This window comes from Eubalaena glacialis, chromosome 3 (genome assembly GCF_028564815.1).
Source record: "Eubalaena glacialis isolate mEubGla1 chromosome 3, mEubGla1.1.hap2.+ XY, whole genome shotgun sequence".
NCBI classification, from domain to species: domain Eukaryota; kingdom Metazoa; phylum Chordata; class Mammalia; order Artiodactyla; family Balaenidae; genus Eubalaena; species Eubalaena glacialis.
Window position 1 is genome coordinate 176,559,067 of NC_083718.1, and position 140,277 is coordinate 176,699,343.

The window sequence follows — 140,277 nt, forward strand, 5'->3', positions numbered from 1 at the left end:
GTCAGGGAACTAAGCTCCTGCGTGCCACGCGGCCAAAAAACAAAACAAAGTTGGGGGATGAGGAATTTGAAAAGATATCAATGGTGGGAGGGGAGGATGACTTAGTAGCCTTCTTTGCTAAGACTGGGCTGGGCAGGCCTAAGGCAGGAGAGGGGCCAACATCAAGGCCTAGTTGAAAAGGGGACTCAGAGGAGGCTGTCTACCGTTTGGTTGGGGAGAGAGTCTTAGTGATGGCATCTATATCTGTCTTATTAATCTTGTGTTTACACTTGTCCTTGATATTTATACGGTGCTTTCCATTTTTTGCATTTAGTTGCTAGGTAGTATTAGTACAAGGGAAAACTGAAGTTCAAGGAAATTAAGTAACTTGTTCAAGGTCACACAGCTGTTCAGTGGCAGAACTGGGAATGGACGCCCAGGTCCATCTGCTTCAGAGCCCAGATGCTTAACCACTGCGCTGCATTGCTTCTCATGGCCAGACCCAGTTAGAAAATCCAAATCCAGTACTCTGCTACTGAAGATGCCTGCCACAGGTCCTGATTGGGAGCCCAGATGTTATCTGCCTGCGCTTGCACTGCTGTCTGAGCCCAATGGTGAGAGACGAGGCTATTATTAAACTCTCTCAGGTCCCTGAGCCTGGCAGGCTCAGATCTGCCCTCAGCCCCTGCCGACGCTGTTATTTATAGAGCTGATTGTTTCCCGCTGTGGCTGGGCTCTGCCCCCAGGGCAAAGAGCCGATGGAAATACCCACATGCTTCGCCTGGGCACCAGAGCTCAAAGTTTGGCTCCAAATTCAGGTTCTGTTGATCCACCCTCTAATTCATCTTTTTAGCCGTCCTCTCTCCTCCGTCCCCAAGGCCCCCATAGCCATGCTGAGGCCCTCAGCACCTCTGGCCTGGACTTGCAGCAGCCGAGAGAAAAAGATCAAAAAGCTGGCAGTGGCTCTCTGGTTCCCTGCAGAGGGATCGGAGGCAAGCATTTTTATCTTCTTCCTCACATATATTTTAAATTTCCCAAATGTCTGCAATGAGAATTATTACACTTTTAGGGGGGCCCCTTGGGTGAGTTTACTGTCTTAAGTAGCCCCCTCCAGTCAAGGGTACCCTCCTCGCAGGTAACTGATTCATTGATGTATTGAATTTCTTTTATCCCCCTTCCTCCTGCGCTCTCCTCTGCCCGTCCCCCTCCACTACAGGTAACCTCTATGCGGTACCTCTTTGGTCACCAAATAACCTTGACTTTACATGTATCCTTGTAAAATATGTTGTATTGTTTTCTGTGTGTAGGTGTTTACTAATCTACAAAGATCGTAGTATGCCACACGTCTTATTCTGCTTCTCTCTTTTTTTTAACTTGCACATATGTGGACATTGTCTGTGACTTCTGTTTAATTTCATAATCAGAAAAAAAGGCCCAACAAATAGCAAAGGTGGGGTCTGATGGATTTCAGAGGTAGCTGTGAGTGGATGCGGAGTCACATGTCCCCTTCTTTTGACATAGAAAGGCAATACCTTGGAAAAGGGAAGAATAGGTACCCTTGGGGAGGGGATGTGTGTGCATTCATCTATGAGAAAATACCAGCTATCCTCACTGGGAGGGCTGGAGAGGATGGGACAACATGGAAATGCAGAGCCGGAAGGGTCCTTAGGCAGAGGTTGCAAACTGGGGGCCCGCAGGATAGATCCGGGCCGAAGATGTGTTGTTTGTTTAAACACATGTTTGATTAAAAAATCAAGGAATTCCAGATTTGGGGTATCTCTTGAAAAGTCATATGGTTTGGCCACTTGAGCTCATTGCTTCAAGGAACAATCAACAGAGCCGAGAGGCACAACCTCCTTTGTGTCAACCTCCTGAGACATGGCAAGGGCTCTCTCAGCTGAAGTATAGTTGATTTACAACGTTGTGTTAATTTCTGCTGTACGGCAAAGTGACTCAGTTATGTGTGTGTGTGTGTGTGTGTGTGTATAAAGATGTATACATTTTGTTTTGTTTTAACTTTGGGTTTGTTTATTTATTTATTTATTTATTTATTTTTGGCTGTGTTGGGTCTTCGTTTCTGTGCGAGGGCTTTCTCTAGTTGTGGCAAGCGGGGGCCACTCTTCATCGCGGTGCGCGGGCCTCTCATTATGGCGGCCTCTCTTGTTGCGGAGCACAGGCTCCAGACGCGCAGGCTCAGTAACTGTGGCTCACGGGCCCAGTTGCTCCGCGGCATGTGGGATCTTCCCACACCAGGGCTCGAACCCGTGTTCCCTGCATTGGCAGGCAGATTCTCAACCACTGCGCCACCAGGGAAGCCCTACATTCTTTTTTATATTCTTTTCCACTATGGCTTATCCCAGGACATTGAATATAGTTCCCTGTGCAGTAGGACATTGTTGTCCATCCATTCTATATGTAATAGTTTGCATCTGCTAATCCCAAACTCCCAGTCCCTCCCTCCCCCTTGGCAACCACAAGTCTGTTCTCTATGTTTGTGAGTCTGTTTCTGCTTTGTAGATAGGTTCATTTGTGTCATATTTTAGATTCTATATATAAGTGATATCATTCGGTATTTGTCTTTTTCTTTCTGACTTAGTATGATAATCTCTAGTTGCATCCACGTTGCTGCAAATGGCATTATTTTGTTCTTTTTTATGGCTGAGTAGTATTCCATCATATCTATGTATCACATCTTCTTTATCCATTCCTCTGTTGATGGACATTTAGGTTGTTTCCATGTCTTGGCTATTGTCAATAGTGCTGCTGTAAACATAGGGGTGCATGTATCTTTTTTAATTATAGTTTTGTCCGGATATATGCCCAGGAGTGGGATTGCTGGATCATATGGTAACTCTATTTTTAGTTTTTGAGGAACCTCCTTACTGTTTTCCATAGTGGCTGCTCCAACTTACATTCCCACCAACAGTGTAGGAGGGCTCCCTTTTCTCCACACCATCTCCAGCATTTGTTATTTGTAGACTTCTTAAAGATGGCCATTCTGACGGATGTGAGGTGGTACTTCATTGTAGTTTTGATTTGCATTTCTCTAATAATTAGCAATGATGAGCATCTTTCATGTGCCTATTGGCCATCTGTACAGCATCTCTGTACTTTAATAAGTTCTCCTGGAGCGTCTGATGAAGTTAAAGTTTGAGAAACATTGACTGGGACCTTGTTCCTCATTCCTGGTTGAAGAAATTGAGACCAAAAAAAAGAAAGTGCTTTGACTGAGCAACTGTAGATTCTCCCCAAACCAGAATGTGAACCTAAGGCTAGCCCAATTCCAGAGACTGCACTCAAACCACCCACCACGCTGGAGAACCTAGTTCCACTTACTTTCAGCTTATATTCCCACTAAATGTACAAGAGCGTCTCATCACAGGTTTGCCATCATTGCTATTGTTTTTTTTTGTTTTTTTGAGTTTTTTTGCCCAATTTGGCAAGTGAATCACCATGACTTAAGCATGCATTATGCAACCACCTAAAAGGGTGCTGGTAGTAAAAATTTGCAAAGATACACAAATCCTTTTCTGTGTAAATATCACCACCAATATCTGCATTTAGTAGATTAAGATAATTGTACGTCAGGTTTTTTTAAAGCAGAAAATAGCAACGGTTTGGTGAAAATATGTTATTCCACAAACTTGCCAGAGCATTTTATTTTCATTTTCCCAGGTTAACTCAGGTGCCATGTATACTGGAAGCTGAGTCCTCTGAAGGAGTCAGATGGCCTAGAAGTTACCAAGGCGGCTTCCCTGAAGCCTGGTAGGAAAGACACGACCCAGGAAGGTTCCTCCTTCAATCAGGCCCCGAATATGGCAGTGCTCTGGGCCCACCTATGGGCAGATGCATCCAGTAGATGGCAGTGTCTCACAGAACAAGGGCCAGGGGAAGCTGTCCACTAGGAACTGAAAAAGCCGACTCCTGGACCCTCCCCTGCAGGTGCACCTAGCCCTTCCTGGGGAAAAGCAGAACAGACTTCCTGTGTGGGCCCCCTCAGCCCTGCCCGCGATAGCCAGAGGACTTGGAGATCTGGACCGACTGAGCAAGAACGGCCCTTATCCATCACGTTGTCCAGTGCTGCCCAAGGTGTGTCCAAGGACCAACAGCATCACCTGGGAACTCGTTAGGAATTCAGATCCTCAAGCCTCACCCCAGAATACTTTAGTTAGAAACTTGGGGCGGGGTGGGCCAGCAATCTGTGTTTTAACAAGCCCTTCGGGTGATTCTGATACACACGGAAGTTACAGAAGCACCTATCATTTTAGAAGTGGGGAAATCGAGGCCAGACAAAGGAAATAACACAGCCAGGCAGTGGCAGAACCACACTAGAACCCAGATTCCCAGTGTTCTTTCCATCTTAGCCTTTAAGTAGCTTCCTTCTTTTCTTCATTCATTCATTCATTTATTCCTCATTCATGCATTCAGCCTGCCATTCCACTCTCTGGGCTGCGATGGAGAGCAGGCTTTGGGGTCAACTTCCCCCTTCTTCTTCATGACAAGGTTTCCTCAAAACCAGGGGTCCGGGAGTCAGTGTCGTGGAAGCGTCTGCTGGATCTTTGCCAGCTCAACCTTGGTGTTCTCCAATTCCTGTCCAGACAGAAGTCTGATGTAGGCTGCAGGTGGCCCCCACACCCCAGCTACTTCCTGTCTCCTTTTTCCTCTTTCTTAGCATCCCAGGGTCTCTTCCCATCCTTACTGTCAATTACTTGCTCTTAGGAAAGGCACAAGAGTGCTCCCCAGAAGACTTGTCATCAAATGAAAGGCCTCCCAGAGTGGGGTTTGCTCAGAAGGGACCTGGGCTGGGTCTAGAGCCATTTCTCCACCTCCGTGTTATTGACATTGTGAGCTGGATAATTCCTGTGTCCTGAGCACGGTAGGAAGTTTGGCGGCATTTTTGACCTCCACCCACTAGATGTCAGTAGGATCCCTTCCCGGTGTGACATCTTCAGATATTGCCAGAGGTCCCCTCTGGGTGGAGTTGCCAGATAAAATATAGAATGGCCAGCTAAATATCAATTTCAGATAAACAAAAAATAATTTTTTAGTATATGTATGTCTCAAATATTACCATCCTATATTTTTACTCGCTGAATCTAGTAACTCCACCTCGGGGGCAAAATCTCCCTTCTTGAGAATTACTGGCCCAGATCTATCCCTTGGGGTCTGGGGTGTGTGTGTATGGCGGGGCTGGGGGGGTGGGGGGATGGGGGTGGGGGGGCATTAGGTGAAAAGATCTGATGAGATAATTAAAGGCCATTACCCTAGGGAGTGAGAACTTTATCATACTCATCTTTGTATCCCTAAGAAGAAGTAGATTCTCATTAAATATTCTAGCTGATAATAGGTGTGAGAATAGTTCAAACTGTATCAGGTGTTGGACTGGACGTTGGCTACACACTCCCTGCCCTCAGGGATCCCATGGTCCAGCAAACATAAACTGAAAATGGTGTTTGATTTGACCCACTTAGCATTTTTAGAAGATTTGACTTTGTGGTCAACATTCTAAAATTGGAAGCCACTACATAAAAGTCAAGTTTTCCAGTATCTGTTGAAAAATGTGGTACATCTTCCAAATGCTTGGAACAGCTAGCAATCGGGCCTGTACTCCCAAGTAGCAAGGCTTGCCTGGAGCTGAGAGATGTGTTCCCCTTTTCCCCTGCAGTCCCCACCATTCCTTATTGCCCCATACCAGCATCCTTCACCCATTTATGTTATCTCCCTGGTGCCTGTAGGCATTTGGATTTCAAAGCTCTAGTCTGCTGGGGAAGAGCATTAGAATGGAACGTCCTTTTAGGTGATCTGTGTAAAAAATGGGTGCATTATCCCCATTTTACAGATGAAGAAACTAAGGTTTAGGGAGGTTGAGTGAATTGCTCAAGATCATAACAGCTAGGCTGGGTTGGAACCCAAATCCCATGACTCCAGGGCCTATGCCCTGGCCAGAGATCCCCATGAGAAACAATTCAACTGTAAGGGCAAGGACGTTGTGGCACTGGGTACCCAGAGGGGAAGTGGTGACAGGGACGGAAGGCCAGAGCTCCGCACACTCACTCATCTGTGAGAAAGCAAAAGCAAGAGAAAGCTGGTGTGAGGACAGCAGCCCCGCAGGAGCTCTGACTGGGACCCAGGGCTGGGCCTTCGACACACAACTGCCAGGACCCCTCAACGTCCAGCTGGGTCAGGGAGCTCAGCCAGGGACAACCGTGAGTAGCTTTTTCTGTTGTCTTATTTTGGGCTTCTTCCTCATTCCAGAAAACCTGTGTTCTTACCTTATCCCTTCCCTCCAGGGTTGTAAGAAGCTGGGTGGGCCTGCCTGGGGCCAGGGGATTGATGTTGTAGAGGACTCCTGAGGTTTTTGAGGACCAACCCCTGGAAGGCTCAGGGCTGGTGCAGTCCTCACCCTTGGACAGGACAAGAATCAGCTCTCAGCATTCATGTCCGCCAAAGTCAGGACACAAGGTGATGATCACAGCCCGCAGAGAGCTTCACTGTGTGCCAGGTGCTGCTCTAACGGCCTTTCATGTTTATTTAATCCTTGCGATGGTCTAAATCATTCCCCACTTTACAGACGGGGGCTCAGCAACTTACCTGAAGTCATATGGGCGTTAAATGAGAGCACTGGTCTTGAACTTAGGCATTCTGGCTCCATGGCCCACTCTTCAACCACTTGGCTCTCCTGCTTTACAAGGCACAGGCCTAAATAGCAGATGGTGGGCCAGGAAAAAACCCCAAAATCCTAAGGCTGGAAGAGACCATCTGGTGAGTCCTGGCCTGTTTTACAGGTGGGGAAACTGAGGCACAGAGAGATGCAGCTTGCCCGGTTGAGGCAGCTCGGTAATGTAGTGTAGTCTAGTCCACACTAGACCCAGGAGGCTAGGGGTCCACTTCCCTGGAGGTTCCACTCAGCGAACAGTAGTGTTGACGAGTGTGCCCTGGGGTCAGTGCCCAGATGTGAACCCCAGCGCAGCCTCTAGTAGCCCTATGGCCTCAGACAAATCACTCCGCTTCTCTCCCACTCAGCTTCCTCTTCTGAGAAATTTGGGCCTGAGACCATCAGTCACAGGCTCGTGGAAGTGTTGACGGGATGATGCCGGCACTAGGATGGGTACCTGTGCTGGGCTCAGCAGGTGGCTGAGGTGGAGATTCTGATCTTCACCCCATCTGCTCTGGCCCTGGATTAGAGATGAGGATAAATGAGGCTTCGGGCTGTTTTTCCCTAGAATCGGTGGCATGTAGACACCTTCAGGGCATAAAGACCAGGACTGAGGTGGGGGAGGGGCTGAGGAGGAATCTGCCCATGACCTCTGGTCCCCTCCCTGTGTGGGGCCATCCCTCCTCTCTCCTCGGCTTTGGATCGCAGATGCAGGCTCTCCTCTCCCCACCCACCTGGGACACCAGCTTAACCTTCTCACCGAGCTTAGGTCTTTCACAAAGGACAGGAAGAAGGGCCGTCTTCAAACAGCTTCTGCTTTCCACCCCACCCCTGCACAAAGTCCCCGAGCCGGGAGACACCAAGGGCACTCTGAAGGGAGACAGGCTGTCCTACCCTACAGAGGAGGAGAACCAAGGCTCAAAGGCAATGGGTACTCGCTCAAGGTCACATGGCCGAGGAAGAGAGGAGCCAGCGTTGGGTCCTGCTCTGAGGGCTCCAAAGCTTGTGCTGTCAGTCACCGAATCCTGTGGAAGACCCACGTCTCCCTCACCAATTAGTCAGGTGGCCCTGGCTGAGCCACATCACCTTTCTCAACCTCAGTCTCTTCAACTCTAAATATGAAGCTATGGGAGCATTACCTACCTGTCTCAAAGGGGTGCTTGTTTATTTTCTGAAGTTAACATTTATTGAGCTTTCTAGCACGACACGTTGGAGCCCTGCTAGCCCTGAAGACTTACCTCTTTCAATCCTCACAGCAGCCTGTGGGGGAGATGCTATCACTACCCACATTTGAGAGGCGAGAAACTGAAGTTGACACGGGCTTAAGACCTTGCTCAAGTTCACACAGCTGGTCACGTGGCAAAGCCAAGACCCAAACCCAGGTCTGTCTGAATCCAGAACCATGGTATACTGTGGTGAGAATCAAACAGGAAAACAGTTGTGGAAAGTGCCTCATAAGCAGTAAGGTGCAATGCAGGCTCCAGGGTCAGCCCTCTTCCAGCAGAAAAGGACAAGACCATTATTGCCTATACCCACCATATCCTGGAGAGATAGGGTCCACAGAGCATGGGGTGTGTCCTGCCCCCACCCCCATGCAGCGAAGACCCTGAAGGAAAGAAAATAGCAGACCAGGGCAGATCAGTGGGGTAGGTCAGGTGGGGAGGAGCCTCCCCAGTGTCATTAGACCCAGGCATGGGAAGGAAAGCTGGGGGTATCCCATCCAAATGGGGAGGATATTTGTGGGACCTAGGGCAGAAGTGACAACATGGGTGGGTTGGGCGTCCTGTGGGTTTTGCTGCTTCTCTTCTCCTCCCCCACCTGCTCCCACCCCCACAGGGGAGGCCCCTGATCTGCTCACCCAGTGAGTCAGAAGCAGCCCCTCCCACCAAAGTCCCCCTGCCTTCCTCTCTGGGGGTTGCGGCCACCCCAAAGTTCCTCTTTGAGAATCACAGCTGCATTCACAGTGTTGCCTCTGTCAGAGTTCAATGAGTCCATCCTTTATGTGTCTCCGCGGATCTGCCTGGATCCTGGGGAATCTGATGGAGCCAAAAGCAGGAGATGGGAGCCTGCTGAGGACCAGGGGGGAGTGAGGTGCTTCATGGACCTTCTCTAAGTTGTCACATAATACCCACTGGACAGATGAGGCCACCAAGGCTCATACACAGCAGGTAAATGGCAAAGACAAGAGTCAAGCCTGGGTCTGTCTTTCCACTACTTTCCACCAGCTCTTCCCAACAAGGAAGAAGGTGTTACAGAAGGTTCACATTATTAGAATGTTTCCATTTTTTAAAAAAATTAATTAATTTATTTATTTATGGCTGTGTTGGGTCTTCGTTTCTGTGCGAGGGCTTTCTCTAGTTGCAGCAAGTGGGGGCCACTCTTCATCGCGGTGCGCGGGCCTCTCATTGTCGTGGCCTCTCTTGTTGCGGAGCACAGGCTCCAGACGCGCAGGCTCAGTAGTTGCGGCTCACGGGCCTAGTTGCTCCGCGGCATGTGGGATCTTCCCAGACCAGGGCTCGAACCCTTGTCCCCTGCATTGGCAGGCAGATTCTCAACCAGTGCGCCACCAGGGAAGCCCGGGGCTACACTTCATTGTGGTGCACAAGCTTCTCATTGTGGTAGCTTCTCTTTGTTGCAGAGCACAGACTCTAGGCGCGCAGGCTTCAGTAGTTGTGGCACGTGGGCTCAGTAGTTGTGGCTCACGGGCTTTGTTGCTCCGCGGCATGTGGAATCTTCTCAGACCAGGGATCAAACCCGCATCCCCTGCATTGGCAGGCGGATTCTTAACCACTGTGCCACCAGGCAAACCCTACAAATCAGACTTTTAAGCATCAAATGCAAGAATGCAAACCCCCAACTTATGAAAGTGATCTTGCAGGGCTTGCGGGATCTTAGTTCCCCGACCAGCGATTGATCCTGGGCCCCTGGCAGTGAGAGCGCTGAGTCCTACCCACTGGACCACCAGGGAATTCCCCGTTTCATTCTATTTTAATGTCTATTTGGTCCCCCCATAAAACATCACTTTAAAACTTGTTCAGCAACCATGCATTTTCTTCTGTCATGAATTTAAAGCAAATCAAGCACATATGCCACTGTAAAGTGGGGAGAAGTCAAAATTTGTTTTTATGTATTATGCATATAATTTAAGTAAAATAAATGTTAGGGAAATTTTGGAAATAATACACTTATTAAAAATAGTACATTTGATTTAGGGGGCTTCCCTGGTGGCGCAGTGGTTAAGAATCTGCCTACCAATGCAGGGGACACAGGTTCATGCCCGGGTCTGGGAAGATTCCACATGCCACGGAGCAACTCAGCCCGTGAGCCACAACTACTGAGCCCACGCACCTACAGCCTGCGCTCCGCAACAAGAAAAGCCACAGCAATGAGAAGCCCGCGTAACCCAACGAAGAGTAGCCCCCGCTCACCGCAACAAAGACCCAACCCAGCCAAAAATTAATTAATTAATTAATTAAAAAAAAACAGTACATTTGACTTAAAAACACTTCCTTTTTCATGGACCATAGAAAATTATGATATAGCCCAAATAATTCTCATGGGGGTTTGTAAAATTATATTTTACCGTGAAATAGTTCCTGAGTCAGGAGAGATGAGAGATGGTCTAGTACAACCATCTCATTCTATTTTATTTTACTCTTTAAATTTTGGATATGATCCTTAAGTAATCTGGCAGGGAAAATGCACACAAAAACAATAAACATAATAGCTAACGTTTATGAGGATTTATTAAGTGTCAGCCAGGCACTGTGTTATGCGTTTTCTACATGCCGCCCACCCCATTCACTCCTCACAACAGCCCTGAGGGGAGATAATTTCATTATCCCCATTTTACAGATGAGGGCACTGAGGCTCAGGATAGTGAGGTAATTTGCCCAAGAGCCCACAGATTTAATAAGGGGGCAGAATCAGAACTCACAATTGTGACTCAAGGCTGCCTCTTAAACCTCTAACTATTCCCTTCTTATTCTGAGCTGATCCTTACCTGTTCACCACCTCTCTTCACAGAAGCAGGAGATAGAAATCCAGGTTACCTTGCAAGTGGGTATAACTGAAGGAATCAGTATTGCTGGATCTAATCCCAAATCCTAGGCCAGAAATGGTAATGTGCTTTCCTCTTCACGGCCACGGAGGCCAGAAGCCAGACAGATCCCCAAACACACGTGAATTCATTCTATCACAAAAGGCTATCGTGGAACGTGCATGAGGGTCAACTCCACAGATGTCTGGCCTCTCCTTATCTGTCCATGGCCTGAGTGCCCACACTGGGTTTAATTTAGCATCAGCCGCTGTCCCTGTGACCCTCCAGCCACTCTGTCACCACTCACATCTTAGCGGCCTGCAGCCCTACGACTCAGCCTCTTTCCTGATGCCAGTTCCCTCAATTATACAATGGGAGTCATACCACTTCCCTCATTGGCTTGTCATGTGGAATATGTGAGTTAATGTGTAAAGGGCGTGGCATGGAGTCTGGCCTACAGTATACAGTAAGCGCTCATTCAGTGTCACTTTCTGTCTTTGTCATGAGCACCGGTGTGTTTCAAGAGCTGAGCCTCCAGGGCTCTGCGCATCACCACCCCACCACTCCCGCCTCTGCTCGGCGACCAGCCCGGATTGTAACCGCCACCCCCACTGCTGCAACCCTAGAAACAACCAGAATCAAGATTAGGGAGGGACCCCACCCTTTGGGATCTGGCCAAGCCAGGAGGAGGCAGAGCAGCCTGCAAGGAAACCACAGGGGATTCAGAAGACCCACCACGCGGTTAACCTTTTCCTGCTCTCTGCTATACGGAGGAGCCACCGTGAAAAGTCCTCAGCATCCTTTAACGGCCTCTCTGCTCCCTCCCACCCCCTACCCCATTACAACGCTTTGCTTGTAATGCACTTCATGGGCGGAGGGGGCTGACCAGCCACTTCTAGGTGTAATTTTAACAGTTTTAACAATGCTCCTAAACCCACCTGCTCCCCCCACCGTGCTTCCCATTGACTCCTGACCAAGCTTCCACCAGCAGCAAGTACCCCCAGGGTGAGGGGGAGCCAGAGACTCTTATCGGGCATTTACACTTTAATGACTGAGTTCCTAAAATTTTCTGTAGTAGGTTTTCTTTGAAAGAGGAGGATAGGGACTTCCCTGGTGGCGCAGTGGTTAAGAATCCGCCTGCCAATGCAGGGGATGCGGGTTTGATCCCTGGTCTGGGAAGATCCCACATGCCGCGGAGCAACTAAGCCCGTGCGCCACAACTACTGAGCCTGCGTGCTGCAACTACTGAAGCCCGTGCGCCTAGAGCCCGTGCTCCGCAGCAAGAGAAGCCACCACAATGAGAAGCCACCACAATGAGAAGCCTGCGCACCGCAACAAAGAGTAGCCCCCACTCACCGCAACTAGAGAAAGCCCGCGCACTGCAACGAAGACCCAACACAGCCAAAAATAAATAAATAAAATAAATAAATTTATTAAAAAACCAAAAAAGAAAGAGGAGGATAGGCCTTTAGTTCCTATTATCAAGATAACGATAACCAGCACAGAATCAGAGTGAAGCCCTGAATCGTAGAGATGCTCCCTGCAGGGGCAGAACTAAGACACATGTCTTCAGACAGCATGTCAAGGTGCCCATCTTGAGACTCTGAACCCTGGGATCTGCTAAAGCAGGAAACAGGGAAGCCTATGTACTTACAGTATTTCAAGAACCACCCCCCCATACAAAGGATTGAGGTCCCCAGGAGAAAGCTTCAGGATCTGACTGAGCAGGAGGTATGAGGATGATGGGCCTGGGCCTGGGTTCAAATTGGGCTTTACCCTCTGTATGACCTCGGGCAAGTCACTTCATTCCCGTGTGCTTCTATCTCCTCGTCTGTAAAAGAGAGACATGAGAATAGCACCACCTTCCCCTCCTCATTGTGAGGAGTAACTGAGTTTACATGCAAAACCCAGTGCTTGGCACACAGCAAGCCATTGTCATTAAGGTACAGTCCCCCCTACCCTGCGATCCCCTTCTCGCCCATATATTCAAGGCGGGCAGGTCGGGCTCTAAAAGGCTTTTTCTATGTCCTCTTGCCACAGAACCTTTGAGAGTCACTTTTGAAATGTTAAGCCAGGCATGCCCTTCCTGCTGATGTATATTCTATCAGTCCGTCTTTTCCCCCATAAATCGATCAGTTGTGTCTACTTTGAGAATCTTGAAGAAGGTAGCCCTCCCTGAGGATTTTCACAAGTGTCACAGAACTCCTTCAACCAATTCACCGGACAAATATTCCTTGAGCAGCTGCCATGGGCCAGGCTGCATTCTAGGCCCCTGAGACGCAGCAGGGAACAAAACAGACAATGAGCCCCGGATCTCTTGGAGCTGACCTGTCAATGCCCTGGCAGCTAATGGTGGTGCTGGAGGCCCTGGTTAGAGGAAATGGTCCAAGGAGGAAAGGAGGAAAGGAGGAAAAGGAGACCAGGGAAGAGACTGTTGCCCAGAGTGTGAGAAAGACCCCCGTCCCTTTCCATCCAGGCCGGCCTGCCTTCCATGGACTGGCTCTGGCACCAGCCGTAGCAGAGCAGCCTGGCTTTGGGTTCTGATTCTGCCACCTACAAGCTGTGTGACCCTGGGCAAATCCATTCAGCTGAACCTCACTTTCCTGATCTCTAAGATAGTGAGAATAAAACATTTCTATCTGCAAGGACAGTTTGCAGGATAAAGGAGAGAGTGCAGGTAAAATGCCTCCTTGTAGTGCCTGCCACAAAGGAAGCACAGGAGACAGTGCAAAATTCATTTTCCTCATACGCTTTAACCACAACGACACATTACAACAGACTGAATGCAGAAGCAGAGATGAGAATCCAGCTGCCTGACAATAAAGATATCTGCCCCCCAAAATTATTTTCATTAAAAACATGTTATTTCTGTTAACATGTAACAGCTTTATTAAATATTGTTTCTAAGTTGTCAGTTTTAGTTTCTACCCAATAGGTGTTGAAAGATGTAACCTGCAAGGAAAGCCCTTTAGAATCTGGGTAACTTTTGAGATGGTAAAGGGGTGCTGAGCCCACGAAGTCTGAGAACTGCTGCTCCAGGCGTTCTCACTGTTAGCTCTTTTGCAACCTGACAGATCCCTGCACCCAGTCCCCGCCTCTGCCCTGCCCCAGCCCTGCCCCAGCCCGCCCCAGTTGTGTGTGGTTAATTGCACAACTCACAAAATGGAAGGACCAAGTTGGGTTTTGAGATCTTATCTGGTGCAGATGGACATTCTGAGAAGGGGACCGTTTTGCCTGAGGTTCCCAGGCATCAGTTCCACCCAAAATTGGAACTGGAATCCAGACTCCTATCTCCTTGGCCCAGGGCTCTCCTCATGATTGCAGGCTGTCGGGTACCGACTTCTTTACCGCAGCCTGGTTAATAATCCATCAGGCTCCCAGGCACATTCTCAGCTTCCTGTTCACTCAGCTCCAGAAATCCTGGTTGGAAACAGGATCTTCTCCCTCTGCTCACCCCCTCTCTCCTGCCTTTTGCCTCCCTCCTTGACCACGCCCCTGCCCTCACACCAGCCCAAGGGCATAGCAGACAAGGCATTGTCACTCTCATTTGTTGCCAACTAACAAAGAACTTGAGAAAGTGAGGAGAGGGACTTCCCTGAAAGTCCAGTGGTTAAGACTGTGCTTCCACTGCAGAGGGAGCAGGTTCCATCCCTGGTCAGGGAACCAAGATCCTGCATGCCATGTGGCATAGCAAGAAAAAAAAAATTTTTTTTTTGAGGAGAAAGCTACAATATGTGTACATATTATATATACATATATAATCTGCCATCAGTGGCGGAGTAACTGTGTGCCAGGCACTATACTAAGCATGATGCTATCCCAACTAGTCCTCGTGCTTCACCACCGATGAAATGTGTACTATATGTTATTCCCATTTTACAGATGAGGAAACTGAGGAAAAGAAGTGAATGAAGTAAGTGACTTTATCCAAGGGCACAAAGCTAATACTTGGCTGAGCCAGGACTGGAAATCAGCCTGACTGGCAAATCCATGGGGATCGGGACTTCACCAGGCTGATGGGGGCTTCACCAGGCTGATGGGGGCAGGACTAAACTCTACACCAGCTAATGGTAGCAATGGAGGCATGACTGAGTGAAACCGGTCAGAAGAGGAAAAAGACAAAAAGAGAAAAGAGATGTGATTTGCCCCTGGGACTAAAGACAAAAGATTGCCTGTGTCTGGTGTCACCTGGGCAGGGTCATGCATTAGATCCTGTCCCTTTATCAACTTGACTTTGTCATAACACAAAGGCTCAAGTCCTGGCTTGGCCTGCCACTTGCTGTGAACTGGGGGCAAGTGACTTGCCCTCTCTAAACCCGTTTGCTCAAGGAATGCTACCTGCTTCATATAATAGCCATGAGCCCTTCCCTGCTGTGCAAACTGTCAAGTATGATCTGAATGTGGGCCTTATGAGTCTATTCTCTGAAAGGGAAGTTGCTGGAGTATAAGGTAGTTGAAAAGAAGAAGAAGATATTTGAAAAGACTCAACAAAACTGTCCTGTGGGCAGATTTCAGGTTTGTTAATTTACCGTGTAATGGTTTGGAGGAGGTAAAGAATGTAAAGCAATAGGATGGGACCCTGGGTCTTCAGAGGAATGAACAAGAGCACAGGTTCCTGGCGCCCCCAGCCAGTCTCTTAGCAACCCTGTACCCCAATTTCCTCATTTATGAAATATTGAAAATAATAATATCAGGTTTAAATGAGATACTGAAGAGAAAGTGCTAGTGCAATGCCAAGTGCCCATCACCACTATCCTCCAATCTTCTTTTCAGATGGCAGTATGGAGGCAACAGAGAGTAACTGACTTCTCCATAGAATTACCCAGTGCCAGAGCCAGGTTCAAACCCTGAGTATCTGCTTCCTAACTTGGGACGCTTTTCTTTCTACTACACCGCACACACGCTCTGTCGTTCAATTAGGCGGCCAAGCTACTGCTTAATTGTTTTAAATAATTATTTCATCTGCACATCAAGAATGCTGGTATTACAGGGAAAATATTTTTGCAACTCAGAAGTAAACTTGCGAACAGTTTAAAAAAAAGAAAAAGAATTCAGGTATTAATTTCCCCAGTTACAGATGAAGAAACTGAGGCTCAGAGAGTTTGAGTAACTTGCCCCAAGGTCACACAGCCCACCAGTGACAGAGCTGGGATTTGAACCCTACAATGCTTCATTCCGAAGATGTGGCATTTAACCTTTGCTACAGTGGAAGGAGGATTCAGGCATCATTTAGCTCAGTTCCTCCTGGGAGGGAGACTGGAGATGATACAGATTAATGAGGAAGGAAGGTCCAGGGAGAATGAGTGTCCAGACAGCAGGTGGTGACCCCACAGAGCCCTGAGCAGGAATGATGAATGGTGAGTAGACAGCAGACTTGGGACAGAATCCTTCAGCCCCACAAGGCAGATTCATGGGGACTGGGTTTCTTTGATGACCAATAGACATTTGAGAAAGGAATTGTGGAGGAGACCTCAATGATGATCTTTTGCCCCAATTCTGTAAAATACAAACTCTTTCCTAAAAGGACTGGAGGTGGCCTATGTTATGAATTAGGGCAGTGGAAATAAAAGTGAAGCACTAGAGAGACTTCCCTGGTGGTCCAGTGGCTAAGACTGCACGCTCCTAATGCAGGGGGCCCGTGTTCGATTCCTTGTCAGGGAATTAGATCCTACATGCCGCAACTAAAGATTCTGCATGCTGCAACGAGATCCCGAGTGCCAAAACTAAGATCCGAAGCAGCCAAATAAATATAGATATATATATATATTTTTTTTAATTAAAAAAAAGAAAAAGCAAAACACTAGAAACTACTAAAAGGAGCAATAAGTGAATGAGGAACCAACCTTGAATGACCCAGCACTGCTGGCTTGTATTGCATTTAGCTCTGAGCTTCCTGGCAGCTGAGGGAAAAGGAAACATGAAAGTTTGTCTGAAGAAACCTGCTTTTTTTCTTAATAGACATTTGTTCATTTATTCAATAAGTTGATTTGAAGATATTTAAGAGCCTACTTTTTGCCAGGCCCTGTGCCCAAGGGCTGGAAATCCAGGAGGAAAGTACTAGAGAAATCAGTTTGGGAAATAACCCCTTTGGCAGCCCTTTGCATCTCTCCTCTAAGGCAATTTCTGTACTCTGCCTCGCATCGATAACCTTCTCCTGCGACTCATATCACTGCAGAAATTTTAAGTTCCTTCTTCCACATGCTGTCCCACCACCCCTGCCAAATCCATTTTAGGAATGACTATCCTGGTGCTCTGTTTATAAGGCTAAGGAGCCTGGACAGTTGCCAACCTTCTAGTTAACTCTCTGCTTTCGACCTGCTGCTTGTGGGTCCTGCCTCTTTCCGGAAGTCTGGATCTGTGGGCCAGGAACACTATGGTGAGAAGCTCACAGTGAGGCTTAGGGCGTGGGAGGACTGGGACAGATGGACAATGTCTGCCATGACTTGGGAATGGGGAGTGGTGGCTTGGGGGCCATCAAATTGCCTTGCTTATGTGGGCTGAGTTCCATCTCCATAGGGCTGCTTAGCTTAGCTCGGGCCCTTCATCAAAAGATCTCCACCAAGAGTCTACCGTGGGCTCTTTTTGGTGTGAGGGGGAGTAGAATACAAAGATGCCACCACTCCCTGACCCAGATTCTACGTTCAAAATTAGAAGCTCACAGTACAGGGAGCAATATGAGGAAAAGACACAAATAATGGAAGGTAGACAGTGATCCATGCATTAGGACTCAATGAGATTCATCCTCGTGGACAGGTAAGGAGAAACCAGAGAATGCTTCCTGGAGGAGGTGGCTTTTGATATAGGGCCTGAAAAAATAAATAAGATTTGGACAAAGGAACATAGCCCACAGCCCAGAACTCCAGAAAACTTTCTTGCAACTGCAACCAAGTGCTACCAAGCACGGAGGGGAACTAAGAGAAGAAAGATGGAAGGAAGGCCCCACGACACCCTTCCTATGGCTGAACATAGCACCCAGAGCCCTGCTGGGAAGCAAGTCAAGAACCTCAACTTGGTCTATTACTAATGGATCATTCATGCAGGTCAAACAGATTTTTTTTGGTTTTGTTTTTGTTTTTTTGATGTGATGGTCTGGACTTCATGGTAGTAAAGTGTCCACTGAGGATGAATGAAGAGCTTTCTATATACTTAAGTTCTCAGACGACAGTTGGACAAGACAAGCACAGAATCCTGTAAGAATCCTATAAACTAATTCTACTGCGTATGTCCTGCCGTTCATTAGACACATACTGTAAGCCACCATACATTTCATAAATTTCTATCACTTGATTGCACAACAGTGTGATATGGGTAGTATTCCTCCTAGTTTACAGATGAATGAAACAGAGGCTCAGATAGGTGAAGTAACTTGCCCAAGATCACACAGCCCACAAGGTACAGAGCTGGATTTGAATCCAGGGCTGGTTGAATCCAAGGAGGTCTGGTTGCCAAGCCTGTGACATTGGGATCCAACATGGTGAGTTTCCCAGAGGAGACCTAAGAAGTGACCCAGGCAACCCACTTGCTTTAAAGATGAGAAAAGAAAGACCCAGACAGGAGAAAGGACCTGCCCAAAGTCACTCAGTGGCAGAACAGGGACCGGAACCCAGGCCTCCCCACTCCCAGTAAGAGATAAATATGATGGCTCCCGGCCTCCAGTCTCAGCTTCTCACTGCACTTGTAGCGGCCACAATCAAAGGGCCAGCTCCTTCTCACTCACACCTGGTCCCCAGTGCCTTTGGGCTTTCAACGCAGCAGTACAGAGGAGCCAGCTGTGACCATGGCATGCTTTCACTTCACACTTTCAGTTTGGGTCAGTAAAATCCCCAGGCGCGCCTTTTCCTGAGCAGCTTCCCGGCACTCAATGTGCCCTTCGCAGACACTCAGCAGGAGTCAGGGCTCCAGGTCCTGGACACCCACTGCAGCATGGGCATGCTCTCTGGGGAAAGAGTGTCATGTAGTTTTGGGGTTTGGCATTTTTCTTAGGTGGGAAAAGCACTTGGTTGGTTGTTTCTCTTTTAATATTACATTTGTACGATGTCAAGTCACAAAATGTTTTTGCACGCATCAGTGGTTCCTAATATTTGGAACTCCACTGACACACTGATTTTTTAAAAAAATGAACCCTTTCCTCCTAAAAAACGCACAGACATGAAGTCTTACCTACACTTCGAAAGGATTGGTACCCCATCACAGCCTCCCCATGGACCTGGTTAAAGAGCCATGGGGGAGATTGCCAGCCAATTTGGTTTTCCCAAGGAGAATCGGACAGGTCTTGTCATTGTCATTTCACAATGAGAAGAGGGGCTCAGAAAGCTGAAGGGACTTGCCCAAAGTCACATGACAAGCCATGCAGAGGTGGAACTGGAACAGTTGTGCAGCACAGCAAGCACCGAGTCTCTCTCTGCGCCGGGCATTCAGACCAGTCCTTGCCCGGGAGGAAGGCTCATCTAGAAGCCAGAAGCTCTGACTCCAAAAGAGATTTCTATCTGCTCAGAGGGAAGGCAGACAGGGAGCTGGGTTTCCTGTTGCTCTGTGCATCCTGTTGTCGGATATTTTCTTGTTAGGACCTCCATCCAAATGCCTGCATTTCCTGGCCTTAGTTAATTTAGACAATAACCATAGGTTGGTGGCCACGCCAGGCCTGGGTGAGGCATGAATACCAGCCACCACCACCCCGGCGCCCCTCTTCTAGGATGGACTCTGCGTGGGGTAAGCCATTCTCTGATGATGGGGGGCTGTTTTGTAAGGGAAATATGGCAAGAGAGTTGGAGGGGGATGGGACTGGGGCTGCAGGGGTGCAGGGAGGAAGCTTCCAGAAGTGGGAGGGTGGATATGGGAGCTGAGAAAGGCTTACACTGTCTCTTATTCATGTCCAGGGCTGAGAACTCGGCTGGCACCATTTCCTGTCTTACTCTGGGGTGGCCTTGGCAACATTCAGCAAAGGGCATCCGTCGCAGGGAAACACCCCTTTTCAGCTTTTCGAGGAAGGGTCACTTCTATGCTTACAGCATGAGGGTTTTTTTTTTTTTTTAATAATTTAAATTTATTTATTTATTTATTTATTTTTGGCTGTGTTGGGTCTTCGTTTCTGTGCGAGGGCTTTCTCTAGTTGTGGCAAGCAGGGGCCACTCTTCATTGTGGTGCGCGGGCCTCTCACTATCGCGGCCTCTCTTGTTGCGGAGCACAGGCTGCAGACGCGCAGGCTCAGTAGTTGTGGCTCACGGGCCTAGTTGCTCCGCGGCATGTGGGATCTTCCCAGACCAGGGCTCGAACCCGTGTCCCCTGCATTGGCAGGCAGATTCTCAACCACTGCGCCACCAGGGAAGCCCAGCACGAGGGTTTTGATTGTGGTTTGGGGGATGTGAAATCTAGTTCCAGCTCTGCTGCTGATTTGTTGGGTGATCTTAGAAAATTACATCCCCACCCTTAGACTGTTTCCTTGATGGTAAAATGACAGAGGTGGATTAGATGAGAAGTTTTCAATCTGTTCCTTGGAGCCTGAGGGCTCCACAGAGGAACCTGGGCTGCCTGGAAGAGAGGACATAGGTGACATGAATTCAGAATTTTACCTGATTTATGAATAGGTATTCCATTGATGGTAAAAAACATTCTGCTCTCTTAAAATTTAAAAAACACTGGATTATAAGAGCTGCCACTTATTAAGCTCTTATAATGCTCCAGGCACATTATTCTCAACAACCTCACCAAGTAGGTTGAATTATCCCATTTGAAGATGCTCCTAATAATAATAACAATAATAAGCACTTCCATATGTTATATTAATTTACTGAAATCCTCACAAAAACCCATTTTACAGATGAGAAATGGGAAAACAGAGGCATTAGGTATCTTGAACAAGGTCACCAGGCTAGGATTTGAACCTACCCTATGTGCTCCCCTCCCCCTAACACTCTTACTTGGGATCTACACATTGACAACAGCCCCTTTCCATCCAAATGGGTTTCATTCATTAAGCAGTTTTTGTTTGTTTTGGCCCCCCGCTGTGGCTTGTGGGATCTTAATTCCCCAACCAGGGATCGAACCTGGGCCCTCAGTAGTGAAAATGCAGAGTCCTAACCACTGGAATTCCCCATTAAGCAGTTTTTTAGCACCGACTAGGTAGCAGGCATTGTGCAAGGCACAGAAGACCCAGAAATAATGAAGGCTCAGTCCCTGCCCTTGACAAGCTGTGTGCCCTCCTCCAAGTAGTTTAACGTCTCTGAGCCTCCATTATCTATGAAATAACAATAACCACAATTCTTATATCAGAGATTGTGTGGATTACTTTAGATTGTGGCTGAGAAAAAATATTTTGTAGAAGTTAAATTGCATACAAATGTTGGTTGGTGCAGTTATCAACCTGGTTGGAGAAAAGACTAATCAGAACTGGTTATAATATATACAGAGTAAGTCTAGGAACTTGGTGTGTGACTGCGGGGCTGTGGAAGCTTTCACTGGGCGAAAGACGAGTCCAGAAAAAAGATGAGCCAGGGAGAGGAACCCCTGGGGCAAAGGTGCAAGAAAGCAGAACTGTCTGAGGAATGGTGAGGCAACCAGTTGAGCCCAACTGGGGCTGCCTACAGCAGCTGCAAAGGACTACTTCTGACCTTGCTGTCACCAGACAGTACAGCACGTTGGGGTGGGCTAGCGCTGTCCCACGAGCCCCTTGTCCTTTAAAATGTTCTAGTAGCCACAATAAAAAATAAATAAATAGTGGGGTGGGGAGGATTGGAGGGAGACGTAAGAGGGAGGAGATATGGGGATATATGTATATGTATAGCTGATTCACTTTGTTATAAAGCAGAAACTAACACACCATTGTAAAGCAATTATACCCCCAATAAAGATGTTAAAATAAATAAATAAATAAATAAAATAAACGGGCGAAATAAATGTTTTTATTTAGCCCAATATATCATTTCGACTGGTAATTAATATAAAAACATTACTAATGAGCTATGTTACCTTCTTTTTTCCATACTGTCTTTGAAATCTGGTGTGTATTTTACACTCAAGGCATATCTCCATTCGGACTAACCACATTTATGGTGCAGGTATAGACAGAACTGGAGTTGAACCCCAGTTCTCAACTCTTAAATAACTAGGTCATCCTGAGCGGGTTCCAAATTAAGAACAGTTCAGTGAAGTGTCGAGCTCTCTTCTAAACATATTTTATGTATTAATTCACTTAATCCTCATAACGTGAATTATCTATAATGGTGGGTTACCGTCATTATCCCCATTTTATAGATAAGGAAATTGAGTACAGGGAGCCCAGAGAGCTTATCATTCCTAAACCTTCTTCCGCTCTAAAATGAACATAAGCACACCCACCCTGGAAGTTACTGCAAGGGGAGACTTGAAAATGCAGGGAAGGTCTTCTCACCCAGACACACCAGGAAACCACTGCTTGGGAACCACAGACCTCTCTTGTCCCAACTCCCACTCCCTGATAACCTCTAGCAAGACCAGAAGTAGGGTGAGGAGAATGAGGCCCTCACCATGGGCACAAAATTTAAATGGGTGCCAAAAAATTATAATAAATTCTGTTTTGAGTGTAAATAAAATATTTAAACCTTATAAAATACTGCTGTGAGTTTTAATGACCTACTTTTCCATTTTTCAATAATAACTACTTTTTAGTGTTTTAATGTTTAATGTTTTGAGGGGGGAAAAAAAGCCAGTAAAGAATACAGGGAAATGTCTACATAGAGGAACACATTTTTTCCCTTTGCCTCAGGCAAGACATTGCTTTCTAGTGTAGTCTGGGAAAAAACCTGCACTCCCTCCTGCTTCTCTAGTTCCTCTGCCACTGTCCGCGAGCTCTCTTCTCTTTATCTACTCTATAAATCCTCTACATTCTCCTAAGGGATTGAACTTTTGGCTCAATGGTGTGATGTTAACATTTATCCTTGTTGACACATATAGTCCTAGTTCAGTTTTTACTGTTTCATTTATTTCTGTGTATGGATGTACTATAATTTATCTATGCATTTTGCAATTGATGGACTTTTGTTGGTGGTGGTGATAGTGGTTTTCTTTTGCTATTTCAAAAATGCTGATTGTACATGTCTCCTTGGGCACATTTTCAGGAGCGGAATTGGTGCATCTCAGGGCAGTGGCTCATCTTCAACTTCACTAGATTTTGCCAAACTGCTGTCCAGTGCTTGCCCCAACTTACACCCCCGTCACAGTGCTGACCGTTCGCACTCCACATCCTCTCCAGTACTTGATATTGTCAGATTCATCTTTTTGCTGATCTGATGGGAGTGGAACTTGCCTTTCTGTGGATGCTATTGAGGTTAAACATCTTTTTAAAGGATTATTGACCATTTCTCTTTCATGCCTGATATTTTTCTTATTTGTAGGTTCTCTCCTTCATCTTAAGTAATCTTGCCTGAGGTTTGTCTGTTTTATGATCTTTTCAAAGAACTAGTTTCGGTCTCTGTCAGGGCTTCTTATTCTCTGTTGTTTTACCATGTCATCAGTTTCTGCTCTTATTATTTCTGCCTTCTGCCTTCTTTGTATTTTTGCTGTTGCTCTTTTTCTAATTTCATGAGTTGGATGCTTAGCTCATGAGTCTTTTTTCTTTTCTTATATGAGCATGTAGGTCTATAAATTTCCCTTTCAGTACTACTCAGATGCATCCCACTCATTTTAATATGTTATAATTCTAAGAATTTTCTAATTTCCTTTATGATTTTTTGGCTCAGGAATTATTCAGGCGCTTCAAACCTGTGAAGTTTGTTAGTTATATTTTTTAAGTTCTTGATTTCTAAATAAATTGCACTGTGGTCAGAAAACATGGTTTGTATGTTACAGATTATTTAAAGTTTGTTGCAATTTACTTTTCACCTAAGACAAGACCAGTTTTGGTAAATGTCCACATTTGCTTGAAAACAATGAGTATTCTCTAATTATTGGGTGCTGAGTTCCATATATGACTATTAGATCAAACTTGTTAATTGAATGTTCAAATCTTATATATCATATTAATTAGTATATTGTCTGCTTAATTTATTAACTTCTGAGAGAGGAATGCTAAAAATCACTGACTATTCAATTTCACTCCAATTCCACAAATATTTATTGAGTATCTACTATGTACCAAAAACTATTCTAAACCCTTATATCAGTGAACAAAATAGTCAGTTCCTTGACCTTATGGAACTTAAATTCTAGTGGAACAGATAATAAACAATAAAGATTATGTAGGGTAAATTATATGTTAGAAGGTGATTAGTGATATGGAAAAAATAAAATATAGAGCAGAGTAAGGGGGACCAGAAGAGCGGGAGGGTGGGGTGAGCTACAGTTTTAAATAGGATGATAGGGTAGATGTCTTTGAAAAGGCAAAATTTGAGCCACAACTTGAAGAAGGTGAGATTGACCCATGCATAGAAAAGAGTGTTCTGGAAGAGGGAACAACTAATGCAAAGGCCCCGTGGGGGGGACGGGGGGGAGTACCCATTAGTAAGCCAGTGTGGCTAAAGCTAGTTGACCAAGGGAAGCATGGTTAGTAGGGAGGTCAGAGAGTCAATGGGGCCAGAACACACACAGCCTTCTAGGCCACTGTTAGTACTTTAGCTTTTACACTGAATGGAATGGGTGCTGTGTGGGGTTTGGGACAGAGGAGTGACATATTTGAAAAGGATCTGACATATTTTAAAAGGATCACCTTGGCTGTTGTATTGAAATTAGACAGGCCTGGTTAAAAGCAGGGAGTCAGTTAGGAAGCTATTGTAGTAAACCAAGTAAGAGATTATGCCTGATTTTTAAAATCCTAAATTAGATCAATACCTTTACTCACTTCCTAAATAAAGCTGCAACTCTATTCATCTCTCTTGGCTTGTGTTACTGTCATTCACAATTTTACTTACACTTTGTTTTTATACCCTCCAAATCAGTCTCAGTCATTATTATTATTATTGTTGTTGCTTTATACATATTTTTTTATTTACTCATACATTTATCAATTTATTTGTTCACAATTCCTGCTTGCCTTTCTGTTCTTCCCTCTGTGAAGAATTTCCTTCTTCTAATGGCATATCCTTTAGACTTCCTTCAGTGAGAGTCTGTTAGTGGACAATTCTACTTGTATTTCCTTATTTTGAGTGATAGTGTAGCTTTTTTCCCTCTATCTTCTGGCTATTATTACTGCTATTGGAAAATCTGCTTTTAAATTTAATTGTGATTCCTTTGCCTTTTCTCTCTGATTGTTTTAAATTTTTTCTTTGTCTTTGGTATTCTGAAGTTTTATTATGCTATATGTGAATGTGGAATTCTTTTTCTGTTTGTTTGGTTTTTGTTGGTTGGTTGGTTTTGTTTTTGGCCCCGCCGTGTGGCTTGTGGGATCTTAGTTCCCCGACCAGGGATCGAACCCCGGCCCTGGCAGTGCAAGTGCCAAGTCCTAACCACTGGACCACCAGGGAATTCCCATTGGTTTGTTTTTAAAATTCTGCTCAACACACGACTATATATAAAACAGATAAATAACAAAGTCCTACTGTATAGCACAGGGAACTACATTCAATATCTTGTAATAACCTATAATGGAAAAGAATCTGAAAAAGTATATATATATATAAACTGAATCACTTTGCTGTACACCTGAAACTAACACAACATTGTAAATCAACTATACTTCAGTTTAAAAACAAAATTCTGCTCGAAGTTCACTGTGATTTCTGAATCTGAGGAGTCATGTCCAGGAGAATTCTGGGCAATTCTCCACTAGCATCTCTTTGAATATGGCCTCCCCAATGCCCACCACCAATTCTATTCTTCCCTTCTGAAACTCCAGTTAGATATATTTTAAACCTTCTCTTTCAATCCTTCCTGTCTCTTAACCTCTCTTTCATATTTCCCATCTCTCTATCTCCTTGTGCTGCATTTTGAGAAGTTTCTTCAGATCCACCTTCTAGATCAAAGCTTTTCAACTAGTCTCTTCTGCTCTTTAACCTACCCTTAAGGGTTACTGTTTTCAATGACTTCATTTTTCACTTTCAGAAACTCTACTTGATTCTTTTTCAAATCGGCCTAGTCTCTCATTAGGTAATCATGGTTTTGATACCTTATTGTTTAATCATATTAAACATATTCGGACTTCCCTGGCGGTCCAGTGGTTAAGGCTCCGTGCTTCCAATGCAGGGGGCGTGGGTTCAATCCCTGGTCAGAACTAAGATTCCACATGCCGCGCAGCCAAAACAAACAAACAAACAAAAGCATATAAACATATTCTATAACATAAACCCAAGAATTATATGAATTCTTGGAAGTCTAATTCTACTGTCTGACATTTCTGCTAACTCTTGTTCATGTTTCCTTGTGCATTTTGTAAGTTTGCATCGTGAGCTCAAATTCCATGCGCCTTTACATGTGGAAATCTTGTGTGACCTGGATACGAGAGTATATCCCTCTAGAGAAACTCAGAGTTTGCTTTCTAATAATGTCCCATACAATATTTGGGTGCCCTGTTTGTTTTTCTCAATATTTAGGACATTCTTATACTAAGAATGATTCATTATCTGACATTCAAATTTATCTGGACTCCTATAGTTTATCTGGCAAATCTATTGGTGTGAAACCCAAGTCTTGTCTCCCATCCCTAAATAGTTGTTAAAACTTCAGCATCTTACTTACCAAAACTGGCAAACAAAACAAAATAAAACATCAATGCAAAAAACCCTCCACCATGTCACTATGGATTCCATTTTTTCTTGGTTTTGATTTCCTCTCGGTTTTTGACCCTTGGAGATTTCCTTACTTTCAAAGGGAAGTCTTAGGTGTAGTTTTTTGGGTTTTTTTAAAAGACCAAAAAAGGCAGGTCATTTTTATTTTATTTCTTATTTTATTTTATTGAGGTATAATTGACATGTAACATTATATTAGTTTCAGGTATACAACATAATGATTTGATATTTGTATATACTGTGAAATGATCACCACAATAAGTCATTAACATTCGTTACCACACATAGCTGCAAATTTATTTTCTTATGATGAGAACTTTCAAGATCTATTCTCTTAGCAACTTTCAAATACAATATTAGTAACTATAGTCACCATGTTGTACGTACATTCCCAATACTTATTTATTTTATAATTGGAAGCTTGTACCTTTGACTACCTTTACCCATTTCACCCCCTGACCCCAACCCCTGCATCTGGCAACCACCAATCTCTTCTCTGTATCTATGAATTAGTTTTTTTTTTTCAGTTCCACATGTAAGTGAGATCATATGGTTTGCAGGTCACTTCTGCTTCTTGAATTCCCACATGCCTCTCCTAAGGCAACCAGTACAGACCTAGCACCCCACTAGGATGAAGAAAGGGTAAAATAGAGAGAAACCAATATAAATCGCTGTTTCAACATATGATCCATCGCACAGGTAAAGTGTTTGGTTAGAGTCAGTGATTGTATGAGGTCATTATTGCGCTGATTGAAAAAGAACTCATTTCTTCTTCTCATTGTACTACAGCAAAGGCTTCTTGGTAAGCCCGGCAGAAGCCGAGGGACCCAACCCATGGAGATATGCTGGAAGATACAGGCAGCCAATGGCTCCATTGATGGCTTGGATTTCAACCCCATGAAGGATTACATGATCCTGAGCAGTTCCCAAAAGATAGCTATCGCGGTGCTGTGCACCCCTCTGGGCCTACTAAGCGCCCTGGAGAATCTGGTGGTGCTCTACCTGATCCTGTCCTCACACCGGCTCCGCAGGAAGCCCTCGTACCTGTTCATCGGCAGCTTGGCTGGGGCTGACTTTCTGGCCAGTGTGGTCTTTGCCTTCAACTTTGTATATTTCCACGTCTTCCATGGCGTTGATTCCAAAGCTGTCTTCCTGCTGAAGATTGGCAGCGTGACTATGACCTTCACGGCCTCTGTAGGCAGCCTGCTGCTGACGGCCATTGACCGCTACCTCTGTCTGCGCTACCCACCTACATACAAAGCCCTACTCACCCGTGGGAGGGCACTGGTGACCCTGGGCATCATGTGGGTCCTCTCAGCATTGGTTTCCTCTCTGCCTCTCATGGGATGGACTTGCTGTCCCAGGCCCTGCTCTGAGCTTTTCCCCCTGATCCCCAATGACTATCTGCTGGGCTGGCTCCTGTTCATTGCTGTCCTCTTCTCTGGCATCACCTATACCTATGCGCATGTCCTCTGGAAGGCCCGTCAGCATGTAGCCAGCTTGGCTGAGCACCGGGACAGACAAGTGCTCGGAATGGCCCGGATGAGGCTGGATGTGCGGTTGGCCAAGACCTTGGGGGTGCTGCTGGCTGTGCTCTTCATATGCTGGTTGCCGGTACTGACCCTCATGGTCTACAGCCTGGCCACCACTCTAAGCAAACAGGTCAAGGAGGTCTTCGCTTTCTGCTCCTTGCTCTGCCTTGTCAACTCCATGGTCAACCCCATCATCTACGCCCTGCAGAGTGGGGAGATCCGCTCCTCCGCGCACCACCGCCTGGCCCACTGGAAGAAGTGCCTGAGGGGCCTCGGGCCTGAAGGAAAAGAAGAGGTCCCGAGGTCCTCAGTCACTGAGACAGAGGCTGATGTGAAAATCACCCTGGGGCCAGATTCCAGAGAGCTGTACTGCTCTGATCACTAATGAGGTCACTTTCACAATTTTAAATAAGCCAAGTCAGAAATCATTTCAATCCCTGGAAGAGAGTGTCTTTGATCCTCTCACCTTACTTGAACCAGCCCCAGAGGCCTGGACACTTAACCCCTTTTCACTGAGTGTTGGCACTGACCCCTGGAGGGTAACCTGGCCACGCCTGTCTGCACACAGTCTGTTGGGTAGCCAGGCCCTGTGAGGGGCGGCAAGGTGGGCAGGAGGCAGGAGGCCTGGGACAGGCTCATTGCAGGTCAGGACAACCTTCCCAACAAGACGGCTTAGTGCCTGCGTTCTCTAGAGACCACGGGAGCCAAGCGGAGCCTTCAGGCTCAGCAGTAAAGGACCTGGAGGAAATCTGGGAAGAATGGATCACTCTCCTGGGATCTCAGGATGGCTGGCTAGCCCTTCTTCCTGTTTAATTGTTCGGTCCACCTTGGTTCTAGAGCTATGAAAGGCCCTACCTGCAGGTCACCCTTTCCCACAGAGGACCAAGAACTGCAATGCAATGAGGACCAAGGATGTTGATCCACCTCTTGCAGAGATAACTGACAAGCCTCCAGTTCAGGGCATCTTATTATTATGGCACCGGCCCTCTCTGACACCCTGATAATCCCCACTCACAACCATTGTGTCCTCCTAGGTATGTGGGGAATACAGAGGAGACTGGGATCGCTTGAGATGCAGATTGGTTTTGTGAAGACCTATTTGATGGTACCACTGGAAGCAGGCAGTGTCCCAGTCTAACCCAACTCCAAAAAAAAGGAAGATATTCACAGAGATTTTATAAATCCCCGAATTGTTCCCGGTCATCCCTCAATTCAGCCTCTTTGTCTCCTCCACCCCCATGCCCTATAATGAATAATAAACAGAGCAAGTGGGAGGAGGGGGAAATTCCCTTACTATGTGCCAGGTATGGTGCTGACATCCCACAGTCCATCATCTCCAGCAAGGATTCAGCCCCATACTTTTGAAGATCCCAGGACACCCATATCTTACATATCAGGGAGGCTAGGTTCCTACCAAAGGGGCTTAAAGCAGTAGGCAAGAGAAACTGTTGATGGTGAGGAGGACTGCAGAGGAATCCTAATGCAATAATTTGGAACTACAGATGGAATAAAAGGAAAGATATTGATTAAACGTGTCTTCATTTAATACTTACAAGACAAGGTGTTCACTATTCATTCATTCATACACCCATCTCACAAATATGTGCCAGGCTCTGTGCTAGGTCCTGGATGTCCAGCCATAAATGAGACTCTGCCCCTGTCTAATGGGGCTCACATTCTACATTCTGGTGGGAAGAGAGCCAATAAATAAAGAAAGAAGATGATTACTGGTGGTACAATGAAGGAAATCGTCAGGGTGGTGGGATAGAGATTAACTGAGGTAACATTAGGTAAAGTAGAACTACTATGTGCTCTGGTCATAAGAGTCAACTGGCTTTTACTGAGGTTTTACTATGTGCCAGGCTCTGGGCTATGTGGTTTTAAATGAGGGATCTCACTTAGCCTTCACAGTAACCTGATGAAGAGGGTTTGGTATCCTCATTTTACAGATGAGGAAATCTCTGAGAGGCAAAATCACTTGCCTGAGGTCACACTGCTAACATGTACCCAAAGCTGGGGTTTTCAACCCTGTTCTGTTTGACTCCTAAGCCTCTTTACCACTAACCTCTTGGCCTAGTTCAGTCAAATTCTGCTCGATTAGGATAGTAATAATAAATAAGTCTATAAATAATAATGACTTCAATAATAATAAGTCTAACAGTGATAAATATGTATAAAGTATAAGTGATAATATGACTTAATAGGTCCAATAATAATATTAGACTTTTGTAACATCAGGTTGCTGCAAACTTATGATAATAACTCATCATTATTTCTCAACATACTTCATTGTATGCCTTGTATTAAACTTCCTGCAACAATTTTCCACAAACTGAGTGGCTTATAGCAGCAGAAATTTATTCTTTCACAGGTCTGGACTCTAGAAAATCAAGGTGTCAGCAAGGCCATGCTCTCTCCAAAGTTGCAAGGGGAAGATCCTTCCTTGCTTTGTCCAACTTCTGGCAGCTCCTGGTGTTCCTTGGCTTGTGGCAACATAACTCCTATCTCTGCCTCCGTCTTCACACGGCCTTTCCCCACCCTTTATCTCCAGGTGTCTTTTTTTTTTTTTTAATTGAGGTATAGCTGATTTACAATGTTATATTAGTTTCAGGTATAAAACATAGTGATTCAACATTTTTATAGATTATACTCCATTTACTTATTATAAATATTGGCTATATTCCCTGTGCTGTACAATATATCCTTGTAGCTTATTTATTTTATGCATAGTAGTTTGTACCTCTTAACACCCACCCCTATCTTGCCCCTCCCCCCTTCTCCCTCCCCACCGGTAACCACTAGTTTGTTCTCTATATCTGTGAGTCTGTTTTTGTTTTGTTATGTTCATTCTTTTCTTTTATTTTTTTAGATTCCACATATAAATGATAACATACACTATTTGTGTTTCTCTGTCTGACTTATTTCACTTAGCATAATACCCTCCAGGTCCATCCATATTGTTGCACATGGCAGGAATTTATTCTTTTTTAATGACTGAGTAGTATTCCATTTCATATATATATATATATATATATATATATATATATATATATGTATGTATATCACATCCTCTTTATCCATTCATCCCTTGATGGGCGCTTACGTTGCTTCCATATCTTGGCTGTTATAAGTAATGCTGCTATGAACATTGGGATTCATGTGTCTTTTCGAATTAGTGTTTTCATTTTCTTCAGATATATGCCCAGGAATGGAATTACTGTATCATATGGTAGCTCTATTTTTGGTTTTCTGAGGAACCTCCATACTGTTTTCCATAGTGGTTGCACCAATTTACATTCCCACCATCAGTGTACAAGGGTTCCTTTTTCTCCACATCCTTGCCAACATTTGTTGTTTGTGTTCTTTTTGATGATGGTCATCCTGACTGGTGTGAGGTGATATCTCATTGTGGTTTTGATTTGCATTTCTCTAATAATTAGCAATGTTGAGCATCTTTTCATGTGCCTGATGGCCATGTGTATGTCTTCTTTGGAAAAATGTCTGTTCAGGTCTTCTGACCATTTTTAATCAGGTTGTTTTCCTTTTTTTATATTGAGTTGTATGAGCTGTTTATATATTTTGGATATTAACCCCTTATCAGTCATATCATTTGTAAATATTTTCTCCCATTCAGTAGGTTTTCTTTTCATTTTGTTGATGGTTTCCTTTGCTGTGCAAAAGCTTTTAAGTTTAATTAGACCCCATTTATTTTTGCTTTTATTTCCTTTGCCTTAGGAGACAAATTCCAAAAAATATTGCTACGATTTATGTCAGAGAGTGTTCTGCCTATGTTTTCTTCTAGGAGCTTTATGGTTTCCCATCTTACATCATTTAGGTCTTTTCTCTTGGTGTCTTCTTCTTTTTTTTTTTTTTTTTAATAGTTGCCCTTTTACTCCCACAGAAGTTATCCTTTAAGGTGGTTCATGAACCCCTAACCATTAGTTGCCCTCTTCTGGGTTTATTCCAGTTCAATTTCTCTTAAATTTTCTCTTGGCCCCTTACCAAGTGCAGAGCAATGAACAAGGCAGTGCATGAATTTGTCCATTTAAAAGTTTCCAACAGACTTAACATACTCAGGTCTAGAAAGCATTTACTTTGTAGAGTTACTATAGTGGACAACTCAGCACTAGATAGGATAAAAGGGTCGTGTTTTCAACCACACATACCTGTCCAAGCTGTGATGTCTGTCCCTGAAGAGAGACTTGTGAACATGATTCCTTAGATCCTCCTGGCTGTATGATTGAAACTCAAGCTCTCACTTTCATCTGTAGTGATGTGCCCTCCCTTATTTTCAGTTACTATTAGTCTGCCTTTAACTGCCATTCTGAACTTGGCAAAAACAGAGCCTATTCTCCCTTTGATCCCAATGTCCTAATCGCTGCCCTCACTGCCCATATGCTAGTGAAAAGGCGAGAGAAGTTTACACTGCTTTTGTGTACATCTCATGAAATTAGGAATACCTACAACAATAGACATTTGGTAATCTAGCCTTTGTACAGGCCTGGCCTCTCAGTTACACTAATAAAACTTTACAGATTCCTCACGTCCAGTGACTTAAAGCATTTTCTATAGCCAGGCACAGTGCTGGATAATATCACTTGCCTTCCTCTACTCAACTTCCCTCACCCTTCTAAGACCAGCTTAGCTGACACAAATACAAATTTCAGGCAGCAAAGATGTGGCCATTTTAACCTCATTTAAAAAACTACAACAACTAATCTTAAGTAAGGCAGTCGCTGATCAGTTGCAAGCTGATGAAATACTGAGGTCTTCTTCAACCACCCCCTCGGCAACCTGAAAGTAGTTCTCTGCAATACTACTGTCAAATGACCAGAGATGTCTGTCACAGAGGGATATTGAAAATAAATCTTAAACTGTCTTTTACAATTTTTTTTCATGAGCTAGAAACACCTACTTCCAAAATACCCACTATTTTAAAACCTTCTGTATTCAAACTTGGTTCACATCTGCTGGCAACGATTTTTAAATACTTATTTTGTCCTGTACATAGTAAAGGTTTCTGTTAACCAAATGTCTAATCTCTTCCCTAATGAGAATGTTCAGTTCTTGAAGTCTAGAAGGCCCTCTCTTCCTTCATGAGTACACAGGACAGATGTACATATAGACTTTGAAACAACTCAATCCCAAATTCTTTCACAAGATGTTAACATGATTATAATCACATAACCCCAACTTCTTCAGGGAACATTTTTCAGAACTAATCTTCCAAATTATCCAAGACAAAGTCCTGGGTTCCATGAATATGTTTCTTGAAGTGACGACTTGTAAATTTCAACCATTACACATTTGTGGGAAACAAGCTCACGTTTGTGATGTCTTAAAACTGTGCAAGTGCTTTGACACCTGCCCTTCCCCCCATATTTATTCTCTTTAAAATGACAGGAAAACACCAACCAATCACAGGTTTAATGGGTTTAATAAGTTTACCCCTTCAGTTCCTATTTGCAGCACCCAATATTCCTTTGAAATACCAGACAGACCTAGCAGTGGCCAACAGTAAAGTTCAGACCTCCAGAGTTTAAAAGTTTAGGTTCTCTGAGCATTCTGTGTTGCAGTGACACTTGTCCAAACTTGGTACCTCCTTATAGCTGGGGGAGCTTTAAATGTACCAGTGAAAAAAGCTTTTTCCCTTTCAAGGGGAAGAAAGAAAACCACTCCTCAAAACCCAGCAGATCTGGCTGTGAGGTCTTTCCTCCTGTCCCATCTCTTCAGGCTTGTTTTTTTTGCAGTGGAACAAGAGACCAAATCTAGCCTGAGTTACAAGAAACAAGACAGTGATGGCTATAACGGGAGTGGCCAGGAGCAGCGGGGTCTCCTTTGCTTTCCACGTCCAATATATGTGCTTCACAGAAAATCCAAAACAACAGGTCCACAAAATACAACAACTAGAATTACAAAAATCCATTCATCCAAGGGTGGTGGAAGGCAGGAAGGGGAGGTGGGAGGATAAATGGTACAGGGAGAAAAAGTATTCAAATCAGTCCAGGCAAGGGGCTGGCAAATGCTAGAAAAGAGCTGCAGAAAAACCTGTGGTCCTTTCAGACTCACCGGTGTTTAAAATCCATACTGGTGTCAGGACGATTCTGCCTTACGTGCACCAGAGACAAAAATCCCGATTCCTCAGAGAGAAGGGAATATGCAGAGGGCCCTTGGCAGAGTGGGTCCTGCCTTCCCTGGTCGGGGGGAGGTGAACGAGAAAAAGAGCTGACGCGGCATCCTTCCAATCCCACCCATCCCCTCTAGGTGGCAGGCGACTCAGGGGCCCTCAGCAGCCTTCAGTTTGGCAGGAGATGGGTGTGGTTGAGGGGAACTTCTCTGCAGAAGCTGAACTACTCAGGGCAGACTGCAGGTAGACCGTCTTGTGGAAGAGTCTGTTGCTTAAGAAAACCACCACGGAGAAGAGGCGCAATTGGAAAAGGTATGCTTTGCCAGGGGTCTTTGCTTCATTGGCGCTGATAATGAATAAAGGAAAGAGGATAGAGAATAGGCAGCCACTGACAATGTAGGAGGACTGCATTGCTGTGAGGAAAGCCAAGGGCAGACCACATCCAAGGTAGTAAGGGGTTCTATGTTTGACAATCGCTGGTGCATTTCAATTCCTTTAATTCCTTCAATTCCTTTATTGAACCAACGATATTCGAAGCAGTATAGTGAGTAGAGAAGAGACATATGCAGGAGACTAACCAGCTGACCGACAAGGTGGGTGGGAAAGAGACTCACAAACATCCCCTGGAGGAGGAAAAGAGCCTGCAGCAAAATGTTGAAGAGCATGTCAGCAATTATTTTGCTGACACTAGGGAATGGGTGAGGCTTCCTCCCTGATACCTCGAAGGCCAGGTCAGCTATATCCTGAAACCGAATCGCATTCACAACTTCGCTAAGCACAAAAGGGGGAGCACCCAAAGGGCACTGAAAACGGACGTGAGGAAAACCTCGAGCCACGACCACACATCCCCATGTAGTGACGGATCACCAATAATCTGGGCCGTTACTGACTGAAGCACGGGAATAAACACTCGATAAAACAAAAGGAGACTGAACCAGAATACTCCGCCATTCCAAGCGCAGCATTGCAAAATTCTACTACCAACACGTGGTTCACTCTCTTGCTTCCTCTCTCTACTCTGGGCTCTCCTCTGAGCCAGGACACTGCTTGCCCTTCTTCAACGCTGCTCCTCTCTCTTTTGTTGAATTCGAGCATCTAGCTTTGAGATGGTACAAATTCCCCAGATGGAGTCTTTGATTCCCCTGGCAAGGTCCTGCACAAAGGTTCTGACACCGTCAGCCATCTCTTCACCGCCCAAACTATCAACTGCACAAAGGAGAGAGAAGTGTCCCCAGATGTCTCATCATGAAGCACCTTATTAACCCCACTGGACTACTGCCACCCAGAACAGGAAGAGCAGGGAATACAGCAGAGGGAAGGCAACTTGCACAACACTGTATGTACCATCTTCTCCTTGGGTCAAATCCTACACAGATGCACTCACTTCAGGTAGAGAAGTTTCCGGCAGCTTCCTCCCCCCGCCCCCACCCCCACCCCACCCCCGACGCGACTCCGGCTCCGGCCCGGCCCCTGGCCCACCGCTGGCCCGCTGGGCTCCTCCACGCCCCTCCGCACCCCTCCGCGCCAGGCCCCCGCCCGCGCGCTCCCAAGGCCGGGGGCCGCTGCGCCCACACTGGGCATACCCGGGCCGCACGGGGCCGCCTTGGTGTCTTCTTTTAAGGACACCAATCATTGGATGAAGGCACACTGTAATCCAGTATGACCTCATCTTAATTTAACAGATTACATCTCCAAAGACTCTACTTCCAAAGAAGGTAACATTCACAGGATTCAAGCAGACATGAAGTTTTGGGGGACACGCTTCAACCCAGTACAGCCCCCAAGGACAAATTTCAACCCTCTCTTACAGCCCATATCATGGACTGTGTTAAGTGGGAGTCACTGGCTTGTCTTCCCCCACAAGATGAGCTCCATGTTTATCTCTCAGTTCCCAGTGTTACGTGAAGACCCAGCATAGAGTCTTAAAGGGACTGGTCAATATCTGTGGCACTGAACTGCTTCTGAAAAGCTTTAGATTACATTTTGGAAAATCGAATTTTATTTTAACCCAAATACCTATCTTTTTGTAAGGCAAAGAAATGGGATGATTTTTTAAAGGTGGATATGTGGCTCCTTAAATTTGGGGCATGCCGTTCTGTATTCATTGGCGGGGTCCTATCTCATTTCAGCAAAGAAAATACCCAAGTGCCTGGCATAAATTGATACTCAGTAAACATCTGTTTAATGAATAAAACTAGAGTTTTAAACTAGAGTTTAAAAATCATTGAATTAAATGCACTTCCACACTTTCTTCCTCTCTCCTTTCACAATCACACTCTATTTCAGCTTAGAGTTTATGGAGGGGGAGAGCAAGGGAGAAAGGGGACCTCAGGTATCACAGAGAACTGCTCTCATTGTTTAGATGAGGAAATGGGACCAGAGAGTGGACAAGACTTGCCCAAGGAGACCCAACAAGGTGGCGTCCAATGGAAGAAACCTAGGTTTCCCAACTTCCAGTTTTTCCACCCTATTGCAATGCCTGTCACCTGCCCCTGCAGATTTACATTTTGGTTATGAGGCTAAGGAGAAATGAAGGTCATGGTGTCCTATTTTATCTCTCCCAAGATGAGTTCTGTAACATCAAAGACCATTACTCACCAGATGATCACCAGATGATGTGTACGAATGCTTTTTGTTGTTGTTGTTGTTTTGTTTGTTTGCTTGTGTTAGGTGTCTGGGCTTGCTGTTGTGGACAATATTACAACATAAGCTTGCAGAGGAAGTAACGGAAAATAAAGAAAATGGCTGTTCATTCAGCAACAGCCACTGTGTTTCTTTATCACTCCTAGAATGAGGAAGTGCTTGCTTCTGTCGACACAGTCTTTGACAGGTTCTCTTGCACCTCCTGGGGTGCAAGAGAGAAGCAGCGTTTGAGGGACATAGATTCTGCATCTGGAGACCTGGGTTCTGGTCCCACCTCTGATCCAAACTAGTTGCATGATCTTGGGCAACTCCAATCCCCTCTCTGGGTCTCAGTTTCCTCTTCCATAAAATGGTAAGAGTAAAGAAGGGGATAGTGTCGAGGGTCTCCAAAGTTCCTTCCAACTCTTACCTGCAGCAGTTCTCTCTCTGATATGTAGGTACCAGCTGTGCCACGGGTGAGTCATTAGACTTCCCACACCTGACAGCCTCACCGCCTGTTTGCGCAGGCACAGCATCTACCAACTGTAGAGGAATTTGGTGACCTCCCTGCCAGACAAGGTTCACACAAGCACTCCTTGGGCCTGAGGCTCTCAATTTTCTCACGCTGTTACTCTAAAAATATTCCTTCGTGGTAGCCTGTGCATGGGTCTTGTTTTTCCAACTAGATGTTAAACTCTTTGAATTGCCTCAAAATTCCCAAAGCAAGTTCAAAAAATATTTATTAGACAGGCAAAATGGTCACACCTGTTCTTCCTCTTTCAGCGCCCACTTCCCTCCCACCTCTCCCCTTATAATGCTTCTTCCCATCGTCCTTCTGCCCCGTCATTTCTGCCAGGGCTGTTACAATGCCCTTCCATCTAGTATTCCTGCCTCCTGACTTGTTCTTCCATACTACAGCTCAAAAAGTCCCCCATAGCTGCCAACGGCAAAATGGACCACTCCCAGTTCTCTGCACACACCGTGCCTTCCACACCCCCTCGATTTCACCCCGCAGTGAATTCTAAAGTTTGCAATCATCGCTCACACCCCCATCCTCCTTGCACCTTTCTCCCTTTTAGAGCCAGTGTGGTGGTAGGGACCGCCCACCAGGAGGGGAAGACGCTCGGTAGCCAAGCAGCCTGGGTTGCCCCACCCCTTTTTCCTTCCGAGCCAATCATTAGTTAGGGTGGGCGGGGCCACGCGCCCCGCACTTGCGCGTTCAGTGGCCGTGGTGGGGCTCCAAGACGGCTGTGCCAAATCCGGAGATGAAGTCGCGGGTGGTGGGCGCCGAGCTATTGCTGCATCTGCTGCTGGTGCTCGGCGCGGTGCGGGCTCCGCGCTGCACCCACCCTGCGCGCTGCACCGACCCTCCGCGCCGCTACACCGCGGACTGGCCGAGTCTGGACTCCCGGCCGCTGCCGGCCTGGTTCGACGAGGCCAAATTCGGAGTGTTTGTGCACTGGGGCGTGTTTTCGGTGCCGGCCTGGGGCAGTGAGTGGTTCTGGTGGCACTGGAAGGGCGAAAAGCTGCCACAGTACGAGAGTTTCATGAATGAGAACTACCCGCCCAATTTCACCTATGGCGACTTCGGGCCAAGATTCACTGCGCGCTTCTTCCACCCTGACAGCTGGGCCAACCTGTTCGAGGCCGCCGGGGCCAAGTGAGTGCCGCCGCGGGGGGCGGGCGGGGCCCCCCTTCCCCGGCTAGGGCCGACCCGAGCGCCAGGAGGGGGCTTAGGCAGGTGAAAACCGAGCTGGGGGGAGGCTAGGCGACTTGCCGGGTCACACAGGTGTCCATCTGACTTCAGATACCGGGGGTACTCTGTTTTGCCTCCTGAAGGATGCAGAATTGAATATGGCACGCCTGATCCTAAGAAGGTGCGTCTGGTTGAGGATTAGAAGGAAATAAAGGTTTCCGGTTGGTGGTGGACTGCAAAGCCCTCAGTGTCTACACCTGAATATTGAGAGGACTGAGCTAAGTGATACCTCATGTCCCTTCCGGGTCAACAAGGCAATCAGGATTCCAGGATTTTAAGCCGGTGGTATGGAGTCTGATCCTAGTTCAGCTGCGAACTTGAACAAGGCATTTTACCTCCCTACCGCCTCCTTCCATGGTTGTAGACAAGGATTGTGTTCTTCCTTTCAGCTTTAATATGTCCCGGAGGGAAGGGAGTTCTGGTGTGCAGTGTATTTGGGCAACAATACAGATTCTCTTTCAGCTGCTTTTCTCAATGCCTTGCACGTAGAGAGTGCTCAAGAAATGTCAGAATTGTTTTGAGAACTGTTGCAACTTGCTTGTGAATGGTTCAGAGAACTGAAAGTGCAGAGCACTGGGGCTGGGAAGAGAGAGGCAAGGACTCACAAGGCTGTTGAAGGCTGGGGCTAGTCCTGAAGGAATCATCCTTGAAGACAGGATGTTGCAGGTATTAAGTCAAGGAATGGTGACCCTGAGGCTGCTGGGCGGGAGGTGGGTTGGAGGAGAGTAAGAATGAAGGCAGGTAGGTTTCCTGGCTCCTGGCTTAGGGCAGTCTTCCACCCTTACTTTGTCTCCTCACCCATCTTCCAGGTTTTAGTTTCTCTTGGACTTTAAGTTCTCTTGTACTAAATAGAAATTACAACTGATATTTAGTGTTTGCAATTAAGTGTGTGGGAATATTAAGCCTTGAATAAACAAAGGAGGAGTTCACTGTCTTCCAGAAGCCTTAGAAATCCATAATTTTCAAATGAAGAAGTTAAAATCTGGTAGACATACTTTGTCCAGGACAAGATGCCCTTGCTATGGACAAGATGACTGGCCCAGACAGAAGAAGGGAACTAATGTCCTAGACTCCAAATCCCGTGACTCTAAGGTGAGGGTTCTTTCCACCACACCAGGGGTCTGCAACCATGGCCAGAGGGATTGGTCCTCTGTCTATTTTGGTAAGTTTCTTGAGATGAGAAGGATTTTTACATTTTAAGGGGTTGCTTTAAAAAAGTAGAAGAAGACTATGCCACAGAGAGGACTTTGATCCACAGAGCCTGAAATACTGTCTAGACCTTAAAGTCTTGAGCTCTCCACATCGGCCAGTGATTAAATTGTCACATGTGAGCACCAGCTATTTTTCTGCCATAAAAGTAAATGAAATGGTGAGTGATTTGGTTGTTATTTCAACACTTGCCTTTTCTCCCCTTTTCTTTTGGCCTTTTGTCACCTCTGTGAATGAGAGGCAATTCATATGGGCTTGGTAAAACAAACAGCTTACTTTTTTATCATCCGCTATTTCCAGTAGAGATTTCTTTCTCCTTTAGGGCAAAGGGTTTTTTAAAAGAAACTAATCATCGATACACAGAAGGGTTGAAGAACTGGAAAGCCAAGGTGTACATATTTTCCCTTACCTATTCCTTCCTTCTTTCCAAGTCTCCTGCTTGTTTGGGAACTAAGGACTGTGGCTTCCTTGAGTTTGCTTTCATTCCTGGAGCAATACCCAAGGGGTGTTGTGACTGAAGCAACTCCCTGGGTGTCACTAATATAGTCACTCATACAAGTACAGTTGACCCTTGAACAACATCGGTTTAAACTGCATGGATCCACTTATATGCAGATTTTTTCCAATAAATATACTGGAAAAATTTTTGGAGATTTGCGACAATTTGAAAAACTCACAGAAATATCGAAAATTAAGAAAAAGTTAGGTATGTCACGAATGCATAAAATATATAGACACTAGTCTATTTTATCATTTACTACCATAAAATATATACAAATCTATTGTAAAAAGTTAAAATTTATCAAAAGTTACACATACACTTTCAGACCGTACATGGTGCCACTCACAGAAATGTAAAGAAACGTAAAGATGCAGTATTAAATCATATTGACATTTTACGCCACAACTACTGAGCCTGTGTGCTACAACTACTGAAGCCCGCGCACCTGGAGCCCGTGCTCTACAACAAGAGAAGCCACTGCGATGAGAAGCCTGCGCGCCACAACGAAGAATAGCCCCCGCTCGCCGCAACTAGAGAAAGCCCACGCGCAGCAACAAAGACCCAATGCAGCCAAAAAAAAAAAAAAGGTGCGGGGTGAAGGGTTTCAAGATTTGGATCTTGGAGAAATTCAGGAGCTAATAAACATCACACCTGAGGAATTAACAGAGGACAGCTTGATGGAGATGAGTGCTTCTGAACAAGTGCAGAGGAAGGAGATGTAGAAGAAGCAGTGCCAGAAGACAGACTGACGTTAGACAATCTGGCAGAAGGATTCTGATTACTCAAGACAGCTTTTGACTTCTTTTACCACATGGACCCTTCTATGATATGGGCACTGAAACTAAAGCAAACAGTGAGGACTTCCCTGTTGGTCCCGTGGTTAAGACTCTGCACTTCCAGTGCAGGGAGCAGGTTTGATCCCTGGTCTGAGAACTAAGATCCCACATGTCAAGCAGTGCAGCCAAAAAATAAAAACAAACAAACAAACAAAAAAAGCAAATAGTGGAAGAAGGAGTGGTATCATGTAGAAGCATTTTTAGAGAAATGTAAAAGCAGAAAAGGCAGACAGAAATTGCGATGGGTTTCCATAATGTTACACTGAATGCCTGCCTCTCCTGCCTCCCCGTCCACCTCTTCTGCCTCTGCCACCTTGAGACAGCAAGACCCACCCCTCCGCTTCCTCTTCCTCTTCCACCTACTCACCATGAAGACCTTTATGATGATCCACTTCCACTTAATGAACAGTGAGTAATCATTATGCCATACAGTTAATAAACGTATCTGCTGTGTATGTGTGTAAGTGTCTTCATGTGGAAACCTAAGAACTGGATGGCAAGAACTGTATGAAACGTTTTTGTGTCATCATCATCGTCATCATTGCCTGAGTATTCAGCACGTAGAACATCATATGCAAGATTGGTATGGAAGTGAATAGCCAATCCTTACATAAGCATAAGGTAAGTGACACAATAAAAAATTACTAATGTATCCGTTTTCTGACTGTTTTAAAACTTTGCTTTCAAAGAATTACATTACCATACAGTATGCCCTCCCCTCTACCCCCTCATAATTGGATAAACTGTGTATCAGCCTATCATCACAGGCAAGTAGTTTTGTTTTTTTTTTAATGTAACAATGTTTCCAATACTGTGTTATGAATAGGATTATAATACCATATGCCATAAAAATTTTATAATGATTCATTCATTAGTGTATCGGCTAGGCTACTATGAAGCAATCATATTGATTACACTAGGCTACTGTAAAGCAATCATATTGCTGCTTCTTTATTGTCAATGCACGAATCGTTATACCTGCAAATAAATATGAATTTCTTTTTCACATTAGCTTTTCACTTTTTTTTTTTAACTAGGATCAGTGAGAAGATTTTGAAATTTTATCTGGTAGACCTCCGGCCGTTTGCTGGTACTACAGCCATCTTTTTTTTTTTTTAAAGTATTTTTTAAATTTATTTATTTATTTATTTATTTATTTATGGCTGTGTTGGGTCTTCGCTTCTGTGCGAGGGCTTTCTCTAGTTGTGGCGAGCGGGGGCCACTCCTCATCGCGGTGCGCGGGCCTCTCACTATCACGGCCTCTCCTGTTGCGGAGCACAAGCTCCAGACGCGCAGTCTCAGCAATTGTGGCTCACGGACCCAGTCGCTCCACGGCATGTGGGATCTTCCCAGACCAGGACTCAAACCCGTGTCCCCTGCATTGGCAGGCAGACTCTCAACCACTGCGCCACCAGGGAAGCCCCCTTTTCACTTTTTATATCTAGTTTTAGTAATAATTATAACATCTGCAGTGTTTTCTATCATGTAAGACAATATTGATGTAGGTACTGACAGGTGGTTCATCTTGTAAACAGACAATGTAAACTTATGGTATCAATAAATACAATACAGTACTATAAATGTATTTTCTCTTATGATTTTCTTAAAAACATTTTCTTTTCTCTAGCTTACATTATTGTATTAATACAGTACATAATACATACAACCTACAAAATGGGTGGGGTTTTTTGTTTGTTTGTTTGTTTTTGTCCACGCTGCATGGCATGCAGGATCTTAGTTCCCCGACCAGGGATCGAACCTGTGCCCCCTGCATTGGAAGCGCAGAGTCTTAACCACCGGACTGCCAGGGAAGTCCCCCCAAATGGGCATTAATCAATCATTTATGTTATTGGTAAGGCTTCCAGTCAAGAGTAGGCTATTAGTAGTTAAGTTTTCGGGGAGTCAAGAGTTATACATGGATTTTCTTCTGCACAGGGGGTTGGCACCCCTCACCCCCACGTTGTTCAAGGGTCAACCATACGTTTCCTGTAGTCAAGTTCTCCCAACCATTTTAAAAGCCTCAGGCATACCAGGTAAGTTCGTGCCGGTGGCCCACTGCCCACTTCCTTTGTTCATATGGTTTCAATGTCCACAGGTATGTAGTCCTGACAACAAAGCATCATGAAGGCTTCACAAACTGGCCAAGTCCTGTGTCTTGGAACTGGAACTCTAAGGATCTGGGGCCCCATCGTGATTTGGTTGGTGAGTTGGGAACAGCCATCCGAAATAGGTGTGTGTCCGCAGATGATTGCTCCATCATCACTTTTGATCTAGCCATCCAATGTGCCGTGCCTTCTCTACTCTTGTGTGTTTTCTAAGTTTGCATTTAACTAGTACCTTGAAGGGCTTCTGGCCTTGAATTAGCAGTGTTTGATGCTTGGCAGTTTTCATATGACCAAAGGTGACACCATCAGAGAAGTTCATAGCCCTGTCTGCTTAGGTGAAGGATACCCAGCGTAGACCCCAATGCTTCATTTGCATTCTGCAAAGGATTTTTTCTGGAAAGCCTACCAACCCCAGGCCTTTTCCAGTATCTGATGGAGGCCAGGGTTGGGCCTCTCATCTTTGTGTCCTCCTTAGCTGTCAACACAGAGCTTTGCAGGCATTCAGGGAAGGTTTAGATGAATAGCAGATCAAGAGAGAACTGAAAAGGGCAGTTAAAGCAGCAAAAAGTGAGATAAGGAGCCACCCTGTTGATTCTAATTAATATTTTCTAATATTTGCCACTTAATAAAAAGTAACTTCCCAAGATCAAAATGCTGGGAAGTGGCAGAGGTGGGATTTGAACCCAGGTATTCTGGTTTTGGATCCTATATTTCTGGGTATGTTTGCCTCTAAGGAGGAAAAGTGGTATTTGTGTCATGCCCAACCTCAGCTCTATTGTGATTTGGCAAACTTGATGTCCTATTTAAGGGGTAGACCAGCTGCCTGTTTGTATAAGTAAAGTTTGACTGGAACACAGTTGTGCCCATTCATTTATGCATTGTCTCTGGCTGCTTTCAGGCTACAATTGCAGAGTTGGGATAGAGATCGCAAGGCCTGCAAAGCCTCAAATATTATCTGGTCCATTGAGAAAGCATTTGCTGACTTATGTCACCGGTTAAATATTCAGTTTCCCAATGCTGTGCTCTGCTAATAGTCCTGCTATAAGACTCTGAGATGTTGATTAGATCTGGACTCTAAGATCCTTGATTTTTACCTTCTTTATATTTATTTAGTCCCTGAATCACGTGATGAAATACTTAACTTCAATTGTTTCTGTCTTATCTGTGCCATTGCAATGTTACATTTACTTCTTACTTGTATTATAGCGTTTCCAAAACACTCACTATTCTTAACTCAAAACAAGCTTTATTGTGTATGAAAATAGGTCACTTTAACCATAGTTCATTTGGGGAACGTTAAGAACTATTTTTTTTTTTTTTTAGAATTTTATTTTTTTATACGGCAGGTTCTCATTAGTTATCCATTTTATACATATTAGTGTATATATGTCAATCCCAATCTCCCAATTCATCACACCACCCCCCCGCCACTTTCCCCCCTTGGTGTCCATATGTTTGTTCTCTACATCTGTGTCTCTATTTCTGCCCTGCAAACCGGTTCATCTGTACCATTTTTCTAGGTTCCTCATATATGCGTTAATATATGATATCTGTTTTCTCTTTCTGACATACTTCACTCTGTATGACAGTCTCTAGATCCATCCACGTCTCTACAAATGACCCAATTTTGTTCCTTTTTATGGCTGAGTAATATTCCATTGTATATATGTACCATATCTTCTTTATCCGTTCGTCTGTCGATGGGCATTTAGGTTGCTTCCATGACCTGGGTATTGTAAATAGTGCTGCAATGAACATTGGGGTGCATGTGTCTTTTTGAATTATGGTTTTCTCTGGGTATATGCCCAGTAGTGGGATTGCTGGGTCACATGGTAATTCTATTTTTAGTTTTTTAAGGAACCTCCATACTATTCTCCATAGTGGCTGTATCAATTTACATTCGCACCAAGAGTGCAAGAGGGCTCCCTTTTCTCCACACCCTCTCCAGCATTTGCTGTTTGTAGATTTTCTGATGATGCCCATTCTAACTGGTGTGAGGTGATACCTCATTGTAGTTTTGATTTGCATTTCTCTAATAATTAGTGATGTTGAGCAGCTTTTCATGTGCTTCTTGGCCATCTGTATCTCTTCCTTGGAGAAATGTCTATATAGGTCTTCTGCCCATTTTGGATTGGGTTGTTTGTTTCTTTAATATTGAGCTGCGTGAGCTGTTTATATATTTTGGAGGTTAATCCTTTGTCCGTTGATTCGTTTGCAAATATTTTCTCCCATTCTGAGGGTTGTCTTTTCGTCTTGTTTGTAGTTTCCTTTGCTTTGCAAAAGGTTTTAAGTTTCATTAGGTCCCATTTATTTATTTTTGTTTTTATTTTCATTACTCTAGGAGGTAGATCAAAAAAGATCTTGCTGTGATATATGTCAAAGAGTGTTCTTCCTATGTTTTCCTCTAAGAGTTTTATAGTGTCCAGTCTTACATTTAGGTCTCTAATCCATTTTGAGTTTATTTTTGTGTATGGTGTTAGGGAGTGTTCTAATTTCATTCTTTTACATGTAGCTGTCCAGTTTTCCCAGCACCACTTATTGAAGAGACTGTCTTTTCTGCATTGTATATCCTTGCCTCCTTTGTCATAGATTAGTTGACCATAGGTGCGTGGGTTTATCCCTGGGCTTTCTATCCTGTTCCGTTGACCTATATTTCTGTTTTTTGTGCCAGTACCATATTGTCTTGATTACTGTAGCTTTGTAGTATAGTCTGAAGTCAGGGAGTCTGATTCCTCCAGCTCTGTTTTTTTCCCTCAAGACTGCTTTGGCTATTCAGGGTCTTTTGTGTCTCCATACAAATTTTAAGATTTTTTGTTCTAGTTCTGTAAAAAATGCCATTGGTTATTTGATAGGGATTGCATTGAATCTGTAGATTGCTTTGGGTAGTATAGTCATTTTCACAATATTGATTCTTCCAATCCAAGAACATGGTATATCTCTCCATCTGTTGGTATCATCTTTAATTTCTTTCAACAGTGTCTTAATAGTTTTCTGCATACAGGTCTTTTGTCTCCCTAGGTAGGTTTATTCCTAGGTATTTTATTCTTTTTGTTGCAATGGTAAATGGGAGTGTTTCCTTAATTTCTCTTTCATATTTTTCATCATTAGTGTATAGGAATGCAAGAGATTTCTGTGCATTAATTTTGTATCCTACAACTTTACCAAGTTCATTGATTAGCTCTAGTAGTTTTCTGGTGGCATCTTTAGGATTCTCTATGTATAGTATCATGTCATCTGCAAACAGTGACAGTTTTACTTCTTCTTTTCCAATTTGTATTCCTTTTACTTCTTTTTCTTCTCTGATTGCCGTGGCTAGGACTTCCAAAACTATGTTGAATAAGAGTGGTGAGAGTGGACATCCTTGTCTTGTTCCTGATCTTAGAGGAAATGCTTTCAGTTTTTCACCATTGAGAATGATGTTTGCTGTGGGTTTGTCGTATATGGCCTTTATTATGTTGAGGTAGGTTCCCTCTATGCCCACATTCTGGAGAGTTTTTTATCATAAATGGGTGTTGAATTTTGTCAAAAGCTTTTTCTGCATCTATTGAGATGATCATATGGTTTTTATTCTTCAGTTTGTTAATATGGTGTATCACCTTGATTGATTTGCATATATTGAAGAATGCTTGCATCCTTGAGATAAATCCCACTTGATCATGGTGTATGATCCTTTTAATGTGTTGTTGGATTCTGTTTGCTAGTATTTTGTTGAGGATTTTTGCATCTATATTCGTCAGTGATATTGGTCTGTAATTTTCTTTTTTTGTAGTATCTTTGTCTGGTTTTGGTATCAGGGTGGTGGTGGCCTCATAGAATGAGTTTGGGAGTGTTCCTTCCTCTGCAGTTTTTTGGAACAGGTTGAGAAGGATGGGTGTTAGCTCTTCTCTAAATGTTTGATAGAATTCACCTGTGAAGCCATCTGGTCCTGGACTTTTGTTTGTTGGAAGATTTTTAATCACAGTTTCAATTTCATTACTTGTGATTGGTCTGTTCATATTTTCTGTTTCTTCCTTGGTTCAGTCTTGGAAGGTTATACCTTTCTAAGAATTTGTCCATTTCTTCCAGGTTGTCCATTTTATTGGCATAGAGTTGCTTGTAGTAGTCTCTTAGGAAGCTTTGTATTTCTGCAGTGTCTGTTGTAACGTCTCCTTTTTCATTTCTAATTTTATTGATTTGAGTCCTCTCCCTCTTTTTCTTGATGAGTCTGGTTAATGGTTTATCAATTTTGTTTATCTTCTCAAAGAACCAGCTTTTAGTTTTATTGATCTTTGCTATTGTTTTCTTTGTTTCTATTTCATTTATTTCTGCTCTGATCTTTATGATTTCTTTCCTTCTACTAACTCTGGGTTTTGTTTTTTCTTCTTTCTCTAGTTCCTTTAAGTATAAGTGTAGATTGTTTATTTGAGATTTTTCTTGTTTCTTGAGGTAGGCTTGTATTGCTATAAACTCCCCTCTTAGAACTGCTTTTGCTGTATCCCATAGGTTTTGGATCGTCATGTTTTTGTTGTCATTTGTCTCTAGGTATTTTTTTATTTCCTCTTTGATTTCTTCAGTGATCTCTTGGTTATTTAGTAACGTATTGTTTAGCCTCCATGTGTTTGTGTTTTTTACGTGTTTTTCCCTGTAATTTATTTCTAATCTCATAGCGTTCTGGTCAGAAAAGATGCTTGATATGATTTCAATTTTCTTAAATTTACTGAGGCTTGATTTGTGACCCAAGATGTGATCTATCCTGGAGAATGTTCCGTGCGCACTTGAGAAGAAAGTGTAATATGCTGTTTTTGGATGGAATGTCCTATAAATATCAATTAACTCTATCTGGTCTATTGTGTCATTTAAAGCTTGTGTTTCCTTATTAATTTTCTGTTTGGATGATCTGTCCATTGGTGTAAGTGAGGTGTTAAAGTCCCCCACTATTATTGTGTTACTGTCAATTGCCTCTTTTATAGCTGTTAGCAGTTGCCTTATGTATTGAGGTGCTCCTATGTTGGGTGCATATATAGTTATAATTGTTATATCTTCTTCTTGGATTGATCCCTTGATCATTATGTAGTGTCCTTCCTTGTCTCTTGTAACATTCTTTATTTTAAAGTCTATTTTACCTGATACGAGTATTGCTACTCCAGCTTTCTTTTGATTTCCATTTGCATGGAATATCTTTTTCCATCCCCTCGCTTTCAGTCTCTATGTGTCCCTAGGTCTGAAGTGGGTCTCTTGTAGACAGCATATATATGGGTCTTGTTTTTGTATCCATTCAGCAAGCCTGTGTCTTTTGGTTGGAGCATTTAATTCATCCATGTTTAAGATAATTATCGATATGTATGTACCTATTACCATTTTCTTAATTGTTTTGGGTGTGTTTTTGTAGGTCCTTTTCTTCTCTTGTGTTTCCCACTTAGAGAAGTTTCTTTAGCATTTGTTGTAGAGCTGGTTTGGTGGTGCTGAATTCTCTCAGCTTTTGCTTGTCTGTAAAGCTTTTGATTCTCCATAGAATCTGAATGAGATCCTTGCTGGGTAGAGTAATCTTGCTTGTAGGTTCTTCCCTTTCATCACTTTAAATATATCATGCCACTCCCTTCTGGCTTGTAGAGTTTCTGCTGAGAAATCAGCTGTTAACCTTATGGGAGTTCCCTTGTATGTTATTTGTCGTTTTTCCCTTGTTGCTTTCAGTAATTTTTCTTTGTCTTTAATTTTTATCAGTTTGATTACTATGTGTCTCCGCATGTTTCTCCTTGGGTTTATCCTGCCTGGGACTCTCTGCGCTTCCTGTACTTGGGTGGCTATTTCCTTTCCCATGTTAGGGAAGTTTTCGACTATAATCTCTTGAAATATTTTCTCGGGTCCTTTCTCTCTCTCTTCTCCTTCTGGGACCCCTATAATGCGAATGTTGTTGTGTTTAATGTTGTCCCAGAGGTCTCTTAGGCTGTCTTCATTTCTTTTCATCCTCTCTTCTTTATTCTGTTCTGTGGCATTGAATGCCACCATTTTGTCTTCCAGGTCACTTATCCGTTCTTCTGCCTCAGTTATTCTGCTGTTGATTCCTTCTAGTGCATTTTTCATTTCAGTGATTGTATTGTTCATCTCTGTTTGTTTGTTCTTTAATTCTTCTGGGTGTTTGTTCTTTAATTCTTCTAGGTCTTTGTTAAACATTTCTTGCATCTTCTCGATCTTTGCCTCCATTCTTTTTCCGAGATCCTGAATCATCTTCACTGTCATTATTCTGAATTCTTTTTCTGGAAGGTTTCCTATCTCCACTTCATTTAGTTGTTTTTCTGGGGTTTTATCTTGTTCCTTCATCTGGTACATAGCCCTCTGCCTTTTCATCTTGTCTGTCTTTCTGTGAATGTGGTTTTTGTTCCACAGGCTGCAGGATTGTAGTTCTTCTTGCTTCTGCTCACGTTAAGAACTATTAATAAATCTTATATGAAATAATAAACCTATATTAATTCAGCTACACAGAAAATGTTACTAATGATTATTTGAGTGATAAGATTTTAGATATTTTATTCTTTATACTTGTCTCTATTTTCTAGTATCTCTTCCATATGTATTCTTACGATTGACAGAAAACATTTTTTAATAGGACTACATGTTATTGAGATAATTGACTTAAAAGACAAAAGATGGTTTAAATGACATTTGGTGTTAAGATATTTATGTATAAAAATAATTTGTTATGTGTATTATCAAAAACATAGTAAGCCCAATCATTTTGCTTAAGTGAATGATGATATAATTTAAGGAAATGGTTGTGGATCCTGCCCCTCTGCATGCCCTATGGATAAGTTTCACTGAGATGTAAAAATGCTGCAACTGATTTTTCTTAAAATAAATTATTTTTTCTTTGCTTAATGACAGTTGCTGTCCTGTTTTTCTGTTTAAGGAACATACGCTATGGACTCTATCACTCACTCTTAGAATGGTTCCATCCTCTCTACCTACGTGATAAGAAAAATGGCTTCAAAACACAGCATTTTGTCCATGCAAAAACAATGCCAGAGCTATATGACCTTGTTAGCAGGTACAAAACAGAAATTTTTTTGGCCTTATGACCTTCAGCAATGACACCTGAGCTTCTTATAGGATACTGTTAAGTTGAGGGGAAGGGGAAAAGGGGTAGGACATCAAAATAGTAAAAGTAGTGGTTGCGTTAAGACAAAATATATTTTTTCTTCCTACTTTTCAGAACTTTCATAATATGGTCATATTGCCTCTATAAATTGAAACCAACAAAACTGAGGATGGTAGTAAGTCAAAACTTCAGTTCCCTCCTTACATGCTATTTTCTTTGTCAGGACCTTGAAGAAGGGCAACATGGTCTAACGGACACTGAAGAGGATTTGGCATCTGGCAGATTTGTATTTGAATCCTGGCTCTTGTTACTTACAGGCCTTAAACAGGTCACCCTTCTGAGCTTCAGATTCTTACTCTGTGAAGTGGGGATAATAATGCCTTCTGTATAGGGCTCAGCATAGTATGTGAAACGTATCTGTCACTATGCCTGGTACAGAATAATGGTGTTGTTATTACCATTATTCTTAAAATGATGACTTTCACTTTGGCATTTGTCCCTAGTCTTCACCACGTTTTATTCTGAGTTTGCCCTTCTTGCTTCTGGGGGCGCCTAGAGGATGGTGGACCTTTAAAGATTAAGAGGCAGCCATCTCTGCCTGGACTCTCATTGTAGACCAGAAGACAAAAAAAAACTCCTTGCATCCAGATGACTTCTCTAAGGAAATAGTACAGTTGTAAGAGATCAGCATAGGCTTTAAGTCAGAAATCCAGTTCTTTTTTCTTACTGACTGTATAGCCTTGAACAAACTACTTCATCTTTCTAGAACTCAGTTTCTTTATCTGTTTATACATCACAGGGTTGTCGTGAGAATGAATGAGGTAATGAGTATAAAGTGCCTAGTACAGCTTCTCGTACACAGTGGAACACAGACCAACAGTGCTTCTCTCACCTCTCAGACAGGCAGTCATTTTCCTGGAATCAACCTGCTGTTCTAAGTAGTTACGGAGTACAGCACAAGATTAGGCATCAGGCAGATTTGCATGTGGGTTCCAGCTCCTGTTACTTACCAGCTTTGTCACCTAAAACAAAATACCCTACTGAGCATTAGGTTCTTGCTTTCTAAAGTGGGAATAATAATGCTTACCTTATAGTTATAAATACACACACACACTCACACCTCATAGGGCTCAGAGTAATAATATGTGAAAGATGCAACTGTGGCTCAAGTGAATTCAATAGATTTTTATAGTCAAAGTTTTGGGTAGTTGTCCCCAAAAATGCATTTGGCAGAACAGTTCAAGCTCTTAATACATCTTAAAAGCAGAAACATTAATCCTATAGTTCTGGAGCACCACTCTTTTCATTGGAATTAGTTGCCGGAAGGAAACCAGATTGTATGCACACTGATTACAACTCTACTTTTTAAGTTAAGACATTAAAAAGAAAAAGATTAGGAAATACACCAAAGTGCTGTGTATTAAACAGTGGTTGTGTTAGCTAAGGGGTTTGTGTGTGTGTCTGTGTTGTCATTTTTGTCTCTTTAGTTTTCTACCTTCTCTGCACTGCGGTAGTTTTTTGGTACTTTCCAAATAGGAGAAAATTAATTTTTAAATATTTGTTGCAAAGATAGATCCATAAGACTTTACTATGAATGGATTCAGATAATAAACATTGCTCTCATTGCTTGTCTCTCAGGTACAAACCTGACTTGATTTGGTCTGATGGAGAGTGGGAATGTCCTGATACTTACTGGAACTCTACAAATTTTCTTGCTTGGCTCTACAATGATAGCCCAGTTAAGGTACATGATTATATGACTTATCTCTTATTTTTCTGTTTTGATAAAAGAAAATGTGAGCAACCAAGATCCGGAGTAATAACAATAATGACAACAGCAACAATAACAAATAGTAATATCAACGTGGGTGTGGTAGGGATCAGGGAACTTAGTGGATGTTAAAGGTTTCTCCGTTAATTCTTTTTTGGCCCCTTACTTGGAGTATAATCTTTCTTCTTCTCCTTTAATTCTTGATTTTTACAAGATAGTTTTAAATCTTCTTAAATTTAAGTAGGCTAGAAATAGTATGTAGAAGTCCCAGACCACCATAGAGAAAATAAACTATTAAGTAAACAGACATTATAAATGAGAAAACCACCCCAAAAATTAATATATAAAACATGTAAAATTAAATGATAAGAATAAAATGTGAATATCTGTGACTTCACCTACTCTATGTTGATTATGTAGTTTAACTCTTAAGGGGAAATTTCATTTCCCTTATATTCCAAATTCTTTTTTTTTTAATTAATTAACTTATTTTATTTTTTTGGCTGTGTTGGGTCTTCATTGCTGCACGCCAGCTTTCTCTAATTGAGGCAAGCAGGGGCTACTCTCTGTTGCGGTGCACAGGCTTCTCATTGCAGTGGCTTCTCTTGTTGCAGGGCACAGGCTCTAGGCGCATGGGCTTCAGTAGTTGTGGCACACGGGCTCAGTAGCTGTGGCTCACGGGCTCTAGAACGCAGGCTCTATAGTTGTGGCGCACGGGCTTAGTTGCCGTGGATGGCATGTGGAATTTTCCCGGACCAGGGCTCGAACCTGTGTCCCCTGCATTGGCAGGCGGATTCTTTTTTTTTTTTTTTTTTTTTTAATTTATTTATTTATTTTTGGCTGTGTTGGGTCCTCGTTTCTGTGCGAGGGCTTTCTCCAGTTGCGGCGAGCGGGGGCCACCCTTCATTGCGGTGCGTGGGCCTCTCACCGTCGCGGCCTCTCTTGTTGCGGAGCACAAGCTCCAGACGCGCAGGCTCAGTAGTTCTGGCTCACGGGGCTAGTTGCTCCGCGGCATGTAGGATCTTCCCAGACCAGGGCCCGAACCCGTGTCCCCTGCATTGGCAGGCAGACTCTCAACCACTGTGCCTCCAGGGAAGCCCTGGCAGGCGGATTCTTAACCACTGTGCCACCAGGGGAGTCCCTCCAAATTCCTGAGGGAACTTTGCCTACCTTGTCCTCTCCCCCATAATCAACACTATTACGCTGCACAATAGCTGCCCATTTAAAGTTTGTATTTCAATACACGTACAAAGCAGCAGACATCTTAATCTTCACTATAGAAAATTTCAAAAATTTTACATATTCTAGATTTGTTGTGGATTTTAAAGAAAAATCTAAGTATAAGACCAGTTTGAACTGAGCTTTCTTGGTAGATTCATAAACCTCTAAGGATCTCATTGGATAAATATTACTAAATTCAGAAAATGGGGAGAAAGAAAAAAGGAAAGATCCTATGTGACAAATTGAAGCAAATTCAGACTGGTTTTCTGGGACTTGCGCGATGTGTGGGGACCTCTAGTGGCGCAGTATTGTGGTTCTTCCCCGATGGTCCTCAGGCTGGGGTGGCTCCGTTGTGGATCCTTGGGTGGGACACCGCAGACCCTATTCTACCCACTCTTGTTCTGAATGCTCTCTCACGCATTGGGAAAGAGGGTTGTTTTGGAGATATACTCATGTCAGGAAAGTACTTTTAGGAGAAATAGTCCCTTCTCCTTATTCTCCATTCTCTCTAGTTCCCACGTGGCTCACTCCTGAGCTCTCCGCAGGTCTTCCCTGGGAGGTCACCTTCCCCGTCACCCTATCTAAAATTGCAGCATGCCCCTGTCACACTGTATGTCTTTCTTTGCTTTATCTTTCTCTTACCACTAAGATATTGATATTGGCCTAACATATTTCAGATATCATTTACCTCATTACTATCTGTCTCCCTCACTAAAGTGTCAGCTTTGTGAGGGCAAGCGTTTGGGTCTGTTCACTGCTATGTCCCCAACCCCACGAACAGTACTTGGCCCAGTTAGGCGCATAGTAAGTATTGGTGCAATGTAAACTAAATATGGCTCCTGGCAATTTATATTCTTTCCTGGAAGAAGCAAGAAACACTCCTGGATCGGTGTTCCCTGTTTATGTTCATCCCTAACTCTGCTGTGATGTCACATTATAATTTTTCACATATCTGTCTCCTCAGCTAGTCTCTGCTGGATTTCTGAGGGCAAGAACTGTGTTTTATTTACCCTAGATAACCCAGTATGAGCCTCATAGTAGTATTTTTTTTAAAAACACTTATTTATTTATTTATTTGGCTACGTCAGGTCTTAGTTGCGGTGCGCGGGCTCAGTAGTTGCGGCACGCGGGCTCGCTAGTTGTGGCGCGCGAGCTCTAGGGCACACGGGTTTAGTTGCCCCACAGCATGTGGGATCTTAGTTCCCCGACCAGGGATCGAACCTGCATCCCCTGCATTGGAAGGTGGCTTGTTAACCACTGGACGGCCAGGGAAGTCCCTTATAGTAGTAGTAAAAATTTACGTTAAGTTATTCCATGTAAGGATTTCTCAAAGTTCAGCAAAACACTGAGGGAAGGAAAAGAATGTTTGATTTTTTCTTACCTAAGTAAAGAAAGTCAGGGTTGTATAGTGGAAAGCATCCTGAGCTGGGTTCAAATACCTGATTCACAGGCCCAGCTTTCTGAAACTCTGCCTGGGGATGTGACCTCCGGCAAGTCTCCTCCTCTCCATTTCTCCTCTGATAGAATAAGTGGTTTACTAGATGATTTAAACAGGCCATTCCAACTCTGACATTACACATTGATAGGCCAGGGTTTCTCAGCCTCGGTACTATTGACATTCGGGGCTGGATTTTTCTTTGTTGTGAGGGGACTATCCTGTATGTTGTAAGATGTTTAGAAGCATCCCTGGTCTCCACCCACTAGGTGGCAGTAGCACCACCCCCAGTTGTGACAAGCAAAAGAACTGTCTCTAGATTTTGCTAAAAGTCTTGTCCAGGGCAAAATGGCCCACAGTTAAGAAACACTGCTCTTGGGCTTCCCTGGTGGCGCAGTGGTTAAGAATCTGCCTGCCAATGCAGGGGACACGGGTTCAAGCCTTGGTCCTGGAAGATCCCACATGCCGCGGAGCAACTAAGCCTGTGCGCCACAACCACTGAGCCTGTGCTCTAGAGCCCATGAGCCACAACTACTGAGCCCGCGTGCCACAGCTACTGAATCCCGCGCGCCTAGAGCCTGCGCACCACAACGAAGAGTAGCCCCCGCTCTGCGCAACTAGAGAAAGCCCACGCACAGCAATGAAGATCCAACACGGCCAAAAATAAAACAAAATTTAAAAAAAAAGAAACACTGCTCTCGACTAAGTCTGCTTCTTGCTTGCAAGTAGGCACCTAATATATCAAACTGTGTTACGTAAGGAAGCTAAGTGATTTTACCCCCGATGACCCCGGTACTCCTTCCTCCTTTAGGATGTTGTTGTGGTAAATGACCGATGGGGTCAGAACTGTTCCTGTCGCCATGGAGGATACTACAACTGTCAAGATAAATTCAAGCCAGAGACTTTGCCAGATCACAAGTGGGAGATGTGCACCTCAATAGACAAGCTGTCCTGGGGCTATCGTTGCGACATGGCAATGGCTGACATCGCAAGTGAATCTCGAATCATTTCGGTAAGAGCACCTGTGAGGTAGTGATTTGTTAACTACCTTCTGACTAAGAGTGGTGGAAGCACTGTGGATGGAAGTGCAGGCTGATAGATCCCTTTAGGGTTATTGAACACACTCATAAAACCTGTCCTAAGGAACTAGGTATAATTAAGAAGAGTTCTGTACAGAGACGTTTTTCCCAGGATTATTTTCAGTTTGACATTTGGGTTGTTTCAATTTCTTGGAACCATAAAGGAATAATTACGTAGATTTAGGGATTTTCCTTAACCATTAAAATGTTTCTGAATGTAATATGGATTAATGCTTAGAGGGTTGATGTAGTATCACAACTATATAGAAGTAACTGCATAGGAAAAACACCAAAAGGAAACATCAAAAGTTAATGGTGTGATGTCTTTGGGGTACTGTAACAAAACCTCCTTTTTAAAATATTCTGTATGTAGCCTTAATTTTTCTCGGCTGCCTTGAAGTGCTACCGTTTGAGGTCACACTAAACACACACGCATCCCACTCCAAAAATCTTAAAGAATATATCTCTTTACAGCATGTTTTCCTGAAGGGGCAACATACACATTTATATAGCCCACCACATACAAAGTGTCCTGAAATTCATCAGATCTTTTCTACCTCCCCAGAGTCTCCAGAGCACCTGCTCTAAATCTCTCCTCTCTGATCCCTGTCTTCTCTCTGGATGGCTCCATGGGATTCCTTCATGACCAAGTGCTCTGTTTTCAGTTCCCCTGCTCACACTCTGTGCTTCTGAAACACGACCCTTCCCACTGCATATGGCACCACAGCAGGTGCCGGTTCACGGGGAAGTGCCTGTGATTACTCCCTGGAATTCGAGTTAATATATTTCTCCACCTTGTAGCAGGATTTTAAAATTTTCTCATATAAGCCTATCCTGCTTTTATAATGATAAAAATATATAGTATTTTCCAAAGGGTAAAGGATATTCACAAAACAGAGGGAGAATGTAGCCTAGATTCTTTTTCTTCCCTTCATCTGTGTGTTCTAAGCATTTCTCCAGTCTTGGCATTCAGAGCTGGGATTTCCTTGTTTCTGTTCTCTCCAGGAACTGATTCAGACAGTAAGTTTGGGAGGCAACTATCTTCTCAACATTGGACCAACTAAAGATGGACTGATTGTTCCCATCTTCCAAGAAAGGCTTCTTGCTGTTGGGAAGTGGCTGAGCATCAATGGGGAGGCTATCTATGCCTCCAAACCATGGAGGGTACAATCTGAAAAAAACGCGACCTCTGTGTGGTGAGTCTAGTCTTCTGTTACGTGCAGGAATGGGATGTGGCCCATCCTGAGCTGGCGTCTCCTTGGGTCCACAATGGTACAAGCCAGGCTGGGAGTCATCTTGAGGCAATGCAAAAGCGGTCCTTTTGCTATTAAATTTGTGCCCAGGTTTATGTTTTAGGCCCCAGGGTATCTTTGACTAGTAAGAGAGGCCGAAGGCTTGGTGAGAAAAGAAAGAGCTACAAAGTATCAGTCAATTTGCTTGACAATGTTACCCCACCTCCTAAAAATACTAACAGCTGATATTTGTACAACATCCACAATATGCAGGCTTCATTCTAAATTCTTTCCCCTCATTTAATCCCATCAACAATCCCACCAAGTTGATACTATCATTATCAGGTTACAAGTGAGAAAGCAGACTCAGGGCAGTAATATCACTTGCCTAGAATTACAGAGCTACTAAATGGAGAAGTCACGATTCATACTTGGATTGTGGATCTAGTTATTTGATCTTGCGCTTCGGTTTTTTTCAACTGCAAAATGGGGTGATGATATGTAACTTCCTAGAGTGTTTATGAGGGTTAAATGAGATAACATATGTAAAGTATCAGCAGAGTGCCAGGCACAAACTAACTGCTCAGTGAAAGACCTCTGTAAGTGTTATACCAGAGAGCAGGGGTCTTTGGATCAGGGGAAACACGTTCATCCTTCTGTTCTGGATGAGTTTCTATTTAGTGATTTTCACCCTCTTCTCTAAGCATGATGAAATCTCAGAACAACAAACTTGTCTTGGGAATTCCCTGGCGGTCCAGTGGTTAGGACTCTGTGCTTTCACTGCCATGGGCCAGGGTTTGATCCCTGGTGGGGGAACTAAGATCCCACAAGCTGTGTTGGGTGGCCAAAAATTAAAAAAAAAAAAAATTTTTTTTAATTAAAAACAAAACAAAAACCCAAATTTGTCTTCATTGCACACCTTGCCCTTGTTATATCCTTGGCTGTTTTCATATGGATTTGGAGTCAAAGAATGATTTGAATAATGAGGCAAATGGCTTCAGTGTGAGATAACTAGTATAAGAGTTAAAAATTTTTTTTCAGAAAACTTAGAACCCCATCGAGAGAGAAAATGGAAGATATCACCAGAATCTTCCAGGGCTGCTTTCTTCCCACAGACCTTAATTGGTATCGAGTTATTAGTGCTTCCTCGTAGCAGTGACAGACTGAAGGTCTTGGAATTGGTAGATAATTGAAAGGGGAACATGTAAGGTCATGTGGCAGGGTAATATGCCAGGTATCTTTGACAGTGATGTTTCTTTTTTCCCAGGTATACCTCAAAAGGATCAGCTGTTTATGCCATTTTCCTGCACTGGCCAGAAGATGGAATCTTAAGCCTTAAATCCCCTATAACTACTTCGACTACAGAGGTAAAGAGCCTCAGTCAGTCTTGTCAGAGATGTAACTTTTTGTAAAGGAATTGGCAAGCCTTCTCTAATTCTTCCTTCCTTCCCCAGGTTTCTCCCGTATTTATTCCGCTTTTGGACTGTCTTCCCTGCCATGGCCCAGCATAGTTGTTTCCCACCATGTTCAGGCCACGTTCTGTGCTCATCAGTGCATTAATGTTTTTTCCATTCCCTTTTGCTTTCTACAGGTAACAATGCTGGGAATCGAAAAGCATCTGAACTGGTCCCCAAATCCAGGTAAAGGTCTCCTCGTGTACCTGCCCCAGTTACCACCCTCTGCTCTTCCGACTGAGTTTGCTTGGACTGTAAAGCTGACAGGAGTGGAGTGATCATTGGAGTTCAACAAGAAAGGGACACTGCCTGCACTTTGATTTTCCTCTTATAGTACCATCACTGTAATAAACTGCTCTTGTCTACCCACACATCTCTTTTCCAACGCATTTTAATAAAAGGAATGAATTACATTACACTGATGTCTCACAGGATCAAAGATCTGAGATCGATTGCTAGCATCTCTCTCTCTGACCAGCAGAAGGGATTGAACAGTTAAGCTCATCCTAACTTTGGGAATTATCTACGATGGAAACTTCACTCCATTCTGTGTTTTGTAACCTGCTTGTTTACTCAAATGACTTCAGATCAAGAATAAGCCAAGTCATCCCGTTGCCTATGGGAGGAGCTGAAAAGGATTTGGCAAAATCCACCACATGCTATTTATTTAGCATCAAATGTGACCAATTACCCCCACCTACCCCCAGGAGCAGGAGATCCTGGAGGGGAAGGAAAATGCTTCCTAGGCTGCTAATAGCTTTTTAGAAGTTTCCAAAGCACACTAAGAGCTCTGAAATTCAGTCTATTTACAGTGATACTATGAAGAAAATGAATGTGATTCTGCCCTGCTTTCTTTAATACAATCAAATAAATAAATTTGTACATCAAATTATTTTCTACCAAAAAGCATGTTGTAGCTTTCTTCTTCCAGTTTCTATATGGATTGCTTATAGCCTTATGTTTATGTTTTATAAAAAAGTAGAAGGGGGGTAACCTGCCAAGTCTCTTTAATGCGGAGCAAAGAAAGTAATTCCTTTGGTTCTTCTACTCCTCACTTCTAGTACCATTCTTTTGAGGTGACTATCAGTTCACCCTCTTTAATTGTTATAGATCTAATGAAGTTTTCTGTTTCTTTTTTATTTACTACATGTATTTGGAAATCCTTACCCTACATTTACAGAAAATTTGTTTTTCTCAAGCACATATGAAACATTTACAAATGTAAATACCAAAGACGCAATATCATACGGACTATATAGTATGTCTGCAACATATTTAAAGGACCATAAAAACTTGGAGGAAAAAAACTGTTATGTTTGGAAATTTTAAAACACACGTCTAAATACTTATTGATCAAAGAAAGCACCATATGGGGAGTTAGAAAATACTTAGAATGATAATGAAAACACTATGCATTGAAACTTGTGAAATGTAGGTTTAAAAAAAAGTCTTTAGAGAGGGTTCTGGGAAGATGGCAGAGAGGAATCACCAAGAATCTGTCTCCTCACCTAGACAACAATTGCACTGGCAGAATCTGATGTAACTGGTGTAACTATTTTAATGTAACTATTTTGAAACTCTGGAGTCTAAGGAAGGCTTGCAACTTCCAGAGGAAGACTTGGATGGTAAATTCTGGTTAATTCTGTTCAATTTCAGCTACCCATCCCTCATCCCTAGTCATGGAGTAGGCAGCTGTGCATGTGTTCTTGGAGCAACTTACACACAGCTTGTGAGAGCCAAGCTGGGCAAAAGGACCCTGTCCTCCAAATGTCAGGGATTTGTGCTCTGATTGCTGCTTTTGACCACAGAGTTACAGGCAGAGAGGTGGGCAAGCCACTGTTGTACCTTCCCCATTGTTGCAAGCCCCTCTTCCAACAGCTAAAGTAACTTCCAGAGGATTTAAAAGGCTGGTGCTCTTTCCCCCCCTTTTGTATTTTCCCCCTTTTGGGAGCTAGACATTAAAGGTTAGGAAATTCAAGAACAACTGCTTATGTGGGGAATATTAGAAAGTGACCATGCATGCCCAGGGAAAGAGTCAGAAAAGGCCTGAGAAGATCTTAAGTTTACACCTCTAGCTTATCCTTGGCACAGAGACAGCCTACAACAATCAAAAAGGAAAAAAAAGCAATGAACAAAAACTACAAAAAACAGCAAACTCTGGGGAAGGGGGAGGGTCTGATACCCAGAGTTGCCATATTATTAGATTCAAATGTCCAGTTTTCAACAACAACAACAACAACAACACAATCACAAGACATACAAAGAAACATGAAAGTATGGCCCATTCAAAAGAAAATAGTAAATCAACAGAAACTGTTCCTGGAAAAGAACTGATGGCAGATATACTAGACAAAAACTTTAAAATAACTGTTTTTAAAATGTGCAAATAACTAAAGGAAGATGTGGAGAAATTCAAGAAAATGATGTATGAGTGAAATGAATATATCAATAAAGAGACAAAAAACCTAAAAATAAAAATTCTGGAGTTGAAAAGTATAATAACTGAAATGAAAATTTCACTAAAGGGATTCAAAGGCAGAGTTGAGTAGGCAGAAGAAAGAACAGTGAACTTGATGATAGGACAGTGGAAATTATTGAGTCTGAGGAGCAGAAAGAAAAAAGATTGAAGAAAAGATCATATATTTGGCCATGAATTAGTCTCAGTAGATTTTTTTTAAATAGGTATTTTTCATAGTATCTTCTATGACCACAACTAGATGAAGTTAGATATCAGTAACAGAGGGAAAACTGGAAAATTCACCAAATTGTGGAAATTAAACAATGCACTCTTAAACAACCAATGTATCAAAAAAGAGATCACAAGGAAAATTAGAAAATACTTAGAGATGAACGAAAACAAAAACACAACACACCAAAGCCAGCAAAAGCGGTGCTAAGGGGGAAATTTATTGGTATAAACACATCCAAAAAAAAAGGTGAAGAAGAAGAAGGGAAATTTCAAATTAACAACCTAAATCTAGAGCTTAAGGAACTAGAAAAAGAAGAACAAACTAAAACTATAACTAGCGGAAGGAAGGAAACAATAAAGATTAGAGCAAGATAAACAAAATAATATAAAAACAATAGAGAAAATCAATGGAACCAAAAGTTGATTCTTAAAAAAGTCAACAAAATGGCAAGCCTGTAGATAAATGGACTAAGAAATAAAGAGAAAAGACTCAAATTACTAAAATTAGAAATGAAGGTGGGGACATTACTACCAATTCCACAGAAATAAAAAGAATTATAAGAAAGAACTATGAACAATTGTATGCCAGCAAACAGGATAACCTAGATGAAAGTGGACAAATTCCTAGAAACACAAAACCTACCAAGACTAAATCATGAAGAAATAGAAAAATCTGAATAGATCTATAACTAGTAAGGAGATTGAATCAGTAAAAAGAAATCCCCTGACAAAGAAAAGCCCTGGACCTGATGGCTCCTTTGGTGAATTCTACCAACATTTAAAGAAGAACTAAAAAGAGCTAACACCAATTCTTCTCAAACTTTTCCCAAAAATTGAAGAGGAGGGAACACTTCTTAACTCATTCTATACTACCCTGATACCAAAGCCAGACAAAGACACTACAAGAAAGCAAAACTACAGGCCAATATCCCTTACGAACATTAGTACAAAAATCCTCAACAAAATACTATCAAACTGAATTCAACAGTATAGTAAAGGGATTATATGTCATGACCAACTGGGATTTATTCCTGGAATGCAAGTATGGTTCAACATACAGAAATCAATCAGTGTAACACACCACATTAACAGGATGAAGAAAAAAAACCACATGAGCATCTCAATTGATGATGAACAAGCATTTGACAAAATTTAACACCTTTGCATGACAAAAACACTGAACAAACTAGGAACAGAAGAAAACTACCTACTGAATACAAGCCATATATGAAAAAACTACATCAGACATCATACTCAAGGGTGAAAGACTGAAAGCTTTTCTTCCAAGATCAAGAACAGGACAAGAATTCCCACTTTCACCATATTAAACATAGTACTTAGAGTTTTAGCCAGATCAACTAGACAAGAAAAATAAAAGACATCCAAATTGGAAATGAATTAAAAGTATCTCAAAAAAAAAAAAAAAAAAAAAAGTATCTCTGTTTGCAGATGACATGATCTTATATATAGAAAACCCTAAAGATTCCACACAAAAAAATCTGTTAGTTACAACAGTAATCAAAACAGCATGGTAATTGCATAAAGCAGACATGTAGACCAATGGAATAAAAGAGAAACCAGAAATAAATTCTCACATATATGGACAAATTATTTTTGACAAGTGTGCCAAGACCACTCAATGGGGAAAGGACAGTCTTTTCAAAAAATGATGCTGGGAAAACTGGATATCCATATACAAAGAATGAAGTTAGACCCTAACCTGACACCATACAAAAGTTAACTCAAAAATCAAATATCTACATGTAAGACCTAAAACAATACAACTCTTCAAAGAAAACATAAGACAAAACCTTCATGATATGGATTTGGCAGTGCTTTATTGGCTATGCCACCAAAGGCACAGACAACAAAAGAAAAAATAGACAAAAAGACTTCATGAAAATTTAAAAATCTTGTGCATTAAAAGGCACTCTCAAGAGAGTTTTAAAAAAAAGCAACCCCCAGAATGACAGATAATATTTGCAAATCATATATCTGATATGGGATTAATATCCAGAATACATAGTGAACTACTAAAATTCAATTAACAACAACAAAAAGAAGTAATTCAAAAATGGGCAAAGGGGCTTCCCTAGTGGCACAGTAGTTGAGAATCTGCCTGCCGATGCAGGGGACACGGGTTCGAGCCCTGGTCTGGGAAGATCCCACATGCCGCGGAGCAGCTGGGCCCGTGAGCCATAACTACTGAGCCTGCGCGTCTGGAGCCTGTGCTCTGCAACAAGGGAGGCCGCGATAGTGAGAGGCCCGCGCACTGCGATGAAGAGTGGCCCCCGCTTGCCACAACTGGAGAAAGCCCTCGCACAGAAACAAAGATCCAACACAGCCAAAAATAAATAAATAAATAAATAATAATTAAAAAAAAAAAAGTCAAGCACGGATGGCTTCTTTAAAAAAAAAAAAAAATGGGCAAAGGACTTGAATAGACATTTTTCCAAAGAAGATATACAAATGGCCATAAGACATGAAAGATATTCAAAATTACTAAGCACTAGGGCAATGCAAATTAAAACCGCAGTGAGAGACCACTTCATAATCATTAGGATGGCTATTATCAAAAAACAAAAGCCAGAAAATAACAAGTGTTGGCAAAAATATGGACAAATTGGAACTGTTGTGCGTTACTGGTGGGAATGTAAAATGGTGCAGCTGGTTGCAGAAAACGGTATAGCAGTTTCTGAAAAAATTAAACACAAAACTACCACATGGTCCAGCAATTCCATTTTTTGGATATATACCCAAAAGAACTGAAAACAGAATCTCAAAGAGATTATTTGTAGACCCATGTTCATAGCAGCATTATTCACAATAGCTAAAACATGGAAGTGTATATATATGTAGTTGATTCTTGAACAATATGGGTTTGAACTGTGCAAGTCCATTTATATGCAAATTTTTAAAATAAATACTACAGTACTAACCCAATCAAAAATGGGCAGAAGACCTAAATAGACATTTCTCCAAAGAAGACATACAGATGACCAAAAGGCACATGAAAAGATGCTCATCATTGCTAATTATTAGAAAAATGCAAATCAAAACTACAATGAGGTACCACCTCACACCGGTCAGAATGGCCATCATTAAAGTCTACAAATAACAAATGCTGGAAATGGTGTGGTGAAAAAGGAACCCTCCTACAGTGTTGGTGGGAATGTAAACTGGCACAGCCACTATGGAAGACAGTATGGAGGTTCCTCAAAAAACTAAAAATAGAGCTGCCATATGATCCAGCAATCCTACTCCTGGGCATATATCTGGAAAAAAACTATAATTTAAAAAGATACATGCACCCCTGTGTTCATAGCAGCACTATTTACAATAGCCAAGACACAGAAACAGCCTGAATGTCCGTTGACAGATGAATGGATAAAGAAGATGTGGTGTATATAGTTGGGAATTCCCTGGTGGTCCAGTGGTTAGGACTCTGCCCTGTCACTGCCAAGGGCCTGGGTTCGATCCCTGTTCAAGCCAAAAAAAAAAAAAAAAAAAAGGTGTGAGATATATATATATAGATAGATAGATAGATAGATAGATACATGTATCTATATCTATATGCACAAGGGACTACTACTCAGCCATAAAAAAGAATGAAATAATGCCATTTGCGGCAACATGGATGGACCTAGAGATTATTATACTAAGTGAAGTAAGTCAGACAGAGAAAGACAAATACCATATGACATCACTTATATGTAGAATCTAAAATATGACACAAATGAACTTATCTACAAAACAGAAACGGACTCACAGACATATAGAACAGACTTGTGGTTGCCAAGAGGGAGGGAGGGTGGGGAGGGATGGGCTGGGAGTTTGGGATTAGCAGATGCAAACTATTATATATAGAATGGATAAACAACAAGGTCCTACTGTATAGCACAGGGAACTATATTCAATATGCTTTAATAAACCATTATGGAAAAGAATATGGGGCAGAAGGGTGGCCATTGGGGCCGTTGAGGCAGCGGCAGCTCTGGGCACCGTGGCTCCAGAAGGAAGCAGTGCCGCGTCCCGGGCCGGGGCTCTGCTGCAAGCCTGGCGGGGGGCTGGACAGGAGCCACAGCTTCGTGCACCACATCCGACGGAGCCAGCTCGCCCTGTGCTGCACTGCCCCGCGCACCGCCACTGCCCCCAGCCTGGCCTGGCCACCCGTGACTCCTGCTCAGCTCCCCGCAGGGATGACTACGACAGGAGGGTGAAGCAGGCGGCCGGGGAGAAGGCGAGGAGGCAGCACAGGCCTGTGCCCACTCGGCCTCGAGAGCCTGACCTGCAGGTGTATCTGCCACTGTAATGGGGGCGGGCAGGTGCGTAACTGTTGGCAAGTTACTGGCAACACGCACGACCACTGGCGCACGACCATTAGCGCGAGACCGTTGTCGTGCAGCAGTTGGAGATCCTGCTCCGCCAACGGTCGGCCTGCCAGTGGTCACGGCAGAGAGTGCAGTGAGAGGCGGATCGGCCTTCTCCCTCCCAGCCTCAGGCTGGCGGGTGAGCTGGGAGGCCCGGGGGGCAGGCTGAGGGCTGTGTCCTGCAGAACTCCAGAGCCCTTGCCACGCCGCCCACTGGCTGGGCCCAGCCCTTGACCTAATGGTGGCAGCAGTCTCCATGGTTCGCAGTCCATGGAGGCCTCAGCAACCGAAGTATACGGACACTGCCATTAAGGTGACAGCTTCACCAGCTTCGGTCTCTCCGTTCAAGTTTCTGATTGGTATTTGCTAACATTTGTTTTAGTGGAGGTTTATAGGAACATTGTGACCTGACCTCAAGAACAAAGGATCTGACCCCAGAAGTTTGCAACAGCTAACCACGCCCCTCCCTCACCTTTCCCATAAAAGGGCTTTGCTGAAAGCTTTCAGGGAGTTCAGGGTTTTTAAGGCATGAGCCAGCCGTCTCCTTGCATGGCCCTGCAATAAACCTTTCTCTGTTCCAAACTCTGATGTTTCGGTATTGTTTGGCCTCACTGTGCATCCGGCACACGACTTGCTTTTGGTAACACTAACAATCTACAGCAAACATTATACTTAAAGGCATGATGTTTAGAAAAAAGCTCTTCCAACCAGGAGTGAGATGGGGCGCCAAGCATCACTGCTACTATTCAGCGTTGTTTGGGAGGTCCTAATCAATGCAGTAAAACAAGTAAAAAAATCAGGGGCGTAAGAATCAGAAAGGAAGAAACCACGCAGTCATTGTTCTTGGATGATGGGATTGTTCACATAGAAAACTTCAAAGAATATATACAAATAAAGTATTAGAATTAGGGGAATTCCCTGGCAGTCTAGTTGTTAGGACTCGGGGCTTTCACTGCCGAGGCCTGGTTCAATCCCTGGTCGGGGAACTGAGATCCAGCAAGCCTCAGGGCGTGGCCAAGAAAAAAGTTATTAGAATTAATAAGATACTTTAGCAGGTTTTTGGATCCTCAATAAAAAGCAATTGCATACCTACAGTCCAGAAACTAGAAAACGATGAAAAAATTCCATTTACCTTAACAAAAGATATAAAATATCTAAAACAAAATTAGCAAAAGTTGTGCAAGAGACTCAACAGACGAAGTTCCAACTTCTCTAAGTTTCCAACCGCCATTTCCCACTGGAAGGAGATGGCGGGGCAACAAGATGGCTCCAGGCAGCATCTCAGACCTTTTGGACGCTTTGGCACCTCAGTCTCCCTGATTGTATGGAAGGTTCCCAGTAAATCCTGTTGGGTGAATCCTCAAATAGATCCAACTCCTGGCAAAATCACAGCCTCAGGTGTGTCCTCAACTCGTAAATTTTACAGTAGATACTGAACGTCTGGAATGCTTCGGGACGTGATTCCAGGATGATTCTAATGAAAAGAGTAGATCCAAATCCTTAAAAATTTCATCCCAAAGAATGGTCCCAACTCTGTCTTCAGGATTGCATCCAATGTGTTGAGTAAATCCACGCTGTTGGGCTTGATTCCAGGATAGTTCCATTGGAGACGAGGAGATCCACCTCCTTACAAACTCAAGTCCCAGACTATGTCTCCAACTCTAAGACTTCTAGATTGCATCTTAAAGTCTGGAGTAAATCCACACTGTAGGACAGGATTCCAGACTCCAGAATGGTTACAATGGAGATGAGTAGATCTGACTTCTCACAAAATCGAGATCTGAGGTGTGTTGTTTCTTTCAGTGGAATAGCTCAGTGGAGGGTCACAGGCCAGGATGGTTTGCTGTGCAACTACGTGGATGGACCCCCTTACAAAATGGAGGCTCAAGGTGTGTCCCCAACTCTTAAACTCTCTAGATTATATCAAGTATCCTTAGTAAGTCTACTATGGAGGATCTTTCTCAGTGGAGAGGAGTAAGTTGAACTCCTTGGGTTTGCCTTCAATTCAAATGTCTCAAATAATTCAGTGCCGGGATTACCAGGCCAGGACTGGATAGTTTGCAGTGAAGAGTGGATTGAACCCCTTACAAAACTGTGACCTAAGGCATGTCTGGACTTTTCAGCCGGGGACTTTGGGAGGCCACGTCCTCCCATCTGCCATCAAAATATTTTTTCACTGTGCTTATCTTAGAAAACTGATAAAAGTGACTCCCATAGTCTGTTAATGGGCTGAGAATTTTCTGAAGGTAGGCAATCCTGCCCAGTGGCCACCAGGGGACGTGTGGTGCAGCTGAGGAGACCTTTTCCAGGCCCAAGACACCGCACTTGGGGGGACTTTCTTGGGCCATAGACCCAGCCGGTCAACCTCGAGCTGGTGGAAAGGTGGGACTGGGCCTTTGAGGCCCAATGGACTCTACCGTCAGTCGTCTCAGGGACTTTCCCTCAATTTATTTATTAATTATGTTTTTGCCATGTAAAAAACAGCTTTATTGAGATATAATTCACATTATACAATTCACTCATTTAAAATGTACAATTCAGTGGCTTTTAGTATATTCCAGTGGTGTCAACCATCGACACAGTCAATTTTAGAATATTTTTATCATCCCCAAAAGAAACCCCGTACCTTTTAGCAGTCACTCTCATCTCCCCTCAACACCCTCCCAGCCCTAGCTAACCACAAATCTACTTCCTATCTCTGTGAATTTGCCTGTTCTAGGTACCTTACACAAGTGGAGCCATACAATATGTGGTCTTTTGTGTCTGGCTTCTTTCACTTAGTATAATTTTTTCAAGGTCGATGCATGTCATAACACATATCAGTACTTTATTGCTTTTTTATGGCTGAATAATATTCCATTGTATGGGCACACCACCACATTTTATTTACTTATTCATCACTTAATGGACATTTGGGTTGCTTCCACTTCCAGCTAATTATAAATAGGCTGCTATGAACATCCGTGTACAAGTTTTTTGTGGACATATGTTTTTATTTCTCTTGAGTATATAGAGTGGGATTACTGGGTCAAATGGATTTTTTAAGGCTAATATTCCATTGTACATATATATCACGTTTTGTTTATCCACTCATAAGCTGATGAACACCTGAATTGTTTACACCTTTGGGATATGAGAAATGCTGCTATGAACATTGATGAATAAGTTATTTCTTTGAGTGCCTCCTTTTCAGCTTTCTTGGGTACATACCTAGGAGTGGAATTGCTGGATCGTACGGTAATTTTAAGTTTAGCTTTTTGAGGAATCACCAAACTGTTTTCCACAGCAGCTGCACCATTTGTATTCACCATTTATATAGTCATGTATAAAGATTCCAATTGCTCCACATCCTCACCAACACTTATTTTCTGTCTTTTTGACAATAGCCATTCTAGTGGATGTGGGGAGATTCTTTTATTTTCAAACCACTTTTTAAAGTTATAATATTCCAGGAAATCCATTTCAACAAAGTTTTCAGATTTATTGTCCATAAATTTGTATATTAAACAGTGCAGTGTCTTTAATTCTGTCCTCTTGTTTTATTCATGGCTTTTTTGTGTGTGATCAATGCGCTTATACAATGTTGTCAATTTTATTAGTCTCAAAAAGCCAGTTTTCTTTTTTTTTTAATTGGATGACTCCCTCTCAATTGTAACTTTTTTCCCTATATCATTTAATTTTCTATCTTTTATTTTGGCCTTCATTCTACTTACTTAGAGTTTTTCAGTTGTTCTTTTTCTCACATCTTGAATTAAAATAAGATTCCAACTGCAGGTGACCCTAGGCCGACTCTCATACCTTTGCTAGTATTACTTTTACAGTAAATATTTACTTAGTGCCAGCCATGTACCTGGTATTGTGGGCACCACAGTGAACAACCAGTTAAAGTCTTTGATCCATTTTGAGTTAACTTTTGTATGTGGCATCAGGTAGGGATCCAACTTCATTCTTTTGCATGTGGATATCCAATTTTCCCAGCACCATTTGTTGAAAAGACTGTTCTTTCCCCATTGAATGGTCTTGGCATTCTTATTGAAAATTATTTGATCATATATGCAAGGGCTAATTTCTGGATTTTCTATTCTCTTCCATTGGTCTATATGTCCCCCTTTATGCCAGTAACACACCATTTTAATTAACATAGTAAGTTTTGAAATCAGGAAGTGTGAGTGCTCCACCTTGGTTCTTTTTTTAAAGAACATGTTGGCTATTCAAGGTCCTTGAGATTCCTTATGAAATGTAGGATTTTTTTTTTTTTCTATTTCTGCCAAAACCATCACTGGGATTTAAATAGGGATTGCAGTGAATCTGTGGATCACTTTTGGGTAGTATTAACATCCTAACAACATTAAATCTTCCAATTCATGAACACGGATATCTTTTCATTTACTTATGCCTTCTTTAATTTCAGCAATGGTTTGTACTTTTCAGTGTACAAGTCTCAAATGTCATATTTATTTTAAATGCCATGCTAGTATTTTGGGGTCAAGTTCAGCCCTCTAGCTGCAGGCTTGAGGATTCTGTCAGTAGTGCTCTGTTATGATGGAGAAAATTTTTGGTGCTGTGGAAGCATAACAAAACACTTATCATGTCTTGTTCTCTCCCTAGCTAAAATCTGAGTCCCTTGAAAACAGGGACAGTGCCTTCTCTGCCTCTCCTGAGAATGCCAGTCAGTGCACTTACTAGTTGGATATCCACCCACCCAGTAGCCACAGTGACTACTTACAAAATGCAAATTTGATCGTATCTTCCTGCTTAAAATCCTTCAAAAGCATTGCTATTAGGATAGCTGTTTTATTAACGTGTTCTCCAAAGCCCTGTGGTACAGTCCCTGCCAACCTCTCCCATCTTAGTAGGAAGACTCCTTCTAACTCCCTGCCGGCTCTCCAGTCATTGTGGCCTTCTTTTCATCTTTCTAAAACAATGTTTTCAAACATTTCTAATTGCAGCCTACAGAAAGAATTTTATTTTATAGTGCAACCTAGTTTGTTATGCATTAACAAACAAAAGTTTTGTAAAGCAGTACAGTACTTAGCTTTACTACTTATACAATGCACTCTGATATTTTCTATTCTGTTTCTTTGAAAAAGTACCCACTAAATTGATATCGTTACCAATAAGGTACAACACACATTTTGAAAAACACTGCTCTGAGCATTCAATTTCTTTGCCTCGGGGCCTCTGCATATGCTATGCTCTGTCTGGAAAGCTTTTCTTGTGTCTTCTTTACCTGGGTAAATTTTACTCATTCTTCAATCAAAGGATGCTTCTCTCTCCGGAGTCGACTGCCGGCATTTAAGTCCTGAAGATCGTGATGAATGAGTTAATACATGCAAATAACTCAGAACAGTGCGTGGCAAATAGTAATGCTTCATCTTATTAATGCGGAAGGTAATTCTACAACTATTCGTGTGACCGTTAATACCTGTCTTCCCACACCTCCCAGACTACAAACTCATTAAGTCAGAGACTTTGGTTAATTTTTGTTCATCTTTATAGTCCTAGCGCCTCACTTCGCCTGGCACACAAAGGGCGCGTATAAACAACGGCTAAGGAAACACTGCCCAGAAGAAATAAAAACGTAGACAGACTGGGTACGGAGCCAGCGCAGGGCGTCACCACGGCGCTCCAGAGGCCCCGCCCCACAGGCGGGGCCCTGCCCACCTGGCTGTCGGTGGTCACGTGGGGCTCCGCTGGGTTGCCGCCGGCGAAGCTGGGCCAAGATGGCGACAGTGAAGAAGGCGCTGCTGCGGAGACTGGTGGGCTTGGCGTCCCTCCGGGCTGTAAGTGCCCCGGCCCGCCCAGGGGCGCTCCTGAAGGCACCGTGATGGTCAGGGTCGGGGACGTGGCCCATAGCGGCTGCTCTCTGAGAGGCGAAGCCGGAGAGCTCATCAGGCCAGGGTTGGGAGGGCTTTGGAATCTTGGACCCTCTCTGACCCGTCCAAATCCCTTGAGGGGCATGGGGAAACGGAGGCCCAGAGATGGGGAGCGACTCGCCCGGGTCGTGGAGACCTGGGTCGCCATCCCAGGCGTCCTAATTCCCTGGCCAAGGCTCTTTCTGGTGACCCTGGCATCTGTCTCCCTCTAATTGAGCTTCAGACTTCTTCAAGTCCCTCATTAAGGAAAATCATGATTACCCTGCCAGTTCGAGTGGAGAAAGCCAGGTCATCCCCCTCTGTCCGTCTCCATTTCCAGCTCTTTTCGCGTTTGGGGACGCTTGGCGAGCTATCCCAGCGTGCCGAGCAGGACTTGGATCGCGTGCGGCCAGTTGTGATTCCCTTGGAATTGTACTTTGGGCCAGTTTGATCCTGGTGTTTCCACCTCTCGCCCATGCTCAGTGAGTGGAAGGAAAGTGTAGGAGACCTAATTGTATAAAGGGTTGAATACATTGTGTTGGGAAAAGCTCGAGCTGAGATGTCCCAGTGGTTCTGAAGCCACTTTCTCGGTTGAGTGACAGGTCTCTAAACCCCGGTTTTCTTGATCTATGACATGAAAAAACATTACCTCAGGGTTGGTTTGGAGATTAAGGAAAACGTAAGTAAAGCATTTAACATTGTTCTAGCTCTTAGGAAGTGATTGCTCAGTTGTTGCCTTAGAGTTTAAGAGGAGTTTAAACTTGTAAAAATTACATTGTCTTGGCAGTAGGGGCCCCTCTCAGAAAACCACTTCAGTGTCTACTAGACCACCTTCCCCCACCGATTGCTCATTGCAGATAAATCCAGTAAGTCCAACTTGAAAAGTTAAGAAAATTAAATGAGATGGTGGATGTAAATGTGATTTGAAAAAATTCCTGGTGTAATGAAATGCTGGTAGTAGGCCCTCCCTCCATGGGGTAACTTGCACAGGCTTGATGTCGGAACCAGACGGTTAAATCCAAGCTTCCTCACTTCCTACCTGTGTGATTTGGGGTCTTTCTGAGGCTGTTTCCTCCTCTATGGAATTGGAATAGTGATAGTTCCTGTCATGTAGGGACTAAATGAGGTGCTGATGTCTGGAAGTTAGCACTGGGCTTTAGTCAGTTTTAGCTGTTGATATAGGTACCATAGCTCAGGAGGCTGTGGCCCAGGATTTGTGTGGTTAGAGGGGATTATTTCCATGCAGAACTTTACAGAGGGAATGAACTGGGTGTTTAACCAAGGCGAGAGAAGACCGGGGCGGGGGGGTGGGGTACCGAAGGGTGACAGAGGCAACATGGCCTAGGGGTTAAGAGCATAGGCTCTAGATCCACACTGCTGGGTTCAGATATGAGCTCAGTGACCAGCTAACCATGTGACCTTGGGAAAATTACTTAATCTCCTTGGACTTCAGATTTCTCACCGTAAAATGGGGATTATAGTAGTTCCTACCTAATAAGGTTGTTGAGAGGATGATATGGGTTAATATGTAAAAGGCTCTTCTGAGTGCCTGGCAAATAGTAAATGCTTCAATAATAGTAAATGCTTGTTTTGTTGTTAGTATATGAAGAGTTGTTATGGGGAAGGAAGTAGAATTGAGTTTATTCTGTTCTCATAAAAGGAACTTGGAAACAGGTTTTACATTCTTTCAACAACATTCACCGGTTATTTATCGAGCCCATATTAGGTAGCAGGGCCTTGGAAACATAACAATGAATAAAACAAAGTCCCTGCCTCATACAGCTTACATTCCAGTGCGATCCTTTTAGGGTAATGTACCAGCAGAGGCTGAACATCCCTTTTGGAGGGAGATTCAACTTGCAGGGACCTTCCAACCTAGCCTGTTGACTTCCTGAAGTTCAGTGGCTCATCACCTTAGTCTCTAGGAAGCTTTGCTGGCTAAAACCAAGGCCAGTTCAGGTGAGTTGTTTAAGTTCCAGCTGATTCATAGCTGGGAATATTTCCTTCCTTAAGGGTTGCAGGAATTTGGGATCCTTGTCAGATTCCCAGTACCCCTTGCCCCATTGCAATATGTTTATCCAGAGCAAATCTGGTAAAATGTAATTAATTTAAACAGTATTAAGTAGTACTAAGAAGAATAGAGGAAAGAGGGGAGAAAAACCTTGTATTAGTCGGTGGTGGTGGGGAGGGGGAGATTTCCTATAGAGGACTTTATAGAGGACAGACTTTATACAGAGGAGACTCGGGGCCTTTTTTTTTAATGTCTTCAACTGCTGAAGGTTTTATCTCCTCTCAGGCTCACTCTCCTTGTCATCACCCAGCCTATGATTATAAGAGAACAGAGCCCCGTCCATCCCCACAGCCCCACAAAGTCCAAGACTACTTCTCACCACACTCAGTAATTGCCCTCCTCTGGGGCAGGTATGCCCTTCATGCATTTATTTGTTGTTTTTATAACTAATGAGTGCCTCCTTTGTGCCAAGCACAATGTCAAACGTGAGAGGAAGTGGAGGTTACGACAAACTCGCTCATAGAGCAGACATTCTACTGGAGGAATCATTGAGCAGGCATTATTTGCAGTGCTCTCAAGGAAGTAATTATAGTCCTGAAATAGAAAGTAATGAGGGTGAGGGGATTGGCAACTTTACAAAGGGTAGTCAGAGGGGCCTATCTATGACTGAAAGATGAGAGGGAGCCAGATGTGGGAAGGGCCAGGTGAAGAGCATCCTGGGCAGAGGGAACTGTAAGCCCTGAGGCCCTGCTGTGGGAGAAAGGCTGGTGGGTCTGGAGTATAGTGACCCATCTGAGGGGTGGGTGCAGAACAGTAGGAACCAGTAATGAGTTCACGGAGATCGGCAGGAGTCAGGTGATAAGAATCTTATAGGCCATGGTGAGTGGGGAAGGAATGAGTCAGGTTTCTGGCTTAGGCAACAGGGTGCATGTGATGCTTCTTACTGAGATAGGAAGACTCAAGTCAGACTGGGCTTTAGGAGAAATTAAAGTCCTGTTTGGGGACATCTGTGTTTGAGAGCGCAAATAGGTTTGTTTAAAAAAACAACCTAGGGGGGCTTCCCTGGTGGCGCAGTGGTTGAGAGTCTGCCTGCCGATGCAGGGGACACGGGTTCGAGCCCTGGTCTGGGAAGATTCCACATGCCACGGAGCAACTAAGCCCGTGAGCCGCAGTTACTGAGCCTGCGCGTCTGGAGCTTGTGCTCTGCAACAAGAGAGGCCGCGACAGTGAGAGGCCCGCGCACCGCGATGAAGAGTGGCCCCCACTTGCTGTAACTGGAGAAAGCCCTCGCACAGAAACGAAGACCCAACACAGCCATAAATAAATAAATAAATAAATGGATCATCACGTTAAAAAAAAAAAACAACCTAGGGACTTCCCCGGTGGCGCAGTGGTTAAGACTCCACGCTCCCAATGCAGGGGCCCGGGCTCGATCCTTGGTCAGGGAACTAGATCCCACATGCATGCCACAACTAAGGAGCCTGCGAGCCACAAGTAAGGAGCCCACATGCCACAACTAAGGAGCCAACGAGCCACAACTAAGACCCAGTGCAACCAACTAAATAAATAAATATTTTTAAAAAATCATTAAAAAAAATAAAAACCTAAATGCTCAACTGTCAGGCGGTTGGAAATGGGTCTGGACTAAAGGAGAGTTGGAAATGGCCCTGTACTGGGAGCATGAATCACTTACTCCAGAGGTCCCCAACCCCCGGGCCATGGACCAGCATCGGTCTGTGGCCTGTTAGGAACCGGGCCGCACAGCAGGAGCTGAGCGGTGGGCAAGTGAGCAAAGCTTCATCTGCCGCTCCCAATCACTCCCATTACCGCCTGAGCTCCGCCTCCTGTCAGATCAGCGGTGGCATTGGATTCTCATAGGAGGGCAAACCCTACTGTGAACTGCACATGCGAGGGATCTAGGTTGCTCGCTCCTTGTGAGAATCTAATGCCTGATGATCTGAGGTGGAGCTGAGGCGGTGATGCTAGCGCTGGGGAGCGGCTGCAAATACAGATTATCATTAGCAGAGAGGTTTGACTGCACAGAGACCGTAATAAATCAGTTGCTTGCAGACTCATATCAAAACCCTGTCAGTGGGGCTTCCCTGGTGGCGCAGTGGTTGAGAATCTGCCTGCCAATGCAGGGGACACGGGTTCGAGCCCTGGTCTGGGAAGATCCCACCTGCCACGGAGCAACTAGGCCCGTGAGCCACATTTACTGAGCCTGCGTGTCTGGAGCCTGTGCTCCGCAACAAGAGAGGCCGCGATAATGAGAGGCCCGCGCACCGCGATGAAGAGTGGCCCCCACTTGCTGCAACTAGAGAAAGCCCTCGCACGGAAACAAAGACCCAACACAGCCATAAATAAATAAATAAATAAATAAATTTAAAATAATAATAATAAATAAAATGAAAAACAAAACCCTATCAGTGAGTGGCAAGTGACAAGCTGCATCCTACGGAGTAGACTGGACATAAGCAACACACTTCAAGTGTCACTGTCTCCCATCGCCCTCAGATGGGACCATCTAGTTGCAGGAAAACAAGCTCAGGGATCCCACTGATTCTGCATTACAATGAGTTGCATAATTATTTCAGTATATATTACAATGTAATAATAATAGAAATAAAATGCACAATAAATGTAATGTGCTTGAATCGTCCCGAAACCATCCCCTCCCCCCCCCCGACAGTCCGTGAAAAAATTGTCTTCCACGAAACCAGTCCCTGGTGCCAACAAGGTTGGGGACTGCTGTCTTACTCTATTCCTGTTTCTAAGTGAAATTTTTTTTTTTTGTTCTTGATTCTAAAACAGAGCAAATGTGAATTAAAGAGTGAGAAATATTGCTTCTTGTCTCAGTATTAGTGAAGATGGATGCATTCTTTCAGATTTGCCCCCCTGGAGAATTGTGACAATTTCCTCCTGTTACTTTTTGTTTCTTCTTTTAAACCCAAGGTTAGCACCTCATCTGTGGGTACTTTCCCAAAGCGAGTGAAAATTGTGGAAGTTGGTCCCCGAGACGGACTACAAAATGAAAAGGTAAGGATGGAAATCAACCAAAAAAGTTTTTGCAGGCTTTGAGAGTTCCATGTGGTGGGTGCAGAACTATACCCAGCTTAGGGCCGGGTCGGGGAGGCCAGGCAGGCACCTGTGACAGTTCAGGCACAAGTGTTGTGACCCCGGGTCCACCTTAAGGCCCTGTGGTGGTGGGGGGGGATGGACGGTAAGTGCTGCAGGAGTGCAGAGGGAAGGTGAGGGCGTGCCTTTGATCCAGCAATTGCACATAAGGGGATTTGTCCAAAGGAAGTCATGAAAGTCACATGCAAAGATTTAGCCTTGCGGATGTTCCTTAAAACCCTGTTGTAACAGCAGAACAGTTGGAAACAACCTAAATGTTCAGTAGGGGAAAGATAACTCAAATACATTAATGACTTCATAAAATGGAATATTGTGAAGCCGTTAATAATATAGGAGTATATTAAGATGTAATCAGATTATAAGATAGTGTCTATATATATATATTTAATCTTATACTTTTGTGTAAGAAACAAAAAAGTTTACATATGTGTGGGAGCATCTGCCTAGAAAAGGATCATAGAACAGTGCTGTCCAATAGAACTTGCTGTGAAGACATAAGTGTTCTAGACTTGAGCTGTCCCATACAGTAGCCACTAGACACTTGTGGCTGTTGAGCACTTGAAATGTGACTAGTGTGGCTGGGGAATTGAATTTTTTAATGTAATTTTAATTAATTTAAATTTAAATAACCACGTATGGCTCATGTCTAATGTACTGGACTGCACAGATCTAGAAAGTTACCTATCAGGGTATTGCGAGTGTTATCTCTGGGAGGTTTTAAGGGTGGTTTTCTTTTGTTTTTGCCATGTTTTTCTGAAATAATCATGTATTAATTATTTTTTCAATAAGAACACCTCTTCTAAAATTTTTTTTTTTAAAGCATGATCAGCCTACCTTTAATAGTGAGTGTTGGTTGGAAACAATAAGCTGTAAGCTCTCTGAGGACAGGATCATGTCTGTTCTGCTCACCGCTGTATCTGTAGCTCCTAGCACAATCCTTGGAACATAGAAGGTTCTCAAAAATTACTTGTGGAATAGATTAAATTAAAGCAGTGGGAGAGAAATTGGGGGTGGAAGGGCCTGGCGAGAAGGACTTGGAGTTTTTAGGATTTTTGACCTAATCCTGTAAGTACTAGGGAGCCATGGAAGGCTTTTGAGCAGGAGAGTGAGATAATGGAGACTGTGCTTTAGAAGGATTCCTGTGTGGGATGAATTGGTGGAGTGACTGTGACCATGCCGTAACATACATGGGATAATGATGGTAGATTTGGAGATGGGAGTCCACAGAGTTTGGTGAGCAGCTAGACATGGTGAGGGAGGGAAAGAGAGAAGCAGTAGGCTGATCATGTGAGGGTGAGATCCTGTGCCAGCTGAGAGACGGAAGGGGGAGAGTGTGACCCTTTGGAGGCCACATCTCATAGGACCCAGAAGGTTAGTCATCTCTGCCCTTTCAGGCCATGGCAATTTGTTTATGATGGGGTCATAAAGTAACAAAACTTTAGTTTAAAAGCCTGTATGACAAGAAAATATTGTTTCCATGTCAGTATTAACTCATTTTCAAGTGAGAAACTGCTTCCACTGCAAAATGCTATCTGTAGAACTCGAAGACAAGCCTTGTTCTGCACCTGTTGGCCAGGATTACATGTGAATTCATGTTAGTGTTTGAAAGTTGAGATAGTGAAGTGCTTGCTGTAGTAAAAGCTTTGAACTAACAGGCTGCATTCTGAGACCATTTTATTGCTGACTTTGCCAACCTGTCCTTTCTGGTTTTTCTCTGCATTACAGAATATTATACCTACTCCAATGAAAATCAAACTGATAGACATGCTTTCCGAAGCAGGACTCCCTGTTATAGAAGCCACCAGCTTTGTGTCTCCCAAATGGGTTCCCCAGGTGAGCCCCAGCCCTCAGGCATGTCTCAGATGAGAGGGATGTAAAGTTTTGCACTTGCCCTGGAAGTCAGTAGAAGTCAGGAACGTAGGTTTCCAGGTCTCTGGCTTTGAGAGCTCTCTGTGCATCATAGTAGCATGTGCAGCAAAAGAGCATGCCCCGGGAGGCAGGTGGCTTGGATTCAGTCTTGGCTCTGCCCCGACTTGCGTGGTGAGCTTGGTGAGGCCTTCCCCTCTCCAGCTTCAAGAGGACCTCTCAGGTCTCTTCTGGCTCTAAGAAGTCTAGAATCTCTAGGCCTGTCTAGAGGTGTGGCTTCTGCGTTTGTGAAGGGGAGAGACTGGCGACTCCTGCTTCACAGAGATAGTCAAGTGGGAAGAAAGATCCTGTCCCAGCTGAGATGACAGCTGAGCACAGTGCCGGGCTCAGAGCACATTCTCAGCAAATGGCTACAAGTACCATTGCTGCTCTTACTCCTTATGTAGAGTTGACAGTGTTAGCCATATGGAGAAACTGGGGATCTCACCCATGCCAAGGAGCCTTCTCGCTCATCAGCAGTCAAACAGATAGTAAAAGCATTGGGGAGACTCAGCTCTGCAAAAGGACTTATTCTCCAAGGGTCCTGGAGAACAGAGATTTTGTGCTAAAACGGTTTTCTCTACCTGAACTCTCTGCCTGCCCTTGGTGGTGACTTGGCAGTGTCTCCTTTGGCTCTCAGATGGCTGACCACGCTGAAGTCATGAAGGGCATCCAGAAATTTCCTGGCATCAGCTACCCAGTGCTGACCCCAAATTTCAAAGGCTTCCAGGCAGCGGTAAGAGACTTGTTTTTGGTGGGGGCCCCTGAAATGAGATTGATGGCATTGGCCTCTGTCTTGTCCCTGGGCTCAGTCCCTGTCCCAGGATGTCTGTCTGAATGACTTGTCTCCAGCGGTGATGGGCACCGTCAGACAGACCTGGGGGCAGTCCTGGCCCTGCCACTCCCAGCTCTCTGATCTTGACAAGCTGCTAAACCTCTTTGAGCCTCAGGTTCTGCCTATAAAATAAGGTTAATGATGGCACCTAACATTGTGAGGATTTCAGAAGATAGGATGCACATGAGTTGCTTAGTAAGCGCCTGGTAGAAGATAAGTGCTTAATAAACGTTAGCTCTTCTTGTTGTTGCCCATCTCCTCTTTAAAGAAAGGTGATCGAGCTCTCCACAAGAGTTAAAGGTAGTTGCTAGTATCTGTCAACTTTCTTATACTTTTACATGAGAACGTCATTGGAGATGTTGATTCCGAATTTAGGCAAAAAGCTTCTTTTAAGAGTGACTTCCAGGCTGGGTCGCGGCTCCCTAGTTCCCGCCATCTCCCGCCGTCTTTCGCTTAAGGTGCTACTGGGTTTCCGCCTGGCTGCTCTTCGGGTGACTCCGTCCTCGCTGGGCTGCCTGGAGCTGCGGCCTGTGTGGACTTCCGCCCCCAACCCCTGCGCGGGCTGAGTCGGTCCGGAACATGGCCGCGTGGGGGCTGGATCATCTCAAAAATGACTATAGAAGAAGATTTTGCCGACCTTCCAGGGCACCTGACATTAATACGGAGCAAGGCCAGAATATACTGGAAATCTTACTAGACTGTTTTGAAGAAAAAAGTCTTCCCAATGATTTTAGCACAAATTCCACAAAATCAGTGCTTTATTCAACACCTAAAATAAAAGACATTTGTGTTCGGTCACCAAGTAAAGAGGGGACACGAGTTTGATCCCTGGTCCGGGAAGACCCCACATGCCGTGGAGCAACTAAGCCTGTGTGCCACAGCTACTGAACCTGCACTCTAGATCCCGCGAGCCACAACTACTGCAGCCCGCGTGCCACAACTACTGAAGCCTGTGCGCCTAGAGCCCGTGCTCCGCAACAGGAGAACCACTTCAATGAGAAGCCTGCACACTGCAACGAAGAGTAGCCCCCCGCTCACCACAACTAGAGAAAGCCTGTGCACAGCAACAAAGACCCAATGCAGACAAAAATAAATAAATAAATAAAATAAATTTTAAAAAGAATGCATTAAAAAAATCCTTGGTGAGGTTTCAAGAGGGAGTAGAATATAATGAAAACTTGCTTTTTTTACTTTACGTAATTGAGTTCCATAGCGTATCCGCTGAACTAGCAATGTAGAGGCTCCATTATTTACGTATTTCTCTATTGGTAGATTTTTCGATTTTTTCCCTCTATTCATTAAAACAATGATGTAGTGAACACCTTTGTTTATGCCTCCTTGTTTGCATTTGTAAATTGAATTTCTCTAAGATACGTACTTTTGAAACGAAATTGTTAAGTATTGTCATTTTTTTCTGTAGAATGGTCTATTAGTTTACTTTCCCACCTGTAATGTGTGAATGAGATTTCTCTTTTCTAGAATTAAAAAATTTACGACTTGAGAAAAAAAAAAAAAGAGTGACTTCCAGGGTGGTGACGGCAACAGCAGTGTTGGTCCTTGGGGAAGGCCAAGGCTTCTTTTTATTGAGATATAATTCACTGTATTAATTTCCTAGGGCTGCCATTATAAAATATGAAAAAACTAGGTGGCTTAAAACAATAGAAATGTATTCTCTCACAGTTCTGGAGGCTAGAAGTCCTAAATCAAGGTGTCAGTAGGGTTGGTTCCTTCTTTTTTTTTTTTTTAAATTTATGTATTTATTTTTGGTTGCGTTGGGTCTCCGTTGCTACACGTGGGCTTTCTCTAGTTGCGGCGAGCAGGGGCTACTCTCTGTTGCGGTGCACGGGCTTCTCATTGCGGTGGCTTCTCTTGTTGCAGACCATGGGCTCTAGGCACGCGGGCTCAGTAGTTGTGGCGCACGGGCTTAGTTGCTTCGCGGCATGTGGGATCTTCCCGGACCAGGGCTCGAACCCATGTCCCCTGCATTGGCAGCCGGATTCTTAACCACTGAGCCACAAGGGAATTCCAGGTTGGTTCCTCTGAGGGCTCTGAGAGAGAATCTTTCCACGCCTCTCTCCTAGTTTCTGGTGATGCTTGGCAATCCTCAGTGTTCCTCCGCTTGTAGGTGCGTCACTCCAGTATCTGCCTCCACCTTCTCTGGCCTTTCCTCTGTGTCTGCCTTCACATGGGCGCAATCGTATAAGGGAAGAGGGACTAATATGACTTCATCTTAACTAATTACATCTACAATGACCCTATTGCCAAACAAGGTACTGGAGGTCAGCGTTTCAACATGTCTTTTTGGGAAGGACACAATTCAACTTACAATATTCATATATCATAAAATTCACCATTAGACAAAGGTTTTTGCCACTCTGTGTGGGTGTTCCTTGAAGAGAAAAGTGCTGAAAGGAATTCACCTGGCTGTTGGCAGGTTGCTGCTGGAGCCAAGGAAGTGGCTGTCTTTGGAGCTGCCTCCGAGCTCTTCAGCAAGAGGAACGTCAACTGCTCCATAGATGAGAGCGTGCGGCGGTTTGACGAAATCCTGAAGGCAGCTCGGGCGGCCAGTATCCCTGTGCGGGGGTGAGTCTGACCACATTGCTGCTGCCTCTCTTTATTTCCTCAGTACCATTCTGGGATAGGGCCAGGCTCTAACTCCAGCGACCATCCCTCACAGACTCCTTATCCTGGGTGCAGGCAGCCCAAGCTCCACACCCAGACATCTTTTCCCAAGTAAATTTGGTCAGAAGAAATCCTGGCAAGTGCTTTCCCCAAACCTGATTTTTGGGTCAGTTCACCAGAGGAATCTAGCAGGACAGACACTAAACAGGGTTTGTGGAGGTCCGTTTAATCCTGGCTCCACCACCAACTCTTCACACATCCCTGAGGAATCCCCTCGGCCTCTAAGATGTCTCCGACATCACATCTTTAATAGCAGTAGTGCCAGGCGTTGTCCATGTGTTATCTAATTGTAGCCTCACAGTCGCCCAGCAAGGAGGCCTCTGTCCCCACTTCCAGATGACAAAACTGCGGCTCGGGAAGGATGAAGAGTCTGCTGTGAGGTCACACAACAAACTGCAGCCAGAACGCTGTTTCAGAAGTGCACATCTGATCACATCACTCCCTGGTTAAAAACCTGTCAGTGACTCACCAACTCCAGACTTTTCATCATGGTTTACAAGCCCCTGCGTTTTTCAGCCCCTGTCACTCTCTGCAGCCTCGTTGCTCACGTCCCTCTTCTGGCCCTGCTTCCTCAGCACACTGCATTCCAGCCAACTGGAATTTCTTTCCATTTGTCACATGGCCCAGTTCTCTCCTGCCTCTGGGCCTTTGCACGTGCTTTCTGTAGACTCAGAACACTCTTCCTTCTACATCCTACTTGTCAGGGCTAACTCCTGCTCATCTTCAGGTCCTCTCATGGATGCCAGTTTCTCCAAGAAGCTTTCTCTTCCCTTAGGCGGAGTTGGTGTCCCTCCTCTGGGCTCCCAGAGTCCCCTGAACATCCTCTAACAAAGCACTTACCTGCTTGTTAAATTCTCCTCTGCCTCCCATCCCCCACTAGACTGTGCCCTCCGTGAGGGCAGAGCCCACCTCAGTCCCTGCTGTACTCCCTCTCCCAGCTCTGGGCCTAGCACATAGTAGGTGCTCAGGAACCGACGGGCGGATAGATGGATGGGGAAGCAAGGGCATGTCAGGTCTTCCTGACTCCCAAGCCTGTGCTCTTTCCTCAGTATTTCTTTAGCTTTTCTGTGCTCAGCAGTGATTGGAGAGTAAGAAGAAGGATTAAGATGGAAAAATACACTGAGATGTTTGAGTCTGAAATTTATTTATCCAGCAGACATTTATTATGCCTCATAATATGCAGAGTACTTTGTAAGACTCTAAAAGGTTTTAATGGTGCCTCAGCCTGAATGGGGTGGGTGGACATAGAAGCTGGCTACACCCAAGATCCGGACTCCTCACCGTAACTCGCAAGACCCCATGATCAGGCCAGTGGCCTCCTCTCCAACCTCATGTTGTACTTCTTTGCCCCTTGCTGCCCATACCTCAGCTGTTATGTCCTTTGTTCTGTGTCTTGAACACACCTACTCTTCGGTCTCAGGGACTCTACGCTGGTTCTTCTCTCTGCCTGGAACACGGCTCTCCCCCATCTCAGCTCCAGCTTCGCGTCCTCACAGAGGTCTTCCTGGGCCATCCTACTGTTGTTGGCCTCCTCTGGTTGCTCCTGTCACACTTCCCTTATCTTTCCTTCATAGCACATCACTTTTTGAGATTATCTCCTTCCCTTGTTAGATCACTTTTTTACCGGCTGTCTCCCTAACTTGAAACCTTAAGCTCCGTGGCGGTGGGGATCTTTTCAGTCTTGCTCACTGCGCTTCCCCAGTGCCTGGCACGCTGTGGGCAGCTCGGTATATATCAGTTGAATAAATGAGTGTTTGAACCCTCTGGCCACTCAGCCGGAGCAGCCGACCCCTTGGCCCTCGGCTGGCCCAGCTTTTTTGTTCCCGCTTTGGTTTCATCCGTCCTTGGTCCTCTCCCGAGCGTGGCCCCACTCTGTGCGGCTCAGCTGGCTGCCCATGTTGCCCTCTTCAGCTTCTCCTCCTCCTTGGTTGGTCTCTGGCTGCCTCTCTGGGTGTCGCCTGCTTCCTGAACTACAGGCCTGTTAGTTTCTTCCCTTCCCTGCTGTGGCGCTGCGCTGGCCACTCCTGGCACTGAGCAGCGCTGCCGTCGTCCGGCTCACCAGCGTTGAATTAGCCTTTCACCCAGGCCCTTGGCCTCCTGCCCGGCTGCAGGTCTGGGTGCAGGCTAACCAGGGATGTGTGTCAAGCAGCCACCCTGCCCCAGCTCTGCTGGCCAAAGAGCCCGGGGGCATTGACACCAATCCTCCCTTGTTTTCCCACAGGTACGTCTCCTGTGTGCTTGGATGCCCCTACGAAGGGAAGATCTCCCCGGCTAAAGTAGCTGAGGTGCGTGTGGAGGGAGGGCGGGATTTCGTGAGGGTTGGCTCCCGTGCCTGCCCCTGAGTGCATAGGTTGCTCTCGCCACACTTTCATGGTGGGTCACAGATTTCATTTGTTTGCCCAGCTCCTTCATTAAGCCCCTCTGAGAGCACAGCCCTGCACTCACCCCTGGAGGGCCACCTCCTGGCCTGGCATGGAGTCTCTGAAGCCCCTGCCCTCTACCCCAGGGTGAAAGCCCCTGACTCAGTTTCCAGTCTGGTCAGTGGACCGGTGATGTGAGGTGAGAATCCTCTGCAGAGGGGTTCCTTGTAGTGGTTGGCGAAGCCATTGACATCCTCTGAGAACACAGGGCGGGAAATGAACTTGAACAACCCAAGAACTTATGTCATTTTGTCCTCAAAGCCACCCAGCAAATTTGGTGTTATTGTTATTCCATTTTACAGTTGAGGAAACTGAGACTCACTTGCCATGCAGGTTGCAAATGGTGAAACCAGGTCTCAACCCCCATCTGCTTACCTCTAAAGCCCTCTTGCTCTTCCCACACACCAGGTAGCACCCAGAAGTGGGCATTGGTGACAGTAGCAACTGCTTATTGAGAGTGGCTGCTGTCGTCCAGAACCTCGGCCTCCTGTGGCCGCCAGTCCTGCCTGTATCCCTGCGAAGGCTCGCCAGTGTTTTTCAGAAGCAGAAATTGAAGCTCAGGGAGGCTGGGTCCGTGGCCAGGGCCCCATAGCTAGTGAGCAGCGGAACTGGTCCCGCTCGGGGCGCGTCACTCCCAGGCCTGCCCCTTTGGCTCCGCCCTCTGCCGCCCGCTGGCTGCCACGGCTCCTGGCCTCTCTGCCCACGTGGGCGGCCACGGAGGGGCCTCACCGATTTCTTTATCCAGCAGACCGCCGTTGAGCACCACCACGTCCCTGACCCCACCTCCCCCTTCCTCCCGCTCCTCCAGCAGAGCAGTGTGCGGCAGCACCTCGCCGGGGGGGGCACATACTGCTCTGGTTTTGCAGTGATTTTAGGGGTTGACAGATGCGCTTCTAAAAATTTTAGTAGTTAGGTACTTCTCTTAAAAATATATAACTAGCACTTCAGACCCATGTTTCACACATCTTCCTACCAAGGATAGAGCTACGCGAAAGGAATCAATTCTACTGATTCTGGTCCTTGGGTCTGACACAGTGTGTGAAGGTGGTAAGTGAAGGAGTGGACGGAGTTTGAGACACGCGCGGGAGGAAAGCACAGGGGTTGGGGCCCCAGGGCCTGCACCCAGTGGCCAGCTCTGCTCCTTACGTCCCAGTCTCCTGATGAGTAGAAGGAGGATTATCATTCCCACTCATAACGTTGTAAGGAGTCTCTGGTCTGATAGGAATTTAGTGTCTCAGACGTGGAGGTGTTCTGCGTAGGCTAAGGACCCCTGGCTTGAGGAATCTGGGGTCCTCCAAGTGCCTGCTTGTTTCCCCAGGTCGCCAAGAAGATGTACTCAGTGGGCTGCTATGAGATCTCTCTGGGGGACACCATTGGCGTGGGCACTCCCGGGACCATGAAGGATATGCTGTCCGCTGTCATGCATGAGGTGCCAGTGGCTGCCCTGGCTGTCCACTGCCATGACACCTATGGCCAGGCCCTGGCCAACACCTTGATGGCCCTGCAGGTAATCAGGGCATGTCCCAGAATAGAGGCACATGTCCATTCTCCCAAAGGGTATGGTGGCAGGACAGCTATGTTTCATTTATTCTTTCAGCAAGCATTCACTGTGCTGAAGGCCCACACCTGTGTGCCAGGCCGCAGGCCGGCCGTGGCGGACACAAACATGTGACCCTGCCCTGAAAGTGCCTGCATCTGTCTGTTAGGAGAGACAGTCGAGAATCAGGTGATAATCCTAATGCTTTGTGACAGATGCCACGCAGGGAGGAAGCATGGGGCTCGGGAAGGCCCCAGTCCCAGCTGGGGAGGTCAGGGAGGATTCGCCAGGGGAGGCCTGAAGGACACGAAGAAGTTAAGCAGTTGAAAAAGGGAAGCGGAAAGGTGACCAGGCAGCACTGCATTGTAAGACTAAGGTGGGGTCAGGGAGGACTCAGGTGCCCCGGCCCCGCCCTGGCACACAGGGCTGTGAGTGCGCGTGCGTGTGCCTGTGTGTAGTGAGAGCAGGCAGGAAGGAGGGAGGGAGGGAGGCAGAGGTCACGCAGAGGGAGAACCTTTAATGCTGTTCCCCAAAGATTGGACTAAGACCTCAGATTGGGTTTCTTTTGAGGCTTGCTTCTTGCGGGCTGGCCCAGAATGAGGGTCCCATGGCCCAGCAGCCCCTTAGACGGAAAATTCCGAGTGTCTGACCACAGGCTGCCTTGCTGTAGGGATAGTCTAAGTCTAGCCGGTTGTCTTTAGGTTAGCTAGAGCAATCCTGGGCCACCTTATTTTTTCCCCTCTTTTTAGTTCTCACTTTACCTCCTTGAGGCTCGTGTCTTTAAGCCAGATGATTCTACTACCTTCTGGGTCTGTTTTCTCAGAGTTGAGGTTTAAGGAGAGAGGAGAAAGTGAAACAGTCATCTTAGGAAAGTGGGAGCGACTGACCTAGGGAAATGGGATAGGCCCCCGTGGGGTTAGAGGCTTGACGTGGGGTGAGGGAGCGGGGGTGGGTGAGTGAACACAGGAAGCAACAGGGGTCTGAAACCTCAACAGTGGGAGAGGGTTCGTTTAGGTCGGTGATCGGGAAGGGCCCCTCTGAGGAGGTGGCTTTTAGGCTGAGAAGGAGAAGGTGAGGAGTCACCCATGAAAGGAGGGAGGATAGATATTCCTGGCAGAGGAAACAGTGTAGCATAAAAGACTCACACTGTTTTAGGAACTAAAAAGAGGAACAGTTTCTTTCAGTGGGATTTTCACGTCGACAGAATCATAAGCCAAAGAATTTCAGGCAGCAGATGGTAGGTTTACAAGAACCGGCTTTGTAGGCTCTGGTCCCCACAGTGACAGCCGTGTTTCACCATCCTTGTTTGCAGATGGGAGTGAGCGTCGTGGACTCTTCTGTGGCGGGACTTGGAGGCTGTCCCTATGCACACGGAGCATCGGGAAACTTGGCCACCGAGGACCTGGTCTACATGCTGGCCGGCTTGGGCGTTCACACGGTAATGCCACCTGCCTCCTGGTGGCGACAGCCCTGAACTGACCAGAGCTCTGCCTGAAGCCCGAGGACAGAAGCTGCTGGGTTTGTTCAGGGTTTTTGTGGTGGTGCTGGTGCAGTTAAGAGAAGGGTGCCAAGAGATTAGGGCCGTTCTGTCATATGTTTGGGATAACAGAGCGTGGCAGATGGAGGCCATGAGAAGGCAGGCCCTCGGTGTGAGTCTGACGGTGCAGTCTGAGGAGGCACCGGGGTGTAGGGAAAGAGCCCTGAAAGAGTAAAGCCACGACCTGAAACGAGTCAGTTTCCTCTGGACCTTTGTTTTGTTCTCTGAAAAATGAGGGCAGTAGAATTAGCCCCGCAGGGCTCTGCCGGAGTCAGTAAGGGCCCTCAGTGTGGGTTGGAAGCAGTGTAGCATCTGTGCTTTTGGATTAGACAGAACTGGGTTTAAAACCTAGTCCTGTCACTCACAGGCTGTGTGACCTGACAGATTACTTCACCGCTCTGGGCCTAAGAAATGGGAATAATAACAGCACCTATCTCACAGAGTTATTATGAGGATAAGAAAATGTGGACTGCTTGGCCCAGAGCTAAGCAGATAGTACGCGTCAGTAAATAGCTATTGTTATCAAGGTTTTCAGTGTGGCCCTTTTCGTTGGTGTTTTTACTCCTGTTTCTCTCTGCCTCACGGTCCTTACTTCAGTATTCAGTGTCTGACCACTGTGGGCCAGGCCTGTGCTAGACCCTGGAGTTGGAGAACCACACAGGACTACTGAGCTCCCTTCCCTGGTGGCGGTGCTACAAACCATTTCACACATTGAGGGCAGTCAGAGGGGAACCCCACATGCCACGAGGACACCACCTCACAGGCAACGGGTATCCCGTCGTCAGAGGAACAAGAGCCTGGTTGTCTTCACCCTCACACAGTTTTCTGTCCAGTCTGATGTTTCCCTGGGTGTTGAGGGCATGTCGTGACTTACTGCATCCTCTAACTTGTTTCTCAAAGGGTGTGAACCTCCAGAAGCTCCTGGAAGCTGGGGCCTTTATCTGTCAAGCCCTGAACAGAAGAACCAGCTCCAAAGTGGCTCAGGCCACCTGTAAACTGTGAGCCCCTTGCCCCCCGAAGCCCTGGGGACTGTGTGGGAATAGGGACATGTGTGAATGACTCACAGATGGGCATGTGGAAATGGGAATGAAATCAACAGGAGTAGGCACCTCACTGCCAGCTCTGCACCTAGGTCTCTCCTGGCGGAAAGGAGGTGGACTGGAGTTGCCCGGCCTCAGGCCCTCCCTGCCTGACCTGAGGATGAGTGAGAGGCTTGGGCAGCTGGAGGCCTCCCTTCACCATGGACCCAAACGCCCAGGAGTTGGATGCCTGAGGGCACTTGGGAACCCAATTCTCTGACTTGGGTTGATCCTCAAGTCTCATCTCTGGGTGAAACCTGCCAGTTGGCCACTCTACACAGCTTGATGCTGCCATATCCTTGGGGCCATCGCTCGCTGACTTTGTAGGGCAAAGGGGCAGGGAGGAGTTTTCTCCTCAGCTGGCAGAGGGCATTTGGTGAAGGGGTGAGGGCTGAGCTGTGGTGGCCACCTGCCAACTCCAGCACCTCTGGAAAATCTCCACTTTGAACATGATCGTTGAAAACAGCTTACGTAATTAAAGGTTTAATGACATAACCATTCCAGTGTTCTGTTGTGCAGATGTGTGTACATAGGGGAGAGGGAATAAAGCATCTTTACAACATTTCCTCTAAGAGGAAAACAAAGACTTCAGTTTATTAATCTCTGAATTTTCTCCCTCTTTCCCCTCTTGAGAATTGGGGAGGTCGGTGGTAATGACAGCACTGACCAGAGCACCCTGGGGAGGTTGTTTCTGAGGCTCGTGGCTCTGTGACCTGGGCTGTTGCACAAGGTCCTCTGGGCCTGGGCAGGTGCAGCTCTGGGCGCACTCAGCTCTCAGGACCTCAGCCTCTCCTGCCTGTCAGCGTCCTTGCTGGACTCGGGCAGGCCCAGGGCACTCAGGCTGTGGGACACACGTGTGCATTTCTTCCTTTGCTCGGGTTTCATCATTCAGTATGTCATGCCTTTATACACATCATTCCTTAGCCCTCCCTTTGTTTTAAACAAAAATAGAACACCATCTTCTAACGTACTGTTACGGTAGGCAGGGTGCAAACCGTTCCAGGCTGACCGCAATTGGCGCTGTAATTCCTGTTTTAGTTTCAGGGCTCTCTTAGCGGTATTTTTTTTTTTTTTAAGTATCTATCTAATCTATCTATCTTACCTATCTATCTAATCTAATCTATCTGTGCCGGGTCTTCGTTGCTGCGTTCGGGATCTTTAGGTGCAGCATCGGACTTCTTAGTTGCAGCATGCATGCGGGATCTAGTTCCCCGACCAGAGATCGAACCCCGGGCCCCCTGCATTGGAAGCGCGGAGTCTTACCCACAGGACCAACAGGGAAGTTCCCTTTTGGCGGGTTTTTAAACTAGCCTTTACAGAACGGCAGCCTCTGGGCGACCCCCTACCCGTTCCCGTCCTTCGGCGCCGTCCCTCTTGCCTCTGTTCCAGGCAGCCATCTGCTTCATGCCAGGGTTACTAAAAAGAAAGGGTTTGGCAGCTACGAAAACAGTGGAAAACCTGCGGACGAGCGTGGAGCCGCGGTTTTCGGCCCCGCGCTTGGCTGTGGCTCCCGCCGCGGGACAGCTGCCGGGCGCCCCTGAGAAGCCCCATCTCCCGGGGCGCGGCGCCTGTTTCCCGTGGTCGGGACAAGCGCTGGCGCCTGGGCTCGCGGGCCCGCCTCCGGGCCCGGCTCCGAGCCCGGCTCCGGGCCGTGCCTTCCTCCGCCCACCGCCCAGGCACGGGTCGGTACCTCCCTCTGCGGGATGTGCCGCGCAGGCGTCCTGAAGACGCAGCGTCCTTGATCCTCCCGGCGCCCCGTACTGCGGTCTCCCCGCTGACACGTCTCTTGGGGGCGTGGAGGAGGCGGGGCCAGGGCGGGCCGTCAGTTCTTAAAGGGACTGGGCGCTGAGCTCGGGAGGCGGCGCCGTTCGAGGCAGCGCGGGGTCCGTGGTGCGGAGCAGGTTCGGGAGGCGAATGGGGGGCCTGGGCGGGTTTGCGAGGGGCCGGGTGGTCCACCGGGCGCGAGGGAGAGTCTCGGGGGTCTGGGCTGCGTTCTGGGCAGAGTCCCGCCAGGGCGGACCCACCCTCGCTGCTCGCAGCTCCCGCTGCCTTGGCTGGGGTGGCCAGGGTTCATTCATTCCCGGCCGAGGCACTCCTAGTTCGGCCCCCTCCGAGCCACCGCCCGAATCCCAGCCTGAGGCTCAAGTGCACTTGATAGCTCACGGCCCTGGGCCCCCTCCCCTCCATTTTACGGACTGGGAAAACTGAGGAGGCGACAGCTGACCGAGGCCCCTCTGCGAGTCGGAGGGAGGCCGGCCTCACCAGCCTTCCTGCCTCCCATGGCTCCGCCGCCGCCACTTTCCGGGGGCCCGCACAGTGCGTGGAGCTCGGTGGGACGGGGGCGGGGGTGGGGGCGGCTTCAGCGTCAGGAGCAGAGTCCAGCGGGAAACAGCGGGGGCGGGGGGCGAACTGCTTGGGGCGAGGGGCGGGACCTTGAGCCTGGAGATCCAGATTCTAGCCCGGCCAGCACTAGCTATGTGACTTAAGGCAATTACTTCACCTCTCTGACGTTAGTATCCTTTTTTGTAAAGTGCCAGTAATAACACCTGCCTCATCAGGATGTTGGGGGAATTCAGGAAAATAATGCAAAAGTGCCCAATACAGAGCCTGGCACGCAGCGGGTGTTCAGTCAGGTGGGTCGGAGCTGGATGAGCCCAGAAGAGGATTGACGCAGCTCGGCGGAAGGCGGCTGCGGGCCAGGCCGCCCGGAATGAAAGACCTCAGTGTCTGAGTTTCCTCCCCCGCCCCCCTCCTCCGCTCCACCGTCTCTGCCCGTAGAGTTTGTTCAGGGCGGTGGTGCACACCTGGCAGTGGAGCCTGGAGCCAAGGCCACGTCTACACTGCCCTGTTCAGTGCCCCCTAGAATTAGGCGAGATCCTTAGCTCCAAGCCGGGAGTGGCATCCGCACAGGCGGAACCAGCCTGGCTGACCTGGGGTGGGGCCCACTCCAGGAGTGCAGTGCTGTAACCCCAGAGCTGGGCTCAGCCTGCCTGGCAAAAGACCCCACCTTGAGGCCATCTGCTATATTTCCTGCCTCCTCCCAGTTGACCTTTGTGGGAGGGAGTCAGGGGGCTGCTTGCCCCAGGAGGTATTAGCCACTGAACCAAGGAGCCAGTTTATACCTAGTGATGGCAGAGGGACTGGGAAGGTCTGAGTCTGAGCAGACAGAACCCCTTCCTGGGCTCTTGGAGTCCCAATGCTGCTGCCTTGTTTCCTTCTGTCCAGAACTGTCCAGTCCCCAGACACCTCGGGGAAGGCAGCGTGGAGCCTAGGGTTCCATCTTCCCAACCCCCGGTCAGTTATGGCGCTTGTGCCTCAGTCGTCTCCCCACCTGTACCATGTGGCAGGCCTTTAAAATCACCTCATCTGACCCTCACACTACCACGTGATAGTTGTACAGTTATAAACTCCATGTAATAGAGATGGAAACTAAGGCCAAGAGAGAAGTGGTCTCCACGGCCTAAGGCTAGAAAGTGATGGTATCCAGTCTTGGACCAGGGCTGACTCCAGACCCACCCTATTACCTAGGACGCACCACTGCCTCCCTCTGACACCAGAGTCCAGATCGAAGGAGGCCCTGAGCAGGCAGCCTTGGCCACCTCTGAGTGAGTCTCTGTCCTGGGCCAGGCGCGATGGCAGAGAAGGTGCTGGTAACGGGTGGGGCTGGCTACATCGGCAGCCACACCGTGCTGGAGCTGCTGGAGGCGGGCTATGCGCCCGTGGTCGTCGACAACTTCCATAATGCCATTCGTGGTGAGCAGGCGGAGGGGGGCTGGTGCTCCCAGGGGGATGGAAGGGAAACCCTGCGTTCTACCCCCGCCTCCAAGAGATGTGTGTGTGTGTGTGTGTGTGTGTGTGTGTGTGTGTCTGGCCAGTCCCTTGGGAACCCAGCACCCCATCTCCTCTGACTTTGATGGCCTCTATGTGCCCAACCAGGAGGGGGCTCCATGCCTGAGAGCTTGCGGCGGGTTCAGGAGCTGACAGGCCACTCTGTGGAGTTTGAGGAGATGGACATCTTGGACCAGGCAGCCCTACAGCGTCTTTTTAAGAAGGTGGGTGCTTGGCAGGCAGACAGGCAGGGGGCATAGCCAAGGGCCAGGCCTGTAAGCAACCTCTGACCCCAGCTTTGCAACCCTGCAGCACAGCTTCACAGCGGTCATCCACTTTGCTGGGCTCAAGGCTGTGGGCGAGTCGGTGCAGAAGCCTCTGGATTATTACAGAGTTAACCTGACAGGAACCATCCAGCTTCTGGAGGTGAGGCATGAGGCGAGGACACGGACACTGTGAGGGCCCCTAGCCGGCTACGCACTGCCAAACACAGTGACAGAGCCCAAGCTGTGTCATCTTCGACAGGTCTTTGCCTCTCAGCCTCAGTCTCCCCTTCTGTAAATGGGAGCCCATAGCTCAGCCCCACCCACCTGGGAGGTGTAAGGGGGCGGGAGTAACGTGTGAGGCAGAGGCCAGTGACGCCTCCCCTCCACGGGCAGATCATGAGGGCCCACGGGGTGAAGAACCTGGTGTTCAGCAGCTCGGCCACCGTGTATGGGAACCCCCAGTACCTGCCCCTGGATGAGGCTCACCCCACAGGTGGCTGTACCAACCCCTACGGCAAGTCCAAGTTCTTCATCGAGGAAATGATCCGGGACCTGTGCCAGGCAGACAAGGTGAGGGCCCCCTTTGACTCAGCCGTGGCTCCGCTCACGGACCCCTCACAGCCCACCCCCGTGAGCCTGAGGATGGGATCCGGATCAGCCTCCACCAAGGAGGAGGCTGGGGTTCAGGAAGCAGCAGTGACTTGCACGAGGTCACAGCACTTGCAGGGAGGGCCCGATACCCTGCTCCTTTCTAGGGATAGAGAACCGGCAGGGTGGGCTCTGGATTCAGCTGGGACACACAGCCTGCACCCCAACTCCCATCGTCTGACCTGCGTCCCACAGGCCTGGAATGCAGTGCTGCTGCGATATTTCAACCCCATAGGCGCCCACGCCTCGGGCTGCATCGGCGAGGATCCCCAGGGCATCCCCAATAACCTCATGCCCTATGTCTCCCAGGTAAAGGAGAAGGGAAAGGAAGGGGGTGGCCCTAGGCTTGAGGGCTACAGCTGGTGCCAAGGTCCTGGGAAAAGCTAACCTGACCTCCACCCCAGGTGGCGATTGGACGACGGGAGGCACTGAATGTCTTTGGCAACGACTATGACACAGAGGATGGCACAGGTGAGCCCAGGACCAGGAGGAGCCAGGAGTGGGAGCCGGGAGGGAGACTGAGGCGGGGCAGAGACTGTACTGAACCCAACACCCAACCACCTCCTCCTCTGCAGGCGTCCGGGATTACATCCATGTCGTGGATCTGGCCAAGGGCCACATCGCGGCCTTGAGGAAGCTGAAGGAGCAGTGTGGCTGCCGGGTAGGAAGAGAAGGGAGGGAGGGGAAGGAGACGGAGGCCTGGACCAACGGGGTCCAGAGGGGTAGTAAGTCCAGCCCCCAGCACAGTCCCTGTTCCCCTCTCCGGGCAGATCTACAACCTGGGCACAGGCACGGGCTATTCGGTATTACAGATGGTCCTGGCCATGGAGAAGGCCTCGGGGAAGAAGGTAGGCTGGCAGCCCACCCTGACCCACCCCCAGCCCCTCCCACTGACCTACGTGACGGGCATCCCAGCACCGCCCTGTCTCCTCAAGCCTGCCTTAGGACTTGACGCCTGAGAGCGAGACCCTGCTCTGGACCTCCATTTCTTGAGGGCCTGGTCAGCAACTTGGCGGGTAAGGCCAGGGCCAGCTCAGCTAAGCTACAACCGTCCGCTCTCTTGCAGATCCCGTACAAGGTGGTGGCCCGGCGGGAAGGCGATGTGGCTGCCTGTTATGCCAACCCCAGCCTGGCCCTCAAGGAGCTGGGCTGGTCAGCAGCCTTAGGGCTGGACAGGATGTGTGAGTGCTAGCCCAACCCCTGACCCTGGGTGCTGGCCTGGGCCCTAGGAGAGAGTCAGGGGCTAGGAAAAGGGCCGCCGGGGGTCTGGGCCTGCCCACTCCGGGCAGTCCGAGGTGGTGCGGGCCCTGCACTCCAGTGTGGACCCTGAGCACAGACCTTGCCCCATCACAGGCGAAGATCTATGGCGCTGGCAGAAGCAGAATCCTTCAGGCTTTGGCGCGCAGGCCTGAGACCCTCACCTACCAGGGACCAGGAAAGGAAGAGAAACAACTGCCTGCTCTCCAGCCTCTGGCAGGAACCCAGGGGCCTCAGAGCCTCCCCTACCTCAGACCCCAACTGTGCCCACTCAGCCCACCAGGCATGAGGCCAAGGGCACCACTGACCAGGTATCAGGGGTCTCTATTCCACAGGGTCCAGGAACCCAGGAGGACCACCAAGAAAGAGCAAGTGGGGCGAAGCAGGGCCCTGAGACACACAGAACGCCCTCCCTCCCAGGCACTAATTTATACTGCTACGAAGGAGCTTCCCAAAGTATTTAAAATAAAGTTTTCTTACACTGGAGCAGATTCTTGCACATGATCACACTCTACCCCTTGGATAGAATCATCCAGGCCTAAGAGTTGAAGCAATTTCTTTAATTTTACCGGAATCCAGACACAACAAGAAAAACACCCAAAACTACATGGAGACAGAAGACGAGACATGACTCCTCCCCACCTCCCCCCGGCCCTAGCGTGGGGACAACGTGGGGTGAGGCAGCTGGGGGAGACCTTGAGCCTCAGTCCAGCCCTGCAGGCTCCAGGCCCGCAGGGGCGGAGGGTAATGGGGAGGCAGGGCCCAGCCCCCAAGTCAGAATGGCTGAGGGGAGGCCCCCTCGAAGGACTCCGCCCCGTCACCCACACTCCTGCGCAGGGGCAGGGAGCCCACAGCAGCAAGGGGGCCCGGGCCACGGACACATTCCTGATTGAGAAGCAGCTGGAGTGGAGGCAGGAGAGACACGATTATCTGGGCAGAATCAGCTGGCGGGAGAGGGTGGGAGGTGGGGCCTGGGAGGGCCCCAGGGGCCAAACCCTGAGGTCACAGGAGGGGCCCAAAGTGGGGCTAGTGAGTGAGGTCCTGAGTGAGTGGGTCAGCGGCTGGGCCCCTTTCTCCCGCTGCCTACAGCCCCTCCAATACTGCTGCCAGGGGGGCCCCCCCTCCAGGGAAATAGGATAAGAAAGCAGCCCACCCCCTGCGGCAGACAGCCAGGTGGCTGAAGCCAGGAAGGGAGGCCCGGCCAGGCCTTGGCCTGCCTGCCCCAGAGGCCTGTGGGAAAAGGAAGGGTCCAGGAGGGTGAGAAAGGGGCTCGACCGGCTCAGATCCAAGATGGTGCCGCGCGTGCCAAGTCCCCCATGAGCTGGGGGACTGCGCTGGGGGCCAGCAACTGTAGTTACACAGGAGGCAGCAGCTTCTCAAGAAACTCCTTCACAGCTGCCATCTCCTGGGGGTGGAGGGGGGTATTGTGAGAGGCTCCTGGCTGGAGGGAGGAAGGAGAAGGGCGGGAGTGCGAAGCAGCCCCTCAGCACTGACCTGAGGACAGGAGCTGTGCATGACACCGGGGTAAGTCTTGAACTGGACCCTGGCGGGTGTGACAACAGACCGGAGCTTCTCGGCTGTCAGGGCCCCAAATCGTACGGGAACCATGGGGTCCAGCTCCCCGTGACACTGAAGGATGGTCAGGTCCTTGGCACTGCCGTTGGCTGCCTGTGGGCCAGACGGGACTCAGAGAGCAAAGCCAGTGCTTGGGTACAATCCCCCAGCCTCAAGGAGACAGAGGGCAGGAGCGGGGTCGTGGAGACACTCACCTGGGGGAAGGCCCGGTGCAGAGGCAGCCAACAGCTCAATGCCACAATGCCAGCCAGAGGGTGGGGGCAGGTGAGGGCTGTGTAGAGGGACAGGGCTCCACCCTGGAGGAAGGAGAGAATGAGGGGTCATGAGGGCACAGCTCAGCTCCCACCACCCACCCCCCTCTCTCTCCCCTCACCTGTGAAAAGCCTCCCAGGACGATCCGATTGGCAGGGATCCCATTCTTCATCTCATGCTCAATCAAGGCCTTGACTGGGGGGAGGGGGCATGACTGGGTGGAGGGAAAGCTGCCAGAGGGACCCAAGGAAGGGAGCCAAACAGAGGTATTGCCAGGCACCTTCCTGGGCGGGCAGAGGGGGAGAGGGAGGATGCCGAGGAGGGGCTGGGGCCTTACTGTTCTCTGCTGCCTTCTTAATGCCAGCCTCGTCCTCTGGGGCATCTGGACTCAGCCCCATCAGGTCAAACCTGGAGGAGCAGAGGCGTTGGCAGCTACTGGGAGACCTGGGCTGACCCCAGGCAGCTCCCTCAAGCTCCTATTCCCCCTCCCCAAACTCACCAGGAGGGCATCACCATCTTCATGTTGAGTGTCACAGGGATCCGAGGCCTGGGGAGGGACAGCAAGAAGGGCCGTCATGCTCAGGAGGGATGAGGAAGCCACAGCAGAGAGCCCAGGTGGGGGCAGGGCAACCCCTGGGGAACCCTCCCAGCAGGCAGGGCCTGTGTTTAAGGTGTTGCCAGGCAACCTGCCACGTGGGGCTGGAGGCTGTGGTTGGGGCATCAGCAGTAGCGATGGAGAAGCACAGCCCAGCACTCGGTGTGACGGGGTTCCAGCTCAGTCGGTGAGTACTTGGGGAAGGGGTACAGGGGGTCCTGGTTCTAGGGGTCTCAGGTCTAGGAGGCCTTGGGGCTGGGGCTGGACCCTATTCCTGAGGGTTCCACAGGAGTGATGAAGGCTGAAAATGGCACTTGTGACTGCTCTGGGCCCCAGGCCCCAGGATGCAGCCGGCAGGAGAGAACAGGCCTGGGACCACAGGACCACCCCCCAGCCTCAGCCCCTCCCTTGCTGGGGTGACACTCACGCATGGGGACAGATGTACTTGACATGAGGGAGCCGGATAGTGGAGAGGGCGTCAGCCCAGCTGTGCCTGTAGGAGGGAAGAGAGAAAAGGCACCAATGTGGAGAGGGAGGAAGGGAGGGCACAGGCCTCTCCAGTCCTGCCCACTGGGCCCTCCCCCACTTCCCCAGGAACACCCCCTCCCCAGCTCACTCACCCTGTGTCTCCAAGGCCATGTAAAAAAATAACCTGGAAAAGGATCAAAGATGGGGAAGAGGGCAGTCACCGTCCTGCTATCACTCTCGCTCTGTCCAACTTCTGGCCACCCCTCCCTCACCCCCAAGGACCTGGAGGGGAACTGAGGTGGCAGGCGATTAAGCCCCTGCCTCCCGGCTGCAGGCTGCTTGCCCTCTTCTCACTGCCACCTCTATTTTCCCCACGCCCCCTCCAGCCAGTTCCCCAGCCGGCCCCCTGGGGGCTGCGTGGGTAGCAGAAGACCCTTACCGCAGCTGTTTCCCGCTCAGCTCCAGACACAGTGGCAGCATCGGTGAGCAGGGGCACAGACATGGTGTTACCACACATACACTGCAGGGCTCCACGGCTGGGGCCTGTGCACATTCGGGGCAGCGGTCAAGAGCAAGGCCAGGAAGGGGACAGAATCCTGACACAGGAGCAGAGCCTCAAACCCAGGGCCTACCCGGGCCATCAGCCCTCCACCGCACCCCAGGTTCTATCCTGGGCACAAAGAAAAGCCAGGCAAGAAGTCCTGGGCCCGATCAAGCGGGCAGGAAGTTTGCCTTCACTCCAGGGCTGAAAAGCAGGGGCAGCCATCCTAGTGGCCCTGCTTCTGGCCCCCACACAGCCTGAGGTCGCTGGAGATGGGCAGAGGCAGGGCTTTGGGGCCGTGGGGCAGGGGAGCCAGGGCATCCCCTGCTGCCTTCTCCCCACCTAACACTCGTTGGCAGGTAACTGCCTCCTCTCCCTGCTCTCCAATCATCCCCCTTCTCTAGAGCCCTTGTGTCCCATCCTCCCCACAACTCCCGGCCCTACTGGGAAATGAAGGGAAGGAAAACTGCCGGGAAATATGCTTCCAGCCCCTACTCTCAACCCCACACACATTTTCTCCAACTTCCCTCCCATCCAGCCCCCATCAGCCTTCTGGCTCAGCCCTTCTCAGAGCCCCTGGGAGCTGCCCATGTCCCCAGAAGGCACACAAACTCCGATCCACCACCCACCCCCTAAACAGTGCCCCCCGCCCCCCTGTATGAGGCCACCTGCTGCTGCCCACTGACTCCAAATAGATCTCTCAGCTCGACCATGCTCTCTCTGGGACTCCCAAACACACAAAAGAATGTCAAGCTGGCTGGCTCCTCCCGTCCTTAGCATCCTCCAAACTCCCCGGCAGCTTCTGCTACCCGCCCCTAAGTGCCGACCCTTCCGAGCAGCGCCCACCCCTCCCACCCCACCAACTGGCTTCCCCCTCCCCTCTCCCCCGAGCGCCCCTCCGCAGAGTAGGATCCCTCACCTCTGACCGTGGGGTTCCTCTTCCCACACAGGAATGCACCTTTTGTCCTAAGCTGAGATTCCCTTCCTTCCCCACTGAGCGACTTCCACCCCTCACCCCAGGCCCCTCGTCTCAGAGTGGTGCCTTCCCCCCTGACCTGGGGTCTTCCTCGCCACAGTAAAAACTTCCACCCTGACCCATGGTCTCCCACTCCCCACAATGGGAACTTCTGTTCTGACCGAGGGTCGCCCTCCCCACAGTGACAATTTCTATCCTGACGCCGGACCCGCTTCTGCCCACAAAGGGGCGTTCTACCTTTGACCCTGGAGAGCCCCCGCCCCACAATGGGATCCTCCACTTCCGACTCTGAAGTCCCTCTCATCACACCGGGACCCCACCTTCCTCCCCCTCTCTACCCCCAAAGTCCCCCAGACCGGCCAGCGCCTCCTCGCACCTCACTCCCCACCCCCATCCCTCACAACTGCGGTTGCCCCTCCCCACTCGCCAGGACCCTCGCGGTGGGCCGATGCCCCGCCAGTGCCCTCCCCGGGCCTGCTGGCCCCGGACCACGGTACCTCCACTCCTGGGGGTTTCGAGACCTCTCGGGCGATTCTCCTCTCTCTCCCGCACAGACACACACTCTTCCCCCTCTACCGCCCCCGCCGGAACTTCCGTTCGAGTCCCGGGAACCCAGCCATCGCGCTGCCGGAAGTAGCCTGGCCAGCGGTACGGAACCCGGAAGTGGGCGTCGGGGTTTCTTCAGCTAGGAGCTGCCATGTTGGGTACGGTGGGGCCACTCCCCATAACCAAGCCACGGAGTCTCCGGCCGCATCTAGACAGTGCCTCCGTGGCTCCCACTTGCTACCACCACCCGTGCGCCTCCTGGAGGAAACCTGTCCTGAAGGAGAGGCATTCCTCACACTAGCAGAGTTTCCCACCTTCCCAACCATTATGGTCTTGGGTATCCACCACTGGCCCTCACGTCCTGTGCCAGGGTCATGCATAAAGTCATACACTCAGATGAAAAGACACTTTGAGACCATCTAGTCTTCCAATCTTATTTTAAAGATGAGGAAACTGAGGCTCAGGGGAGGGAAGTAAACAGCAACCTCAGGATTCCACTGTAATGCTGCCTCTGCACCTGCTTCCTGAGCTGAAAAACGGTGACAATAACCACCCAGCTTACTTCACAGCTTTGCTGTTAGGCTCAAATGAGGCCGTGTGGAAATGCTCTATACGGTGTAAAATCACAGTGTGAGGACATAATGACTCTAAAAAGGACCCTGGGAGAAAAGAACACTGGCATCAGCAGTGTCCGAGACAACTGGTCAGGAATCGGAAGTGTCATCTTAGCTCTGCCCTCAGCAAGCAATACCACACAGACAGTGCACAAAATACCGCCATCAGCGCGCTCCAGTTGTTAACAAAGAGGGTTTCATTTGGTCACCGAGTCACCCTTTGCTCCCTGCGGCATCGGTAAAGTGGAATGGGGCTCAGGGTCCACATAAAGGCCAGAAGGGGAGGCAAACTGGGTTGCAGGACCATGTCCCTGACAGAGCCTGTGGGCATCTGCACACAGGAAATGAGTCATCCCTCAGCAGCTTAGGACTCATTTGCCCAGCTTAATGTACACTGGTTTTTTTTGAACTGAAAGAAAACAGTATATCTGGAAGCTCAACAAAGCACTTTTTCCCAGGTTAAGAGGCAGTTTGGTCTTAAGTGCTCAGCAGGTCACAGAGCAGGAAAACTTTGGGTCCAGAGGACCACAGCAGGCCAAGGATCCAGGGGTGGAAAGGGGGTGAATGGATGAGGACAACACAGTTGCTCCCACTCCCAGAATCCCTGCTGGGTCTGCTTGTGGAAGAATAAACAATTCCTCCTGCACCCCAATCACCTAAGACACTGTGGCACTTTGAGCAAGTTCTTTAGAGTGAAGCTCAAATTCAGAGGCCTTGTCTCAGAGGCTACCTGTGATTAGTGCTAGTGGGATTAGTGGTTAGTCTGCTCTAACACTTCTAACTTTATTTTCCCCCTACTCCAAGTTAAAACATAGCCCTTCTTTATCTCCAAATGACCCAAATGAAATAAAGAGGCTGTGGCAGAGGAGTGAGTAGGACCCTTAGTGCATCGAGAATTGTATTTGCATTCTGGTTGATTTCAGGCTGCATTTTTAGAAATTCTGAGGCTCGGGCAAGGCTTGGTGGTGGCAAGCTTTCCCCAGGATAAGCTGGAGAAACAGGCTAGCAACGGTGTGGGCCAATCCCTCAGAGGCATTCTCTCAAGAGGATTAAATTCAACACTAATTTCCATTATCAAGTGTTTCTATTTTCTGCAAAGGAGAGAATAGTGACCACTTCAAATCCCCTCTTTTAGGATACTTAAATTCTGTCCAATTGCCGTACTGACTTTCAAAACTTAAGTCCAAATTCTTGGGTCTACCTTCAGACCTTACGTGCTGCTCACTTCACTTTCCTCACCATCATTTCTTCTGAGGAGCTCCAGAATCTGTTCTCCCTTGTTTTTGTAAACATCACCTCACAACTTACTTCCTTACCTGAGAAATGGAATATAAGGTTTTTAACCTCACCTTCTTCTTTACAAAATGTGGGTGGGTGGGTGTAGGAGCGTTTTTAGCCTACTGTACAGAATTAAACCTGACCTTTCCTGGAGATACTGATCTACTGTCGATTTAATTGTGGCACTTATCATCTACCTAGTCCAAAACAACAACAACAGATTTCAAAGTTTCATACAGTTCTCAGTAAAGGTTTCATAAGTACTACCAAGAACTCAAAAGAATATACAAACATTAAGTCTGACAAGGATTTATTAGGAAGCTTATTAGTCACAGTGAATGAAAAGCCATGAACAGAAGAACTGAGATCTCCAAATTCTGCCACTGGGCTTACAACACTAGTTAGAAGCTAATAAATATTAAGGATGTCCCAAGAGGAATCTTATCTAAGTCCCAATCTTACCCCGACCAGGATACCCACAAACACAGAAACGATGGCCATGCTCTCCTCAGACTGCTTACCTGGTTAGCAGGAAAAAAGAACTTCTTCTCAAGCTATTAAGCATTATCAGGAGATTCTTGTTCTTCTAACTATAACCATGGGACACTAGTGCACGACAGACAACTCCAAGCTGGGCAACTTGACAAGAATGTTGAAAGATGACAGGGAGAAGGAGCAAGCAGGGACAAGTATTTCTAGTTGGAGACCCTCCTGATGGTTAACACGAACACAATGCTGAGGCTTCAGAAAGTTTACTGCAGCCCAGGAAGAGTCTCCATTAAAAAAAAAACAAGTCACACAAAAATCCTGCCACAAAGCAACAAGACACTTGGGATCCCATGGCCACATTAACTGGGAAGGCAGGCATTATCCATGACTGCCAGGTGCTGACCACCCCAAGACCCAACTTCTGCAGGGCCCCAGAGAACCACGATTGTCCCTCGGCACCCACACGACCCTTCCCGGGGGTGTGGTATCTTCCGTAGGTCAGGTTTCTGCAGCAAGCCCCAAAGACAAAGCTTGGCAGAGGCTGTGGCAGCCAACTCTCTCTGGAGCCCCATCTCTCTGTGTCTTTCCCAATAGTATGTCGTACATCTTCACTGACACAACGCCTCTGTGGGAGCCTTGGCCAGCCCTTAGGAAATAAAGTGTGTCTGTGGGGTAACCTGATGGACCCTGTGGTCAGCTGGGTTGGCCGATGCTTCATAACTGCAGATGGTCACCTCATGTCGGCGAAGCTGCAAGAAAATTGAGAGGCTGGGTCAGCTGGCCATTGCCCAGACCACACAACGGAGTGGTCCTTATTCAGGTTCATTTCTAGAAGTCATCATCTAATCTCTTCCCCGTTCTGATACTTTTTATCCTGAGAAGCCTGGGTAAGATCGAATCAATGATTCACCCCATCACTTAGAAGAGTCATTCCTCCACTATAATGGAGGCACCATGAGAAGAAGACCCTGTCTATCTTGTTTATCACCCTATCTCTGGTGCCCAGAACAAGAAAGGTTACCAACAATGTTAAATGAAGGAAAGAATTTTAAGGTGAAAAACTGCATTGATATCAACTGTATTATTTCAACCCCCTTAAAATTCCTATAGCCTGTCAAATGAGACGGACAGTTTACAGTGATGAAACCAAGAAAAACTAGACTGGGAGCAATCAATGTCTCACTTGCTCTTTTTCCTTTCCTTCAAGCTCCTACTACCACAGCATGCAGATATACAAACATATGTACACATATTAGAGGGGCAATAATACTTCCAACCCCATCTTACCTCAGTCCATTCTCCTCTCAGGCCAATATAAAAGACCTTTGTGGTATCGGCTCCAAAGTTTTTTGAAATATGAATTGAGAGATGATAGACATTTGAAAAACGAGAAATTCTAGAGGATGAAGGAGTAGAGAGAGAAGACAACAATAAGAGTTCAGTGAGAAGCTCACTACCATGTCAAAAACGTCAAATTCCAGCTCCATCTTGTGGTAAAACCCAGGCAAATGTCAGAGAACAATCTTGGGGTCTTACGTCTCATCCTCCTCCTTTGGGCAAGCAATGAATACAGTGAACATTTACTGAACATCTGCCAGATCTTGTCCAAGGCAATAGGGACAGAAAAATGAATCAACGCTGCCCCTGCCCGCAAGGAACAGGAATGAGAAATGCTGTGCGACCACGCGGGGATCTGAAAGCAAGCTCAGTAGGAAAATGAGAGAGGTAAGGTGGTCACATGTAACTTGGCTGCTGTAAGCCCACTATGCAAAGAGGAATTCTGAAAACATCTTTCCTAAGACCATACTAGGAGCTCATTCAAATCTGTCAATTGCTTCCAGGTTAACAAGTCTGTGGCTTGCACTGAACCTCTGCCAAAATTTGACCAAGCCTAGGATCAGGCCTCTCCACTGTTTTAACTTGTTTCTGATGCTAAGGAAGCAGGAGATGGGCCAAAAACAATTGCAAGCCCACTAAATGCTAATGCACAGATGCTCACTGCAAATGAGGGAGCGCCTGCCATTCTCAGAAGCCAAAGAGTGGAAGAGAGGCCCAGTGCTTACTTTGTAGCATACTCTAGTTCTCCCGTAAGATCCCGGTTCAGACTAAAGGTCTGATCTGGCTCCCTGTCTGTATCATCAAAGCTCATCTGTGGAATGTTCTTGTACCTGAGAAAGGAAAGGGGAGAAAAATCAAGAAATGTGCATTATCACATTTTTCAGGTTCTCAGAACTTCCTACTGACTCCTCAAGTGCCCTCGGTTCTATCAACAGGAGATCAAATTTTGGAAATGGCATTTTACTGGCATTTATACACAAATATCTTTAATCCAACAAGAGCTGAGAACTGCAACATAAGCCAATGGCATCTCTGAGTGGGTTAAGAGCGCATGAGAAGCAATACACAAAGCAATAGCTCAAACTGGGTCACATGCAGCAAATGCATGGAGAAAATAAGCAACTCAGCACATTCAGACCAAGCTGAGGATGTTAAATAAAACAGCTTACTCATGGGGAAAAACTACTTTGGCAGAAACATCTTAAACACAGTTAAGAGATAAGATCAGGTAACCCAATGCTCAAGCATTTTTCTGTGTTCAAAATTACCCTATATACAGAGTCATCTTACAAGTCTTAAAAAAATACAACTTGGGGATTTCCATTTTGAAGAAAGCACAAAAGGCCGCCAACTCACAATGGGCTTTGGAAAGTTAAGTAAAACTGCTAGTGAAGAAACAAATTTTCAAAGACGTATCTAAGAAACAGCAGTCTCCTCTGTAACTCACAAATTCTAAAGGACTGGGCCACACACACCTCCAATCTCTAGAGTGTCTTATTACCACACCCACATGGGAGGGGCCTAGATATTAGCTGCAGCAAAATGCAGGTAACACAGGAAAGCAAATGTTTGCTTCAAAGTGTTTCTAAGAATGATGCACAGGGGCTTCCCTGGTGGAGCAGTGGTTGAGAGTCTGCCTGCCAATGCAGGGGACACGGGTTCGAGCCCTGGGCCGGGAGGATCCCACATGCCGCGGAGCGACTGGGCCCGTGAGCCACAACTGCTGAGCCTGCGCGTCTGGAGCCTGTGCTCCGCAGCAAGAGAGGCCGCAATAGTGAGAGGCCCGCGCACCGCGATGAAGAGTGGTCCCTGCTCGCCGCAACTAGAGAAAGCCCTCGCACAGAAGCGAAGACCCAACACAGCCATAAATAACTAAAATAAATAAATAAAATTAAAAAAAAAAAAAAAAAAAAGAATGATGCACAGAATAATAATAATAATAGTGAACATTTATAAGCAGCATTATGAGAGGCAGTATAGCACTGTGGTTAAAAGCAGTGTCTCTGGAGCCAGACTTCCTAGGTTTAAAGCCTGGTTCTGTCACTGACCAGCTGTGTAATTTTGGGCAAGTGATTTAATCTGTCTCTTAGTTCATCATCTGTAAAATGGGGATAGTGATAGTACATATCCCATACAGTTGATGTGGATATTAAATTGAATCAATTCTAAGAGACACACTTGTTAAAAAATTTTACTATGGAAAATTTCAAACATACATAAGAGTAAAGAGAAAAATATAATGAATCTCCATATACTTATTACTGAACTTCAATAATCAAGATCATGCCAATTTTGCCTATCAACCCCATTTTGTTTGTGCTTGATATTCTGAAGCAATCTCAAACGTATCATTTCATTCATAAATATGTCCGTATATATCTCTACAAAGTAAGGTCCTCGTAAAAAAAAATATGATCCCATTTTACAATGAACAACTTAACCATTAGCAATAATTCTTTAATATCATCTAACACCTAGTTTGTGTTCAAATTTCACTGATTTAAGGTCTCAAGTTAACGTTTCTGAATGTATCAGTGACATGTCATAGTTGAACAGATACTGCTTTTTTCTTTATCAATGGTACATAAAATAATGGTGCATTTTATAATCAATGACATCTTAGATTTGATAAAGTGCAAAGTGCTTAGAACTGAGGGCTCTATAAGTATTTGCACCTGCCTTTCCAAAACCAGGCACATACTATAGAATTCCCTGGCGGTCCAGTGGTTAGGACTCGGCTCTTTCACTGTTGAGGGCCCAGGTTCAATCCCTGTTCGGGGAACTAAGATTCCACAAGCTGCGCAGCGCAGCCAAACCCCCCCCGCAAAACAAAAAAACAAACAAACAGAACGGGACACATCCTACGTTCCAGATTTATTCTAAGCTCTTTACATGTTATAGCTCATTTCTTTCCACAATCTTAAGAGGTTCAGACTATTATTGCCATTTTACATATGAAAACGTTGGGATATAGAGAAGTAACGCCCAAAGTCATGCAGCTAGCAAGCGGTACAGCCAGAATTTGAACCCGAGTTATTTACCCCAGAGCCCCCTCTTAACTACAACGCAACATGGATGTCTAGTCTTGTCCAGTCAATCCATCTCGCAAGTAAACGAGTCCCAGAAAGCATCAACTCAAACATAGTTTCCTTACAATGATTAAATAATGTGGATTTGCTTTCAAATTCATGTTTCTAACATTCAAATAGTGTCCATTTCTTAAATCTCTCATTTAAATTGATCAATTTTTCAGAAGAACTTTTTATGTAAAGTTCTTCTGATATTTGCTTCTCCAGCCCTCAGAAAGCAGTGTCCCCTCCTTCTAGAAAGGCTACGCTGGAATAAGGCAACTTGTCAGAAAGGGAGTACTAGCTCTAGTATCAACAGATTCCATGTTACAAGAGGTATACAGAACTTTGCTAACTAAAGGCCGTGTAAACTCAGATGGAGTGCTTCCATCTCAACAAAACACACAGAAAGATTGTAATTGTCTGAAACAGCAAGGGAAGATGTTGAAGCTAACCCCAAGAGTAGACTCCTTAAAGATCATTTGAGATCTGCAGCTGGGTTATTACGAAAACTGCAAAGTCATCAACAGTTGGCATTTATAGGATGCTCTCTGAATGGTGCCACAGCAAATACTTTGAAGAGAGACAAGCTGTTGGCCCTAAAGATACTTAATCTAAAAATGTCGTTAATTCAGGAAGAGATAAGTGTATTCCGATGCAGAACAAACATGAGGCTTTTTTTTAAGAGAGGCAGGGGATATTTAACCCAGTAAAAAGAAAAAGTTAGACTATTCTGGAATAAAGTGCTACCAGAGAAAAGAGAAAAAGGGATAGGAGCTTCTTGAGGGCCTAGACCCTTGCCACTTACAGTCTCATCTCAGAGGGGTGTGAGTCATCATCTTCTCCCATTATAATGATACCTTTGAGCTTGACATTGCCTGTAAATCTGCCAGAATGCAAAAAAGAGGGTTGTCAACCTGGGGTTCAATCTCTGCTGAGCTGTGTGACCCTGGGCAAGGCCCTTCCCCTTACTGGGCTTCAGTTTACTCATGTGTCAGACTTGTGCTAGATAATTTCTAAGATCCTGTCTGCCTCTGGCATTCTTTGGTTCTAAAAAATTTACCTTGACTTCTCAGTTACCTTTTAACAAATACATCTTTTTTGCACCAAGAAAGCTACTCACACCCACCTCAGTAATTTACCCCATTTCCAGAAACAGAGGTGTCCTCTTGACACAACCATGGAATGAATCCTGATAAGGCAACTGGGTACAGCCTCTTTAGCCTGAGGCAAGCACCAAAGAAATACTTACGGAATATTAAACAGAAGCTCTTCATCTGCATCACTTTCAACAAACTGGAGAGGAGAGGGAGGAGAGAGGAGAAAGCAACAAATATTTGCTGAGCGCCTACGATTTTAGGCATCTTCCACCCTGCTTTACAGCTGGAGTGCAATGCAGATAGTCAACCGCCCTCAGTTTTCCAGCACTTATTAACTTCCAGGACCGACTAGCCTCCTGAAATTGTGTGCAGAGATCTGTGCCTATGCGGTCCACAGCTTTCAAATGGCTCTACGCCCCACAATGGTAAATACTCTAGATAGGATAACGTGCTTCATCTCCCGAGGCTGGTCTTCGGTCTTCATCAGGTGATAAGTGATCAGGCAGCCACTGGGACCAGTGGTCAAACGGTAGGGAAAACGCCCTGATGGGTCATCCTCCCTCACTACCCCCCGCAGCCCTGGAACTGAACGTTGGCCGTGTAAAGCAAAGAGCCCCTTCCCGTCTCTGGGCCTCAGCTCCTCTACCTACAAAACGGGGAGATTCGACTCTGTTCGCCTCTCAAAGGGCTGGCAGGAGACGGGCACGGGAAAGCGCTTGGCAATCGGGCCGTGGTTATTTTTAACTTCAGAAATGAGGCTGACAGAGCAGACGGGCGGCCTGAGGCCCCGCGCGGGTCCCCGCCCGCCCGCCCGCCCAGGCCCCGGAGGCCCACCTTGGAGCGGTCGGTCCGCTCCTCCCACGGCTTGAAGACGCCGCGGCCGCTGCCCTCGCGGCTCTCGTTGAGACACTGCAGCCGCTCCAAGTCGATGCGCAGGTACAGGCCGTAGGCCAGGCCGCGCTGCTCGGGCGGCTCCTCACGTTCGGCGGCGCAGCGGCAGCCGCCCCCGCCGTGACTGTGGCCATGCGACATGGCGACGCCGCCGCCCCCGCGTTCCCGTGCCCTGCCGCCGCCGCCCGCGACTCCCTCGTTTCGCTCCGGCCGCCAAGCGCGCCGCGACCGCCGCGTCGTAAAAGGGGCCCCTGTGCGGCGCAAGCGCGTGGGGAGAAGAGGGCGGGGCTCGGAGAGGGTCGACGTTTGCTGAGGCGGTTCCAGGGGCCGGGAAATTAAGGTTGACTCTTTCAGTCCCGGAGACGGTTGCTATTGCAGTCCCAGCTTCACAGATGTGGCAACTGAAAAGCGGAGATTAAGCTGGTGTTCCGAGTAAATGGTGGGGCTGGGTTTCGAATCCTCCTCCTCCTTAGGCTAAAGTCTGTTTTCTTTTCGTTTACCACCAACGTTTTTTGGGAGCTGGTGGCGCAGTGATAAGGCCCTGAAGAGTAGGGAGCACAACGTTATCACTGCCGCACATGTGCACGCTTAGGCGCTTAGAGCTCACAAACCCACGTTCATAACCACTTTCTTCACAGTGGGCTTAGTGGTCGAGGCCACAGGCTTTATGGACAGCTGAATCTGGAGACAAGTCCTGGGTCTGTTATTGACTGTGTGACACCCTGAATAAGTCATGTTCCCCATCCTGAGACTTTTTGTTCCTCGTCTGTAAAGTGGGAATGGTAATATCTGTTTCATAGGATCTCAGTGAGTATTAAATGAAATAATGCTCTTCAAAAACTCAGCATAGTGGCTGACACATGGTAAGAATTCAATAGTTGAGTCAGATCTTGGTTGAAATCCAAGCACTGCCACTTACTAGCTTTGTGGCCTTGGGCAAGTGATTTAACCTCTCTGAGTCTCAGTTTACCCCCTGTAAAATAAAAGGATTAGACTAGATGACCTTTAAGTCCCCTCCCCATGTGATGTTTCAGAGCTGTTTTTTCAAACGGCTGGTTGTGACCCATTGATATGTCTTAAAATCCATTTAGAGGATTGTGACCAGCATTAAAAAATTAAATAGAATAAAATAGAAAATTCAGAATGTATTACACATTTTAGTCTCCACTTACGGAACTTTTGTTTCAGCTTCTTGTATACTCAGGTGCAATTTAAAATGTTTTTCATCTTTTGGGTTGAGATCAAGAGTGGAAAGCCACTATTTAGAGTTGAAATGATTCTGGTTTCGGGGTAGAGTGCGTTCTTACTTCTTGGTGGAGACGGGGAGAGATAGGAAGTTGAGAGAGTTAAGAGATACTTTGGATAGCCCCTACCCTTCACTCTGGCTCTGAAGTATCCAGACCAGACTGGGGGCTGGAAACCAAAATAAACATCTGCTCAAGTTCCATTCAGAAATATTTTGATGTCCTAGTTCAATTCTTTGTGAAGCAGGCAAGCTTGGTTCTGGTTCAGATAGCTCAATGTTATGACTTATTCCTGCTTTCACATTACAGTTTCAGGGAAGGGGCCTGGCACGTGCTAAACTAAACGCTTAGCAAATATTTGTTTAATAGAATGATACACTCAGTAGCCTTTCTTTGGGAAGACTGTATCCCACTGCAGGACTAACCCAGGCCTTCTACTCACTTTTGGCTTCTTTCCTATCATTTGCATCATTGTCATCCTTTAGTGATTTATCGAGCAGTGTGTGCCAGACATGGTGCTAAGCACATTATGCAGTTCATCTCAGTTATTTGTCACATGATCTTTAAGAGATAGGGAGTGTTACCCAATATTATCGCCAATTTGAAGGTGAGGAAAATTGAGGCTGAAAGAGGTAAATTAACTCGCCCAAGATCAGATAAGTTTGGGAAATAACTAGGTTTTGAGCCTAGTTTGTTTTCCTGAAACAAAAAGGTATACATCAAGTAAATATGTTGTATCGATTAGCTTATACCATGTAACAAATCACCCCAAAACTTAAAATCTTTAAACAACAGCATGTATTATTTCTCATGCTTCTGTAGATCACCTGGTCAGTTCTTTTCTGGGCAAGTTGGGTGGGCTGATTAGTTTGGAATAGCCTCACTCACAAGTCTTGCTGATGTGGACGGTCTGCTGAGGTGATGGCCACAATTCTCCAGCAGACTACCAGAACTCAGACACATTGTTGCAGTTGCTGAGTTCCAGGAGCACAGGAGGGAAGACCCAATTGCACAAGCACCTGTTAACCATCAACCTCTATCATTTTTGTGAATGTCCCATCAGCCAAAACAAGTTTCATTGGCCAAATCCAAATTCAAGGGTGGAGAGATAAACTTCACCTTTTAATTGGAAGAACTACAAAATACTGTGGCTCCCTGCTCTTCCGCCCCCAATAGACCCATACTGGTTATCTTTTGTTGTGTAACAAATTACTCCCAAATTTAACCGCTTAAAACAACAGTCAGCATTCATCTCACAATTTCTGCAAGTCAAGAGTTTGGGAGCGGCTTTGCTGGGGGGCTGGGGGGTTCTGTCTTGGCTCTCTCACAAACCTCAAGTCTTCTGAAGGCTTGATGGAGCTGGACAATCCAGTTCCAAGATGGTGCTCTCGTATGGCTGGCAAGTTGGTGCAGGCTGTTGGCACGAGGCCTCACCATATAGACTGCTCCGTAGGACTGCTTGAGTGTCCTAGTGACATGGTGGCTGGCTTTCGCCAGAGCAAGTGATCAAAGAGAGAGCAAAGTAGAAACCACAGTGTCTTTTATGGCCTAGCCATAGAAATCACATATTGTTGATTCTAAAATATTCCACAGTTCCATAGGTCAGCCATATTCAGTGTGAGAGGGAACAACATAAGGGTGTGAATACCAAGAGGTAGAAATCATTAGAGGCCCCCTTGGAGGTGGCTACCACACTACCATACATGTTAAGTAACCACTGAAAATGTCTTTAAATTTCTCTTATATTTAATTGGTAATTTGGATGAGGATAGAATCTCTCAGAATTTTGAAGCTATTGCTCTGTTATTTTCTAGCTTTGAGAAATACAGTGCCATTCTGATGCCTGATTCTTTGTGTGGGTTTCCCTCATTCCATTTCTGGAAGCTTTTAAGATCTTCTTTTGGTCCCTAGTATTCTGAAATGTAACGCTGTGGCTCTTTTGTCATTCATTGTGCTGGATACCTGGCAGACCTTTTCAATTTAGAGACCCTAGAACAGAATGTGAGCATACAGGTTAAGACACCTGCACGCCTGTGCACAAGGCCCCTTGCAGGGACACATTTTAGGGTAAGAGAAGAGGGGTGGGGCTATGGCCCTGTTCTCTCCCATTCCACCACCTTCTAGTGCAGAGCTCCAAAGGCTCAGAAATCTGAAGGTGGCCTCCAGGTCACTGCGAAGGTTCATTTGTCAAGGTAGCAGAATAAGCTGTATTTTTTGTTTGTTTGTTTGTTTTTGGCCAGGCTGTGCGGCTTACAGGATCTTAGTTCCCCCACCAGGGATCAAACCCGGGCCCACAGCAGTGAAAGCACAGAGTCCTAACCACTGGACCACCAGGGAATTGCCTAGGCTGTATTTTATTTAACTGTTCGTTAGCTCCATTTATAACTTTTTAAGTACACCACCATTTGTACTCTTGCCTCAATCCCGCAAATATTGAGTATGGCCTGCTGGGCAAGTCGCTTAGCCTCTCTAAGCCTCAGATTTGTCATATATAAAATGGGAATAATAAGAGTACCTACTCTGTAGGGTTTTATTATGAGGGCGATATGAATAATGTATGAGAAAGGTTTGGAACAACATCTGGTGGGTTGGAAAAGGGTAGATAGTGTCCATTACTTATTGTTAACCAGGCTTTCAGCTCAGCACCCCCGTCTGGTTCAGTGGGAAATTGCAATTGCTAAGGGGGTTGGATTTGGAAGAAACCAGCTCTTGCAAGGTAGCCTGGCTCTGATTTGCGGATAATGCCTTTTGCCTCGCCTTACTCTGTCTGCCTCTTCTCTTGCACTCCTGTGTTGCAGGGATGTCTGAGGACAAATGGGAATTCTCACCGACTTCTAAGACTACCCTGGGGCAGGTAGGAAAAGCTTCCGATTTTTTCTTTCTCCTACTCCCAGGTTCATCTGCAAACATTTCTGTAGCAAAAGGACTGCTGAATTTGTATCCACCTTCCCTTCTCTCCTGTCTCGATTAAGCTGGGAGAAATGAACTATTTTTCTGTCACTTTCGAATGCTTCCTTGTGGCAAACCGAGAGTATTGTACTAATAATAGCTAATAACCATATGGCACTAATAATGTGCGACGCACTGTCCCAAGAGCTTTACTTATATTGTTTTTTAATCTTCATAATTATAGGTGTCCTATTATTTTTATTTTATAGGTGAGAAAACTGGGGCACAGAGAAGCTAAGTAACTTGCCCATGGACACACAGCTGGTTAGCAGTGGAACCAGGATTTGAACCCAGGCAGTGGGGCCTCCAGAGGCTGTGCTGAGGCTAACCACACTGAACCACCTCCAAATATTAATTAACATTTATTAAGTACTTACTCTGGTGCTAAGCTGAGAGCCCAGAGCTCAGGCTCTTAACCACCATGTTATGCTGCATGTACCAGCTAGGTTACATTGGACAAGTCATTTTCCTCAGAGCTTCAGTTATAACAAAAATCCTTTACTAAATGCCCATTCCATGTTGGGTACTTCACCTAATTCATCACTGACATCCTGGCTGACATGTCTTGAGCTCTTTTTATGTTCCAGGCACGATTTTAAGCACTTTACATGTTTTAACTCATTAAATCATTATCTGATAGCTCCACAAGGTTGGTGTATTTTCCTCATTTGGGGAGGAAAACATTGAGACACAGAGAGGTTAAGTGACCTGCTGAAGCTTGGAAGTGTGGAATTCAAAGCTGGGTGGCCTTGTGGAGTACCTGAGAGTCCAGGCTACTGTGATTGCCTTTGGAGTTAGCAAATATTTCCAGTTCTCTGCATCAAGGTGCATGGATGGATTGTACTTCCCTGTCCCCTTGAATTTAGGTGCAGCCAATGAAATATGATGGAAATGATGGATGTCACCTCTGGATGTAGCTTAGGGTCCAGTGCAGTATTCTTAACTTGCCTTGAAAATCTTAGAAGGCCTCCCTCAGCCTGGGTCCCTGCGTGACGATGACATAAAGCAGAGCTCCAACAGACCCTCAATGGACATGTAGTGTGAGTGACAAACAAATCTTCGTTGTGTTGAGCCACTGAGATTTGGGAGTTGTTGCTACACCATAACCAAGTCCAGGGTTCCTTAACCTCTTCTCTTTCTTTGCTTTGGAATAGTTTAAGCGGCACTGGTATTATCTAATCTTTAAGGTTGAAAGAGTTCTCCTATGAAATCTTAGGCCTGGAGCTTTTTTATAGGGCAAGCTCTACAACTACTTTATTTTTTCTATGGTAATTAGTCTGTTTAAATTTGCCATTTCTATACGGGTCAATTTTGGTAAGTTGTATTTTTCTGGAAAATTATCCACTTTATATAGATTTTCTGGGTTTTAAATACTGGGAAATTTTACATAGAAGTCTAGATTTCGGTCTTGTCTTTAAAACTCGATGACGAGGCAACACTGGGCCCTGCCTTCTGCCTGGAAACAATCAGGTGGAGCTGTGTAAATAGCCCTTTTTCCTTCTGTTCCCACCACTTCCCACTGTCTTACACCAAACTTCTGGTATTTGTGACCCCTGAGATAACAAGAAATTAGGTAGTGTCTGCGTTTTTGGTGGTTGTTAGGGGCTATGGTTTAAGGGACCTGAAATAGATAGGAGTCCAAAAACAGAAAAGCTGAACTAATCCTATCTGGGGCAGCAGGGGCTAAGATTTCAATTATCAGGAAGGACTCATTGACCTCAGAATAGTCCTTATCTTGTGATCCTAAAGCTTTAATTCCTGTCAAGAGAAAACAAAACTTTGCCTTTCATTCCGCATTTAGAGGGAATGAAGGAAGAACAGTAAAATTTATTGAGCTCCACTTCTCTCATTGAATCCTTACAAGAATTCCTGTGAGGTGTCATTATTCCCATTTCATAGATGAGGAAACTGAGGCTCAGAGAGGTGTCACAAAGCTGAAGAGTGGTGGAGCCAGGATTTGAACCTGAATCTCTTATCCCAAAGCTCATGCGCTGTTTTCCCACTGCACGAGGCATTCCCAAACCAGGCTGCTCATCAAACTCGTTGGGGGAGGCCTATAAAAAAAGTACCTACTTCCAGATCCTACCTCTGACCAATTCAGATTTCTGCAGTGGGGCCAGAAATATGTAAACAATGATTCTGGGAATTCCTTGGCAGTCCAGTGGTTGGAACTCCGCGCTTTCACTGCTGAAGGGCCGGGTTCGATTCCTAGTTGGGGAACTGGGATCCCACAAGCCACGTGGTGTGGCCAAAAATACCAAAAGAAAACAATGACTTGTGTAGTTATTTGATTACTGTCTCCCCTACTAGATGAAAGCTCCATGAAGGCAGAGGCCATGTCTGTCTTACGCAGTGACACAGAGTGGGGACAGCACAGTATTTGCTGTGTGACTGAATATGCAGGCTTCCCAGCCCTGACACACAGGCCAGCTGTGAAAAGCTTTTACACTGTTTGTGGAAAATTCTCTGGAGCAGTTCTCAAACTTTAATGTGCATTGTAAGAAGAATTGCTTGGATTCTTTTTTTTTTTTTTTTAATGCACATTCTGGGGCCCCAACCCCAGAGATTCTCTGCTTGCGAAACATGGGTATAGCTATATAAAACTTTGATGGCTTGAACTTTCCTCAGAAGTTTCTGAAAAGAGTTGAGACAGTAGGCATCACAGAAAGAGAAATCTGGGGGCCTGTGAGGACAAACTGCCTATTTCACCAAATAACCAGGTTAGCCAAATCACCAGGGAGACACTCAAGTGGATGTGGAACCTTAGTGGAGAAACCCTGTGAGAGGGGCATCTGTTAAGGGAATGAGCCAGGAAGAGGATTCTTCTGGACATCAGTTACACGAAGCACAGAGAAGTCATTCCTAGAAATGATTAGGGTCTTGGCCTGGGCATCTTTCTGCATTGGAGGTTGGCTTTGTTCCAGAAGCCTAACATTGGGTATGTGTTTGCGTGTGAGACGGGAAATGTGACTGAGAACATGTGCTTGGAAGTCAGACCAACAGCACACAGCACCACTGGTCACCACTGTGTGACCTTGGGCAAGTTCTTAATTTCCCTGTGCTTCAGCTTTCTCAGTTTTTAAATGGGGGCCGTGACAACCTACCTTACAGTACCATTGTGATAATCGAGATAATGTATGTATATGAGACCGTGGTTCCTGGAACATGGTAGGTATATAACCAGTGAGCTCAGTTACTCTTACCTGACCATGAGCGCCAGACTTGACTGCATGTTACTCTGTATCCCAGGGTCTAATACAGGTCCCTGGCTCAGCAAATGTTGAATTAATGAATAATGGACAAAGGGCTAACTTATAGACACCGGGTAAAATCATCCATCGGATACCACATTCCATCATTAACTTCAATGCATAGTAATTTGTAACAGTGAGAATTAGATCCAGTAAAGAATTGGGAAAAATAAGTCCAGACCATACACCAAGAATACCCTCTTTAGGAGAGAAGGGATCATAAAACCGTGTTGCCGTGAGATGTTGAGGTTTGATGTGAGAACCAAGGCTCTTGATGTATGTAGGGGCTGAAACCAAGCCCTTGGCTCCACCCACGAATGCTGAAACTCTCGCAGCTCAGCCAGGGCCAGCACAGCAGGTTCTTATTAAGCCCTTGCTGCCACGACCTTTCTGCCTGTGTGCTCATTGTGCTCTCATTAGGAAGCCAATGTAAGACTGAGGAGACCTATCTGGGTCCTCTACACCCGCTGGAAGTGACTGAAAGGTAGAGTGGCACACACTTTGCAGTCAGAGAATCTGGGTTTGAAATCCTTTCCTTTGCCACTTACTAGCTATATGGCTTTGGCTGTCATTTCACCCCTCAGAGCCTCAGCTTCTAACTGTTAAACGGGGTAACAGGTCAGTCCCAGGGTTCCAAGTGCAGTAAGGGACAGTGCATGGTCCCCACCAAGTGCTCATTTTTATCTGAGTTTCCTTGCTTTGCTCATAGGGTTCCCTCCCTTTGAGCCCCCTTTTCCCAGACCTGCTGTGCTACAGTACAGACAGAAATCCAGCATCCTTCATGGCCCAGCCCAGGGATTAAGATCTCTGCCTCACAGCCCAGAAACCAGACATTGTGACCGACTTCCATTCTCTGACACGATAAGGGAGAAAGGAAGAAAGACAACAGTATATGGTGTTTTGTTTTGTTTTTTTAATTTAGACATGGAATTTTCCTTCCTTTTCATATAACTTATCTAATTAAAATATTCATCTTGGTAGTTACCACAAAAAAGTAACATAGAAAATTGTATTTACATTTTGGGACCAAAATACAAATGAAGAGCAAGGTAATACCTTGCTCCTTTCCCTCCCACTTCCCGGAAAGAAAGAAAAAGCCCCAAAGAAACTGCTCATTACACCAAGGATCACAAAGGGGTTAATTTGCAATTCAGTGATTTGTATGTAGTGTAGCACAGAAAAAAAAAATTGCACAAGTTTTCACAAATGAGACCAAAGGTTCAACATCATCCTGTGTCTGCTCTGCAGGCATTTCAATAACCCAGGAGAGGCGGTAGTTTAGAAACTCAGTTTTTCCTCTTCCCTCTTCTCACCAGGTCACATCCCTGATGCAGACAGTCTTGGAGGGGGAGAGGGAAAGATCTGGCTCTATGCAAACAGGGGTGATCCAAAGATGGATAGTGATGTTGGGATGTGTCTTTTCTTCCCTCCCTGCCCAAAGACTCCTAATAAAGGAAATTAAATCATACACAACTGTATCAAATATGAAAAACTGGTTTCAATGGTAAAGACTTGAACACACAGGTAAGAGACAAATTCAAGGCGTGGACACCTAGAGGAAGCTCTTCTAGGCAACAGGTGTCTGGCACCTGACCCAGACGCTCATTTGGTTTTAGATAAGAGGCTTTCTAATATCACCTTTGGGGAGCAGGCTGGGGGACTGGTGGAATGGTAATACAAACAATCAAGAGAAAGAATGCTTTACCCAATTCAAAAATACAGCAAATTAAAACACAGCAATACTTGTGTCCCTCAGGTACCCTGCATAGCAACGCACACTGAACAATGCTTCTGCTGCACAGACTTCTTGCTGCGTCGCTCTGCAATCTTCAGAGTTAGCCTAACTGAGGTCTCCAGGATGGTTAAAAACAGTGGGCTCCATATTCTGGGCTTTGAGTGAGCTTGTCAAAGGGACTGGTAACTGCCAAGCTCCATGGGCTATCACACTAACCACGCCCTCAATCTGCTTCTCAGGTTTCTTAAGGATGGGCTTCTCAAATTTATAGTATCTCCTTCTATCTGGGTCACAACCAAGTGGGTTCCTACTAGATTAGTGCCCTCCAACAGCCAAGAAGGACACTGACACTGTCCTCCAAGCTCTGATTTTTTCCCCCTATGTCAACTCGAAAGTGAGATCCTCCCTTCCCAAGACTGGTGGATGCCCTTGTGGCTCCCCCATCCTGATGCTACAGCTCAGACCCTTTCCTTAAACTGGCCCTTACCTCCAAATTCTGGTTTAAAGATTCAAAAAGTAGAGAGTTTCAAGCTGCTAAGTTCTCTACAAAACATAGCAAATTGTTGTGCTCTTTCAATCACATGATCTTACCTTTTAAAGAAAGGCAAAAACAAAACCAATTTCCAACACAGCATTACCTTTTAAAACCATTCACTTCTAGTAGCAATTCACAGGGACTAAGAGATTACAGTGCTGGCTTTTAAAACTCTAAAGTTGTATTTGGGGGCCTACAGAAAGCCCTGCCATGTGTTTGTGTCTTGCCCCATGCCAGTGGGGAGAAGGAAAAATAGGGGAGGAAAAAAAACCTAAATTTTTGAATTAGAAACTGGAAATTGTAAAAATAGTGGAGTTCTGTGCCCTCTAGTGAGCCTCAAAAACAGTGGGACCTGGCAAAAAGGACGGGGGGAAAGACTCTAGAACTTCCCTTAATAAATAATTCCCTGAATGAGTAGGAAAGAGATGCACCTGCACAGGACCTCAAAGCAACTGAGGGTCTCAGAGATGGGGGGGGGGGGGGTCCGACCTGAACACTTCCTGTCACCACGCCAGGGCTCCCCCTCCAGGACAGGCAGCCCAGGACCCATTCCTTGCTCTACGTGCAGCACGTGCCACACAGGCTCTGGGGACACCCAGTCCTCTCTCTGGGCCAAAGTCTACTCAGGAGAGATGAACTGGGACAGGGGAAAGGCTTTCAATAGGCTTTTGTCTAACAAAGAACCCTAAAAATAAAAGGCTAAGTGTGTGGTAGAGGACCGGAAAAAAACAAAAAAACCCCCCAAAAAACAAAAAGAAACCTGGGGGTAATATAAATACAATCTGGGGGCAATATTTATTAATTAAAACTATGTCTTATAGTTTACAAAGAAGGTAATTAACAACAAAGGTACAATTGACCTTAAAATCCTCAGTGAGCGTGAGGCTTCACATCTTCTTCAGAACTCGGAAGTGCTCGCCAGGCAGGGAGGCGGCAGCTGCGGACACAGGCACAGGCACGACGCCTGCCGACTGTGCAGGACTCTGAGACCAAAAGCCTCCACGAAGCGAAAGATCCTGGTCTCCTCTGGAAGTTCCATTCCCCAACCCCCACTGTCCTCGTATTCCTCTCCGCAAATTTCATTTCCAAGGTAAGTCCTCAGTTTATCGTCGGGAGAATCTGTTCTTGAAAGCTTTAATCGTCTTGGCCATCATTGGGGCAATTTCTGTGAAAAGAGAAATAAGGCAGTTGTTTCAGATCCATGGCAGTGTGGACACCAGTGGTTTACAATCAAAGCCTTGTTACTCTTGGCTCTACACAGCCAGACAAATGGATACAAGTAGCAGTTATCTGCCAAACCCATGGAAAAGCAGCAGCCCAAAGGTAACACTTCCCCAGCACCTGCCAGGCCCCTGACAATCATTCCCTCTAATTCTCACAACTTCACCAAGACTCAGGCTGGACCCTGTACGGTAAGTGGCAGAACTGGAGTTCAAGCCTTGCCAGACTCTAAAGGCCATTCTGAGCCATAATTTAACTCTGCCTCACCAATATCCAAACCAGCCAAAAGCACCCCCTCCCATACCTGTTTGTCCAGTGTAGCAACAGGTCTGAGATGAGCTAACTGCACATACCACCTAAGAACGACGAGCCTGCCCTCTAGCCTGGTTAACCTGAACCGAGCCAAAGTGCAAGTCAGGACTCCCACCCTCCTGTGGGCCCTGAAGTAAATACAGAATAATGCTTTTCTTAAGTTAGGACACCGCTGTAGAATATTGGGGATAGTCTACAGTAGTTAAGTTAGTAAAATATGAAATAGACCCAACTACATATAAAAAAATACTTGGAAGGTGGGGTTATAAGGCTATAAAACTTCAATAAAATTATTTAGCTGTTAATAATAACAGTTGGAAACTCCATGTTATTGCCTGGAGAAACAGGTTTACATTTAGGTTGAAAAAAATAAAGAAAAAAAAAAGCAGAGTACCAAAATGAATATTCACTACGATCATCATTTAAATGACACACGAAAATATGCACTACGAACAAAGCAGGGGAAGGAGGCCCTGACATTTAGACCAGCTGTGTGCAAGGCATCACATACGCTACATCTAACACACAAAGTGTGATGCAGCAGTAATAACATTAGAGGGGTTCAAATACTAGTTTTGAAATATCTGAGCAGGAGCTCCAAGTTACCTACTCTTCACAGTCGGTTTCCTAGGATCACAGGAAACAGTGCTGCTGACCACGGGTGCCGAGTGGGCACTGCTGGTACTCGGGCCGTCATAGGCCGGCTCCTCGGGGCTGGCGTTAAAGCTGTTGCTGCCGCCACTGCCCAAGCGGCTGCTTCCTGAGAGGTACGGCGCTGGCTTGATCCTGGGACACAGAGCAAAGCTGCTAGCCAAGAGCAGGAGAAATCTGCCCTCGGCACCAACAGCCTGAAGCTGGCTGGTCTGAGGACTCAGTTCTGCGGCTTTGACCAGTGGACCTAGTACCCTAGATTCTGGTGATGGCTCGGAAGTGACTGTGGTAGGCCTTCAGAATGAATGATAATCTCGACTAACTTTTCACCGTTTAGGTGTAAATCTGTATTTTGACAATGCTAACGTACTTAGATAATTTAGTCATCACAGTAATATGTTTTTTGTTTAAATGGGGAAAGGGAAAAAAGCCTTAGGGGATGTGTCCCAGAAGCCAGGCCCTGTTCTCCATTTAATCTTGACCACCCCACCCCCACCCCCCGACCCCACCTAGGGGCAGGAATCATTATCCGGCCCACAGTGCAGTCAAGGACGCTGAGGCTCAGGGAGGTCAAGTGCCCAGATGGTCAAGGTCAGCCTGCAGAACCCACTCTGCACTGCCACGCTTTCACCCCCAAAATCAATCGCTTCTTGCCCCTGGGCTGCCTCTCAGGGCTGAAAGATAAGCTCTTGGGCTCTCTCTCTCCCTGAGCAGGCAGAAACCACACAGGAGCAGAGATCTTACCTGATTTTCTCAGGCACAGCTGCTCCTCCTGTTCCAAACTTCTCCTGCCTCCTTCGAACATCACGAGGCGGCTTGGCCACAGAGTTGACAAAGGCCATTTTTGCTTGTCGGCCTGCAGAGAAATGGAGATTAATACCTGCCTTCTTGAGCTGAGGTGCTAAAGGTAGGGGATTATCAACCCTGGAAACCCCTCTGTAGGGTAGCATGCACAGTGGCAGAAGAAACACCTCACCCTTTGCCCTCTTCTGCAAATGCAGGAGAGATTTGGGGGCCAGAGATGATACCTTAGCTGAGCCCACCACAGCCCTGCTGTTGACCAGAGCACAGGGCTCACTATTCTGCCAGACCCACGCTGCCCCCTTACCTTTGGGCTTATTGGCGTGCGCAGATCGGATATTCTTTGTGAGGACTCGCAGCCGCTGCTCTCGGGCATCCTGAAGCCGCAGGTACATCTCCCGCCACGACTCATACTCTTCTGGCCTTTCATCCTTAAAGTCTCGGTGACAATGAACTTTCCATAATTGATCCGTATCTTCAATTAATACCTAAAATCAAAACCAGGACATCATTTACATGCAAGTACTCTTACACATCTCTTTTCCATCCTTAATCACCCAGGGGGACCAGCTTCCTAATGATATTTTGGTCCTCTTAGTAGTAGCAGTAGTATATTAAAATACCACAGTTCTAGGAAAGAAACCCAAATCACTGAATTAAAAAATGTTAAGTGTGTGGCACTATAGTAGCTGCTTTTGGGGGTTGTGGAGCTAGGAGAGAAGGCAACACAAAAATTAGTTTAAGATCAGTCTTTTCCTTTAGAAAATCAGTGCAGGGTAGGAACTGGGATGAAGTCAAATCCAGGCATTTCCCCATCACTACACTGAACTGCAATGGCCAGGGGCCACTTAAGAAGGATATGTCATAGATCCTTTGAATTAGAGACAGCTAATGCAATCAGATGAGCATCTCCAGCATTAGGAGGATTTGGGGATAGACCTGTTTGTCTCTAGGAGACACCCAGCCAATTATATTCACCAGACACCTGAGTGTCAACACATAGCTCTGTCCCTGCCCTGGATCCCAAGGGCTGTGCTGCTAGAATTCTCCCTTGACCTCTGTAACTAGGCAAGCTCAAGGGAGGTGTGGGAAATGGTCCCCCTCTCCCACCTTTCAATCCCATCTTGATTCTAGCCCAAGAGGCCTACTTAAGATGCCAGGAGCAGGTGCTAAAAACCTGCCTGTTTAAAGGCCCACAGACAAACCCAGAACAGTGATCCGACCACCACCTGCCCATCACCGTGGCAGATTCGGAGACAAAGCTGCTTCTGGAGACGCAAGCCAGCACACTGCCCTCTTCCCATCCAAACAGGATACTCACGTGATTGTATTCCTCTATGCGATATAACTGATCAGGTGTACACCTCTCCAAAACAGGTTCAAGAACAGAATATGGGACGCCTCCCACTTCAAAGATTGCTGCAGAGAATCAAAGGGGAAAAGCACTGAGTAGCGGCCAAGTCACCTGGTGTCCCAGTGCCACAACGTGCTGAAGAGCGAGAGAGAAGCATGTGACTTACAGTCAATGTTGTTTTTAAGCACCCGGATGCACTGCTCGTGCAAGGTCATCATTTTGGGGAGATAGGCACACTTGGAACCAGAATAGACCTGCATCTTGGAATTCATTCTTCGTCCGGTGAATCCAGCTTCTTCCTCTTCCTGGGGTGAGGAGAGTGCTGTAGGGCAAGAAAAACAGGAGTGTAAGTGATAAAAGGCACTGAGCAATACAGTGAAAACTCTCCTTCCACCCCATTCCCCAGCCTCCCAGTTTCCTTTCTCAAAGGCAACCAATGCTACCAGTTTCTTGTGTCCTTCCAGAGAGTCTATGCAAATATAAACTAATATTTATTTTATTCCTTTTTAACCAATCAATAACATACTATAACCATTCTGTCATTTACATTTTAGAAATCACATCAGTACATAGATTTTCTACTTTTTTTTTTTAAACGGCTGCATAAGATGCCACTATGTGGATGAACCATGATCCATCTGTTAGTCTCTTGCTAAGGGACACCTACGTAGCATCTAATTCTTTTGCTATTAAAACTAGCCTTTATTTATTTATTTATTTATTTTTTGGCTGCGTTTGGGCCTTTGTTGCTGCACGCGGGCTTTCTCTAGTTGCAGCAAGCGGGGGCTACTCTTCGTTGTGGTGCGCGGGCTTCTCATTGCAGTGGCTTCTCGTGTTGCGAAGCATGGGCTCTAGGCACATGGGCTTCAGTAGTTGTGGCACACGAGCTTAGCTGCTCCGCGGCACGTGGGATCTTCCCGAACCAGGGATCGAACCTGTGACCCCTGCATTGGCAGGCGGATTCTTAACCACTGCACCACCAGGGAAGTCCCTAAACTAGCCTTTTTTTAAAGCCCCTATGGAATGTACAGAGTAAAAGGCTGCTGGTAATAGCAGCAGCTAAGATTTAGCAAACACTATGTGTAAAAACCCAGAGCTCAGAGCTTTACCAGCATTATCACTTTCAATCCACCTCATAGGCAGATACCATTATTACTCCCATTTACAGAATATGAAACTGAAGTCCAAGAAAATTAAGTTGTTACCCAAGTTCATGTAACTTGTAGTAGAAGCCAGAGCTGGGATTCAAACCCAAGCCATCAAACTCCAGAACCTGTGCTCTTAGGAAATGCACCAAAATCTGATGACAGATCATGAATGAATTTTTAAAATCATTTTCTCCATTAAAAAAAGAAAAAGAGACAAAGAAAAGTACCTTTTCGCTTTGGTTGGAAGGCAGACATCAATTCAAGGGAAGGAAGTGGGCGGTAATTGGCCTGTATCACAGGTAATGGAAGGTCTGGTAACACTGGCAGCACATCGCTGGGGACCTGCAGAGAAGAGACCAGTGACTGGAGAGCCTCTTTCTACAAGCACAGCTCTTTCCCACAGTCGATGCCCAGCAGTGTTGACGTGGCAGATAACTTCACAGGCAGATCCAGCCTGAAGGAGGGGCGGCAGCCGTGCCCGACACCACCTAAGTCAGGAGATACGGAGAGATGGGCCCAGCACAATGGGATGCCTCAGAAAATACTTTTCTTGGGTTCTGCTGACCCTGGTGGCCAGAGAGAGGTGGCCAGAGAGGCCGGGAGGAAATTACTTCAAACTGACATTCAACAGGCCACGGAAAGCCAGCCCAGACAAACAGCGGTGGGGTCGTCCCGGGAGCTCCGCAGGCCCAGGTGCTCTAGCTGGGAAGGGGCCACAGGGGTTACCTTTTTCAGCTTGGCTGAATGGGATCCAGCTGGCGGAAGCTTCTCTGACTTGTTTTCGTTCACCTTAGGTAATTTCTGAACTGAGTCCAAGTTTTTACTAGTGCTTTTTGAATCATGTTTTTTAAATCCTTTTTCTCCAGGAGTCGTGGTTGAAGTTTTCACAATCTTTTTCTTTTTCTTCCGGGGCTGGTCATAGCTGAGGTATGACTCAAAAGACATGGTGGGCTGCTCGAATTCATCATCCATATCTGCCTCCTCAGCTTTAAGGAAGGAGCCCACTGACTTTCTATCTGAATGAGAAGGTTTTACTTTTCCTTCTTGAGTCTTTAGGTTGTTAGAAACCTTCTCTTTTGCCTTGGGCAATAGGTCTCCTGCCCCCTTGCCTATGTCTAAGCTTTCTAGACTCTGCTTGTTTTTGTCTGATTTGGTTTTCTCTGGGTCTCTATATTTTGGCTTTTTAAGGTGGTTGTCTGATGCCACCTCCAAGGGGGGTAAAACCTTCTTGGTGCTGCCCTCTTTTTCCTTCTCTTTCTTGACACCACTAGAGGGTGGTTTCTCCTTTGTACTGTCCCCTGAGGGTGGCCTCCGCCGGTTTTCCTCTTTGGAGATGGCCTTGTGTGATTTTTCTCTGCTCAAAGAAGACTTCTCATCTCCTTTGGCATTCACCGGACGTTTTTCTTTATGGGAAGATCTGTGCTCCTTGCTCTGACTCACGACCTCTTTCCCTTGGGCTTCACCCAGGTGTCGTTCTTGACTGACCCCCAGTCTGTCCTGAAAGGCATTACTGTGGCCTTTGCCAGGCTTCTGGTGTGAAACAAAGGGCTCGTGGTCCTCCTCCAGGGATCTGTAATGGTCCACAGACATCTGATGAGGGCTGGCGGATGACAGTGGGGACTGAACGTGGCCGTAATCGGAAGATTCGTGGTCTGAAGAGTAAACTGGAGAAACTCTGTGGTACCTCTTTCTCTCGTCTCTCCTCTCATGACTGTGAGATACTTTGTGAGGCCGCTCAAGCTCTGAGAGTTTTCTGTGTTTTTTCTGTCTGTTATCAGGACTAAACGACTGGCTACCGGAGGCTTTCCAGCTTTCTGGGTAGTCCCCCTCTACCTCCTCCTCCTCCTTAAGGGCATCCCTGGGGCGCTTTCGAGAATTGCTCTTCTCAAAGTCCTGTTCATCAGGCTCAGTATTTCTAAAATAAAAGAAAAAGAAGATGCAGCAGATATAAATCTCAGGGTAATCCTTGTTCAGAGGACAACGTCACAGGACCTGAACTCACGAAAGAGATGAAGAGTTTACAGAGTTAGAAACAAGGTCTTGGGAAGAAGGTAAATGGGTTCTGCTCAAAGATACTCAGCTAAGTTTTAAAACTGGGAAAGCTGAAATATTCAATAAATGGAAAATGATGAGTTTAACTACAGGACACAAAGAAGATCAAACATCTTGTGGACGTGAAAATACTTTAAAAGCTTTTCAACACAGCGAAATATTTAACTTGTTACATTAAAAAAGGGCTGTAATTTACATCAGTTTATTCACAACTATATAAAAATGCCTTTTAAGAACAGGTTAGAGGGCTTCCCTGGTGGCGCGGTGGTTGAGAATCTGCCTGCCAATGCAGGGAACACGGGTTCGAGCCCTGGTCTGGGAAGATCCCACATGCCACGGAGCAACTAGGCCCGTGAGCCACAACTACTGAGCCTGCGCGTCTGGAGCTTGTGCTTCGCAACAAGAGAGGCCGCGACAGTGAGAGGCCCGCGCACCGCGATGAAGAGTGGCCCCCGCTCGCCGCAACCAGAGAAAGCCCTCGCACAGAAACGAAGACCCAACACAGCCAAAAATAAATAAATAAATAAATAAAAATTAAAAAAAAAAGAACAGGTTAGAAAGAAACATTCCAAAACGTCAATAATGCTTATCTTTGGATGGTAGAATTAAGAAATTTTTATTCTTATTTCTATTTTTAAATGTTTTCTAGTATTCTATAATGATCATGGATTATTTCTTATAATTGAGGCAGAACTGAGGAACTTTTCTTACCGTTCCACAGGAACCAGCTTCTTCCACTGGGCCACTAGGTCCTTGGCAAAGCTTCCGACATGCTCATGTTTTCGCAAGCTATTTACCGTTTTCCCAACCCCGGTCTCCTACAAAGTTGACAAAGGAATTGTTAGAGGGTTGTAGAACTAGGCTCACAATTTTCCAAAGAAATAAGACCTCCTACTTTTCAACAAACCAATACTTCCTTCCAAAAACATACCTTGCAAGTCTCAGTACAAACTTACTTTGTGTCTGTGCCCCAAACCTCTAATGAGACACACAGTAGCTAAGCGCACCAGATTCAGAAGAGGAAAACACTAAATTAAAACACTTCTAGAACTTTAGCAATAATAACAAGAGTGATCATGGCAGGTGTTAGGCACTGAGCTAAGAGCACTGCATATAATGTCTGAATTAATACTTATTTGATAACTCTATGAGGTTAGGACCTGCCCCATTTTACAAAGAAGGAACAGCCTAAAGTCACAAACTTGGATTTGAATCCAGGACTAAATGCCAATGTTCTTTTAATTTTTAGAAAAAAAAACTGAGATAAAATTCACTATTTTAACCATTTTAAAGTGTACAGTTCAGTGGTTTCCAGGATACTCACAATACTACACAACCATCACCACTAATTCCAGAACATTTTCATCACCCTAAAAAGAAACCCTGTTCCTCCCAACTCCCCCCACCCCTGGCAATCACTAATCTAACTTTCTATCTATGGATTTGCCTATTACATTTCATATAAACAAAACCATACAATATGTGGCCTTGTGTCTGGTTTCTTTCACTTCTAAAGCCCATGCTCTTACTGTACAATCTCTCTGGTCGGGAAGGGGAGGGGATATAGCTATATAACATCTAAAATTACACAGTTCTTACCGCAAGAATGTCTACTGTAATAGGCAAGGTGGAGAGTTTCTTCAAATATTTCAATAGCTGCAGAGAATAAAATGAACATTAATTTCTATAAAATCATAATCATTCACTGGAACAAATAAGAATAATATCCAATGGTTAAGTACTTACACTGTTCTGTAGTATACAGTATGATTGTTATCCTTATTTTACAAGCGTGAAAACAGACTCGAAAAAGTTAAGGTACTTGCCCCAGGATGCAAGTAGGGCAGGATTCACTCAGATCTGCTGCTTTAGATTGTGTGCTTTCAGCCACTATGCTACACCAAGGGGAAATAAAACTTAGAGAAGAGAATCAAACCTATCAGCTCTAAGAAAAGTAATCAACAACTATCTTTCTGCCCAGTTTTGAGAGAGATTTTCTGAGAAAGGAGCCAATTTTAGGAAATTACTCATGCACCCGGCATAGAGGAAAGTAAAAAGGAGAAGAGGTCTCTACAGAAAAAGGGTATCATGTTTCCAGAAAAAGTATGTTTAACAGAACTGGGTTTTTTCGATGTAAGTGGGAAGCCAAGACCAATTTCAAGTTGCTAGAATCAGAGCTTTGCCGTTGCAAATGGTGAACACAAAATGTCTGGGTAGATTAGAGAAGCAATCTGAGTTTGGTCACATATCCTTTCTGTATTCTCTTGAGCTAGCTCAAAATCAGATAGCAGAGCTGTTACGACAGAGTTCCAGAGTCAGAGACAGGCTTCAGTTTGGCCCTGCCACTTCCTTGTGGGGTGATCTTGTGCAAGTCACTAACCTCTCTGAACCTCAGTTACTTCATCTGCAAAACAGGAACTGGATCCTGTCTGTACTTCACAAGCTGTGAGGATTCAGAGAGACAAACCATGTGCAGTCTTTAGCCATAGTGCCTGGAATGCTATACAAGCTCAATAAATGCTTCTTATTAATCATTTCATTCATCAACTGACCATTCTTTAAACGGCTACCCTTGATCCTCTACCAGATATTCCCCAGCCAATTCCTACTTGCTCCACTTCTACCCAAAGTCATGACTGCTATACCATTCTCTAGGAAATATTTATGTATATATAAATATACCTACCATTCGAGGAGTGCTGAAAAGTACAAGTAGTTCAAAATAGATTAACTGTGACTACCTTTATATTTAAATATCTGATAACAAGATCTGTTCTTTTTCTATGTGTAGCCCAGGCTACAATTAGTATGCTATATTGCTACTAGGTGGAGTAGCAAGTATGTTTTTCTGGTCATTCTACTTCAGTAATTACCGAACCTGGTTGCTAGGCAGAGCAACTGGATCACATGGGATAATCTTGTTTTGACTGGGAACATATGAGAAGCCAAGTGGTGTATCTAAGGAGTTTCACCTTCATAGTTGAGTGAAAATTATCCTCCACTTCGAATTCGATCACCACCACCATCCAACTCAGGACAAAGTATATGTATATTTCTTGTCATCAAAGCTATGGGTGCAAAGATGAATGCCAATTCCTTTTCTTAAAGGAAAATTTAGAATCATTGAAAAGGTTAAAGACAGGTTGTCTCCTCTAATGCCATTCCCTGGAAGGCATTTATATACTATTTACTGTGCACTGGCTACTATGCTAAGTCCTTACATGTGTTACCTCATTTCATCCTCATTAACCAACTCTATAAAATGGATATTATGTTCCCCATTTTACAGATATTAAAACTGAGCTCAGTGAGGTTAGGTAACTTGCCTAACAAGCGAGTAGGTCAAGTGTGTTTACCACATCATGTACTACAAAGCCAGGAGAAATATCCAACATAAAGACACTGTCCTTAGAAGACCGGAAAAGTAAATGGAGGAGTAGTTCATGTCCCTCTTAGCACACTCGACATAAAGCAGAAGAACCCCTCCTTAGTGTTACGTTGTCAGACAGTTTAGAGTCCACAGAGGAAAGAAGGTCACCACCAGGACAGAGTCCCAGGACCTCTACAAAGGCCACATATAAGAATGGGGCCAGAAGTCATTGAAGGTGTGTTCATCTCAAAGCCTAGCACTAATTGGAAGTGTAAACGCTGCCTTTCTGCTTCGTTTTGGGTTAGGAGGGACGACTTAAAAGCAGATGAAACTAAAACCCTAGAGATATTCAAACCAATTTAGCCCAACATAAGAGAAAAAGGGCTTCAGAGCCCCTCTATTTTCAATGAGGTTCAAAAAAGAACAAAGCATTAAAAAGATAAAGCACTTTGGGTATCCTCAGGTAGGTGGAAACTTGCTGTTATCAAACCTAGGGACCAGTTGTAGTTTGCAAGAACTGATAACAAGTCATTGAGAAATGTCAAACATTTGCACAGTCCACGCTTAGGAATCTCAGTTGTCCTCTGCACACTACTTCAACACAAAGAGCTAAAGATATTCATAATGTTGACCCCTCATTCTCCACTTGCCTTCAAACTGTGTTCTTCGTAGTTTCCACGTTCAAACTGTAACACAGGACAGGTAACTTTACCAGCCATGAAAATTGCTTCCACTTAAATAGTAGGAACCAAGTGACCCTCGTTTGCCTGATACCTTTTTCCCCAAGTAAGCCTAGATCACAGATGGGCTTAAAGTGAAAAGAGAGTTACAGTTAAACACCTATGTTTAATACGAGGAAATCTATGAATATAGGCGTGGAATCAACCCTTTGGCTAATAATGGTTTGAAATCAAGATTTAGTTGTAAGTTTAGTACTGCTATATAATCATCTTACAATTTCAAGAACAACCTGTGGGAGCTTATTGGGTTAACAGAAGGTTGAGAGGCCAGTGTGCCAGCTTGCAGTTTTCCCTCTGCATTAGCTCATTTGTGAATGCCAACTATTGTGCCCTTTGCAAAAATGATCTTCATAATGCAAAGTCAGAAGCTCAGGGTGAGTTTCTATCTGGGAAGAGAAAGCCCAGATACTCACAATCACTAATAGTTCAAGGAGGATGTGAAGTCAAACAAACTTTTTCTTAATTTGAAATTTCATGCACATCAACTACTGGAAAAGCTACTTCAAAATTTAAATTCTAGTGGGAAAATGTAGACACTACACGTTGCATTTTTTTTAACCCAATGGAAGACCAAATTGGGGAGATGGGGGCGATTTACATCATATTGCTCTAGGGTTTTAAAAAAAATCAGTCACAAACCTACAGTGTTTGGGAAAACAAGCTAGTACTCGGAAATAATGACCATTTATTAGATGCCCACAAAGAGTTATTGTAAAAAGAAACTTGTAAATATGTCTGTCCACTAGGTACTGAAGCCATTATAGAAAATATAACACAAAACAAGTGAAAGCATTTTAGTTTTCACAGACTTAAAGCTAAAATGTCGTCCTGAAGAAGTGGATCTTTGAGCTAGGTATGCATGAGAAGAGTTAAACGGTGGTCTGATAGTGAGATGCGTTGAGCAGCTTTTAGAAACGGAGGGGAAAAAAACCTCACCTATGACAGGCTAAGAACAGGTGAAGAGAAAGGGGCCCTTCAAGAAAAATTGTAAAGAGTGGAGATTAACATCTACTGAGCACTTCTGCCTTTTGGTTCTGTCCTGGGAAGAAGCAGGTGAGGAAACTGGCTTAGCAAGGAACATCCCTAATGTCCATGGCTGGCAAATGAATTAGAACTCAAATCTCCTCACCACTTTATTTCCACTGCCTCCCTGGATTATTTCCTCTTCAAAAGCCACTCTGGGGTTCAGAGATCCAACTCTTACACACTGTACACTCCAGCTATAATGCTGACAGAGAATGTCAAACACCTTGAGTGTTTTCATCAATGTATTTCAATTAAAAAAAAAAATTCTAACATCCACGGGACACTCTCCCAGACACCAAGAAGCTGGATGGAAGAAAAGTCGCAGAGAGAGAAGAATGCATTTAACTTAAGAAAACAGTTAAGGGGGAAAAAAACTAGCTGAGTGCAATTAAAAATGGTTGCCCATCACTCGCAGCAGCTAGAAACGGTAGCTCTTACCTTTCTATCAAGGCCAGAAGGAAATCTAGCTGCAACTTCTAAGCCTTATTTTTTTTCTTTCCTTTCCATTTACAACCTAAGTTTTTAGTTAGGGTGACGTGAGGTTTATTTTGTTTTGAAAGAGATTTACTGAGAAAGCGAAAAGGTCCACGCTCTAATAATCAAGCCAAAGCAATAAAAACGTCTTAAAGACGCAGGACCACACACCGAGCCTAGACTCCATCAAGCACAGGCAGAACCACCTCCTTCTCCCAACAAACATCAAAAGACTCTAAGAAATCAGAAACATTTCGCAGGGCGAGGAATGGAGCGGGCAGGAGTTAACTCCGGGCGAGCTCTCCCGACAGGAAACAGCTGGCCCGGGACGCCGGGGGAGGGCTCCGGGAGCCCCGCCGGCACGCGGGCTCCGGGCGGACACCGCGGGCACCCGGCCCGGGAGGCAGGGAGGCCGGGCCCGCCGAGGCGCGCCGCTCGCCGTGCGGGGTCCCACCGCGTGGGCAGCGGCCAAGGGCCACTAACTTCCCGACCGCAGGCCGCAGACCGGCGGGGCCGCGCTCCGGGTCCGAGCCCCCATGGCCCCGGCCGCTCGGGAAGGAGCCGCGCCCGGGCCCGCGACTGTTACGGGGCCGCGCCGCGCTCAACGCCCGCCCCGCTCCGCGCTGCCCGCTCGCTCACCTTCTTCGGGTCCGGGTTCGCAGCCAGGCGCGCCTGCAGCTTCTCCACAACTTGGAGCGCCGACTCCGCCGCCATCGCTGTCACTGGCGCGGCCTCCTCGCCGGAACTGGGCTCGCGTCGCGTCCTCTGGCTGCAGCTCCGCCCTCCGTGCCTCCCCGGCGGAGACGGAAGCGCGACTGGTCCCTTCCGGGCCTCGGCGAAGTGGGGTGGAGGGGCCGCGGGACGGAGGGGGAGGGGGGGGGCCGGCCGGCTGCAGGCCCCACCCCCACGGCCTGTGGTTGTCGGGGGTCCGGTCCTCTGCGCCCTCCCGGAGCCGCGTGCGCCGGGAGCTGGAGCAGCTTGGTCCGGGGGCGTGGGCTCCGCACTGGTCGCCGCTGGGCAGCCTCGCTTCTGGTCCTCGTAGTGCGGAGCCACGGCCTGGAAAACCACACCGGTGTCCAGCCAAGGCAGGATGAGATCACGGCGCCGGACCCTGCCTTTATAAATCCTAGCCCGCCCCCTTGCGCTGTGAGCCACGCCCCAAGTAACACCTGTGTGTGGTTCCAGGGTGGGTTTGCGGCTCAGGAAATCAGAGATTAACGCTAGTGACCACCCTTGATTGGGGGTACTAAGCCCAGTGGTTGAGCTAAGTTTCACTCTCAGTGCAACCCAATGAAACGAGGTATATTATCCCCATGTTACAGATGAGGAAACTGAAGCTCAGGGAGACTAAATTAACTTGCGTGTGGTCATGTAACAGGAAAGAAGTGAAGCTGGAATGTGAATCTAAACAGTCCAGGTCCACTGTGACCGCACATCTCTGAACAGGTCAAGGATTTGAGACCCAGAGAGTGAAAGTGATTTGTCAAAAGTCAAACAGTTTAGCTACAAGAGGTAATAGCCCGTGTCTCACTTTCCGCCAAAAACAGTGTCTGGTACAGAGGTACCAAATAAATACTTCTTGAATGAATGAATGAATAAATGAATGAATAGCTGTTTCCTCTAAATCAGTAGGGCCTCAATCAGACAAGCCCAAGACACCATCCTTGAGGGCCCTTACCCTCATCCTAGAAGCACTAAATTTTACTATTAATAAAGTATTACTACTACTAAAAAAAAAAAAGCTACTAAACAGTTGAAAATTGGTTTAAAATACCAGCATTGATTACATCTTGTTTGATTAGATCATATCGGATTACACACTAATCTGATCACCATCAACAATTTGGCAGTGTACTGAGCCTGACCTCTCACCCAATGTGGGAAAGCCCAGTGGCTCTTCGGGTCTCGCTCTGGGAAAGGTAAAAGAAACAATATAAATTGTTTCTTCAAATGAGCTTTCATTCACTCAGTAAATTGAGAAGCCCCCCTCCACCCCTCTCCCCTCCACCCCTCCCCCCTCCACCCCTCCCCCCTCCACCCCTCCCCCCTCCACCCTCCACCCCTCCACCCTCCACCCTCCACCCCTCCACCCTCCACCCCTCCCCCTCCCCCTCCCCCTCCCCCTCCCCCCTCCCCCTCCCCTCCCCCTCCCCCCTCCCCCCTCCCCCTCCCCCTCCCCCCTCCCCCCCCCCCCCCGCCGTGTTCCCACCCCCTCTGCTTGGTGCCCTTTCCTCTGCAACTAACACTTTTCAGGGTGTAAATTGTCAATTTATTCTTCTGTCTTCTCACTGAGCTGTTTATTTTTCAAGTGCAGTGACTGACCTGTCCAACTTTATTTTACTTTTTGGCTGCACCGTGTGGCTTGTGGAATCTTAGTTCCCTGACCAGGGATCGAACCCAGGCCCCCGCAGTGAAAGCGCTGAGCCTTAACCACTGGACTGCCAGGGAATTCCCTGACCTGTCCAACTTTAAATCTCTGTTGCCCAGCACAATGCAGTCCATATCATCAGCATTGGATAAAAAGTCCATAAAGATTAATAATCACCCATTCAGTGCTCTAAGACTCAATCATGGGGTGTAACGGAAAACACATCAAACTGGTGTGAGGAGACTTGGATTCTAGTCCTGGCCCTAGAATCTCCCTCTCCTGCACAGCAAATACTTTTAAATTTACATTTTCAATGCCTTCCATTTTGAAAATGTAACATTGGTGTAATGGAAAAATGGGCCCATTCCTGACGCAGAATTGCTGACTAACTGACCTGGCATATACTTAGGACACATGGAACACTTTGTGCACGTTACCCAGGGAGATCTCAACAACCGGAATGAAAAGAAACAATGTATGCTGCTGGGGGGTATGCACCCCATCCCTACCCCATCTATGCCAGCCTGAGGCAGGGTTACCTGCAAAGTAAAGAACTCTTACACTTGAATATTTGTCTACGTCTCAGATCAGTTAATTATGTCATATGTGTCATTCTGATTAAAAAGAAAGTTTTTAACCAGTTCTGAAAGTGATACTCTGTATATGTTCACTGGGGGATTACCATCTATCTAATCCTTGGTTTATGCAAGGATTTTCAACAACAGAATGAGTTCCCTAAAGTCAGAGGCTGTTTTGTCCACCTTGGATCAGCAACACCTAGCACACAGGTGACATTCCATGAAGGTTTCTTGAAAACTGAACTAATTATTATTCAACATAAGGCCAGCCCAGAGTGTCATCTGAAAACCTGAGGGGGTTAGCACTATACAGCCCCTTGTGAGAGGACTTAAAGGACCCATCTTTTAAAACAACAACAAAACATGTTCAGAAGGCATGTTTAAGGCTATCCTGGGAGACAAAAATGGGCAGGGAGGCTCGCTCTCTTCTGCTATGCACACTTTTTGCAACAAATATGTTCCACTTTTATAATGAAAACAACTTAAAGGCATTTTAATTTTGGAAAAGAGCAATCCCAGGCTGGTTGGCACTAGAGTCGTTTAAAACACTGAAAGACAAGAGGGGGAAAAACCAAACAAAAACAAAACAAAACAAAAAACCAACCACTTTGTCTTTGATAGCAGAAGGGGGCCCTTGCCTTTCATGGAATGGTCAAGTGGGATTCTGTGGGCTGGACAGTGTGCTGGGTGAGGAATACTGGGGGGTGAAGGGCTTCCCCCTTGGACCTCTCCTGGCCTGGGCTCTGCCACTCCTCTCTCTAACCAAGTGGGTGGCATCTGAGGTTTGTTGGGTGGTGGATGTAAAGGACACAGGATTGGAGCTCAGTGACAACCTGAGCTCCAATCCCCACCTCTACCAATGTTGGCTGTGGTCAAGTTACTTAAACTGGCTGAAATTGTTTCTTTATAGATTTCTTGTGAGGTTTATTAATATGTTATATTGAGTAACTGACATACAGAGGTTTTTGTTTTTTTTTTTAAAGAACAAATTATTAGAGAAAATTCATTGCCTTGGTAAAGAGAACATTATGTTCTGCTGTAAAGGAGAATGTAAAACCATCTGGGCAGTTTTGTTCTGCACAGCTGTAGCCACTGTTCTCTTCCCCAATGGGCTCATTTTTCTGAATTGACTACATTCATCTTTGTTTCACATACTTCACACATGTTCAGTTGGTGGTTATTTTACTTAGGGATGGCATCTTTCTGAGTTTCACAGGCTGGATTTACCCTCCTCAAATGTGGTAATGCAAGCAGAGACTGCCAGCTCCAAGGAATGGTGTCTGAGATTCAAAGTCCACACCTTTCATAGACTTGCCTTGAAGTTCAGTTAAACTCTCTACTAACTAGTTAGGGATATCAGACCTAGAAACCTCCTGAGGCCCTTTATCTTAAGAGGGCAGACTGAAGCATTCTGTAATGCCCATGGAAAGCAGTCCACTGAGAATCTGTATTTATGGGGCCGGGGCGGGGACGGGGGTGAGGGTGGGGGCTACTATAAAAATAAAGAAGTATCGATGATATACTTTGATACTTTTATACTATGAATTTATATAAATTGTATCCAGGTAGTAACCTAACCACCGGTCCCTTAGCTCTTTACCCTGTTTCATTTTTGTTATAACATCTATTACAATTTGAAACTGCTTTATTTAGTGGTTCATGTTTTTATAGTCTCTTCCCCCTCTGTGAGCTCCATGAGGCATCGCTGTGGCTAAAACTACCTAGAACACAGTAGGCACTCAATATTGACTGAGTTGAATGAAAGGTCTACCTCACAGAATTATTGTTTGGATTTAATGAGATTACGTGTGGACATACCTGGCAAAGTGCTATCAACCAACAATGTTATCTTCCTTAATCCTCACCATCCATTTTACAGATAAGGAAATTGATGCTTTGGAAACTTAAGGGACACCATGCCCTCAGCTCCAGAAACTGAGAGTGTGGTTGTGGTCTGTGCTGAGAATGCCCTTAGAGGTAAGTTGTTAGAAAAAGTGTGAGCTAAATAAAAGCAGCTTGCCTGGCACACATAGGGCCGGACAGTAAAGAGAAAGAACAGAGAGGACGGAGGGAGAAGAAGGAGAGATTGATTGATTGGATTAAGTCTGGATCTATTAAATTTTCACCCCCACTATCAGCAAAGGTTTAGGAACCCTCTGAGTTTGGGTGTTCACAGGTTACAAATTCTCAAAGGGGTCCGTGTCTCCCTTATCTCTTTGGGAAAACCAACCAACCAACCACTGGGTTAAGTAGAGAAGATTAAGAAGGCAGCACCACCACTGAGGCGGGAAGAACCGCTGCTTGTTGAGTGCCTTATAGGTGGCCCAGCTCTGTGCTACCTTTATATGTTATTTCTCCACCTTCCAACTATCTCATGAGGCATTTTAAGGATGGAGAGCCCAAGGCTCAGAGAGGTAAAGCAACTAGCTCAAACGTGGTAAATGACAAACCCAAAACATGAACCAAGGTCTGCTCAGCTCGGAAGCCCACACTGGCTTGCACTCCATAACTGAACACCTGGGTGCTGGTCACCTCTCCTAGTTCCCTGACTCATTGCTTGACGCTGGCGAGGCCTGCCTCCTCACCTGTTAGCTGAGGAGGCCTGATGTATCAAAGCAATGATAACAATAACAATGGTGGTAACACTACTACCAATTCTTGGCACTTACAATGTGCCACACATTATGCTAAGCAATTTGCATTAACTATCAACTGTACCTAAAAACAATCTTGCAATATAGATATCATATAATCTCCATTTCACAGATGAGGAAACTGAGGATTTGTGACCTACCTAAAGTCACAGAACTTGTAAGCAGCACAGCCAGGAGTCAAAGCCAGGTTTGTCCAGCACCAAAGCTCAAGCTCTTTGACCTTAAGCTGCCTTGTTTCCCCTTGCCAGAGAGGCCACTTGGGAAGACACCATCCAACTGACACACTTCATTCATTCATTCCTTCATTCCTTCATTCACTCACTCCAGCTTTGGTGCTGGAGTGGACTGAGAAAGGGGAAGGGCAGTACCAGATGAATTGGTGAGGAAGGCAGGGGGCAGATTATGGAGGGTTTTAGAGACCGTGGTAAGGACTTTGTATTTTATTGTGAAGTTTTATGGATCCCAGGTAGGGGAGTGGTAAAACCTATAAACTAATTATTTTAACACTGTAGACCGGGTATCAAGAATTAAAGACTACAATTAATTTGATACTGTGCTTTAAAACAAACTCAACAATCCCTTATAACAGTCATCTGATCAGAGAGACTTGACCTAATCACCTTATATGAAGTAGTGCACATATGCACACACACCCACACACCTCTGTCACTATATTTTTCTTCAAAGCACTTATCATCACCTGATATACAGTTGATCCTTGAACAACACTGGGGGCTTAGGGGCGCCGACACCCCTCGAAAATCCCCATATAACTTTACAGTCAGCCTTCTGTATCCGTGGTTTCCCCATCTGTGTATTCAACCAACCTTGCATAGTAAACATAGTAGTATATATATGTATGGGAAAAAAATCCGTCTGTAAGTGGACCCATGCATTTCACACCCATGATGTTCAAGGGTCAACTGTATTTCATATAGTGTCTGTCTCTCCATCCCTAGAATATAAATTCCATTTTTTGTTCACTGCTTTATTCATCACCACCTAGGATAGTGCCTGGCACACAGTAGGCAGTCAATAGATATTTATTGCATGAACAAATAACAAAGGTATGTTATATACCCCTGCAAAGAACAGTCTACATTTGCTATCTATGCTTGCTCATTGCCTCAATCAATATGAATGTTGGTTTCTATTCTCACCACCCTACTGAAAATAACTTTTCAAGGTCACCAGTAAAATCCCAACTGCAACATCTGAAGGTGTTCTTACTGTGGTGGATCTCTCTGCTGTATCTGACACTGGTGATTTCTCCTCTCTGGGAAACTCCATTTGTTGGCTTCCATGACACTTCCTCTCCTGATTAACTTTGAAAGTTTCCGACTGTTCCTTTTCTGTCTCCTTCATGGTCTCCTTTCCCACCACTTCTCTCCCCTTAAATGCTGTAGTTCCTCTGAGTTTAGTCCTGGGCCCGCTACTATTATGATACCACATTGTCTTTGGGCATTCTCATCTATTCTCATGGCTTCTACCACCATCTATAGGCTGGTGATTCCCAAATCTATAGGTCTAGTCCCAAACTTTAGATTGCCTGGATGGAGAGCAGAATCTATCTGGATGGATATTCCTCCTCGATGTCCCCCATGGCCCTATGGCTCAGCAGGTTCAAAGTGGAACTTGCCATCTTCTCCTTAAACCTCCTCTCCTCTAGTGAGCTAGGAGCTGCTGAGACCGAGATGATTGAGAACACTGCTGCCCCAGGACTTCCATCTACTCCTTCACAGCGGAGGGCAAAGATTGGTTTTTAGCCTGAGAGGAAATGCAAGGAAGCACTCACACCAAAACGGCTGCCCCCATAGCTGGTCTACTAGAGGCTCACACCCTCAGCCTCGAGGACTGCCTGTACCCAGTAGTTCTGCTCCGAACCCTCATCCTGGCTGTTTGTTGGGCATCTCAAATGCGAGATGTGCACACTTGACCTCACCATCCTCCCTTCCTAAATCACTGTTCCCCACATCTATAGCTGGCGCCATCATCTACCCGCATTCCTCCAGGCTTGAAACCTGAAAGTCATTCTTGATTCCTCTTTTCTCTCCTGTGACATTGAATTAATCCTGGTGATTTTCATTCTCAAACATTTCTTGATTCCATCTTCTCCTCGAAATTCCTACTGCCATGAACCCTCCTGGGCTCTTAAAATATGTTTGCTCTCTCAAACTCTCTCTCTCTGCACACTTCTCTAACAATTGCTTAGATTCCTTTTATTTGTGGAAGGGGACATTTTTAGGCAGAGCAAGGCAGGCAACAGGATCTATCTAGCAAGAGTTTTATTTTCACTGAGTTTCTTTTTACGATTAACTTCTTTTTATGTTGAGTAATAATGATTTTTTTCATTTGGACATAAAATTTCCTTTTAAAATAAATTTATTTAAGTTAAAAATAGAGAGTGAGTCTCTTCACATCAAAATTAAGTGGATACTCAGTAGTGAAAATCATGAAGGTGGTTCAAGAATGACAGAAGTGTGGGAAACACTAAGAGAAGATCCAAAACCCTTAGGAGAACATATTAGCTTGAACCATATGAAACTGATGGTATCTGACTATTTTTGTTTTGACCTACAAAAATGACAATTTCATATGGTTCAACCTACAAAGTCCTAAGTTTTCTAGCCCTTGCCTATGTTCCAACACAACCAACTGCTTGCCGCTGTCCTGCACACACCACATTATTTCTCTACTCTGTATCTTTGCCCAAGCCAGTCCTTCCACCTGGATACCCACACATTCTTAGGACTCAGGTGTCCCCACCTTCAGGAACCTTCCCTGTCACCTGTCCCCAGATGCAGGTGAGGTGCTCCCCCTCAGTGCTTCCCTAAAGCAGTTAGCATGTCTGTCTGCATGTTTGGGTCTGTCTCTCCACCTAGACTATGCACTCCTTTAGGGCAAAGACTCTTTTTAAAATGAATCTCCATAGCCTCTGCCTGGCACACAGTAGCCCCTCAATTAATCTGTAGCTAATCAAGTGAGTGAGTAAATGGAGATCTATAAAGAAAGGAGGCCTCAATCTGCCTAGAGGGCCAAAGGAAGCTTCAGAGAGGACTCATTTGACCTAGATCTTGAAGGCTGAGAAGGAAGGAATTTGCCAGGTGAAAAGTGAGTGGAAGGACACTCCAGGTGAGGCAACAAAAGGGACTGCAGGTCTGAGAGAGTCTGCAGGCTAGAGGAAATGGAAGTATGGCTTGAGTGGAGGGTAAAGGAAGGGGAGATGAGGAAAAAGGCAATGCTTACAGTGTACCCCCCACCCAGTCTTGGTCAAGATACCCCAAACCAATAAATACATCCACAAATAATTCCAGTGGGTGTTGACTGAAGGGGTGTGAGGCTGGCGTATTTTTCTACCTTGAAAACAAAAAGCTGGTAATCTGAGCACAGATGCAAAACCAGCCGTGCAGAACCACACTGTTCAAACCGCGTGACCTCCCTGCAGCCCTCAAGGAACTCACTCTCTAGGATAGCCGCTGTGTAACCAAGAATCAGAGAAACTGCCACCACAAAGACCAGGCTTCATCGGCAAATCCATAGGAAGACCGCTCCTGGGAACAGAGTTGCCTAAGACAGGCAGATTGATTCAGAGACAAACATGGGTTAGATCCCTCCCCACCAGATGAGAGATCCCTCTGACCTAGTAGGAAGGCAGACTAGTTATGGTAAAAACAACAAAAATCAAATGGAAGACTTAGTATTGTTAGGAGA

General features: G+C 46.0%; 7 protein-coding genes, 1 non-coding gene and 1 pseudogene across 14 annotated transcripts; 4 read left to right on the forward strand and 5 right to left on the reverse strand.

Annotated features, from left to right (window-relative positions):
- The first annotated feature begins 19,282 nt into the window (after positions 1-19,282).
- CNR2 (cannabinoid receptor 2) lies at positions 19,283-28,570 on the forward strand. The gene is made up of 2 exons (XM_061186997.1): positions 19,283-19,382; positions 27,155-28,570. Exons 1-2 carry the CDS (start codon positions 19,326-19,328, stop codon positions 28,280-28,282), a joined length of 1,185 nt encoding a protein of 394 aa, XP_061042980.1. The 5' UTR covers positions 19,283-19,325; the 3' UTR covers positions 28,283-28,570.
- TRNAA-UGC (transfer RNA alanine (anticodon UGC)) lies at positions 25,034-25,105 on the reverse strand. The gene has a single exon. It is a non-coding gene; the product is annotated as a tRNA-Ala (tRNA).
- A 5,726-nt stretch (positions 28,571-34,296) lies between the features above and the next one.
- LOC133088877 (etoposide-induced protein 2.4 homolog) lies at positions 34,297-35,339 on the reverse strand (annotated as a pseudogene).
- Positions 35,340-37,862: 2,523 nt separating this feature from the next.
- Positions 37,863-59,207, forward strand: FUCA1 (alpha-L-fucosidase 1). Of its 2 annotated transcripts, XM_061184744.1 has the most exons (8): positions 37,863-38,306; positions 43,045-43,179; positions 49,938-50,075; positions 51,765-51,870; positions 55,365-55,565; positions 56,638-56,828; positions 58,132-58,231; positions 58,456-59,206. In XM_061184744.1, exons 1-8 carry the CDS (start codon positions 37,912-37,914, stop codon positions 58,594-58,596), a joined length of 1,407 nt encoding a protein of 468 aa, XP_061040727.1. In that variant the 5' UTR covers positions 37,863-37,911; the 3' UTR covers positions 58,597-59,206. The 2 variants fall into 2 exon arrangements, with proteins under 2 accessions (XP_061040727.1, XP_061040728.1); XM_061184745.1 differs by lacking the exon at positions 49,938-50,075 and having other exon boundaries at positions 58,456-59,207.
- An 11,852-nt stretch (positions 59,208-71,059) lies between these two features.
- On the forward strand, positions 71,060-88,868 carry HMGCL (3-hydroxy-3-methylglutaryl-CoA lyase). 2 transcript variants are annotated; one of them, XM_061184747.1, is made up of 9 exons: positions 71,060-71,160; positions 76,196-76,279; positions 78,104-78,211; positions 78,924-79,019; positions 81,553-81,701; positions 84,022-84,085; positions 85,539-85,727; positions 87,070-87,195; positions 88,195-88,868. In XM_061184747.1, the coding sequence occupies exons 1-9, from the start codon at positions 71,101-71,103 to the stop codon at positions 88,294-88,296; spliced, it is 978 nt and encodes a 325-aa protein (XP_061040730.1). In that variant the 5' UTR covers positions 71,060-71,100; the 3' UTR covers positions 88,297-88,868. The 2 variants fall into 2 exon arrangements, with proteins under 2 accessions (XP_061040730.1, XP_061040731.1); XM_061184748.1 differs by lacking the exons at positions 71,060-71,160; positions 76,196-76,279 and having other exon boundaries at positions 78,137-78,211; positions 78,905-79,019.
- A 1,344-nt stretch (positions 88,869-90,212) lies between these two features.
- GALE (UDP-galactose-4-epimerase) lies at positions 90,213-94,626 on the forward strand. 3 transcript variants are annotated; one of them, XM_061186998.1, is made up of 11 exons: positions 90,213-90,274; positions 91,902-92,126; positions 92,310-92,425; positions 92,514-92,627; positions 92,861-93,037; positions 93,311-93,424; positions 93,520-93,586; positions 93,691-93,776; positions 93,886-93,963; positions 94,182-94,296; positions 94,469-94,626. In XM_061186998.1, exons 2-11 carry the CDS (start codon positions 92,006-92,008, stop codon positions 94,525-94,527), a joined length of 1,047 nt encoding a protein of 348 aa, XP_061042981.1. In that variant the 5' UTR covers positions 90,213-90,274; positions 91,902-92,005; the 3' UTR covers positions 94,528-94,626. The 3 variants fall into 3 exon arrangements, with proteins under 3 accessions (XP_061042981.1, XP_061042983.1, XP_061042982.1); XM_061186999.1 differs by having other exon boundaries at positions 90,234-90,256; XM_061187000.1 differs by lacking the exon at positions 93,311-93,424.
- A 291-nt stretch (positions 94,627-94,917) lies between these two features.
- LYPLA2 (lysophospholipase 2) lies at positions 94,918-99,647 on the reverse strand. Of its 2 annotated transcripts, none has more exons than XM_061187001.1 (10): positions 99,277-99,647; positions 97,702-97,858; positions 97,415-97,446; positions 97,222-97,287; positions 96,699-96,746; positions 96,537-96,607; positions 96,321-96,394; positions 96,142-96,243; positions 95,867-96,040; positions 94,918-95,777 (listed from the first exon to the last, which is right to left on the reverse strand). In XM_061187001.1, the coding sequence occupies exons 2-10, from the start codon at positions 97,813-97,815 to the stop codon at positions 95,727-95,729; spliced, it is 732 nt and encodes a 243-aa protein (XP_061042984.1). In that variant the 5' UTR covers positions 97,816-97,858; positions 99,277-99,647; the 3' UTR covers positions 94,918-95,726. The 2 variants fall into 2 exon arrangements, with proteins under 2 accessions (XP_061042984.1, XP_061042985.1); XM_061187002.1 differs by having other exon boundaries at positions 97,702-97,805; positions 99,277-99,643.
- A 1,863-nt stretch (positions 99,648-101,510) lies between these two features.
- Positions 101,511-108,331, reverse strand: PITHD1 (PITH domain containing 1). The gene is made up of 6 exons (XM_061187003.1): positions 108,047-108,331; positions 107,365-107,408; positions 106,921-106,998; positions 103,770-103,874; positions 102,994-103,102; positions 101,511-102,455 (listed from the first exon to the last, which is right to left on the reverse strand). The coding sequence occupies exons 1-6, from the start codon at positions 108,242-108,244 to the stop codon at positions 102,354-102,356; spliced, it is 636 nt and encodes a 211-aa protein (XP_061042986.1). The 5' UTR covers positions 108,245-108,331; the 3' UTR covers positions 101,511-102,353.
- A 10,253-nt stretch (positions 108,332-118,584) lies between these two features.
- Positions 118,585-132,041, reverse strand: ELOA (elongin A). Of its 2 annotated transcripts, none has more exons than XM_061184750.1 (11): positions 131,606-132,041; positions 126,956-127,012; positions 126,068-126,174; positions 124,031-125,219; positions 123,532-123,646; positions 122,323-122,478; positions 122,124-122,221; positions 121,110-121,290; positions 120,746-120,857; positions 119,961-120,136; positions 118,585-118,982 (listed from the first exon to the last, which is right to left on the reverse strand). In XM_061184750.1, exons 1-11 carry the CDS (start codon positions 131,678-131,680, stop codon positions 118,921-118,923), a joined length of 2,328 nt encoding a protein of 775 aa, XP_061040733.1. In that variant the 5' UTR covers positions 131,681-132,041; the 3' UTR covers positions 118,585-118,920. The 2 variants fall into 2 exon arrangements, with proteins under 2 accessions (XP_061040733.1, XP_061040732.1); XM_061184749.1 differs by having other exon boundaries at positions 119,957-120,136; positions 131,606-131,771.
- Between the last annotated feature and the right edge of the window lie 8,236 nt (positions 132,042-140,277).

Bases quoted from the DNA above. Each gene is read 5' to 3' on its own strand.
- CNR2 (XM_061186997.1), top strand. From the start codon at position 19,326: ATGAATACCAGCCACCACCACCCCGGCGCCCCTCTTCTAGGATGGACT. The intron at 19,383-27,154 runs GTAAGCCATTCT...ATTGTACTACAG, and splicing joins TAGGATGGACTCTGCGTGGG to CAAAGGCTTCTTGGTAAGCC.
- GALE (XM_061186998.1), top strand. From the start codon at position 92,006: ATGGCAGAGAAGGTGCTGGTAACGGGTGGGGCTGGCTACATCGGCAGC. The intron at 93,587-93,690 runs GTGAGCCCAGGA...CCTCCTCTGCAG, and splicing joins TGACACAGAGGATGGCACAG to GCGTCCGGGATTACATCCAT. The intron at 93,777-93,885 runs GTAGGAAGAGAA...CTCTCCGGGCAG, and splicing joins AGGAGCAGTGTGGCTGCCGG to ATCTACAACCTGGGCACAGG.
- HMGCL (XM_061184747.1), top strand. From the start codon at position 71,101: ATGGCGACAGTGAAGAAGGCGCTGCTGCGGAGACTGGTGGGCTTGGCG. The intron at 79,020-81,552 runs GTAAGAGACTTG...GGCTGTTGGCAG, and splicing joins TCAAAGGCTTCCAGGCAGCG to GTTGCTGCTGGAGCCAAGGA. The intron at 81,702-84,021 runs GTGAGTCTGACC...GTTTTCCCACAG, and splicing joins GCCAGTATCCCTGTGCGGGG to GTACGTCTCCTGTGTGCTTG.
- LYPLA2 (XM_061187001.1), bottom strand. From the start codon at position 97,815: ATGTGCACAGGCCCCAGCCGTGGAGCCCTGCAGTGTATGTGTGGTAAC. The intron at 96,747-97,221 runs GTGAGTGTCACC...GTCCCTCCCCAG, and splicing joins AAGTACATCTGTCCCCATGC to GCCTCGGATCCCTGTGACAC. The intron at 96,244-96,320 runs GTGAGGGGAGAG...TCCTTCCTCCAG, and splicing joins TCCTGGGAGGCTTTTCACAG to GGTGGAGCCCTGTCCCTCTA.
- PITHD1 (XM_061187003.1), bottom strand. From the start codon at position 108,244: ATGTCGCATGGCCACAGTCACGGCGGGGGCGGCTGCCGCTGCGCCGCC. The intron at 103,103-103,769 runs GTAAGCACTGGG...TTCATCCTCTAG, and splicing joins GAACTAGAGTATGCTACAAA to AATTTCTCGTTTTTCAAATG. The intron at 102,456-102,993 runs GTAAGATGGGGT...ATTTTCTTGCAG, and splicing joins TGAGAGGAGAATGGACTGAG to CTTCGCCGACATGAGGTGAC.
- FUCA1 (XM_061184744.1), top strand. From the start codon at position 37,912: ATGAAGTCGCGGGTGGTGGGCGCCGAGCTATTGCTGCATCTGCTGCTG. The intron at 38,307-43,044 runs GTGAGTGCCGCC...CAATGTCCACAG, and splicing joins TTCGAGGCCGCCGGGGCCAA to GTATGTAGTCCTGACAACAA. The intron at 51,871-55,364 runs GTACATGATTAT...TTCCTCCTTTAG, and splicing joins ACAATGATAGCCCAGTTAAG to GATGTTGTTGTGGTAAATGA.
- ELOA (XM_061184750.1), bottom strand. From the start codon at position 131,680: ATGGCGGCGGAGTCGGCGCTCCAAGTTGTGGAGAAGCTGCAGGCGCGC. The intron at 126,175-126,955 runs GTAAGAACTGTG...TCAACTTTGTAG, and splicing joins TTACAGTAGACATTCTTGCG to GAGACCGGGGTTGGGAAAAC. The intron at 118,983-119,960 runs GTAGGTAACTTG...CTCTTTTCACAG, and splicing joins TAGGAAACCGACTGTGAAGA to AAATTGCCCCAATGATGGCC.